Source organism: Chelonia mydas, chromosome 12 (genome assembly GCF_015237465.2).
Source record: "Chelonia mydas isolate rCheMyd1 chromosome 12, rCheMyd1.pri.v2, whole genome shotgun sequence".
In the NCBI taxonomy this organism is placed as follows: domain Eukaryota; kingdom Metazoa; phylum Chordata; order Testudines; family Cheloniidae; genus Chelonia; species Chelonia mydas.
In genome coordinates, this window is record NC_051252.2 from 42055213 (window position 1) to 42172389 (window position 117177).

Here is a 117177-nt window from a genome sequence, read left to right on the forward strand (position 1 = left end):
TTCTATGATTAGGGATTAGGCTTTGCTGCTGATCAGGGCTAGCCCAGAGGAATGGCTGTAGGAACTGGATATTCAGCGCAGAAGGGTTTGAACATAGACACTGATCATAAGCCATGTTTACTAGCAGGCTCTTGCCACTTACTTACACTTGCATCATCAGCCTCCAGATCACCTTGTACAAGAAGAGGAGACCTGCATCCAAATGCCCAAAGGAGCATGGGTGCCATAGAGAAGCAAGAAGTCGCAAACACAGAAGGAAAAACTATTGGTTTATATATAGATATAGATATATAGATATATACTGTGTTTACATAGTCAACAAGTTAAATGCAATATTCATAAGAAGAGCATTAACAATAAAAATACAATCTGTGTGTAGCCAAGTACAGACTTAAAATGGTAAAACAGGAAAGGATCTCACCAAAAGTACAAATATACAGTACAAATTGATTTATTTAAAACAGTTACAAAAAAGCACAACAAAATAGAGATTATCCTTAGAATTATTAATGCTTTGTTAAAGATCAGGTAGGAAGAGAGGGACTGGAACAAGGTTGGAGGGGAGCACCTGACTAGTTCTAAGGCTTTAGATACAATGCAGTTGGTTACATGTCTATACAGCCATTACATAACTGGGGATTATAGTTGAGGGTTGAGTAGTTATCTACAAGACCACCTAGCTGTGGGTCAGCCCAGCCCATTTCCCCAGCGTGGCACTTCCCTATTTCTTGAGACCCCGAAGCCATTTGTATGCAACAGTCCTTCCCCTTACTCTAAGGTGCTACGCAAGTGGAGAGAAACTGGGATGTACACTGTCTGTCTGGAGGGGCCTAGCATGCCTGGGAAGGATGCTAGGGGCTAGCTGTGCAGTCCTCTCCCCTCAACGCACACAGATATAAATGCAGTGGATGGGTCTCCACCATCAGCACATTCACGGCACCAAGAGCACACCCTGGTTCAGACTCCCTGTACAGAATGCACATTCAGAGCCATTTTAGCAGCTTCCTCTGAACAATTTCAGGCCTTAGAACAGCCCGAAAGACAGAGTGGTTGTGAGTTTGACACTAGGGGAAGGCACATGCGCTGCTGCAGGCAGGAACTGGTGTTCAGGCTGCTTGAGTTGCTGTGGTTAACAAACAGAACATTTGCTAAGTTACAGGGATTTTTACTTCTCTACAGGGGAAAGAAGGGTATGAAATGGAACAAACACTTAATGTGAAAAGTGCATTTTACTAGTGCCCCTGCTAGGAAGGGCTGGCAGAGCTCCCTCTGCAGCACCCCTCCTTTCTAGCCAGGGCTTCCTCTGCATAGTCTGGGAGTAATGGGAGCTCTGTCACTCAGACCTAGTCCCCCATTCCTGGGGAAACAGCGTACACCATAGCTACCAGCCTGGCCTCTGCTGGGCAGCTGTCCCCTGGAATGTTTCAGGAGATGGAACAGATGGCTGCAGATCCCCATTATTGCATATTACGGAATCTTCCCAAAGCCCCGCCGTGAGCCTGGCAGGGAAGATGTGCCTGAAGACCCCAGTGCTCTGGTCAGATCACCTACACTGGGTGAGGCTGAGGTCAGCAGCTCTCCTTCCCTCTGTAGTGTAACAGCAGAAACACCTTATTGCTCTGGTAAGTCTATCCCCATCCTTGCAAACACAGAAGCCCCTGTGGCCAACTCATTCTGGACCCTCTTTCAGATCATCTCTTCCTGCAAACCAGAGAACCCCCCAGCAGGCTCTGTCTTGGGCTCCCCCACAGTCATTCCTCTCAGCTTCTCCCACACTTACTACCTCCAGACTTTCCTGAGACCAGCCGACACACAAACTATCACTACAGCCACCCATAACCAGCTAGGGGAGATTCTGTTGACTGTTGGGGGACCTGGCAGCTTCTGTGGTCCATTTCTGTTACCTGCCTTTGCGGCAAGGGTCCAGTGTCCTACATCCTTCATTTGGTTCTCCCCTTTGGATGTGGTTTCGGTGCTGCTGTAAGGGCCCAGAATAAAAGAGTGACAGCTGGAACTTACTTGCTGAACTGTGGGATTGGTCAGAGGGAGAGAAGAGGAAAAGCATTGAGAAAGGTCACACTCTCACTGGCTTCCTCCACTGAGCACACGTCAGCACTGCTTACCATAGATATGCAAGCAGGCAGCAGGACAGACTAGTAGTCAGGTGGAGAAAGGCGACAGAGCAAACTGTGGGGAGTAGCCTGGCTGTAGATGGCTTGGAAGGCATCTGCGCCTACCCTTTTAGCTGGCTGACAGCACAGTGAAGGGGGCGGGCACAGTAACATCTCTCACTATGAAGCAGACTCTTCAAAACCCCTTTCTAAGAGGGACAAAGAGGCTCCTGTATTTAGTGAGGCACATGGCAGGGGTCTGCACCATTCAACTGCTCAAGTAATCTCCCTCCATGCACACAACCAGCCCCCTTACATTTCTACTCCAAGATGCATGTGTACCTGCCATAACCTTCTCCTCACCTATCAACCCACTACAGAAAACTACCCCTTGGCTCTTTGCCCTGTCTCTATAACCAAAGTGCAGGCTACTCAGGACAAGCCAGTGTAACAACCAAGATCTTCATGCAGGAGAGTCAAGCAAGCAGCAAGTAGGTGAAACAGCAGGGAAGAAGTGTGATGAGAGGCCAACCACCTAGAGCTTGACCAATCTGTTTTACAGTCAAAAGGTGCTGTGCAAACATTTGTCCTCTCTGCTGCTGCAACCAAGGGAGGCCAAAGTTTCCCAGGAAGAGTGTCATTTTGGTTTTAGTCTTTCAAATTTACTAATGGGACTAACTAGAAATTGCTTACTGGCCAGAGGGAGCTGCAGATTATGCATCCAAAGCCCAGAGAAAAGTAAAGACAGCTAGAATCTCTGCTCTGGTAGAGGGCTGGTGAGGCTACATTGCCACAGGTCCAGGCACCTTCTGACATCAGACCAATCCACGAGCAAGACAGGGAAAGCACCTGTTTGCCTGGGGAGAGAGACAAGTGCAGGCATTTCAAAGGTGGTGACAGAATAAACTGCCAAAAGTGTTCTGGGGATCCCAGCACTAGAGAGACAGGTAGATATGCCAGGTGAAGGAACATTCTGTGGACTCTCTAAGCTTCTTAATGCCTAAAACACAGTGTTCCCACATAGTGCACATACACCAGTGCCAACTCAGTTAGGAGGCACGTCAAGGGGAATGTGGACAAACACTGATCTGTTAGGAGCCACAACTACTGCAAGCTCAGCAAAACAATAAAGGGTCTGGAGGAAGATAAAAGGTGCAGAGACTGTTCACCAGCTGGAAGCATTGATACCCAAGCTACTCAGGGAGACAGAATAAAAATAGCGCCCAACAGCTAAGCACTCCAGGCAGCAGCGTTTGGGAAGATGGAAATTGAGGAAAAAACAAGAGGAAGAGAAAGCAAGAAGATGCAAAATAGAACTGGAGTGAGACACCATCAGGAACCCAGCTCGAAGCTTGAGGTGCATGCACTCCTCAAAGATACTAACACCTCTATGCAGGCATGTTCCGAATACAAAAACTGTTGACTGTAATACAATGAGGAATACTCAAAAGTCAGGATATGCCCAAGGGAAGGTTCTCGCATTCTCACCACCTGGTTGGCCTATTCTGGATTTCTTCTTGTGCAGTCAGAGGTGACTCGATACGAAGAATGTCCAGAGAGAGCAAGTTACTGTGAACACAAGTACTTTCACTTGGACGGAGTGTTATTACCATAATAATGTATTAAACTGTTCTACACATCCTTGTTTAAGAAAAACACTCATCTCTCGATTTCACTGTGTAGTTCTGCAGTGGACTCCACAGTGAAGCATCAGAGCATCCAGTGTAAAAGGACACCTATGAAATTGTCCAGAGATATTGTGCATGTTATTCCATAGTCCTGTGATTAGTATAGAGACTCTAAACTTAGTGGAAATTTTGTATCATGCCTGCACACACATTTCTCTCTTATTTATAGTTGTTATATTTAACAAATTACCCTGGAAGGAGTGATTAGCCACCTGAAAAGTTTTTGTTTGGAGTAGTTCAGCCAATTTTGATTTATTGATGTACACAAGTGTCAGTCTTTTCACAGTGGAAGAATACATTTTCATCCTTATCTAAAGAGCAACTTAAAAACATTTTGGCTCAGTTTTCTCCCCAAAAATTCAGCTACAGTTTGAATCCAAGAATGGAAAGTTTAAGCCCAAAAGGAGATTTTTTTTAGAAAGTTATGACCATGTGAAGAAAGCTTTAAAATACAGTCTTCATATCACCTTTATTACAGCAATTACCACTAGGAAATGCTATAATTAGACTTAGCTTTGGTGACAAATAATTACTTGGTGTCTGTATAGTGGGGAACCAACTACAGCTTATGCCCTATCCCAGCTGCCATAGGCCTGTCCCCAGTTCAATCACTCCCTACCCATCCTCTAGGACCTTCCTCTCCAATTTCTAATATTCACTGCAGTCTCTCTTTCTACAGATGTTTTGCTAGAAGAAAGCCCAATAGGATTCAGTGGAGGAGACACATCAAGCAGAGGCCACCAGAGCAGCACCTGCATCTCCCCCGCACCTCACGAACAGCTCCATTTGTGAAGAAGTTTCCTTTTAAAGTGCATGTGTGAAGAAAGGGGGTGCTGGGAGCAGTGTCCCCTGAATCCCAGTGGGGACTCACCCCTTCCCACCACGAAAAGAGGAATAAGAACTTCAGACATTTTATCTGCTACCTTAAGCTGTGGCTTTTTGGGTCTGCTCTTCTTTACTCCCCCACCCATTCTGAATGCTCAGACCCTGCCCTGCAGGAAACTCAGGCACTAAGACAGATGTGTGAAAGTCCCAACCTCTGGAATGCTTCTAGTCACACGCTCACGACCACATGCCCTGTCCTCCATCCTTAGTTAGCCCATTGCTGCTGCTCCCTGAAGACTGGAGCTTTCTAGATTCCTCAATGATCAACAATTGAACTGGAACAAATCCAGCTCTGCACGGCAAAGAGCAGCCAGGCTGGTGAACCCACCACTCAGTCTGTGCAAATTCTCCACCTGAAAAAGGTGAGGCTCACTCATGGGCGACATCCCAGGTCATGGCCTCAAAGAGATCACTTCCCTGCATTAGAACGCCCTTCTATAGACAGCTTGACCTCCTGTGGAATGAAAGAGGGACGAAGCAGGGACGGACGAGACTCCTCCCCCTGCATGCTGTATCTTTGGAAGCCTGGGGCTGTCCAGCAGTGCTGAGCACCAGGGTCAGGCTGGGAGGACTCCGTACAGGAAATCTGGGCTGCACTGTCCCTTTCTGACTGATTCTTCCTCTCACTGGCTCTGTCGGATGGCTCTCTGGGCCCCTGACCTGTTCTCTCGGGCCTCTCTCTGGTGGGCACCAGCTGGCCTGCAAGAGGGCAGTTAGCCTGAGAAGCAGAGTTGCCATTCAAGCTCTGTAAACTGATTGATATGCAGACATCGCCCACCTGCAGCCTGTGACAGGGCAGAGCAAAGAGCTGAGCGGTCCGCCCCGGGCTACAGGAGGACCAGCCCTGGCCATACACGAAAAAGGGATGCTCGGGGGGTACGTCAATGCTCACTTTACTCTGCTGCTCCCCAACCACAAAATGCAATGTGACAAACCCAGGCCACTGACTCTCCTGGATATCCACCACTGTGCTAGAGTCAATCTTCAGGCCCCCGCTAACCTCAGCACTCCGCACAAAGTCCTGGGTCTGCAGGTCTTCCACCCTCTTCAGCTCCCCTGTGGCCAGCTGTATGATGGCTCCTTTCATGAAATGGGAGGGCAGATGTGAGGAGCTGGGGGGTTGCAACTGGGCTGAGTCCTTGTCACGTGAGCTTCTGTGGGTCTGTGCATCTGGACTCTGTCTCATCAGGATTTCTGAAGCAGAAGACCTGACGGGCTCAGACCCGATACGCACCAAGACTGGCTTGCCATTGGCTATCACCATTCCTTTGGGTAGCTGTCTGTGTCTAACCGGCTCCTCAGGGGACATCACATATGGACTCCTGGCCTGGCTTTTCTCAGCTGTTTCCACTGGGTTCCTCAGCAAGCCCCTTGACTCCCCCTGCTGATCAGGGATATTATGGCAAAGGTTTAAAGGGCTCAGGCCATCCTTTCTCTGGGCTGCCAGAATAGAGTAATCCTGAGAAGCCAACACCCCAACCACTCTCTGCACCTCCAAGTCAGTGTCTGGCGTGCTTCTGTGAGCTGGCACAGAGTCCTCTGTTCTCAGAGTCTGATAACCTGAAAAGAGCTGACCATCCACCACACACTGCACTGTGGCCCCAGGCTGCGGGCCTTCAGCTTTATTGCTGGCAGAGGCCAAAGCCTCACTGGTCCTCCTCACCACACTATGCTCCAGATGTCTCTGTCCACCATTGGCAGAGGCTACCTCTGAACTCAGTTGACTTTCTTGCAGAGGAGGATCTGGGCTTCCCCCTACAGTGGAGGTCTCGTAGGCTGAATACCCTGGTGGGAGCCGGGACATCTGGTAATAGACAGGAACTCTACTCTGTGTGATGTCCAGTGGCTGGACTCCAGCATGGTGCTGCATTTGGCCTGAAGGGGAGATGACAGAGGCAGCTTTGCTGAAAGCATGAGCAGGAGAAGTAGTTTGGGGGGAAGGAGCGGCTTCTTCTGGAAAAAGAGACGCATATGGCACAAAACGGGGAACATGAGAGGTGGGGAGGTTGGTAGAAGGTGATAGAAGAGGACTAGGGAGGAAGCTGGGGGGCACAGCATAGGGTACTGTGTAATGTGACCCTATAAACTGAAGAGACGTAGAGGGAATCTGAGCATAGTGGATGGGGGGATATGGAATCCCTGGATGCTGGATCAGGGAAGAGGTTACATTAAAGCTGGGGGGCAGAGGACTCATGTTCACAACTGGGTGGAGGCCAGTGGGAGAGAAGGTGGCTGGAGGCACAGCCACTTTGTACAGCATGCCATATTGATCCACAGTCAGGCCAGCTACTGCTTCAGCACCATCACTGCCAAGGCCATATGGTAATGGTGCTTGGCTCTGTCCAGTCACCACAACGCTCCTGCACCACTCTGGGGCATCGCTCACCGGTGTGTGATTGGTAGAGCAGCTGGCTACCCTCCCCACATCCTCACTGGTGACAGGAAGGTCTCGTTTCTTTGGGGGAAGGCATTCCTGGCTTCTCTCATGAGCAGGTTTCATATTGCTTTGTGGTGTCCCAGAAGAACTAAATGGCACTGCTTCCTCATGTGGGCATCAGCAGGGGCTGCTCTGCGTTGGCTTTGAACTCCCCAGCACTGCTGGCTGCCACAGCCTCATCTGCCAAGGAACAAAGAGAGAAGTGAGAAGCCAGCAGGTACCACACAGCGAATGTAGAACTAAGGCAGAGTGGACAGGGAGCCTCCTCCTGACAGGAAACAAGCCAGAAGTGAAAGGGGAGGAGAAAGCAGAGTGGGAGCAATGGCTAGGACAAGGCAGTCTGGGGAAGACTACAACACAACCAGTAATCCAGAAAGTGGAAGAAGCCCCCCCTCCACCCTGAGAACTGGGTTGGAAAAAGAAAAAAAAAAGGCCCTAACCCACACAGACAGCCCCGCGGGGGGGGGAGAGAGGGGGAGGAGCCCCCCCCGCACAGACAGCCCCCCCGGGGGGGGACCGAGGAAGGGGAGGAGCCCCCCCCCCGCACAGACAGCCCCCCCGGGGGGGACCGAGGAAGGGGAGGAGCCCCCCCCCCGCACAGACAGCCCCCCCGGGGGGGACCGAGGAAGGGGAGGAGCCCCCCCCCGCACAGACAGCCCCCCCGGGGGGGGACCGAGGAAGGGGAGGAGCCCCCCCCCGCACAGACAGCCCCTCCCGGGGGGGGGAGCGAGGAGGGGGAGGAGCCCCCCCCCGCACAGACAGCCCCTCCCGGGGGGGGGAGCGAGGAGGGGGAGGAGCCCCCCCCCGCACAGACAGCCCCTCCCGGGGGGGGGGACCGAGGAGGGGGAGGAGCCCCCCCCCCGCACAGACAGCCCCTCCCGGGGGGGGGGGACCGAGGAGGGGGAGGAGCCCCCCCCCGCACAGACAGCCCCTCCCGGGGGGGGGGGACCGAGGAGGGGGAGGAGCCCCCCCCCGCACAGACAGCCCCTCCCGGGGGGGGGGACCGAGGAGGGGGAGGAGCCCCCCCCCGCACAGACAGCCCCTCCCGGGGGGGGGGAGCGAGGAGGGGGAGGAGCCCCCCCCCGCACAGACAGCCCCTCCCGGGGGGGGGGAGCGAGGAGGGGGAGGAGCCCCCCCCCGCACAGACAGCCCCACCCGGGGGGGGGAGCGAGGAGGGGGAGGAGCCCCCCCCCGCACAGACAGCCCCCCCCGGGGGGGGGGAGCGAGGAGGGGGGGGAGCCCCCCCCCCGCACAGACAGCCCCTCCCGGGGGGGGGAGCGAGGAGGGGGAGGAGCCCCCCCCCCGCACAGACAGCCCCCCCCCGGGGGGCGAGGAGCCCCCCCCCCGCACAGACAGCCCCCCCCCGGGGGGCGAGGAGCCCCCCCCCCCGCACAGACAGCCCCCCCCCGGGGGGCGAGGAGCCCCCCCCCCGCACAGACAGCCCCCCCCGGGGGGCGGGAGTGGAGGCTCATTCGCCGGGGCCGGGAGGCGCGTGGGGGGGGGTGTAGCCCCTCACGCGCCGTTGACTCACCCGCCATCTCCCGGCTCCTCGGCCCCGACCCCCATCGGCCCCGGCGCCGCCCGCAGCCGCCTCCGGGCCCCGGCCCGGCCCCTCCCGGAGTGCGGCGCGCGGCGATGACGCAAAGCTACCGCGCGCCGGAATTTCCTCAGCCAGGCCGAACCGCGCGTCACCCCGGGTCTGCGTGCGGCGCACGAGGATGATGTCAGCACGCCTTGCCGCGCCGCCTGGGCGGTGACCGTCACCATAGCGACCTACCCTTGCCGCTCCGCTCATCGGCCCCGCCCCAGCCCTCGGCCCCGCCCCCTTTTCCTCAGCCCCGCCCACTGCTCCCGCTCCCTGGCGACCCCCCGTGGCCCGCCCCAGGCAGTCCTCCCCAAACCAGCCCTGGGCCACCCCACTGCTCCCCTGCGGTGCCCCCGCCCCTGGGTAGCCCCTCCCCCAGCCCCCAAAGCGCTTGGCAGTGACATCCCCCTGACTCCCCACCTGCCCTGACTGCCCCACCTGTTCGCAGCATGCCCCGGCCGGCCGGCCTGCCTGGGCTGCGTGCTGCAGCCCCTTGGTCCCCGCGCACCGGAGGGGAAGGCGGCTGAGGCCATCTCTTTTATGGGCCCAGCTTCCGTTGGCCAGAGAAACGCTTTCGAGCTCGACAGAGCTCTTCCTCAGGTCTGGAAAAGGTACTCCGCGTGTCACAGCTCAATACAAGATCATAGTCCTAGAACAACCATTGGGGTGATTCAGTCGGGCATCGGTCCTGCTTTGAGCAGGGGGTTGGACGAGATGACCTCCTGAGGTCCCTTCCAGCCCTGAGATTCTATGAACAACGAGTGCGGTTATTGGGTTACAGATTGTTGTAATGAGCCGTAAATCTAGGGTCTTCATTAACATCTTGATTTTTTAGTGTACAGAAAAGTTATAGCTATAAACCCTCATGCTTCAAGGCTCAAGCCATTCTCTAATTATTAAGGGTAAACCAACACTTTACTTGAGATAGGTTATTCTATAATTTCTTGCTGTGGAGTTTCTTGCATCTTTCTCAGAAGCAGTTGGTGCTGCCACTGTTAGACACAGGATACTAGACTAGATGGGCTCGTACATCTGATCCAGTTTGGCAATTCCTGTGTTCCTAAACTAAAACCAGGGAGGTGTCTCTCAAACTCAGTTATTTGCTTCTATCTCTTTCCCTGATACTATTCTCAACGTCACCCCTAAAGGAGACTCTCTTCAGCAAGTATAATGGCTAATGTGACATAGCAAATATTTCATCTCCAGAGCTTTTTGACAATGGCAGCATGCCAAGGTAGTCTGAAGCATGTTGTCTATGTGAGCTCTTCAGGACAGGGGCCTCTCTGCCCAGCACTGAGCACACTGTTGCTCCAAAAATCATCAGTTTTATGATCACTAAATATTTTGCTGCATTGTATCTACCTTATACATCCAAAAAGCCTTTGAAAAAGGAGGTGGTATGGCTCCTCTTATTTCCTCTAAAACAGCATTTCTCGCTTGGCCAGCAATGCTGATGTCTAGTCGAGCAGTAAAGGAGAGGGGTACTGAGACAGGAGGTGGAACTCCAGAGGGGTGTATCTCTCTCTGCAACTGCCATCTAAAGAATATAGAGAACCACTCACTGCAAATACATTCAGTTGATGCAGGGAGTTGAATTTCAGAGCAGACATCAGGAAAAACTGGGCAAGGTATGGCTGGTGTGTCTTGTGATGTGACACCTGGGAATGGGGTGTGTCTGCCTCAGCTGCTCAATTATTTCCTGGGTTGAGTCTCCATGCAGGAAGTCGCAGGCCCTCTCACTCTGTGCAATCCACATCCTCTTAGTTCCCTAGGGCTTCTCTATCCCTGCTCTCTGGAGCATTAGAATCACAGTAATCTGTTTTTCCCCCCAAGTCCCAGGTCCTTATCTCAGCTCCTGCCTTTCTCTTAGTCTTTATTTCCCCACCTCCACTCTCACATGTGCTTCTTCCCCCCCGCCCCCACCCCCACCCCCACCCCCGCCCCCGCCATACACACCTCCGTTAGTGTGTTGCTGCTGATAGCTTGGTTTGTTTTCAGAGTTCCGTGATCTGTGTGGAGCGGGTGACAGTTTCTGGGAAATGCAGAGAGAAAAACAATGTGTCTGGTTTGAAACAGAGGCCCTAGAAATGTCTAGGATCTGGTCTGGAGGCTTCCGTAGTATGCTGGGTGAAGGGGTGGTACCAAATTGGGCTCTGATGGTAGTGACATTGTGTTCACGCTGCACTGGGATCATAGATATTGTAGGGCTAGAAGGGACCTCGAGAAGTCCTTTAGTATCTATTCCTCCCTGAGGCAGGACCAAGTAAACCTAGACCATCCCTTTCAGGTGTTTGTCTAACCTCTTATTAAAAACCTCCAGTGATGGGGATTCCACAACCTCCCTTGGATGTCTGTTCCAGAGATAAACTATCGTGATGGTTAGAATATTTTTCTTAATACCTAAGCTAAATATTCCTTGCTGCAGATTAAATCCAATTATTTCTTGTCCTACCTTCAGTGAACATGGAGCACAATTGATCGCTGTTCTCTTTAGAACAGCCCTTAACATATTTGAAGACTGTTAGTAGGTCCCTCCTCAGTCTTTCCCCTCCCCCCAAACTAAACATGCCCAGTTTATTTTAACCTTTCCATATAGGTGAGGTTTTCTAAACAGTTTGTCATTTCTGATGCTCTCCTCTGGACTCTCCAGTTTGTCCACATCTTTCCTAAAGTGTGGCACCCAGAACTGGACACGGTATTCCAGCTGAGGCCTCCACAGTGCCGCATAGAGTGGGACATTTACCCCCTGTATCATAATACAATGCTCCTATTCTACACCCCAGAATATTAGCGTTTTTCACAACTTCATCATATTTTTCACATATATTCAATATGTGATCCTCTGTAACCCACAGATCCTTTTCAGTAGTATTACCACCTACCCAGTTATTTTTGATTTTTCCTTCCTAAGTACTTGTCATTTATCTTTATTGAATTTTATCTTGTTGATTTCAGACCAATTCTCCAATTTGTCACAGTCATTTTGAATACTAAGTCTGTTCTCCAAAGTGCTAGCAACCCCTTCCAGCTTGGCATCATCTGCCAATTCTGTAAGCATATTTTCCACTCCATTACAGATTGATCCACCTGTGCCTGTTAGTCATTAACACACTGAGATTTTCCAAGTCTTATCTGATATTAAATAAGAACAGCCGTACTGGGTCAGATCAATGGTCCATCTAGCCCAGTATCCTGTCTTCTGAGAAAAGAAAAGGAGTACTTGTGGCACCTTAGAGACTAACTAATTTATTTGAGCATAAGCTTTCGTGAGCTACAGCTCACTTCATCGGATGCATACTGTGGAAAGTGTAGAAGATCTTATTATATACACACAAAGCATGAAAAAATACCTCCTCCCACCCCACTCTCCTGCTGGTAATAGCTTATCCAAAGTGATCACTCTCCTTACAATGTGTATGATAATCAAGGTGGGCCATTTCCAGCACAAATCCAGGGTTTAACAAGAACGTCTGGGGAGGGGGGGTAGGAAAAAACAAGGGGAAATAGGCTACCTTGCATAATGATTAAGCCACTCCCAGTCTCTATTCAAGCCTAAGTTAATTGTATCCAATTTGCAAATGAAGTATAATTTTGATCATATCAGCTACTCACATCACCCAGAAACAAATGGAGAAGGTGAGAGAGCTGTACAGACAGTCAAGAAAATCCTACAACATCCATTTCTTGCTCTTCTGAGTTACAGCACAGCAATAGCAGCTACTGGATATAGTCCAGTGGAGCTCCTGATGGAGCTACTGTTCCAGCTTTGGAAAAGAACATATTTCCAGACATGAAGGGAGTAGTCAAATCGGATAAAAAGGCTAAAAGAAATTATGAACACTTTTACAATAGATGTCATGCAGTGAACTCCCAGGTCTAGAACCTGGTGACCATGTTTACGTCTAATAGGATGGACAACTTTAGCTGCCATGAAGAAAAAGAATTCAGCACCAAGATCATATGTGATTGAGACTGACAATGGAGAGTTCAACAGAAACAGCTGACATCTACACTTTGTTCCTCAGAAAGAACAATTAGCATAGCAAACTACAGATGAGCTGTAGCTCACGAAAGCTCATGCTCAAATAAATTGGTTAGTCTCTAAGGTGCCACAAGTACTCCTTTTCTTTTTGCGAATACAGACTAACACGGCTGTTACTCTGAAACGAATAAGACTATGACGACTCAAGGATGCTAACCAACCACAGCCAGTTTACATTTAATGGACAGCCAGATGACCAAGTCGTTATGTATTCGAGTTGTGTAATTAGAAAACCAGTATGATTCAGAGATACTTAATAGACTGATTCATATTGAACTTCAAAGACAGTAATAATGTAAATATTGTAAATGGTAGAAACATAGAACTTAAAGAGAGAGATGTAATGGAATCCTAAACTGTGTTATTCTTTTTAGCCTCTAGGTCGCACTGTGTGTAAAATACCTGATTTAAATAAACATCAGCCCAGGGCTGTCCTTACCCATACGCAAAGTACGCAACTGCGTAGGACAATAGGTGCCCTACGCAGCTGCGTGCTGTGCCAGCCCCTGCTCTGCCTCTTCCCCATGGCCCCCGCCCCTGCTCCGCCCCAGCCTCACCCCTACTCCACCCCTTCCCCTGAGGACTGCAGTAGGGGTCAGGCCTACCCTGCACTCACTGGGTGGTGGTAAGTGTAGTGACCCAGCCCCAGCCCATTTTGTGCTGCCGGCTCCCAGCCGCACCACCAGTGAGTGCTGGGGGGCAGTTCCCTCTGCCCCCAAGTCTGGGAGCCAGGGGACCAGAGTGGAGCGGGCTGGGTCTGGGTCTCTCCACTTCCCGCCACCCCGTGAGTGCAGGGTCGGGCTTGCCCTGCACTCACCGGGCAACAGGAAGTGGAGTGACCTGGCCCCAACCCGCTCCTCCGGCTCGTGCGGCGGGGCAGTTTCCCCCCTGCCGCCCACGCCTGCTCCTGCCCCCCCACGGAGGCCTGGGGCCACCCTCCGCTTCCTCACGGGGAGGCTGCGTAGGGCACCAAAATGGCTAGCGACAGCCCTGCTTCAGCCATACCTGGCAGAGCATTAAAGGATCTTATGATTAGCACAGCTGGTGTATCTGGTGAACACTCTGTAGCTAGTCTATATCTGGCAGAAGCACATGACACCCTCTGTGCTGGGCAAGATAGTCCAGATTGTTGGTGGTAAATATTGATGACTGGATTGGGCCCACAGGAGCACTGGGGTTCGGCTCATCCACCTCAATCCATTACAAATCTCCATGACCAGCAGCGTTCTGTCATAGAATGCAGTTCCATTCAGATGTGTTCTGAAGACTTTAGAAATTCTTTGTCCTTTAGGGACAGCCTGAACGTTAGCTCCTTCAGTGATGACAAAGAGCTAATGGGAAAGCTACCAACATCTTCATCTCCATGTCCTTTGAGGGATCAGGCAGTTTTTAGGCAGCGTATATGGGACAGGAGAGAGAGAAGGGTAATTAATGGCTTCAAAGATAAAAAGGCTCAGACTACACACCTAGTAGCAATAAGATCAACTCCAGAAGCCCTTGGTTCTAGGACTTTAGTTCTGAGGAAGCTCTTTGAGACAGAGACTGTCATTCACTAAATATTTGTACAGTGCCTAACACAACAGGGCCCAGCCTGTTATCATCAAGCACCTGTTGGTGTTCCCCATGGAGTCTGAATGCAATTGGAGCCATGTGATTCAGCTGAGGGCTAGCTGCTGTGCTGCACTAGAGTAGCTTTCTGGTGCCCGGACCTTCTCTGTGCTCTCTTTAGAATCATTCAGATCATTGTTAAAGGATATAGAAGTTGAGTTAGGTATTTCCTGCCGTGTAGGAGGCAGGGAATATGAAGAGTTTTGTAGGGCCACCATTTCCTCACAGCGTAGGGAAGCTATGCTACCGCCCCCACCCTCAGTTCCCTTCTCGTTCTCCTACCAACTTACCACAGGTCAAGTATTTCAAACAAGATTTCCCTTCCAGGCTCTAATGTATTGGCTTTTTATAGTTTCCAGTGGCCCTCCAGTTCCAAAACTTCCTTCTCACCTAAGGGATTACACAGCCCTACTTCCAGGGTTTAGTGCTACACTTATCCCTCATCTCTTTAAATTAGCTTCCCAGAGGTTCCACTGAAGCTAGCAAAAATCTTCAAGAAACAGAACTCAAAGCAGAATGCTTGTAACAATGCTTTTTCCTGCAAGGCATACCTGCTAGGGTGCAGCCCCCTCCATAGCTTGGAGCCAGATCACCACATCTTAGTCCTAGCTCTACTGAACTATCTTTCCTGGTGCCTCAAGGACTCCTACAAGTGAGGCCTCTACTTCACCTGAAGTCTTTCCCTTGGCCTCTCCCTTATTTACCTCAGAAGTGTGATTGTGTCATATGACTCACTGGTCACTTGACCATCTTCATTTTCCCCTCCTGGGGAGGAGATATGGCTGTATCAGAGCTGGGGCTGAGACCAATCCTCTCTTAAAGGGCCAGCCACATTCTCACAAAGAGCAGCACCAGAGTCTCACAACAAACTGGTGTAGTGAGGGAGCAGGGCTCTAGGTCCAGAAAAGAAGATTGGGAGCAAGAGTCAGGGACAAATAATATTTCTACTTTTATTGTTCTCACCTCTGCTTTGGCTCTTATTATCCTCTTTGCCTCCCTCCCTCTCACCTCTTTCTTGCTCTCCTCCATCTACTGCTCCTATCAGTTCTGTGTTCTCCATCTCTCCCATGATGCCTACAAACCCCAGAAGACTACCAACGGGAAGGCAGGTGACAAGCTATGCCTCTGCTTTTCTTGCTCTTTCTTTCCCTATATCTAGCCCCAATGAAAAAGAGAAAGGAACACCACCAAAAAACCATGTCCAGTACACAAAACTAACCAAGATGATCCAGTTCTTCCCCATAGTCATTTGCTTGTATGTTGTATCTACACCTCCTACCTTTCACATGTGTAATTACATTGTAAGCTCTACAATACGTGAACACGGAGGCCCAGACTTTTGCCACACCATTCCTGTTAGTGAAGGAGAGAAAGGTTTGAATGCAGGAATTTCTTCTTCTGAAAACACATAAATAGTTAAAAGAACAGAAAACATACGTTCCAATGATAGTTTTGCCAATATTGTTTGTGAATTCAATGCACTAAAATATGCAGCCATGGGCATCCTGAACCCAGGTATCCTGGGAGGTGTGCTTATCTGCAAATTCCCTAGCTGCTCGGAGCACTGGTGTGTAAGCCAGGCCATACTGAGTTTATTCCACTTGTAGAAAGGGGACAGAAAGTGTCTCTGACAAAGGACACAGCACAGCTTCCTACAGGGCTCCTGAAGCGGATTAAATAAGGAGCCGTCATTCTATTGCCAGATTTGAACCTGCGGGGAGGGGGAGGGGGAGGGGGCGGAACCCTCCTTCGCAGTGTCGGGGCCAGCCGGCCGCATCTCGCGGCAACACTCGGAGCGGTGACTAGCCACGCGTCTGACGTCATCACTGCCTGCCACGGCGCTGCCCTATCGCTCCTCGAATATGGGATTTCAACGCTGCTTCCGCCTAGGAAAGTAGTTCTCAAGTCCCTCTGCCGCCGGCACCAGCGAACGGCCTGCTGTACGGGAGGCTGATCAGCTGGGATTGCAGTGTCGGCGGAGCGCCGCCCCTCACGAGGTGGGTCCGGGAAACGGAGAGGAGAGAGTTCCCGTCCTGCGAATCCTTCCGCCTGCGGTATCGGTGCTGAGGCCGCGAAGCCGCCATTTTGGATGCCTGGCTCCTGCCTCCGCCGCTTCCTCCGCTGCAGGAACCCGGCCCGGTGAGTGGGGGTGGGGGACCCGGGGTCATTGCCCCCCCCGCCAGGCCTCTCGCCCCCGGCGCCGTGTGACCCGGCCCTCTCCCGTCGGCCGCGCCTGACGGCCCCGGACTCCGCCCGCAGGGCCAGCGCAGCCCCCTCCCCTCCAGCCTGGTCCTCTGGACCCCCGCTCCCCTCGCAGGGCCAGCGCAGCCCCCACCCGTGTCCTCTCCCATCGTCGGCCCAGCCCGATTGTCCCAGCCCCCACCTGTCCGGGGGGCCCGCGTAACCCTCCCTTCCTCCTCCCGCCTAGCCCTGGGGCCTCTCCCCCGGCCAGCCCAACTGCCCCGCGTCCCCCCGCCGGCCTAGCGCTCCCCGTGTCCCCCGCCCTGCCGGCCGGCGTAACAACCCCAATCCCCCGTGTCTGCTCCCCCGGCCGGCGTAACACCCCCAATCCCGTACCCCCCCCGGCCATTGTAACCGCCTCGGTCCTGTATCCGCACCCCCCTTCCCGTTTCCCTTCCCCCACCAGGCCAGCCTAATCGCCCCAGACCCACTATTCCGTATCCCCCTCATCCACTGGCCCAGTGTAACTCCCCCATGTCCCCTCCCCTGCTTCTCCAGCCCCTCCATCCTGTATCTCCTACTCTGTTGGGCTAGCATAATCTTCTCCCCCACCCCAATCCCGTATGCTCTCTTCCACCGAGCCAGCATAACTCCCCGATCCAACACCCAATCCCCAAACACCCTTGTCCCATATTCCCTCTTGCATTGGGCCAGCATAAATCACCCCCAACCCTCTTGTGTCCCCCCTCCCCGCCAGCTTAATCTCCACTCCTGCATGTGTCCCATGTTCCCTTCTCCATCTGGCTAGCATAACTACCCCCCTATCTTCTTCCCACCCACAACCTTGTGCCTCTCTCCTGTACTTTATTGGGCTAGCATAACTCCTTCCTGTCCCATAGAAGCTTCCATGCATCCTTCATGCCCTTGCCCCATATGTCCTGTGAGCCCCCTGTCCATATTCATGTCCTCCACTCCTCACTTCAACTCAGCTGCCTCGTGTGACCCCCTTTCCCTACCAGCCTAGTGGAAGAGTTTTCTGCAGAGACTCTCCCCAGCTCCAGCATAGCCCACCTACCCGCAATTTTGCTGCCCTTCTGGTCCCACTCTGTATGTCCCCCTCCGCTTCCCTACTGGCCCATCATGAGCCCCTCCATCAACCCCATCTCTGTCCCCTCAGCGCTGACTCTCCCTCCAAGTTCCACACAGCCTCCCATAAACCATTCAACCCGACTGCCCTCTTTCCCTTGAGTCCCCTACGGCTGGGGTGAGGACAGTGGGTTCTGTTGCTCTGGTCCTGCCCTTTCTTTGCTGAAAAGACAGCTCCCACCCCTGCTGCTTCAGTGAGGAGTAGAAAAGCTCTCATACAACTTTTAAACAGGAAATTTTAAGGCTATTTACTAGAGGTCGTGCCAGAACTTGAGGAAAAACTCATGAAATGTCATTTCCTTTGAAGACTATTGGGGTGATGTCTGCGTACCAGGGGTGCCACTGGGTTTGTCCGTACTCTTTACTCTCGTATTTCCTAAGCTGTAATGCACTGAGGTGTCCTGTTCATGGGTTTTTATTTAGTGTTTGTGGATAGCCCCATAGTTATGTCTGTCTAGCTCTTTGCAGAGAGAAAAGCTACAGTCCCTGCCTAAAGCCATTTCCAGCAAGCTGTGGGTGCAGAGTTTTGCTGGCAGTGGAGTGATTTCCAGTGATGGATCCTGGGACTGTTTCAGAGTCCCTTCTTCAAGGGTTTGTTGAGCTTTTTCTCAAACCATATGGTGTATTGTTACTCAGGTGCTGATTTTTGGGTGCGGATTAATTCTTGAAAGTCTTTCTCAAAATCAGACTTTGTCACCTTGTACATACTGACTTGTACATACTGATTTTAAATGCTCTGTTGTGATTTATTGTAGCATTTGGCGTGTGACATGCTTGATGAAGAGCTGTGGAAACATTAGTAGTGTCCTTAGGAGAGGTGGTGTGTTGAGAGTAGAGCTTGAAAAATGGGTTTGACATCTGTTTTGCCTACTACTCAGAGTGAAAAGTACCCCTGCCACCTCGGTTCCCCCTAGCCCAAGCAATTCTGTACTGCATTTTCACTGCAGTGAATTTTAACTGTCAGTCTTTGATTTAGCATACTTTTAAATAACTTGCTATCTTTCTTGTGTTTGTGTTTTAACTTCTTGCCTTTTCTGGCTTCACTCCATTTTTTCCTCTCTTTTCATTACTATGTTAGTGTATATTTTCTGGTTTTCAGTGTCTGTTTCCTCTTTTCTTTCTCCATCCCTTTCTCTCTCTTCAGTTACACTGTGTGCACTACTCTTTCCACTTTAGTTTGCCTGTCCCACTCAGCTGCCAGATTTTCTCTCCTTTCCCTCATCCACACTCTCTACTGATCCACTCCCTCATCCATGAAAACTTTATCAGACACCGAGGAGCTTGGTTAGAGATGAGAGCTCAAATTAGATTAGAGACTCTGCTCTTGTATGTTGCCCCACAACACAAATCCTCCTTGATCTCTCCTATATGCTGGGAAAGGAGAGAATATTTAAATTACTACAAGGATGTGATTCCCACTAGTAGGCTTTTGATAAATTTGAAACTTCACCCTAGGATAATAGAAGGGAGAATGAGCATTTTCTTTCTCACATTCCTCTGCTCCCAACACAGTGTCTCCTGTCAGCTCTAAGGATAGGGTCTCTGCTAATCTATCCCTTTCCTAGCTGCCTCCACGTTTTTGTTGTCTTCGTCTCCAATGAATAAGTCATAACTTTCCCTTGCTGTTGCTCTTAGATTTGCCAAGCAGCAGAGAATATGACATGATTCTTGTCAGCTTCATTGTTGCTCACAGGGTTCTGAATAGCAACAGTGGAAAATTGATGAGACTGGTCATTTGTCACGTGACAGCTGGGCAAAGCTATGAGCAACAACAGAGGGATTGGAGTTGTCTGTCTGCAGACTTAGAAACAAGTACTTTATTTGGTTTACATTTTGTTTAGATTTGGAAAGTTATCTTTGAAACCATGAGTGCTAGAAACTTTTAAAAATTAATGTTTTAAATTCTGTGAAAGTTGGTGGCAGGATTCCTCATCCAGGAAAATTTACCACTCACTCTACTGGATTTTTCAGCCCTTATTGTGTTGGGAGAATTGCTTAGTTCTCTATTGCTTTAGAAATTGGCCTTTGGTTTATAGTTGTCCCTATAATAATGCAAATCTTTCTGGTGAAGGAGATTACAATTAACCAATGTTGAATGGCTTGTTCTTGATCATATTCTGATGCTTTCTGGGACATGTGGGTCTTAAGTGCATATGTTTACTCAGATGGCAAGCACTATATTATTGGATTAGCATTAGCAGGTCTGGTAAGTAAATATCTCAGGCCAAAGTATCAAATCTAGCCCAGGTTACTAATGTCCAAAAGGCATTGCCCCTCTGATAATGACCACATGGTGGCCTCTATGAAATGATTGGGATGTCCCAGTCCAGTTGCTGATTGGCCACTGTTCATGTTACAAATGAGACTCACTGACAGTGGCTAAGGATTGAATGGACTGCCGAAGCTGAATGATGATGGTGCTTCACAGCCTATGTTTGAAATTACCTGATGTGGAAAAAATTTACATTAATGCTGCCTGAGATGTGAGTGCTCTGTAGAGTGAGGAGCCTCCAGGCTTTCAGTCTGGCACTTTCCCCTGGTGTTAACTCTTTAAAGAAAGACAGTTCTTCTCTGTCATGCTGTAGTACTACATAAAGGATTCTGGGGTCTGTTTTGAAATTAAAAGGGTTGGTCTGCATATAGCTGAGCAGGAAACAGGCCACTCCACTGTCTTATAAATTAGCTGGTTGGGAGGTCAGAAGTAGATGAAAACAGTAGAGATGGCGTGGTCTGTGGTGACTAGAGCATGCTAGTGGGAGCCAGGAATTTTGGAGTTCTAATGCTGACTTTTCCCCTGATTTGTTGTGTAGCCTTGGACAAATTGCTTCCCCTCTCTGTTTCTCCATTTCTCAACTTGTAAAATGTGGATAATATTTAGCTACTTGCCTTGTGGGGTGTTGTGAGGGTTAAGGACTATATGTAATGGCAAAGTGTTACTATTATGGAAGAAAGACATGAGGAGGGTGACTCAGAGTATGTCTACACTACAGTTAAAAACCTATGCTTGGCCTGTGCCAGCTGACTAGGGCTCCTGGGATGGTTTAATTGCTGTGTAGACTTCCAGGATTGAGCAGCGGGAATTCTGAGATCCTCCCACCCTGCAGGGTCCTAGAGCCCAGGCTTTAGCCTGAGCCCCAAAGTCTGCACTGCAATGAAACAACCCTGGAAGCCCAAGTCAATTGGCATGGGCCAGCCGCAGGTGTCTAATTGCAGTGTAGACATACCCTCAAAGTACAAATACATCCTGCTCATCTTTGGAAATCCAAGTGAGAATTACAGTTTAATTTGATTGACATACAGTTGTGCATGAATGGGAACCATATCAAACTTCCCCACCCACTGCCTCTAATCTGATATCTTCCTGGGGCTGGCATATGGTAGGGTTCAGCTGATGGCAGCAAGCAGAAATGAGAGGTAGGGCTGCATTCAGTTTAGCTAAAACATAAGATTTATGCAAGTTAGAAATCACAGAGAACTGGGGTCTCTTTTTTCACCCCCTACTTCTAGACAATGGGATTTTTCCCTGCAGACGATGTCTGTGTTTTGTTCAATTTACTTGTAAATATTACTGGGGATGAGACTTCCACTTCCTTTCTTAGATTATTAAAGATCTTGCTTACAGGAATGTTTCCTGATATTTAACCATCTTCTTGTTCCATGTTACTCCCATGTGTGCAATCCAAAGTAGCATTGTCCCTTTTTGTTGCTATATCACATTTTAAACTAAGTTTTCTTTCCTTCCACTCTGGTCTCTTGGCACTGCTACTTTCCAAATTTCACCCTTCCATTAAATAATATTTGTTATGATATTCCCAAGAGAGATTAGCTGCTGGCTTTTCAGGCTGAATTCAATTTTTTATTTCATGATCATTTTTCTTCTGGAAGACTTTTCATATTGCCTTTTTCTTCTGTGATGCTAGCAACATTTCTCAGTTTAGTACCTTCTGTTAATCATAACATGCTGTTTACCTCTTTTCTGTATAAATATTGAAAAAAAACTGGACTAAATACAGATCCCTGCTGTATTCTGTTAGATCTCTTCTATAACTTGATATGTTCATGTTGACAATCTACATTTACTGTCTTTGAGCCACTTTTCAAGCCATGTGGAAGTACACCTGTCCAAGACAGTTGGAATTCAGTAGTATTTAGTCAGACACTAAATTATTTTCCCTTATTGTAGTCTAGATATGTCTGCTCCATTCTTTTTACCCATCAAGGGCTTGATCCTATACCACTGAGGTACGGCAGAGTTATGCCATTGACTTCAATGAGAACTAGATCAGCCTCTGATTTTGTGTGTGTCAAAACAAAAAAACTGGTTGGCTTGAGTGGTGCGGTTTGTTCTAGGTAATCACGGTGGGCCATTCAAATAATTGATTTTCAAAAGAAAAATCATTCATTTAAATCCGGATGAGGTAATTTATTTGAAAATTTGTGCTATTGGAATCTTTACTTAATTCAAATTTATAATCTAACTATAAACACTTTTTAAAAATGCCACTGCTGGTAGGGTGCCTTATTTGAATTTTAGAAAATGATCTGCAAAAAACAAAATATTGAAAATGAAGGGCCCAGTCCTGCAAACACTTAAACAGGTACATAATTAAACTCTCGCAAATAGTCCCATTGACTTCAATGTGACTGACTACTCATGTGCTTTGTGTTTGCAACATTAAGAGCTAAAATTGTATTTTTATTAAAAACAATTTCTTATTGGCAAACCAACACAGGCTGGAGGGGTTAAGAACTGCAGTGACCACAGTCAGCCCTGCCTGCTACACCTGTAGTGCCTGTCAGGCCTGTAAGATCACCTGCTCTCACCTGGGGAGTGAAGCCTTGCTGAGCCAGCAACTGAAACTTGGTCTGCATCAGAGGTTCTCAACCTTTTTCTTTTTGAGCCCCTCCCAACATGCTAGTAAAACCTCCATAGCCCACAACTGGTTTTCTGCATATCCAGTAGATAAAAAGCCAGGGCTGGCATTGGGGTAGCAAGCAGAGCAATTGCCTGGGGCCCCATGTCACAGAAGGCTACACAAAGCTAAGTTGCTTTGGCTTAAGCTCCGCACGGCTTGGGGTTTCTGCCCTGAGTCCCAGTGAATCTAACGTCCGCCCTGCACTCTTCCTGGAAACCTGCTGGGGGGCCACGGACCCCTGGTTGAGAAACGTTGGTCTACACTTTACGTTGGTATAACTGTCGCTTCCAGATGTGGAAAATCCACACCCCAAGCGATGACTTACCTATGCTGATGGGAGAAGCTCTCCCATCTGCATAGGTAGCATCTTCACTAAGCGCTAGGGGTGCTGTAAGGGTAGACAAGCCCTGAGTAGGACTATGATGAATCAGAGCCTCCCTGGAGGGAAGGCATGCCTGACACCAGATTGCCTGGGTTTATCAGGGACCTGTCGGTGATTAAGACAGGCTGCAGGAAGAGGTGCCCCATCTGAGGGGAAGAGTGGGGTCTGAGCTGAGCCCAAAGGGTGGGTGGATGAATAACTTCACAGGGGCTGAGAGCTGACTCGCTTTGTTTTTGGCCTGTGGTTTTGGACCTGCTACCCCGGAAAGTGAAGTCTGAACCTGGCCAGTGGGCTGAGCCATAAGTAGGGCCCTACCAAATTAATGGCCGTGAAAAATGCGTCATGGACCGTGAAATCTGGTCTTTTGTGTGCTTTTACTCTCTATTATACAGATTTCACAGGGGAGACCAGTGTTTCTCAAACAGGGGATACTGACCCAAAAGGGAGTTGCAGAGGGGTTGGAAGGTTATTTTAGGGGGGTTGCTACCCTTACTTCTGTGCTACCTTCAGAGCTGGGCGGCCAGAGAGCGGTGGCTGTTGGCCAGGCGCCCAGCTCTGAAGACAGCGCCCCGCCAGCAGCAGCGCAGAAGTAAGAGTAGCAATACCATACTTCTGCCCTGCTGCCTTCAGAGCTGGGTGGCTGGAGAGCGGTGGCTGCTGACTGAGGGCCCAGCTCTGCAGGCAGCAGCGCAGAAGTAAGGGTGGCAATACCATACCATGCCATCCTTACTTCTGTGCTGCTGATGGCGACGGTTCTGCCTTCACAGCTGAGCTTCTGGCCAGCAGCTGCCACTCTCCAGCTGCCCGGGTCTGAAGGTAGCGCCGCTGCCAGCAGCAGCGGAGAAGTAAGGGTAGCAGTACCAGAACCCCCCTCCCCAAACTCCTTTGTGGGTCAGGATCCCTACAATTACAACACTGTGAAATCTCAGATTTAAATAGCTGAAATCATGAAATTTACAATTTAAAAAATCCTATGACTGACATTGACCAAATGGACCATGAATTTGGTAGGGCCCTAGCCATAAGCTACCAGAGCAGGCTGGATAGCATGTTGGGAAAGCTGAGGCAGAGTGGCTGCAGCAATGTGCCACACACAGTCTATGTCACTTCAAGTGAGAATTGCTTCAGGTAACAGTGAAAGGTTGTTTAGACTTTCAATACATCAACAAAGTTATTGTGAACTTTTTTCTACACAAAAACTTTCAAAAATAGGAGCCTAAACGCATATTTAGGAGCTGAAGTGATTTTTTTCAAAATGATTTAGGAACATAAGTCCTATTGGTTTCCGACTGTAACCTGTCATGGAAGAATATACCTTTATTGAAGCAATTAAGCATTCTTGATTTGTGGAAGTTGACTATATTGGAAGGTAGTATTGGTTGCAAATATAGTTGGCTATTTGGTTATCAAAACTATGTTTGAGTTTTTGTTGGTCTCATAAGAAGAATGTTAATGAGGTCCTGAACTTTGAAACTGTTGCGATCACATGGACAAGGGATTGAGATTGTGAGATGTAAGTGGGGTTGGGAAGTATTTTTGTTACTCTAGATGGCACCAGGAAAGAGTAGGACAATGGATATGATAACAGAGTAGTCCCTACAGGTCTTAATATCTAACCATGAGGACTGCTCTTGAAGGGAAGAAATTTGGGGTATGGGTGTATAATACAGGTGATCACTAATATGTACTGAAACAGAGTTAAGTTAATAAGAGAGAATTAAAATCCCAAAAGATGAAATTGGGTTAAACAGAGCAGTCACAGAACATTTAGATATGGGACTAACTATTTTGAAATAAATATAATTAAGACTATTGTAAAATAATTTTTTAAAGAAGTTTGTGAAAAATATTAAAAAATCAGTTATGGGCAAAGGCTGCAATCTAATCAAAGGGCAAACAGCCATGAGCAGAAAAGTACTGAGGGCTTGTCTGTATTGGGAAAATGCTTTGTATAACCAAGAAGACTTAGTCCAGAATCTGGCAAGAATGGTCACATTAAAATGGTGTTAGCTGGTTGTGGTTAACCCTAAGATCCCTGCTAGTCTTAACCACGGCCAGCTAATGTGTTTTTAAATGCGATTGTCCTCCACCCTAAGAGCTAAGTGAAGCTTACAAGGTTATTTCACATGTTTTCTAATACAGTGCATTTTCCCAGTGACTGTAGACATACGTTTAATTAGCCTTTCTGTCTTGGAGTAAGTGATCAGACAGTGGCCAGACAATTTTTTAGAGAACAATCACTCCCCACCCTGATCATTTTGCTCCTGGGAACAGAGGTTGCCTCATCCTTGTGCCTCCTGTGTTGCTACTTGTGTTTGTATGTGGTGGGCCTGGTATCCCATCACAAGCCACTTGAAAGCGTGAGAGTGACATGATCAGGTTGGGCAAGGAAGATCTTAATGGCTGCCTAAGTTTCTTTGTGATCCAGGAGGGTGCTAGGTATGCCAGAGAAGTGCATAAACTGGAAATAGTCAAACTTCACTCCTCTTTATCTGACCGAAGCATAATGGCAGGACAGGGGAAGGCTTGCGTATATTTCTTCCAAGAAGGAGCATCAAAAGAAGAGTCAGTTCAGTTTTACCTTCTCTGGATACTTTTCCTCTTTGCCTTAGTGTTTAATTGTACACATAAACAAATTAATCTGCAGAAATATACCTAGTTGAGTAAATGAAGTCCTATGTAGATGACAGGTAAATGACTTGCAAGGTATTATTTGCCACTTGAAATTGGTGGGTCTGCTGCTCTCTAGGAATACCCCTTTTAAAAAACTCCATTCTGCCTTTTCTTTGTCTTTACAGGTGCTCTCAAAGTGCACATTCTTAGTCTGCAGATGCACTGCTTCATATGGTGAGCTAGTTAGTCTCATAAACTAAGCATAGTCAGTCCTTGGCTGGAAGCCATCCAAGGAAACTTGGGGTACATCTACACAGCAAAAAAACCCCCATGGCAGCACGTTTCACAGCCTGGGTCAACTGAATTGGGTGTGCTGCGATGATAAATACAGCGGTGTAGACATTTGGTCTAGCCTGGGCTCTGAGACCCTCCCCTTCTCTGGGTTTTGAAGCCCGGGCTCCAGCCCGAGCCTGTACATCTACACTGCTATTTTTAACCCCATAGCATGAGCTTTGTGAGTCTGAGTCTTGCTGCCGAGGGTCTTTTTTTGCAGCATGGACATACCTATAGGGTTCTGCTGAAAATGGTGTTGGTAATTCATTGTCAGCCTTTTCTCTGTCAGTACTGAACTAGTGCTCCAGTATGGGAACTCTCTGGGGTTGGAGTACCAGTCTTTTAGATGAGATGTAAAATTGAGATTCTGAGCGCACTGATTGTTAAAGATTGTGGCATTTTTTCCAAGTGTCATGGTTTTAATGCAGTTGATCTAGGCAAATTCCAGATTGCATCAATTCATTTTGTCTGTTTTCTTTGTGGTTTTAGATAAAGTATTTTAAGGCATATCAACACTACAATTTTAAGTTGACCTGTGTTAGGTTGACTTACATCCACTGCAGTAGTTACTCCAGTGTAGCCATGAAATTGACAAAAATTAGGGCCAGCAGCTGACACTGCATCACCCTAACTACACTGATATAAGCCCTATGCCAGCAGTTCTCAACCAGAGACCCAGAGCCCCTTGGGTGGCTGCCAGCAGGCTTCAGGGGGTCTGGCAAGCAGGGCTAGGGTTAGACTCCCTGGGGCCAGGGAAGAAAGCCAAAGCCGTGCCATGCAGTGCTAAAGCCTGGGTCCCTGAGCCCTACCACCTGGGGCTGAAGCAGAAGCCTGAGCAACTTAACTTTGTGTGGCCCCCTGTGGCATGGGACCTCAGGCAGTTGCCCTGCTTGCTACCCCCTAACTCTGGCCCTGGCTTTTATATGCAGAAAAACAGTTGTGGCACAGGCCTCAGAAAGGAAAAGGTTGAGAACTCCCACCCTATGCCTCTTGTGGAGGTGGTGGTATGCCTGTGTAATAGGGCGCTTATATTGGCAGGAGCAAGACTGTAATGTGGACACTGACATAGTCAGGTTGACATAAGCTGCCTTATTTTGACCTAACTCTGTAGCATAGACGAAGTCTTACTTCCTGCTGTAAGTTGTTGGGTAGTGTTGCTTTGTGCTGTTAAACAGTGGCTGGGTTCTTTTATGATCAGTTAATCTTGTTAAAGCATTTTGGGATCTCTGTGGTTGGAAGGCATTATATGAATGTAAGATATTTAGTACAAGAAGCTTTCTGTTTAGGAGTCTACTGTTACATTCTTGAGAATGTTGGCAGGACTTTTTCAGGTTGCACAAGTGTCATTATTAAGTGTAAGTCGTTCCCTCTGAACATCCGGTGACGGTATAGGCTCTAGCACAGAGGTGACTCATTACTAGGCATAGTAGGAGAGAAGAGGACAAATACTGCAGGAGTGGTGAACTATGGCACCATTAGCATTGGGCAATCCACTTCCAGTGTTTGCAAAATCCACTTGCCAGTGGGGCATTGGAAACTTCCTTTGGTGAATGGTGGTGAGGAGAGGAAGGAACTAAACAATCAACTTCTGCAGACTCTAACTTTTTTTTTAAAGCTACCATTTATGTTGGTAAAGAGCCTTCCATATGCAAAATGAATATTAATCAATGCTGTTTTTGATTCTGAAATCTGCAGACACCTCTAGTGCTTTTGCTGCAGCTTAGCTTTTGGCAAGCAGCAGATGGAAATTGATGATCTCTGGTTGGATTGGTGCTTGTCAGGACACAGGTGAAACTGACAAGAATCATGTTAGAGAGTTGTGAGAGGTAATGTGCACCAGCCTCTGTTAGTGAAAGACATGCTTTCAAGCTTATACAGAGTTCTTCAGGTCTAGGAAAGCTACACTTGCAAGTTAGAGCGCATTAAAGCAGCCCTCAGTGCCCTAACTCCCAATGTGTCCACACTGGGAAGGCATGTAGAGTGCCTGGACTCTGCAGCTGGAGCACTCCTGGTAATCCACCTCCATGAGAAGCATAAAGCTTGCTGTGCCCCGGCTGAAACGCCCAGGTGTCAGTGTGAACGAGGTGTTGCATTACTGTGCTGTGATTGGCCTCTGGAAATGTCCCATAATCCCCTGAAGTCAAATGGCCACTCTTTTCATTGTTTTGAAATCAGCTACAGGAATGTGGGTATCCCCTTTCAAAGCTCTGTTTCTGACAGCAGACATGCTTATCTGCTCTGGGACAAAGCAAGCCATTAGTATGGAATGCTGCTGTTGAGTGTGTATGAGAGAGGGGGTGGAGGAGCAGGGTCTGCTGCTGCCTAAACTTGCAATACAGCATGCTGACACACTCTCAGCACCCCAAAACACAGTCTCTCCCCCCACATACACACAACACATTCCCTGTCACACTCCACCCCTCCAGTTTGAAAAGCATGTTGCATCCACTTGCACACTGGGATAGCTACCACAGTGCACTACTCTTTGTGGCGTTGCAAGAGCTGCTAATGTGGCCACGCCAGTGCACTTTCAGCTGACAGTGTAAACACATGGCAGCATTTTCCCTGCTGCGGTCTCTGAAGGCTGGTTTAACTCCCAGCGCTTTACATCTGCAAGTGTAGCCATGCCCTCAGTGTCACAGCTATATAGAAGGTTGGTGCAGATTAAGTATAAGAAGTTAACATGTTGCAAGAGATGTTCAGGGTGAAGTAGGCAGTTAACACCTCTGCAGTCATAGGACAAAGGAGGGTTAGTGGGTTACAGATTGGTGCAGGGGACCATAAATCCAGTGACTGAGTCCATGATTTTTAGTGTCTCGCAAATTTATGAATTTAAGCCCCCAAGCTCATCTTTTGAAGGAGGTGTGCAGATTTCCTTTGAGGATGAGGACTAACAGGTCAGATATGGAGTGATTGTTTTGTGAAAAGTATTTGCCCACGGGTGATGTAGTGTTTGTCCTTTTATTATTTTTCTGTGTGAGTTCATTTGAGAGCATAGTGATTGGTTTCCACAACATAGTTGTTGGGTCATTTAGTGCATGGGGTGAGGTACCCTGCATGATAGTGTAATGGTGCGGGACTCACCCCTGCGGCACCTCCTGCTGGTCATCCAGGGAATTAGCGTTTGCAGGCTCCGGCGCGCCCTCTGCAGGCTGGTGTCCAACTTGCCGCTGGGCCTGAGTCCCTCCCTGACCCCGGTGCCCCTTTCATGCCAGGGTGCTGCCCCCTGCAGTACCTTGCACAGATCTGGGTCTCCCCTCCCCGGGGACCCCCCACCTTCTATCCCCACCTTGCCTGAGTATAGGGCTATTGCCAGTCACCATCTAGCCCCTGTTCACTGGGGCAGACTACAGTATAATTGCCACTCATCACAGGCAAGAGGGGTTTGGACCTGCTGCCTTTGGCTGCCCCCTGCAACCCCAGTATCTATTTGGCCTTACTCTAGGCCTGCAGCCTGGGGGGTTTCCAGGCTGGAGCTCCTCTGGCCTTCCCCCAGCCCTGCTCCACCTTAAGTACCCAGGTATGCTCCCCAGCAGCCAGGCCCTTCTCCCTCTAAAGGCAGAGAGTGTGTGTTCTCCCTGGCTTCTGGCCCACTGCCCTCTTATAAAGGCCAGCTGGGCCTTAATTAAGCTGGCCACAGCTGTGGTCAGCTGCTGACTCAGCTTCCCCCAGCTGTTCTCACTCTTCTTCCTTGCTGCAGCCCTCTCCAGGGCTGCTTTAACCCTTTCAGGGCCAGAGCAGGGTAACCACCCTGCTACAGCTAGGCATGTGTAGGACCATGGATTTGGATGGGTGTGCTGTGGGGAATATTGATCATTGTAGCAGTAGAGAGATATCTGTAGGTTTTAAGAATCATGTTAGTTTCACCTTGTTGCTGTATAGGAAAGCACTGCAGCTAGAGCAGAGATTCCAATGTTCCCTTATTTTCCATAACCCTAACTTGTACATGTAATTACAAAATTATTAATTCAGGCTTAAATCTACCAATTTTGCAAGAACGCACATTTTATATGAAAATGTGTGTCACTCCCCATCATTCAGGTCTGATGAACACACAAATAGCCATGCAGGTGGCTGAGATACAATAAGTGGAAATGTCATTTCTGGCAGAAGTCATAAGGGAGAGGAGAGGAGAGGGGAAAACTGCAGGGGTATGTCAGCACAGGACTTTCACTTTGATGGATAGCCTTAGTCCTCAGGCTAGTCAGGTACACTTCTTAATTACTAGGTATGATGCACCGGGTATGACAGACTACAGGGGGAATGTACACTTTTTAATCTTTCTGTGGTATTTACATGGCCCTGGCACAGGCTGGCTGGCCCTTTAAGACAAGCTAGGCCCAGTTTGGCCCGTGATCTAGCAGTTACCACTCAGCCTTACCCATGATCTAGCCGCACAGAGGCAGTTAGTGGTTCCGGCTGGGTTAATGGAGTTAGAGACTGGCCTCGGCTGTGGAGGATTACTTAAGTAAAGCTTAAGAGAGAGCTCAGTCTAGGGGGAGAGACTGCTGAGAAGGCAGAACTCTCCTTTAGGAAGGAGAACCCACAGGAAGCAGGATAGGCTCCTGTGGGGGGAGCCCTGAGATAGGGCCTGCAAAGATCAGGGAGATCCTTAAGGGAAGCTGCCAGAGTCCCTAGTAAAGGGAGGCAGCAGGGGAATCCTGCTGAAGAAGCAGCAAGATAAGAGAAGCTCTCCAGGGATCAGGAAGCAGAGTGCTATATTGGAGCCTGGGAGGGCAGAAGAATTATTAGTTTGGGCATTTGATTTGGATTTTCAGTTGGATCTTTTATTACCCTGGAAGGAGACTAAACTTTGTGACTTGGCCAACCCATGGAAGACCCCGTGAGAGGCAGACAACTCGTAGGGGGCACCAGAGGTGAGGACCCCTTGCAGCATTGCACCCTGACATAAGGGGACACTATAGGTGGTGAGTGTGGTACTTTACAGACCCCCATCACTGTAGGGCAGTCTTTAATGTATTTTTCCTCATGACACTCCTGTGACATAGGGGAGTGCTGTTATCTCTATTGTGTAGATTTCAAGGCCAGAAGTGATCGTTGTGATCATCCAGTCTGACCTCCTGTGTAACGTGGGCCAGAGAACTGCCCCACAATAATCCCTAGGGCAGATTTCTGAGAAAAACCTCCAATCTTGATTTAAAAATTGTCAGTGATGGAGAATCCACCACGACCCTCGGTAAATTGGTCCACTGGATAATTACTCTAACCATTATAGATTTATGCCTTATTTCCAGTTCGAGTTTGTCTAGCTTCAGCTTCCAGCCATTGGATTGTTATACCTTCCTCTGCTAGACTGAAGAGCCCATTATTAAATATTTCTTCCCCATGTAGGTATTTATAGACTGTAATCAAATCACCCCTTAACCATCTCTTTGTTAAAGCTCAATAGATTGACCTCCTTGAGTCTGTCACTATAAGGCAGATTTTCTGATCCTTTATTGGTTCTTGTGGCTCTTCTCTGAACCCTCTCCATTTTATCAACATCCTTGAATTGCGGGCACCTGAGCAGGACACAGAATTCCAGCAGAGTTGCACCAGTGCTAGATACAGAGGGGAACGGAGGGAAAGAGACACTAAGTGATTTGCCTGAGGTCACACATGGGGTCTGTGGCAGGGTAGGGAATTGAACCCAGGTCTTCCAAAGTGCCCTAATCACTGGACCATCCTGACACACCAGCTAAGGCAGGTCACATAGGAAATGGGGTGAAAGAAAATGTAAGGAGTATTAACAGTAAGATAATTACTTGAAGCTTTTTAACATCATAATGAGTAGACTTCTTGCTCCATATTTTTTTGCTATCCCGAGTCTCTCTTGCATATTGTTTCTTGCTCATTTACGCAATACTGTTGTGTGGTGTTGAATTTGAAAGTCTCATTTGGATTTATTTTGTATTTCGGAAACGAGCAGAAACAGTGTCTTGCTTTATGTTCAAGAAGCACCCGAAGGTCTCAGTCAGGATCAGGGCTCAGATTTGCTATGCATCATATCTGACACACTCCTTGCCCTGACAAGTTTACAATCTAGCTTGAGACAAGATACGGTAAGTAAGTGATGGTAACAGTAGGATGGAAACGGGGAGTGAGAACCAGGGTAACAGTCATGGAGAGTGGGGTAGGGGGAGAGAAAACCTTTTGTAGTGGTAAACACCCATTTTTTCATACTTTGTGTGTATAAAAAGATCTTCTGTGCTTTCCACAGTATGCATCCGATGAAGCGAGCTGTAGCTCACGAAAGCTTATGCTCAGATAAACTGGTTAGTCTCTAAGGTGCCACAAGTACTCCTTTTCTTTTTGCGAATACAGACTAACACGGCTGTTACTCTGAAACCAGTCACAAGATTATGCAATTAGTCTAACAGTGTACAACAGAAAAGTTTGCACCATATTATTTTAACTGTTTTACTTCTCGTCTGCCTGTCATTGTTACACTTGAATGGCTTTGGAGAAAAGTGGGTGAAAATCAGCAGGAATTATTGGGAGCATGTCATTTCTGATGCTGTTGTGTGGGCATATGGTAGCCAGTCTATCCTGTGATATCTCTTGTTGATTATATTCTCATGTTCTAGTTCTGTGTTGTCTTATAAAATTCACCTCCTATTCCTGCTTAAGTAACATGAATCTAGAAAGAGTAAAACTGCCTCTGAAGAGAAAATGAACATTGGACAGAATGAGAGCTGAACTTAGAGTAGTTCTGTAGCAAAATAACCCTCGCTTAATTGTAATCCAAACTGTTACACAGGAGTTCCTAGTTGAGGAGTTCTAGAAAAATACAAAACCAAAGGAAAGTTTCAGAAGTCATAAGGAGTAAATGTTTAAAGTGGCTTGTTTTTGGAGATCAGGAGGAAGGCAGTAGGAGAGAAGATGGGTGGGAAAGAGAAGATGTGTACAGAACATTTGGCTTTTCTATGGGCTTGTTTGTGCATTAAGCAAAAGATTTGTCTAAAAATGAATTTAATAGATTTATTATTAGTTAAAAGATATGGAGTTGCAGTTCAAAAACTAAGGCCTTGTCTACACTGCCACTTACAGGGCTGAAACTGTTTTCGCTTAGGGGTGTGAACACCCCCCCCCCCCGAGCGATGCAAGTTTCAGTGCTGTAAAGTGCCAGTGTAGATAGTGCTACAGCGCTGGGAGCTGTTCCCCTCACGGAGGTGGGTTTATTACAGCGCTGGGAGCTCTTCCTCTCACGGAGGTGGGTTTATTACAGCTCTCTCCCAGTGCTTGAGCCGCGACTACGCAACCACGTTAAAGTGCGTCAACTGTGTAGACATAGTCAAAGTCTCATGGATAAATAAATAGTAGCTTTGTTTATAACTAAAGTGCCCTTCAGAATGCCCTCCTTTGGCAAATCTAGCGAGTCTGCTTTTTTGGGGCAGGAAGTTTGGAGAGTGTGATACAATCACCAATCCCGCCTGGGAAATAGTAAATGTCAGACGACATCTATTTGAAGATTGTTGTATTTCATAACTGAACAAAAACTAGAAGTATCTTCATAGTCTTTAGACAGATGTTGGATAAGCTATCTAGCCATTCTTGGATTGCTAGATTTTTTTTTTTAACAGTAGCTTTCCTGCACACATCATAACCACAACAAACCAGAAAGTAATCTATAGATTTTGTCCATTGCCTCTTAGTGTGAATGTTATATTTATAACAGCATAAACAAACTATACTAAAAGTGGTTAATGTTACGAAGGTTGCCTTCGAAACTTTAATTCAGCCCCCTTGTATGTATGCATTTTAGGCCTGGTCGGCACTGAAAATTTACATTGGCATAGCTATGTCTGTCAGGAGTGTGAATAATCCACACCTCTGAGAGATGTAGCTATGCTGACCTAACCCCTGATGTAGACAGTGATAGGTTGACAGAAGAATTAGGTAGACAGTGGTAGGTTGACCTAGCCTCTTGGGAAGGTGGATTACCTATGCAGAGGGGAGAACCCCTCCTGTTGGCGTAGGTAGTGTCTACGCAGTGGTCTCCAATCTTTTTACACACAAGATCACTTTTTGAATTTAAGATCAACCCAGGATCTACCCCTTCCCTGAGGCCCTGCCCTGTTCACTCCATTCCCCCCTCGCTCTCCCCCACCCTCGCTCACTTTCACGGCCCTGGGGCAGGGGGTTGGGGTGTGGAAGGGGGTGCAGGCTCTGGGCTAGGGCCAAGGGGTTTGGAGTGTAGGAGGGGGCGCCAGGCTGAGCCTGGGACAAGGGGTTGGGGTGCAAGAGTGAAAGCTCTGGGAGGGAGTTTGGGTGCAGGAGGGGGCTTGGGGCTGGGGCAGGGGATTGGGGTGCAGGAGAGGGTGAGGTGGTGTGGGTTCTGGGAGGGAGTTTGGGTTCAGGATGGGGCTCCGGGCTGGGGCAGGGGATTGGGGTGTGGGCTCTGAGAGGGAGGCACTTACCAGAGGTGGCTCCTGGTCGGCAGCGCAGTGGGGCTGAGGCAGGCTGCTTGCAGGGCCATCCCTACCCAAACACAAAGTACGCAGCTGCGTGGGGCACCAAATTTCCTGGTGCCCTGCGAAGTGCGTGCTGCTCCAGCCCCTGCTCCGCCCCAGCCTCTTCCCTTCCCACTCCACCCCTGCTCTGCCCCAGCCCCGTCCCCACACCACCCCTTCCCCAAAGCCCCTGCCCTGCTCTACCTGAGCCCCGACCCCACTCTCCTCAGGACTGCAGCAGGGCCAGGCCTGGACTCACTGGTGGTGGGAAGTGCAGCTACCCAGCCCCAGCCATGCCACTGGTGAGTGCTGGGGGGCGGTTCCCCCCTGCCCCTGAGCCAGAGCCCCCCCGCAGGGGAGCTGTGTAGGGCCCCAGAATAGCTAGGGACAGCCCTGGCTGCTTGCCTGCCCAGGCCCCATGCCACCCCCGGAAGTGGCTGGCTGCTGGCACGTCTCTGTGCCCCCTGGGGGGGAGGGGGGGCATTGGGTCTCCATGTACTGCCTGCAAGCACCGCCCCTGCAGTTCCCATTGGCCAGTGAGCTGTGGGGGCGGTGCTCGGGGCGGGGGTAGCGCATGGAGCAGCCTCCACCTCTCCCCCAGGGGCTGCAGATGCGTGCCAGCAGCCAGTCGCTTCTGGGAGTAATGTGGGGCCAGGGCAGGCACGCAGCCTGCCTCAGCCCCACTGCGCCATCATACTTTTAGCGGCCAGAGATCGCGATGGACTGACAGATGCTCCAGGATCAACTAGTTGATCATGATGGTCTGGCTGGTGACCACTGGTCTACAGTGAAGCGCTATGGTGGTGCAGCAGCAGTGCCTTTGTAGCATTTGTAGACATACCCTTAGACGTCTGTTTTTCCACAGAACCGTGCCTTACTTGATGCATAGAAAGTACTGCGCTCAGAGAATGAATCAGGGTTGTGTAATGAAGGAGGGTGTTCTGTGTAGGTCACCTGTCTCACTTGCCGTAGTAGTTGAAAGATGTATAGAGGATGAAGCAAGGGACTGCAGGAAGAGAGAGGACGGTTTTACGTTTAAAGCAGTTGAAATACCACCCAGGAGAACTGGGTTCTATCCCTTGCTCTGGTATAGACATGCTATGTGATACTGGGCATGTTACTGAAAGCAGCGTTTTGACAGGTATCCGGATGTTCCTCATCTTCTGGGTGCCTAGCTTGAGTCATCTGGGCTCTGATGTTCCGAGTACTCACAACTGGTCCCTGGAGCAGTGATTTTTCTAATCGTGGGTCTCGACCCCGAACTGGGTCGTGTTGGCTCTGGTCAACACTGCTGACCGGGCCATTAAAAGTCCCATCGGCGGTGCTGCCCGGCGGTGCTGCCTGGCCCTTGGAAGCGGCCAGCAGCGGGTCTGGCTCCTAGGCAGGGGGGCCACGGGGCTCCCCCGAGCACCGACTCCGCTGTGTGGGGCGGTGCCTGAGGGCGAGAGCTTGTGCATCTCTGCCTAGGTGCCAGACCCTCCATAATCCATAGCCATAGGGCAAGGAGGAAAACCCTTTTCCATATTGAAAGCTGTGAAGGCTGTGAAGTTTCTTTTTGTTGTGGAGGTTTTACACATGCAATTTTTTTTTTCCTCCCCTTTCCCAGAGGATGCCAGCCCCCATCAGACTGCGGGAGCTGATCCGGACCATCCGGACAGCACGAACCCAAGCAGAAGAGCGTGAAATGATTCAGAAAGAATGTGCTGCCATCCGGTCATCCTTCAGAGAAGAGGATAATACATACCGCTGCCGGAACGTGGCAAAACTACTGTACATGCACATGCTGGGCTATCCTGCGCATTTTGGACAGGTAGGGTTGGCTGGAATTTAGCTCCAATTCCTGTTGTCTTCTGTTAAGGATGATTTAGTAGCTTTTGGAGTCTGTCTTGGTTTGTTTTCTTCTGAATCTGGGCAAGTTTGTTCTGCCCATGTTAGTGGTATACATTCTAATTGGAATCTGTCCACCTTTAGTCAAGGCTTGTATAAAAATGGCCTGAATTTCATGAAAATGTCCAGCCTGCAGTATTGTCTGGTAATTGGGTATGGTGATTGCTGTGCAATAGTTGTTCTCAAACTGTATTCCATGGAAAGGAAGCATAGGAATTTCCAGACTGGATCAGACCAGTAGTCTGTCTAGCACAATATTTTCTCTGATGGTGGCAAGTACCAGTGGAAGGGATATGAAACCCCATAATCAACAAATAGGCACTCATCTGCTTATATAGGAAGTTTCATCATAACCCCAGGCAGGTAGTGCGTGGTTTGTGCCCTGAAACAGAAATACTGTTACACTTTTATTCTAGCTAGTATGACTGAGAAAATATTTTATTAACCACATACATGTCTAATTCATTTTTTAATTACCCTAAGGCCTTGGCTTCTGTCTAGCGGCAGTGAGTTCCACTGGTTAACTATGGGCTGGATGGGGGTGTGGTGTGAGAGAGAGAATGGAAGTGGGGAAGTTCTTGTTCATAGAACATCAGGGTTGGAAGGGACCTCAGGAGGTCATCTAGTCCAACCCCCTGCTCAAAGCAGGACCCATCCCCAACTAAATCATCCCAGCCAGGGCTTTGTCAAGCCTGACCTTAAAATTATTTAAGGAAGGAGATTCCGCCACCATCATAGTGAAAAAGTTTTTCCTATTGTCCAACCTAAATCTCCCCCGCTGCAACTTGAGACATTTACTCCTTGTTCTGTCATCAGCTACACTGAGAACAGTCTAGATCCATCCTCTTTGGAACCCCCTTTCAGGTAGTTGAAAGCAGCTATCAAATCCGCCCTCATTCTTCTCTTCCGCAGACTAAACAATCCCAGTTCCATCAGCCTCTCCTCATAAGTCATGTGTTCCAGTCCCCTAATCATTTTTGTTGCCCTCCGCTGGACTCTTTCCAATTTTTCCACATTCTTCTTGTAGTGTGGGGCCCAAAACTGGACACAGGACTCCAGATGAGGCCTCACCAATGTCGAATAGAGGGGAATGATCACGTCCCTCGATCTGCTGGCAATGCCCCTACCTATACATCCCAAAATGCCATTGGCCTTCCTGGCAACAAGGGCACACTGTTGACTCATATCCAGCTTCTTGTCCACTGTCACCCCTAGGTCCTTTTCTGCAGAACTGCTGCCGAGCCATTCGGTCCCTAGTCTGTAGCGGTGCATTGGATTCTTCCGTCCTAAGTGCAGGACTCTGCACTTGTCCTTGTTGAACCTCATCAGATTTCTTTTGGCCCAATCCTCTAATTTGTCTAGGGCCCTCTGTATCCTATCCCTACCCTCCAGCGTATCTACCTCTCCTCCCAGTTTAGTGTCATCTGCAAACTTGCTGAGGGTGCAATCCACACCATCTTCCAGATCATTTATGAAGATATTGAACAAAACTGGCCCCAGGACTGACCCTTGGGGCACTCCACTTGATACCGGCTGCCAACTAGACACGGAGCCATTGATCACTACCCGTTGAGCTCGACAATCTAGCCAACTTTCTGTCCACCTTATAGTCCATTCATCCAGCCCATACTTCTTTAACTTGCTGGCAAGAATACTGTGGGAGACTGTGTCAAAAGCTTTGCTAAAGTCAAGGAACAACACGTCCACTGCTTTCCCTTCATCCACAGAGCCAGTTATCTCGTCATAGAAGGCAATTAGATTAGTCAGGCATGACTTGCCCTTGGTGAATCCATGCTGACTGTTCCTGATCACTTTCCTCTCCTCTATGTGCTTCAGAATTGATTCCTTGAGGAGCTGCTCCATGATTTTTCCAGGGACTGAGGTGAGGCTGACTGGCCTGTGCTTCCCAGGATCCTCCTTCTTCCCTTTTTTAAAGATGGGCACTGTATTAGCCTTTTTCCAGTCGTCCAGGACTTCCCCCGATCGCCATGAGTTTTCAAAGATAATGGCCAATGGCTCTGCAATCACATCCGCCAACTCCTTTAGCACTCTCGGATGCAGCGCATCCGACCCCATGGACTTGTGCTCCTCCAGCTTTTCTAAATAGTCCCGAACCACTTCTTTGTACAGAACACTGTTCTACAGAACACTTCTGGTTGGAGCTGTTGCTTAATCATTGTGACACAATCATGTTGCCATAAAACTTCTTGTTGATTGTAGCTCAGCCTACGTCTCTAATGCTTGCAGAGACTTTCCTGACATAACTACATTTCAAAAACCCAGGCATATTGGTGGAACTCTTGAGGCTGCTTCATGTCTCTGGTGTCAATTCATCCTTGATCAAATTTGCAAACACCACCACGTGTCTGGTGTAGTAAATGCATTCAAGTAGAACCAAATTCCAGAGTGCCCTGATGTTGTTAGACAGGTTGGAGGCTGCAGAAGTGAGCTCAGACTGTTCTACTACACATAAAATTATCCATCCTGTAGCTGGGTAGTTCATTTCCTCTCGCAAGATAGAGGGCTGTATCCATTCTGTCAGAACAAGTTTATTTACATCTTGTCCCATTCATACCCTCTTAATATTGCTACTGCATGTAACCAAGCACTTTGGTTAAACTGTGAAATTCATTGCCACAGGAAGTCATTCAGGCTGAGAACTTAACAAAATTCAAAAAGGGGTTGGATATCTGTATAGATATCAAGAATATTCAAAGTTTATAATTAATGAGAAATTTTGAAAGGGATATTAAACTTTATTGGGCTCAATGCAGCAGTAACTAGATGAAATTCTCTGGCCTGTAATATGCAGGAAGTCAGACTAAATGATCTTATGGTCCTTCTGATGTTAAAACCTGTTAACCTTGTGGTTCAGGACTTAAGCCAATTTCTAACTACAGCATAAGAGACCAGGATAGGATCTATGTAGGAGGAAGCAAAGGTGCCAACTTTGTACTGTGAACCTCCTGCTCGGCCCCAAACTCTGCCCCCACTCCAGCCCTTTCCTCAAGGACCCACCTTGGGCCCACTTCTTCCTGCCCCATTCCACCCCCTCCCCCAAATATGCCCTGCCCTCGCTCCTCTCCCTCCCCCTCAGTTCCTCCTGAACGCCACGGAACAGCTGATATGCTGCAGTTTGGATGTGCTAGGAGGGAGGGGCAGAATCTGATCAGCAGGGCCACGGGCGTGAAGCACTGATTGGGGGCCTGCAGCACCCACCTTTTTTTTTCCCTGTGGGTGCTCCAGCTCTGGTGCACCCATGGAGTTGGCGCCTGTGGGGGGAAGGTTACTGCCTATTGTGGAGTTCTTGCACCTTCCTCTGAAGCACATGGTTCTGGTCACGATCTGACAGAGGATAATGGACTAAATGAATCTTGGGTCTGATCCAGTGTGGCAATTCTTATGTCCCTGTGGTTGCTACAGGAAAAGGGTGGGGCCAGTAAGCTGGGAGGGGAGATTTCCACAGGAGGCTCTCAGGGTCAGTAGAAGGCAAAGCTTTGACCACTCTGCTCTTTAGAGAACGGGGAGTTACATTGCAAAGTGCTGGCTCTATGAAGGAGGTGTTCTCCACTCTTTGGCCTGCAGATGGCAAGTGAAGGGTGCTCCTGCTTTGTGTCAGGATTAGGGAACTACTTAAAAAATGTACTGCCCATCAGTGGAATCCTCTCGTTGGTAGGAGTTCAAGACTTTAGCACCCCAGGATAGGAAGTTATTAGCAGAGAGAAAAGTCCTACAAGGAGAAAATGAGTGGTCTTGTGAAGGCCTGGGTTTGACTTGGACTGCAGTTCCCCTCTTGCTCAGTCCCCAGATGTGATCACATTCCTGGCATCATCAGCTTGAGGTTTGGGGGACTTGGAGCTGGAGGAGGGTAGCCAAAAATTAGAGACTAACATGGAAAAGGTGCCGGAAAAGGTGCAAGAGAAGGTGAAGGGCAGAACTGCTTCCTTCCAAGCCTACTGACATGTCTTGCTTTGCTGACATATCAATTAGAAAAGGAAAGCAGAATCTTTATTGTCTTTCCTCTAAATGAAATGGATATGCTGGTATCAGAGTTTCTTCCATTCACTAGATCTGGTGAGAGCTTCAGCCTGGTCATGTTATTGAATAGAGCTTTGCATGAAGCCAGTTTGTGTTTACATGACACTGGCGCTCACCAGCTATTTGTCAGGGTGAATTTTAACAATCTAATATATTCTCTCTCTCTCTCACACTCACACTCACACTCACACACCTCTTTTATGATCACTTAATTGTTCCTTTAGAGCTGGTTACCAAATAGGGAGACTTGAGCTGTTTTTCTCCCCCAGCTCCTCCTTCGAGTCCCCCCCCCCCATCTCTCTCTCTCCATAATATAATTAAATTTAATATCCCTGTGGCAGGAAAAACACCACAGCGGCCCAACACTGTAGCATTTAATTGCAGAAAGGGGAACTACACAAAAATGAGGAGGTTAGTTAAACACAAATTAAAAGATACAACACCAAAAGTGAAATCTCTGCAAGCTGCGTGGAAACTTTTTAAAGACACCATAATAGAGGCTCAACTTAAATGTATACCTCAAATTAAAAAACATAGTAAGAGAGAACCAAAAAAGAGCCATTGTGGCTAAACAACAAAGTAAAAGAAGCAGTGAGAGGCAAAAAGGCATCCTTTAAAAAGTGGAAGTTAAATCCTAGTGAGGAAAATAGAAAGGAGCGTAAACTCTGGCAAATGAAATGTAAAAACACAATTAGGAAGGCCAAAAAAGAATTTGAGGAAAAGTTAGCCAAAGACTCTAAGTAATAGCAATTTTTTTTTAAGTACATCAGAAGGAGGCCGCTGGATGATTGAGATGCTAAAGAAGCACTTAAGGACGATAAGGCCATTGTGGAGAAACTAAATGGATTCTTTGCATCGGTCTTCACGGCTAAGGATGTGAGGGAGATTCCCAAACCTGAGCCATTCTTTTTAGGTGACAGATCTGAGGAACTGTCCCAGATTGAGGTGTCATTAGAGGAGGTTTTGGAACAAATTGATAAATGAAACAGCAATAAGTCACCAGGACCAGAGGGTATTCACCCAAGAGTTCTGAAGGAACTCAAGTGTGAAACTGCAGAACTACTAACTGTAGTCTGTAACCTATTATTTAAATCAGGCTACTTTACCAGATGGCTGGAGGATAGCTAATGTGATGCCAGTTTTTAAAAAGGGCTCCAGAGGTGATCCTGGCAATTACAGGCAAGTAAGCCTGACTTCAGGACCGGGCAAACTGTCTGAAACGTTAATAAAGAACAATATTGTCAGACATATCAATGAACGTAATTTGTTGGGGGGAAGAGTCAACATGGTTTTAGTAAAGGGATATTATGCCTCACCAATCTACTAGAATTCTTTGAGGGGGTCAACAAGCATGTGGACCAAGGGGATCCAGTGGATACAGTATACTTAGATTTTCAGAAAGCCTTTGACAAGGTTACTCACCAAAGGCTCTTACGCAAAGTAAGCTACCACAGGATAAGAGGGAAGGTGTTCTCATGGATTGGTAACTGGTTAAAAGATAGGAAACAAAGGGTAGGTAAAAATGGTCAGTTTTCAGAATGGAGAGAGGTAAATAGTGGTGTCCCCCAGTGATCTGTTCTGGGACCAGTCCTATTCAGTATATTCATAAATGATCTAGAAAAAGGGATAAACAGTGAGGTGGCAACATTTGCAGATGATACAGAATTACTACAGATAATTAAGACCCAGGCAGACTGCGAAGAACTACAAAAGGATCTCTCAAAACTGGGTGACTGGGCAACAAAATGGCAGATGAAATTTAATGTTGATAAATGCAAAGTAATGCACATTGGAAAGCATAACTATACATATAAAATGATGGGGTCTAAATTGGCTGTTACCACTCAAGAAAAAGATCTTGGAGTCAACCCAGATCAGCTGCATTGTGGATCGTTCTCTGAAAACATCCACTCGATGTGCAGCGGCAGTCGAAAAAGTGAACAAAATGCTGGGAATAATTAAGAAAGGGATAGGTAATAAGACAGAAAATATCATGTTGTCTCTATATAAATCCATGGTACGCCCACATCTTGAATACTGTGTGCAGATGTGGTCGCCCCATCTCAAAAAAGATATATTGGAATTGGAACAGGTTCAGAAAAAGGCAACAAAAATTATTAGGGGTATGGAGCTCTGCCATGTGAGGAGAAATTAATAAGACTGGGACTTTTCAGCTTGAAAAAGAGATGGCTAAGGGGAGATATGATTGATGTCTATAAAATCATGACTGGTGTAGAGAAAGTAGATAAGGAAGTGTCGTTTACAACTTCTCATAACACAAGAACTAGGGGTCACCAAATGAAATTAATAGGCAGCAGATTTAAAACAAATAAAAGGAAGTATTTCTTCACACAACACATAGTCAACCTGTGGAACTCCTCGCCCAGAGGATGTTGTGAAGGCCAAGACCATAACAGGGTTCAAAAAAGAACTAGATAAATTCATGGAGGATAAGTCCATCAATGGCTATTAGCCAGGATGGGCAGGAATGGTGTCCCTAGCCTCTGTTTTCCAGAAGCTGGGAATGAGCGACAGGGGATTGATCACTTGATGATGACCTGTTGTGTTCATTCTCTCTGGGGCACCTGGCACTGGCCACTGTCAGAGGACAGGATATTGGGCTGGATGGACCTTTGGTCTGACCGAGTAGGGCCACTCTTACGTTCTTATTGTTCGTTCTAAAACTGATTCATGTCTCTTGGAACTCTGCAGCATTTTTCCTGAAGGGTGCACAAGAAAGCATTTTGAGAACTTTGCAGATTGGGAAGTTGGGAGAGAAGAGTCCATGGAGGGATCGTTCTTTTGCAGAGGATCAGCAGAATGAGAGAACTGGAGATCCAGTTTCCTGCATCTTATTTTTGGATGGCCTCGTCCAAACTCACATGTTCAGTTACTTTTGTTCACTTTTGGTAGTGGCTCCCAGTTCTCTCCTCTCTGTTCAGTCTTGCATCTCTGGACTGTTTTCTCATTGTGGATTTTCCATCAGCTCCATCTCAGTGATGCAAATTGAGCTAATTTCTGCCCTCAAACGTTTCCTTCTCAATCATTGTAAATTCCACGGTCCCTCCTGTAACCCCTGTTCAAGAGCATGTCGTCATATTTATCGTCTTCCACACATCCATGTTTCCATGGTCAGAAACTGTGATGGGGATTGCCAGGCCTAGTGGTGGGAGCTGGAACAGTCAGGCCTTGTGTTTGGAGCTGGAATCTGGAGTCCAGGGTGGAGTTGAAGCAAGGCTGGAGCAGGACTGGGAGCCGGGCTGGAGTAAGGGCAAGGCTGGAGCAGGCTAAGGCTTGAGGAGCCTGAGACTACTCTTAGGCAGCAGCAAGTTCCAAGCCTTGAAGTGATGCTGAGCAGACTGAACTGCTGTTCCTCCTGTGAGGTTTATGTACATAGTCTGGGAGTCACAAGACCAGTTCCTGACTTGTGAATTGGCTGGAGCCTAGCATAGGAGTGACTCGTCACCTTACATTAACCCCTCCTTGACGCACTTCCCCAATGTCTTTTGACCCGGCGTGCTGGGGTGCAATTGATGGAATTCACAAAGGAGGATGGGTGTGTATATGTTACTAGCTGGTACCTGAACAGTCAGCTGGTCTATAACCTTCCCAGTCCATGAGGTACATCAGTTGTCTTCTGAGGAGCTCAGAGTCCAAGATCTGTCTTACCACATATTCTTCCTACACCCAAACCAAGATGGGGCATGGACATGCTTTTGTCCAACTAGGAAAGGAGTTGTGCAAATATTCCTTTAACAAGGAAACATGGAATATTGGATGCATCTTCATGGTATGGGGTAGTTGGAGCTTGAAGGCCTCTGAGTTAATCTGTTGAATGATCTGGAATGGGCCAAAGTAACAGTGATCTAGTTTCCTTGAGGGTCAGAAGATGTCCAGCTGCTGAGTTGAGAGCCATACTCTGTCTTCAATTGCCATGGGAGTAGTCCCATCAATGAAAGTCAGCATATTTTCATAGTTCTCCTTAGCCACGTTTAAGTGTGATTTTAATGCTGCTTGAATGCAGTGGAGGTGTTGAACCAAATTGGAGGCTGCAGGGACATGGAAGGCTAGTGGTATAGATGGATGAAATAGGGAGCAGAAGCCATAATTGGAATAGAACGGGTTTTGGCTGGTTGATTTGTGATCAGAATTATTGTAAGTGAACTTGGCGAACATCAGGAACTGGAAGCGGCCATTTTGATGGTAGTTAATGAAGCAGCAAAGATATTGTTCTAGAATTTGGTTTACCTGTTCTGTTTGTCCATTTGTGTTGGGGTAGTAGGTAGAGGAAATGCATGGGGTAATTTCCAGGTGTTTGAACAATTCTCTTCAAAAGTGGGAGATAAACTGTGGCCAATGATTGTATGTAATGTCAGTTGGTAACCCGTGGAACTTGAAGATGTGGTAAAAAAAATAAGTGAGCGTCGCTTTAGCAGTGGGGATCTTTTGACAAGGCACAAAGTGTGCCATTTTGGTGAGGAGGTCAGTGGCTATCAGTATAGCTGTGCAGGCCTGAGAAGTGGGGATGTCGGTGATAAAGTCCATCAAGATAGAGGCCCAGGGTTGGGATGGGGTTGGAAGCAGGATCAGGAGGTTTGGCATGGGGGATCTTCATCTGGCCACACACCACCCAGGAAGCTGTGTAAGGTTTGATGGAGGAGAATAGTTTTGACCACCAAAAGTAGCAGATCAGCTTTGCTGTCTTCCAGTACCCAAAGTGACTTGCCAGAGGGGAGTTGTAGCCTAGCTGGAGTACAGCTAGATGGGGTAGTCTGTTGGGGACAAAAAAGCAATCCTTCAACCAGAGTTCCTCGTTTTGACCAAGAAGTTTGGATCTGAATTGACTGACATCCATGTCACTGCAAGCGGATCATTGGGCAGTGTGGACTTCACAAGAGCCAAAAGATTGGTATGTCCAGCATATTTATAAAATGGCAGGGCTTCAATACAGTGGCAGGTTCGGAAGGGTTATCTCCCTTATCTAGGTACTTGCCTTTGTGGGATAATGCATCAGGTTTGCCATTTTTGGGAACTGGGCTGGTTGGACAGGGTGAAGTTAAATCTAGAGAAGAAGAGGGATCAACATATCTGACATTGGTTGAGGGTTGTGGACTTTTGGAAATGTTCCAGGTTTTTATGGTCTGTGAACACCTGGACTGGAAAACGTGCACCTTCTAGGTTGTGGCATGACTCCTGAAATGCAGCCTTGATGGCTAATAACTCCTAATCGTAGATTTCATAATTTTGTTCCTTGGGCGTCAGCTTCCTAGAATACAAAGAACAATGGAGGAGGTCATTCAAGGGCCCATGATGCTGAGACAATACAGTCCCGATCGTGTAACTGGAGGCATCTGTTTCAATGACAAAGGCTTTAGATGGATCCAGGTGTACTAGGATGGGGGCAGAAGTAAACATTTTCTTCAGCTGATCAAAACCCATTTGGGCTTCTGGAGTCCAGCTGAAAGCAGAGTTCTTCCATAACAGCTGAGTCATTGGAAATACCAATTGTGAGATAACTTGGATGAGTGATCTAGGGAAGCTGGCAAGCACTAAGAAGCACTGAACATTGCAGATGTTCTTGGGGATTTCCCAACTCAAAACTGCGGAGATCTTTTTGGCATCCAGACTTATTCTGATGGGAGAGATGCAATGTTCCTTCTAATTTTTTTCCATCCATGTGTGGAATAAATTTAGTTATGTGCACTGAGGTAATGTGCGGGTGTGTGCCACCAGTAGAAACAAAAAACTTAGTTATAATATATATTTTTAAAAAGTTACCATAGGGATAATTATTCTAGCCAGGAGAGGTTAGGCATTTTAGAACTCACTACTCAAAGAATTAAATTTTAGTGTAAGACAGAAATAAAAATTATGACATGCATTGACCAGTCAAAAACCTAAAATAACACACTTTGAAAGAATAAAATTACAAGGAATATATGTGCATTGCAGGAAGTACCAAGAAGTAACAACAACAACACAAGTATGTGTTGGGAGGTGAGTGTGAAAGACTGTGTGTGTGTGAGAAAGACACACACACACTTTGTGTGCTGGCTGCTGGGGTGCACTGCCTCTTTAAGGCACTAACTGAAAGCTCTCCTGCTTCTGAGCCCTGTCCCCCCCCGCCCCTGCTCCGCAGAAATGAAGGAAGTCTCTGAGACCATGGGCTGTTGCTTTAAGGCACGCACTCACTCACCACCCAGAAGGCTCGTTCAGATCACAGTTTTCAGAGTAACGGCCGTGTTAGTCTGTATTCGCAAAAAGAAAAGGAGTACTTGTGGCAGAGACTAACCAATTTATTTGAGCATAAGCTTTCGTGAGCTACCGATGAAGTGAGCTGTAGCTCACGAAAGCTTATGCTCAAATAAATTGGTTAGTCTCTAAGGTGCCACAAGTCCTCCTTTTCTTTTTACAAGTACTCCTTGTTGTTTTTGCAGGAGCAATGTGGCTGCAAAGCGGGTGGCACTTGAATCACTCCTGGGTGGCCACCCGACTGCACAGCATAGAGGAAACATAGAAGAGTTAGTATAACTAGGGCTGTCGATTAATTGCAGTTAACTTATGTGATTAACTAAAGAAAATTAATCGCGACTAATTGCAGTTTTAATCGCACTATTAAACAATAGAATACCAATTGAAATTTATTAAATATTTTTGATGTTTTTCTGTGTTTTCATATATATTGTATTCTTTGTAATTGAAATCAGGGTATATTTTTTATTGCAAATATTTGCACTCTAAAAATGATAAACAAAAGAAATAGTATTTTTCAGTTCACCTCATATATGTACTGTAGTGCAATCTCTTTGTCATGAAAGTGCAACTTACGAATGTAAATGTTTTTTGTTACATAACTGCACTCAAAAACAAAACAAAGTCCACTCAGTGCTACTTCTTGTTCAGCTAATCCCTAAGACAAACAAGTGAAGTGAGCTGTAGCTCACGAAAGCTTATGCTCAGATAAATTGGTTAGTCTCTAAGGTGCCACAAGTACTCCTTTTCTTTTTGCGAATACAGACTAACGTGGCTGTTACTCTGAAACAAACAAGTTTGTTTACATTTACAGGAGCTAATGCTGCCCTCTTCTTATTTACAAAGTCACCAGAAAGTGAGAACAGGCATTGGCATGGCACTTTTGTAGCCGGCATTGCAAGATATTTACATGCCAGATATGCTAAACATTTGTATGCCCCTTCATGCATGGGCCACCATTCCAGAGGACATGCTTCCATGCTAATGATGCTTGTTAAAAAAATGTTAATTAAATTTGTGACTTAACTCCTCGGGGAAGATTGTATATCCCCTGCTCTGTTTTACCCGCATTCTGCCATATATTTCATGTTACAGCAGTCTCGAATGATGACCCAGCACATGTTCGTTTTAAGAACACTTTGACTGTAGATTTCACAAAATGCAAAGAAGGTACCAATGTGAGATTTCTAAAGGTAGCTACAGCCATCGACCCAAGGTTTAACAACCTGAAATGCCTTCCAAAATGTGAGAGGGACGAGGTGTGGAGCATGCTTTCAGAAATCTTAAAAGAGCAACACTCCGGTGCAGAAACTACAGAACCCAAACGACCAAAAAAGAAAATCAACCTTCTGCTGGTGGCACCTGACTCAGATAATGAAAATGAACATGCGTCTGTCCGCTCTGCTTTGGATGGTTATCGAGCAGAACCTGTCATCAGCATGGATACATGTTCCCTGGAATAGTGGTTGAAGCATGAAGGGACATATGAATCTTCAGCGCATCTGGCGCGTAAATATCTTGCGACGTCAGCTACAACAGTGCCATGAGAAGGCCTGTTCTCACTTTTAGGTGACACTGTAAACAAGAAGTGGGCAGCATTATCTCCTGAAAATGTAAACAAACTTGTTTGTCTGAGCGATTGGCTAAACAACAAGTAGGACTGAGTGGACTTGCAGGCTCTAAAATTTTACATTGTTTTATTTTTGAATGTAGTTCTTTGTACATAATTCTACATTTGTAAGTTCAGCTTTCATGATAAAGGGATTGTACTACAGTACTTAGGCAAAGTGAAAAATACAATTTCTTGTTTTTTTACAGTGCAAATACTTGTAATCAAATAAATATAAAATGAGCACTGTATACTTTATATTCTGTGTTGTAATTCAAATCAATATATTTGAAAATGTAAAAAACATCCAAAAATATTTAAATAAGTAGTATTCTGTTATTGTTTAACAGTACGATTAATTGCGATTAATTTTTTTAATTGCTTGACAGCCTTAGGTATAACCCTATAAGTCCACAGAGGTGTAATCAAATTAACTTTTCTCAGGTTTTCCATACAGACAGTTTGCTTGGAGATGTTCAAGTAGTAACTGGAAATGCTTGTCGTGTAAGGTTCGGTTCTCTAAAAAAATAAGAGTGTCTAGATAGATTATGATAAACTGGTTCAGAACATCTCTGAAGATATCAATGGCCACATGCTGGAATGTGGCAGGGACATTAGAGAGACCAAAAGGCTTGACAAGGTACTCAAAATGTCAGTACGAGGTGTGAAAGGCTGTTTTCCATTCGTCGCCCTTTCGAATGTGGACCAGGTTATAGGTGCCACGTAGATAGAGTTTAGTGAAAATTTGAGCCAGGCTGACTTTACAGTGGTTCATTGATCAATGGGAAAGAATATTTATTTTTGATGGTGATACTGGTCAGCACTTGATAGTCTACGTCAGGGGTCTCCAAACTTTGAGACGAGGGCCATATTAGATTTTTGAACGGGCTTCGCGGGCCGTAGCAACTGTGAAAGAAATTAAACATATGCAGAATTGTTGAAAAAACAACACTACTCTACTCTGTGTCAGTGTTGCATTAATTCTAAGTCAGGTATAAAAGTTAATTGATGCAGGTACTGTGAAATCACACAAAATATTTGTCAATACATTAAAAATCATTTCACTTTTTTATTTTATTTCTAAAAACTCACACTTTTATCATACACATACACATTCAAAAATAAAGAAATATTATTTTAGGATTAGTGAGACGTACGGTACTGATGCGTTTCTGACAGAATTGCATTCAGCTGTGGTTCAAAGTTAGTGTTCCTTATCCGCAAAATTGATTGTACCTGCTCGGCAACAGCAGCAGCAACTCTCCCCTAAGTTGGCTCCCCTTCTGGGGGGGACACTGGCTCCCGGGGGCACTCACCTCAGTGAGCTGCTGTCGGCGGCCCCTCCCCCTGCCTGCTCCACGTGCCTACTCAGCTGTTCGCTGCTTCTCCCCTGTTGGTTGGAGGGCCAGACAAATGGAAGCCCCGGGCCAGATCCGGCCCGTGGGCCATAGTTTGGAGACCCCTGGTCTACGCAGAGGTGCAGGGTGCCTTTTTTTTTTAAACAAAAAGGATTGGTACCCTGGCAGGGGATGTAGAATAATGGATAAAATTCTTTGCTAGATTTTCCTCAAGGTACTCATATAGGGACCAGACTTCTCATGCTCTCTAGGAAATGCTCGGATTGTGAAGGGAGAGCCAGCGAATGCCAAGCACAGTTGGGAACTGGGATGAGCCAATCAGGTTAAATTGCATTGTTTCCTGGTGGTCTTGAATTACAGTTCAGAGAGATGCAGTCTCACAGATGACAGGGTCTGAGGACAACAAGCTGCCGCCGTCAATTGTCTCCTCCAAGTTGGGGGCAAGCTTCTGTTGCATCGGTAGGTGGTTAGTTTTAGCAAATCCAGTGTCCATGAAATTGCCAGAAGCTCCAGAGTCTATCAGAGCAAGCTGGGTGCAGCTCACTTCAGTTGTAGACAGGAACCAAAGTTGGAGCTGCACTTGAAGGTGGGATTGGCCATTGTCCTTGGCAGTTAGCACCCCTGTATGTATCCTGTTTGGGGAACCCAATCCTGTCATTCTGTCTGGTTGCATTCCCTCTAAGGAGGCTGAACCTGCCCATTTTCCCAGACCAGCCCTGAGACCGGACTTGAGGGAACACCTGGGGACAAAGTGGCCTTGTTCCCCACAGTACAGGCAGAGGTCATTCAGATGACGATATTCCTTCTCTTGATCTGAGAGGTGCCGTCTTGTCAGGTCTACCTGCATGGGTTCGGGTCCAGCAATTTGTGTGTGTGTGTGTATGGAATGGGACAAGACTAGGCAGGGACCGAGTGTGTATCTTCCATCTTTCCTGGCATCACTCAAACGGTCGTCAATTTGGATACACATCTTAATGTAGGGCAGCAGTGCTGTGGGGGTATCAACCCGGGCCAGTTCGTCTTTAATCTCATCGTTCAGGCCTAGATAGAAATGAGAAATCTGTGCTGCTTCATTCCAGGCCGTGTCCGAGACCAGATGATGGAAGTGGGTGGCATAGGCCGCAACAGGATGCGGGCCTTGCAGGGCAACTTTGGTGGAGTGGGCGCAGTGTGGGTCATCAAACATGAGTGAAAAGACACAAACGAATTCATCAAAAGTAGTTGAGAATTGGGTCTCCTTGCCCAATCCAGCGCTTTGCCTGTCAGTAGGCTGGTGATGATTCCTACCTTGCTCTGGTTGTTTGGGTACACTGGTGAGCCCAAAGGAACAGCAGGTGACATTGAGCAACCCCCCGAAACGTCTGACGGTTCCCATCAGATTTCTCCGATAGTGGGATCTTTGGGCCTAGACCTTGGGCTGTTGTGCCTGATGGCACGAGGGGGCCTGAGACTGCTGGGACCTGCGAACATAAGAAGGCATTTTTGTGTTGTAGCTAGGCCACTTGATTCTGGAGACCTTGAACTAGTTCTGCCATATCAGTGGCGGGGTTGCCTGGAGACTTCATTTCAGTTGTAGGGGGTACCTGCTGACATAGATCAGTCCTGGCCACTGAGCCTGACTAGGGGTCAATCTGCTCAAATTCTCAGAAACTGGGCTGGGGATGGTCATGCCTAGTGGTTGGAGCTGGAATCAGGAGTCCAGGGCAGAGTTGGAGTGAGGCTGGAGCAGGGCAGCAGCAAGAGCAGGGCTGGAGCACGACTAGGTACAGGGAGGGAATAAGAGCAAGGCTGGAGTAGAACTAGGAGCAGGGCTGGAGCAGGCTAAGGCTTGGGGACTCTGTTTCCACTGTCAGGCAGGAGTGAGTTCCAAGCCCTGGAGTGACGTTGAGCAGACTAAGGACATGTCTACACTACAAAATTAAGTCGACATACAGCCACCACAGTAATTAAAGCGGCGTTTCACATCCACAAGGTGCTGCTTCTGTTGGCTGTGTGCATCCTCATCAGGAGGGCTTCCACTGATCTAACTGTGCGGGGCATTGTGGGGCGCGGGCAGCAGAGCTCCAGCTATCCAGCTGACAGACAACAGGTGACGTAAGTAAGCACCACTACATCGAGCGAAGTGCTACGCCTCTCTTGGAGGTGATGGTGTTGTGTTGATGTAGTGGGTGACTTACATTGGTGGGAACTACGTTTTAGTGTAGATGCTTACAGTTAGGTCGACGTAAGCGGCCTTACGTCAACCTAACTCGGTAGTGTAGACCAGGCCTGAGCTGCTGGTCCTCCTGTGAGGTTTTTATATACCTGGTCTGGAAACCACAAGACCAGTTCCTGCTTGTGGGTTGGCTGGAACATATGGGGCCTCTGCAGCTGTGATGTAGAATCGTACCAGCCATCAAACCTCCTTTGGAAGCTTCGTATTCAGTGAATTACCCATCTCTCTTCTAAATTGTCAGACAAGTTTGGCAGAGGCCCTTGTGGGTTTTCACCTTCCTCTGCAGCGTGGGGCATGGGTCACTTGGTGGAGGATTCTCTGCATCTTGAAGTCTTTAAACCACGATTTGAGGACTTCAGTAGCTCAGACATAAGTTAGGGGTTTGTTACAGGAGTTGTTGGGTGAGATTCTGTGGCCTGCATTGTGCAGGAGGTCAGACTAGACGATCATAATAGTCCCTTCTGACCTTAAAGTCTATGATTCTAAGTTAATCTCTAATTTAGCCTGTTTTAGGATATGGATTAGTATTTGTTTAAATGTTCTCTAGGGCAATGTTTCTCAATGACTGGTCCATGGACTGGCGCCAGTCCCTGAGATCTCCCTGACACAGTTTAGAAAGGCAGCAAGCTGGTGCCTAGTATCAAAAAGGTTGAGAAATGCTGCTCTAGGGTACCTCGGAGGTGGAGCACATCACCCAAATTGCCACGTTAAGGCTACACATCTTGATTGGGTTGTGATTTTAAATAGTTTTTATTATTTCAATTTCACTAGAACCTCCATTTTACAAACAGTGGTCTTTTGAGCACCATTTATACAGGCCATTTTTCTCGACTTGGGGTGGGAGAAAGTCACCTAAGGAGTGATATTGATGAAAAGCAAATCAACATCCCTTCACATTGCAATGGCTGTCACTTTCCAGTGCTTTTGAAGAACAAGGAGAAAGCAGTGCAGTGCAGTGTACCTATTGTAACTTCGAGATGTTCCATTTTATGAACTTCTCAATTCCCAGTTAGTTTATATAATAGAAAAGGAGTACTTGTGGCACCTTAGAGACTAACCAATTTATTTGAGCATAAGCTTTCGTGAGCTACAGCTCACTTCATCGGATGCATACTGTGGAAAGTACAGAAGACGTTTTTATACACACAAACCATGAAAAAATGGGTGATTATCACTACAAAAAGTTTTCTCTCCCCCCACCCCACTATCCTGCTGGTAATAGCTTATGTAAAGTGATCACTTTGGTTAGTCTCTAAGGTGCCACAAGTACTCCTTTTCTTTTTGCGAATACAGACTAACACGGCTGTTACTCTGAAACCTGTTATGGTGATGGATATGTTTTTTTGGGAGGAATTTTTTTTAATATTTACGGGAAGACATTAGTTATATTGTCTTGTTTTGTATAGGCACATGTCTGTGGCAGAGTGCTGCTGGCAAAGCCTCAATTAACTCCTGCCACTCTAGCCCCAACAGGGGGAATGGATAGGGGCTGGGTAAATATCTGAGGTTTGCATAATTACTGACTGCACCTGCCAGCCTCATTAGGTCAGAGCTATAAGGCTTGGAGGAAGAGAGTGAAAGGTGGGGCAGAGACCAGGAGGGACAGGAGGCTCAGGGAGAGGTAGGAGCCTGCTACTCTGTTGCTGACCAGGCTTGTGTTAGGCCAAGCCACTGTAAATAGCTTGTATATAGCAGGACACTGGTGGTGGGAAATGGACACAAATAAAGAGCTTGGGTGTTGCACCAGTTTGGAGTGTCCCTGAGTCTGTGAGGAGCAGGGCCAAGGGGCTGGATACGCAAGGGCATGCCATGCACCCCGTTACAATGTCTTATTACAGAATTAACAGTATTCATCAACGTGTTGTATATTGGCCATATATCATTACCAATTTTCTTCCCCCTCCAAAAAAATTATTTAAGCATAGCCTTAATATGATAAATGTATATATTTAACCATTTTATATTAATTTTCATTGTGGGAAGCTAAATGTTTCCCCAGTGGGGCGGGAGCGCACAGTGTCAGCAGAAGAAAGAAAGGAGTAGTGGTTATGTAATTCAGGCGTCCTCTGTGTATTTCCCTCTTGACTATCCTATAACTATAGGATTACCATGTCTATATCAAAGCATTTCCATGATTTCAGTATTTCTGTTATATTGTTTTTGTGTGCAATGTATACTTTTACTTTTATCCATTTTTAAAAAAATTCTCTTGTACTGTTTTCATAACGTTTGTCTTCCACTACAAGATATTGTATTAATTGTTTTTTCCAGTGAGCTATAATAGGAATCATCTGGGTCCACAAATTTGTTTGCCTTTTTTGGTATAAAGAGCAAGAGCAGAACTAGCTTCTTTATTCCCAGTTTGAGTCTTTTTAACATGCAGTTTCTCAATACGTGTCTTGAAGTCCTGTTTGAGTTCTATCTCTAATATTTTGTCGTCTTTCAGGATGGTTTTCAATTTTTTTTTTACTATCCAGAGTTCCCGACCTGGCTGTTTTGCATTTTGTATAGATATCTGGGGTAATATATATTTTGTCAGGTATGAGGGGGTAGCTGTGTTAGTCTGTATCCACAAAAACAACAAGGAGTCCGGTGGCACCTTAAAGACTAAGAGATTTATTTGAGCATAAGCTTTCGTGGGTAAAAACCTCACTTCTTCCTCACTTCTTCAGATGTATCTGAAGAAGTGAGGTTTTTACCCACGAAAGCTTGTGCTCAAATCTGTTGGTCTTTAAGGTGCTACCGGACTCCTTGTTGGTTTTGTATATATTTTGTGTTATGGAGATGGAGAAACATACCTTATAGTATGTTGTATAGTACTGAACTTGCACTCATTGATTAGTGTTAGAGCCAGTACTTATTATCTGATTACATTTGCAATGGTGGTGTAGCTGTGTTGGTCCCAGGATATTAGAGAGACAAAGGTGGGTGAGATATATCTTTTATTGGACCAGCTTCTGTTGGTGAAAGAGAGAAGCTTTCAAGCTGCATACAGCTCTTCAGTTCTGGACTTCTGTAGCTTGAAAGCGTCTCTCTTTCAACAACAGAAGTTGGCCCAATAACAGATATTACCTCAGCAACCTTTTCTATTATTTTATTCCATTCTTTTGCTATTGTTTCATATTTACAGTCTATATTCCATAACAGCTTTATGCAGTTTGTTCTTTAAAAACACAGTCATGAGATTATACATTCCAGCAGTAATCTTGATTGCTGAAACTTCAAGCATGTATATACAATTTTCTAATACTGATAGCTTTAGTTCTTTTCTTCCATGGAAGTTGTAAATAAAGTTAAGCAATCTGTATAAACTCATATTATGCTTTATTTTCTTTCTTTAATATATCAGTTACATCTGTTTGTTTTAGGGGTTGTCCATCCTAATGAAATCCTTCCACTTATCAGAGTGACATTTGCCCCAACATTTAAAAGCTTCCTTATTCAACCTCTGTTTGAAGGCACTGTTTTTTATTTTCAATATTACCAAGGTCTGCTCTTTTTGTTTGGTCAAGTGCCTTACATATGCTCAATTAATAAGTGTATTTTTAATTAATAGGTAATATTTCATGGGTGCTGGAATTTTGGGGTATGAATCCATATACAATTATATAATGAGATTGGGTTTGCCAGTTTTTGTTCTGTCTGTATCCATGATGCGTTTTCTCTATTAGACTGGTATTGGAAAGGGTTTTTAATTTGTGCAGGCCTATAGTATGCCTTGAATGATGATAGATGATGTCTTTCACTTACTGATGACTTCTGTGTCACCCTGTTTTAGTTCATTCCCCTGGATCTCCAGTACACTTTGAGAGAGTTTCATAGCCATGAGAGGCAGCATGGTCTGGTAGCTCCTCTTCTGACTTGCTGAGACTTTGGGCAGGTCACGGGTTGCTTTTCTCCCTCATCTTTAAAATGGAGATAATACTAACTTTGCGAAGCACTTGGATGGAAGATACTATACAAGTGCAAACTATTATTGCTCCCAGCACAGGAATATGATTTATACTGATTTATCTATGTTTTTTTTTTGCAGTTGGAGTGCCTCAAACTTATTGCCTCTCAGAAATTCACAGACAAGCGCATTGGGTACCTAGGTGCCATGCTGCTACTGGATGAGAGACAGGATGTCCACCTTCTCATGACCAACTGCATCAAGAAGTAAGACTACTCTCTCCTTCCCCATTCACAAATGTGTGTAGGGATTTCAGAACCACAGTTAGGCTCCTGACAATAACTTTTTTGATGCCTCAATTCTCAACTGGCATTTAATTTGAAAAGGGGGAACTTTTCAGTCTAGAAATCCCTAATGCCACTGGTACTGCCCAGGCCATTTTTTAGTCATCTTGCATGTTGGATTGCTGCTAAGCTCCAGACTGCTATGGCCCTAAAAAGTTTTTGAAACTTGGTGCGTATAGCAGAGAGCCATTTAATGCGTGGAACTTTCATAGATTCATAGATTCATAGATATTTAGGTCAGAAGGGACCATTATGATCATCTAGTCTGACCTCCTGCACAACGCAGGCCACAGAATTTCACCCACCACTCCCACAAAAAAACCTCACACCTATATCTGTGCTATTGAAGTCCTCAAATTGTAGTTTAAAGACCTCAAGGAGCAGAGAATCCTCCAGCAAGTGATCCGTGCCCCATGCTACAGAGGAAGGCGAAAAACCTCCAGGGCCTTCGAATCTGCCCTGGAGGAAAATTCCTTCCTGACCCCAAATATGGCGATCAGCTAAACCCAAAGCCATGTTATCCCATCATACCATCTCCTCCATAAACTTCCATGTCTTTGGCATTCACTTGGTGATGCTGTGTAATTGGTGGCTGAGAGAATGGAACATCCTGGCCATTAAAACTTCCCTTAAAAGAAAAGGAAACTAATATGGTTATAATGGGCTTCCTGTAGCTGGTAGAACAGCTTCTAGAGACACTGAGGGGGCAGTTACCTTCTCACCTTGCAGAAGAGCAAGCCCTGATTGAATAATTAAGGGTAGCATAAAATCACTTAAGACTCATCCACACCATACATATGACTGAATTCAGAGGATCGGGTTATAACACAGCTGCAATATGTAGTGTAGACTGGACCTTAGGCTAAAACCCTGAACAATGCTGCAGCCATCTTGTACTGGTCCCCTGACTCAATTGTATTTATAAATATAGGTGGGCTCTTGTAAGTTGTGTGACTCTAGGGTGTGAAGCTAGCTCTACTCTGTTCTGAGAGTTTGGCCTGGTTGAGTGTGGTGTTGTGATGGGGCACTGGTTGGCTGCAGGGGAAGGGCAGCACCTTTCTGGGATGTGGTGTTCAGCTAGTTTGGAATCTCCTTGAGCTGTGAACAGTACCAGAAAACTCTGAGGTTTCCATAAGGATTTTATTGAAGGTGAGTAGGTTTGAGTGGAGAGCAAGATGTAGAAAATCAGTGTTTTCTTTTTGATGAGGCCTCCTTTTGTGGGGGTGGGGAAGGGGGGAAACATGTCAGTGGAGCTGGGAGATTAAGATTTATTTTTTTATTTAGATTTCTCAGATACTCGGTTCTGTACATATTGATTGTGCCTAGAGTATCTGAGAAATCTAAATAAAAAATTAAATCTGTCTCCCAGTTCCCACTGACTGGCTTCACTGCTGCCACTGCCTGTCCCCCAAAAGGGGATCCCATCAACAGGAAAACATTGATTTCCTACATCTTGTTCTGAATTCAGATATGAATATCTCTGTTGGACCAAGTGGTGGGGAGAGCAAAGGAGTTTGAACTGAAGACCCTTCACTGAAATTTCTTGCCTCCAGCTAGCTCCCTTCCACTTAAATTAGGGGGCTGATTGTTATATCCCCAAACAAGTCTAATTTTAGGGGAACAGGTACTGGGAATTGAGTTGGGAATTGTGCATATAGCTGGTTTACATAACCTGGCATTTTTCTATTATCTTTGTCTCCTCACCTTCCTCTTTCTGCTACCCCACTGCTTTCATAGAATCATAGAATATCAGGGTTGGAAGGGACCTCAGGAAGTCATCTAGTCCAACCCCCTGCTCAAAGCAGGACCAATCCCCAATCAAATCATCCCAGCCAAGGCTTTGTCAAGCCTGACCTTAAAAACTTCCAAGGAAGGAGATTCTACCACCTCCCTAGGTAACGCATTCCAGTGTTTCACCACCCTCTTAGTGAAAAAGTTTTTCCTAATATCCAACCTAAACCTCCCCCACTGCAACTTGAGACCATTACTCCTTGTCCTGTCCTCTTCTACCACTGAGAATAGTCTAGAACCATCCTCTCTGGAACCACCTCTCAGGTAGTTGAAAGCAGCTATCATATCCCCCCCATTCTTCTCTTCTGCAGACTAAACAATCCCAGTTCCCTCAGCCTCTCCTCATAAGTCATGTGTTCCAGACTCCTAATCATTTTTGTTGCCCTTCGCTGGACTCTCTCCAATTTATCCACGTCCTTCTTGTAGTGTGGGGCCCAAAACTGGACACAGTACTCCAGATGAGGCCTCACCAATGTCGAATAGAGGGGAACGATCACATCCCTCGATCTGCTGGCAATGCCCCTACTTATACACCCCAAAATGCCATTGGCCTTCCTGGCAACAAGGGCACACTGTTGACTCGTATCCAGCTTCTCGTCTACTGTCACTCCTAGGTCCTTTTTTGCAGAACTGCTGCCGAGCCATTCGGTCCCTAGTCTGTAGCGGTGCATTGGATTCTTCCGTCATAAGTGCAGGACTCTGCACTTGTCCTTGTTGAACCTCATCAGGTTTCTTTTGGCCCAATCCTCCAATTTGTCTAGGTCCCTCTGTATCCTATCCTTACCCTCCAGGGTATCTACCTCTCCTCCCAGTTTAGTGTCATCTGCAAACTTGCTGAGGGTGCAATCCACACCATCCTCCAGATCATTTATGAAGATATTGAACAAAACCGGCCCCAGGACCGACCCCTGGGGCATTCCACTTGATACCGGCTGCCAACTAGACATGGAGGCATTGATCACTACCTGTTAAGCCCGACAATCTAGCCGACTTTCTATCCACCTTATAGTCCATTCATCCAGCCCATACTTCTTTAACTTGCTGGCAAGAATACTGTGGGAGACCGTGTCAAAAGCTTTGCTAAAGCCAAGGAACAACACGTCCACTGCTTTCCCTTCATCCACAGAGCCAGTTATCTCGTCATAGAAGGCAATTAGATTAGTCAGGCATGACTTGCCCTTGGTGAATCCATGCTGACTGTTCCTGATCACTTTCCTCTCCTCTAAGTGCTTCAGAATTGATTCCTTGAGGACCTGCTCCATGATTTTTCCAGGGACTGAGGTGAGGCTGACTGGCCTGTGCTTCCCAGGATCCTCCTTCTTCCCTTTTTTAAAGATGGGCACTACATTAGCCTTTTTCCAGTCGTCCGGGACTTCCCCCGATCGCCATGAGTTTTCAAAGATAATGGCCAATGGCTCTGCAATCACATCCGCCAACTCCTTTAGCACTCTCGGATGCAACGCATCCAGCCCCATGGACTTGTGCACGTCCAGCTTTTCTAAATAGTCCCGAACCACTTCTTTCTCCACAGAGGGCTGGTCACCTCCTCCCCATGCTATGCTGCCCAGTGCAGTAGTCTGGGAGCTGACCTTGTTAGTGAAGACAGAGGCAAAAAAAGCATTGAGTACATTAGCTTTTTCCACATCCTCTGTCACTGGGTTGCCTCCCTCATTCAGTAAGGGGCCCACACTTTCCTTGACTTTCTTCTTGTTGCCAACATACCTGAAGAAACCCTTCTTGTTACTCTTAACATCTCTTGCTAGCTGCAACTCCAAGTGTGGTTTGGCCCTCCTGATTTCACTCCTGCAAGCCCGAGCAATATTTTTATACTCATCCCTGGTCATTTGTCCAATCTTCCACTTCTTGTAAGCTGCTTTTTTGTGTTTAAGAGCAGCAGGGATTTCACTGTTAAGCCAAGCTTTAATCTAGACTGTAAGTTACTCAATGTGTCACCTGTCTTTCAGTGTTATGTAGGGTTTATAGTGAGGCCTGATCTTGGTTGTAGACCCCAGGTGCTGCTGTGGTACAAAAATTAAAAATAATATACAAATCTTTGTGAAGCAGTTGAGGAGTTGTTGCCCATAGCACATACCTGACAAATTTGTAAAAACAAGGAAATGAGCAGTTAAGTCACGTATCAGCACATACTCTATATCCCACCCTCAACCTTATCATTCCCACAGCTACTGGACACCACATGCCAAAAACTTAGCTCTGCCTTCTTTTTGCTTTTCTGCACATGTTCCTTTACCGGATTGTTTCCCCCACTTTTTATGGGTGTTTGGTGTAGTAGTTTGTTGTGTTGGGAGTTTGGTGAAGATAGGTGTGCAGACAGATGGTTAAGATGGGAGCAGAGTTAAGGTTGCAGCAACATGGTCTGTGGTAATGGTAAGGAGTTGTGGTAATGTAGGTGAAGAAGAGCAGGGTATGTGGTAGTAAGTGGCTTAACTTTTCATTTTCTTGCTTTTGTGGGTATGTCAGGAATACTTTGTGTGCAGCAACACTAACTGCTTCACTACAGTGTGTTTAGGTTTTTATACTTACTTGGGGGAATGGGTTGGATGAGTGTGGAGTGGGTGGTAGGGAGTGAACATGAAGGGGGCAAAAGTACAGTTGCTAATAGAGAATATTTTATGCAGAGATTTGTGTGCTTCTGGCACCCGTCAGCCAGGTTTCTGTACCACCCCCACAGCTCCTCCAATTAGGGGGTGTGTGTGTGTGTGTGTGCATAATGCATAAACTTTCAGTGGTAGCATGAATAGCTGCTTAAAAATTCATGTAAATCTAAATAAATAGTTTAAAACAGCTTTATCTGTTACAGGAGATCAAGTCAGCAGCCACCTCTCGCCTTTTAAATGAATAAACAATATTTTTAAGATTGATGGTCCATCTATGAAAGGTCACTGCCAAGGTGGAAAAACCAGACAGAGCTCAAATTCAGAGGCTTCCCATTATAAATGTGTTCAGAGAAATCAAACTACACAGAAAATCCAAAGGGCATGGAAACTTTGTGAAATATCTTGCTGATAAACCAACTACTCTCTGAGAACAACAGGAATTTATGCCCTATTTTAAGCCCATTTTGGAACACAACCTTAATTATAAAGTCACTACCAGACACCTCTGTAATGCAGAGACCTTCATCAAACTCCTTTTGCCATTATTCTTTCCCATAGCTGGATCCCTGCACTTAGTCTCTGAACATCAGTAGATCTGGTTTTCTTAATTTGTTTTCATGTTGGCATTTTTCCAGGGTGCAGCAAAATCTTTTTCTTGTCCTGGGCATTTGACTGTTATTCACAGTGCTTCCTCTAGCCAAGATAATGTCATCTAGTAGATTTTTGGGGGAATCTGAGGAGATGTAGTAACATCCCATCTTTCCACAATTACAGGGCCAGCTGAGAGAAAAACAGAGCAGGGAATTTTATTTCCTTCGTGGTCTCTGCCATTTGAGTCCCAGACACATCTGAGATCTGACTCTCACTTGGTTTTTAAACTGTTGTATCTGCCAGGCCTCCAAGAGGCATTGCTGTTTTCAAAACACTGTAAAACAAAGTAATTTAAAAGTAAGTGACAACTAAACACCCTCCCTAAATGTGCCATTATTGATCAATAGCAGGCAGACCTATCATTACAAGTGTTAACTTGTATTCCATATAGTTATCTAGGATTATCCAGTGACATAGGTGATCACATTGGTGATATCCAGTTTGCAAAGAGTTTCTGGGCGGTGGTGGGGAGGGTCGTATTGTGTTGTGTGGAAAAGTCCTTTAATTGACAGGTGAGAAAGATTGTTGTAGCCTGCTGCACTGGGAAAGGATTATTTATTGACTACTTCGTGTTCCAGATTAAGGGATTTTAGTTCTCGAATCCCAATTAGTCTGTAAAACAGGTTCTCATAATTCCGCTGTCGTCTTCTCTTGCTATTCCATGTGCTACTTACATGTTTTCAGGGCATCTCCAATCCACCGGGGAGTCTGTAAACTGCAGAGGCTCACCTTTTCTTTCTTTAAACTTGGTCTTTAATCAGGCCCAGCTGGGTGCATGACTCATCCTGCAGTAAAACCAGGTACTTTTCGGGTGTTTAGGGCCTAGACTACCCTGTGCTGTTCTCTCTTTTCTCCAAGTAGTAGCTCTGCATATTGTTCAGGTAGTTTCCTAGGTGGGGAGAAGGGATGGGACAGTAACAACTGAGACTTTCTGAAGGCAAGAAGGTGCTGCAGATTCAAATATTAGTATCCACTTAAGGTTCCTGTGGGCTGGCGTTTGGGAGACAGGAGCATCTTTGCTCCCATCAAGAACCTGAGGCAGTTTTGGCTGTGGAGGAAGCTGTGGCAAAAACATTTATCTTGTTCTGTGGGAGACAGGTGGGGTGAAAGAGTTCCCATGCTATCGCTACAGCCCGTATCTCCCCTCACCTCCTCCAAGAATCTGTGCCAGGCTTGAGAGAAACTACAGTGAAGTTGTCCATCAGCCCCATGGATGGTGGGGTGGACCCCCCCCCAGCTTTGGGGAGGCTAGCCCTCCGGCCCTACCCCTTCTGCCTGATGCTCCAACCCCGCCCCCCGGTCCCGCAGCAGGAGCCCCAAACATGCCACCCTCCAGTAGCTGGAGGAGCCCCATGCCAGCCTGAGTTGCTGCTGGAGAATGGGAAGCGCGCTGCGCCTCCCCTCCTGAGAACCTGAGTCACCTGGCGGGAAAAGCAAAAGTCCTTCCCGAAGAACACTCAGCTTTTATATGTGCCACGCAGGTTCCGGGGCGGCTGAGGAGGCGGTAGCTGCTACTCAGTTTCCTGTGTTCATCAGTAATGTCTCTGGAGTCCGGTGTCGCTGCTTTTCCCGCTACGTCCCTGAACTTCCCAATAATACTCGGTATGCTGTGGTTGCAGGAGCATGACCTGCATATCTCCAGGAGGGGGAAGAGCATCAACATTTCTTCCTATTATTGCCAAGAAGTCTGCCTGCAACCCCCCTGTGAGCCAATCTCTGAACCTCAGGAAGGGATGTTACCACTCTAGGGGTAACCTGGGCCAGCCAGAAAGAAATTGGCTTGAGCCCAAAACCCTGTCTCTCAAAGAAATACCAGGAACACACTGATGTTTTTGAGAAAAAAAGTCATGGACATCCTGCCCCCTCACCAAGACTATGATTTGCACAGCTTTGCATAGACCATAGTTTGAAGACCACATATGGATTGATGCATACCATGTCTGGACCAGAACTGGCAGCAGTGCACCACTATATCCAAGAAAATCTTGAGAAGGGTTTCATCTGTCAATCTACCTGTCCAGCAGGGGCCCTAGTACTTTTTATACAGGAGGAGGATGGATCATTGTGTCTTTGCATGGACTGTTGAGCCCTAAATCAGGTCACAATCCACAACCAGTATTCTCTGCTTCTTATTCTAGGATTGCTAAATTGTGTGCGAAGAGCCAGGATCTTCACAAAGCTAGACCTTTTGGGAGCTTACCATTTAGAGCATATAAGAGCCACCAATGAGTAGAAAACCGCCTTTCATGCCCAGTACAGACATTTTGCATATTCAGTAATGCTGTTTGGCATGACCAATGCCCCTGCAATTTTCCAACACTTTGTGAATGACGTGTTCAAGGTCATATTGGATAAATGTCATTTAGCTCAATGATATCCTCATGTTCTCAGAGAGCCAAGAACAACAGTGTCATTATGTTGGATCTGCTCTAGAAAGGCTGCAGAAGCATGGACTATATGCCAAACTGAAAAAATGCCTCTTTGACTAGCCTTCCCTCGAAGTTGTGGGCTATATCATCTCTCCAGGGGGCATTCAGATGGATTCACAAAAGATAGCATCAATTCACGACTTAGTAGCTCCCTAGAAGCCCTGTCAATTATAACAGTTCCTGTGCTTTGCCAGTTTTTATTGGTTGGTTATCTCCGACTTCTCACTCAAAGTGGTTCCCCTGACTTCACTCCTATGTAAGACCATCTGTTTCACTTGGTCACCCGAAGCCCAGAATGCCTTTGCCCAGCATGACATCATCCAGCTGAAGTCCTCCTTCACCATGGCTCCCATCCTGGTGCACCACGATCCAACCTGCCTGTTCATTGTGGAGGTCAGTGTGTCCAACGTGGTCCATGGGGAAGTACTCTCTCAGAAGTTCCGAGCCCAGCAAGTCTTGTATCACTGCACATTTTTAGTCACCTCTTGCAAGCTCACCCCAGTGAAAATAAATTACGGAATACTAGACAAGGAGCTGCTTGCAGCTAAAACTGTGTTCGAGGAGTAGTGCCACCACCACCTCGAGGGGCTTGGTACCCTTTTTTAGGTCTTCACGAACCATAAGAAGCTTGAGTATCTCTGCAAACCCCCAGTTTTAAACTGAAGGCAGCTAAGGTGGGCCCTGTTTTTTCTGTTAAAATTCACCATCATCTACCAACCTAGGTCCCAAAATGGAAAGGCTGATGCTTTCTCACGAAAAGGACAGTACTACCATGAGGAGGGCAAGGAACCTACCGTGTGCCACCATATCTCCTCAAACACACTAATTTCCTCAGCTATTCACTAAGATCTGATCTCCCTTATTTGGTTCGCCGTGAAGGAGGACCCCTCACCTGGGAACCACTGTGTTGGCTAGAAAGTCTGTCTCACTTTGAAGCATCTTCTGAACAATAGACCTTCTTGCGAGCGAGACTACCAGTTCCTGGGCCCTTCTGGATCTGCCAGCAAGTCAACTCAGTCACTTTCAGATTACAGCTTCCCTGATCCCTTAAGCTACATCCCATGTGTGGTCCACGTGTCCTTCCTAAAACCCTACAGTGATAACCCCTTCCCTGGCCAAACCACTCCTCCATTTCTACTGGTCGAAGTCCAGGACCACAAAGAGTATGAGGTGCATGCCACCTGTAATTCCATATGCACGTGGGGACACCTGTACTACCTGGTAGACTGGGAAGCATATGGACTTGAAGAGCGCACTTGGCAACCTGCCTCCCATGTCCATGCCTCCAACCTGGTAAGAGAATTTCATGAGGTTCATCCAGAGAAGCCTGGTCCAATTATACCCTGAAAAGAAGGGCCCTGAAGAGGGAGGAATGATGTAAGAAACCACAGGGCCCAGGCACAGTTGCCACGAAGAGGAAGTGAGAGGCTAAATCCTACAGGAAGTCCCACGCTATGGGGCATGAGTGACAGCCCTCCATGATTCCCTGTTAGGCTGGCATTCCCCATATAAATCAGGAAGCCATTTCTGAGAGTTGTCTGAGCAACGCAGACCTCCAGCATACTTCTGCCTCAGACCCTGGTCATCGCTTCTTGCTGCAGCTCGCGTGATCACAGGCTCCTGGCTTTTTATCTAGGCTCGCATCCCAACCCTGATCCTGTTTTACTGTCTTTAGCTTCAGACCATTGCTGATCCCAGTGAAATACTCTGACCTGGCCTGACCCCGATTCTCACCTCACGCTCTCAATTTGGTAATGGCCTCTGACTTTAGTTTTGACCTAGTCCCGGATTGATCTCTGACCTTCGGCCCCGATACTGACCAACTCAGTCCATACCCACAGGCTGTCCATGACCCGGTTCTGACAGCATGTCTTTCCCCTTCCCCATCCGCATCTCCTCTGAACAGGAATTCTTCTCGCTCACCTGGACAGGGGGAGAGGGGACTGGGATGAGAGGCACATGCCCTGTTTCCTCTTACTGGAGGAAGAGTCTGGGGGTTGAGGAGAATCAGTTGGGAAGCTCTACACATCTGAAATTCCCTTTTCCCTTGTAATGCCCAGGACAGGCTAGCTGTTCACACTATCCCCTGCTATGTGAAGTGAGTGTAATGGCCTTAGACAGTTCCCTGTTGTTTGTCAGGGATCCAAAGGCTGGGATCCTTTGCTGCAAAGTTGTTTTGTTGTGGCTGGTTAGTGTGTTTCTGCAGAAGCAGGAATGGGTCAGGGCCTGCCTCTCTGCCTGGGGCAGCAGAGAGTGTGATGTCTGCAACAGTGATATTTCCCCCACTCTTCTGATGGCTTTAGAGCCGTATGCTTTCATGTGCTAGTCTGGTCAACTGTTGCTTGGATACATGTGTGAAGTGGGGGTGGAGCTCTGCATGTCTGTTTCTCCTGCGCTGGGCTTCAGGCACTGGTGTTACTGTCACTCAGCCCATTTCACTTGTGACGGTAGCCATACCTGAAGTCTCCAGAGGTGAGTCTGGTGGTGGGCGACTATGCCACGTGTGTCTGAAGCATCCCATTCTTACTCAACTGCCCAGGAACATACATAACTAACTTCTTTGCTTCACAGCTTACCTGCATTCTGACTCGCTTCTGATGTGCACCTGTGTCCTGTACTGGAGAGTTCCCTGTGCATGTGCTGACGGGCTTGTTCTTGGTCTCTTTTGCAGTGACCTTAATCACAGCACTCAGTACGTGCAGGGGCTGGCACTCTGCACCCTCGGCTGCATGGGCTCCTCTGAGATGTGCAGAGACCTGGCAGGAGAAGTGGAGAAACTCCTCAAAACATCCAACTCTTACCTAAGGAAAAAGGTACTTCAGGAAGTTTCTGAACTGCTTCTTTGCAATCTAAAGCCTGGGACAAAAGGAAGGGGGAGATGCTTTTAATATTTAGTGTGCTGGGTGGCATAGGGCACATCAGCAAGTTTTTTCTCTGAGAGTACATGTGCTAGTGTGATAACTAGTGACCAGAGACCTCCCTTTGTCTGCAATGCAGGTAAAGCATGGGTGGTGGCAGTGCAAAATTCACTCCCACACACAGTGTACAGCTCTAGATAGAGCATACGTTCCTGGGCCTTGAATGGAAGGTCACCAGCAGATGCAGAGGCAGTACCTTGGTGGAAGCCCAGCATAATTCCATCCCTCCTGTTACCTGGAACGTGTTTTTGACTCCTTCCTAGGGTACTCTCCTTAGGAGATCTTTCCGTTCTCTTTCATCTGCATCATCTAGTCAGTAGGTATATGGTAAACATGTTAAATGTTGATCTAACATGAATATTATTTGTGATCGTGCCCAATATGTATAAAGCACTTTCCAAACACTTAAGAATGTTTCATAGTCCAAGGAACTCTCAAGCCAAGGAGAGATAAGTTGGCAGAGGTTGGGGTGGGGGGAATAACAGGCCATTCGTATACAAGTCAACTTGTTTCATTATAGGCAGCAGTGCAGAAATTTTATTTGAGGGGGAATTAAATGTGGCCAGGTAAGGACCTTGCAAATGAGTTCATGGAGGCCACACCATGCATAGGAGGGTGCTTTGAGACTGCATTTAAAGTATTCTAGCCCTACCACGATAGGCAGCTCTCTCCAGCATCCTTTCTGGAGAAGTTACAGAGAGGCTGATATACTTCTGTGGCATGTTCAGCTTCCCAGAGCCAGCGTAGCTTGTTGAGTCAGCCTGACGTTCTCTGACAGTAATGAAAGTGGAAGAGCATATGAACCCCCAGAGCTACAGAGAGCTGGTATCTGTGGTGTAGACAGAATAGAACTCTCGTCCCAGTGTGTTCAGAACTAACAAGTCCATATGGCATTGGCCAGGATTTTCTCAGAATAGAGATGTTCTTGCACATGTGCTTGTTAACACGTTTCCAGGTGAGTGAAGTGTGCAAATTAGCTCTAATATAGAAGTGGATCCTCTTAAGAAGACTCTGTTCCTGGCCCACAGATGGCTAAGCTTGGAGTCTGCTAGTAGTCGTTGGCATGGAAAGGTGTGCTAACTGTGCTTTTCTTCCTTTGCAGGCAGCACTGTGTGCTGTGCATGTCATCAGGAAGGTGCCTGAACTCATGGAGATGTTCCTGCCAGCCACCAAAAACCTACTGAATGAGAAGAACCATGGTAATGTCAGCAGGCAAGGCCCAGGCCCTGAAAGCAGTGCTCTTCCATTCAGGGGTGGTGCGCTCCCACCATCTAACTAGGCCTTTTATTTGGAAAAGGTCATTGTTATCATACAGTTTTCTGATAGGTGTCCTTCCAGTTCTGTAGAAAGAGAGCAAATGTCCCTTGTGCTACAAGAGGCATAGAGCTATATTTGATTCTTTGCTCCTGCCGGAAATTACACAGCACAGGCTACAGGGTTATTGAACAGTTTTTCTGTTCATTTATCAAAGTACCTGCTACTCTCATTGTAAGGCAGGTGAAACACATACAGAGTAAATATGGTGAATCTGGGACTCTAGCAAACTGTATTATGTAATTCGTGGTATGTTTCTCCTCTGTAAGGATGGCACTCTGAGGTTCCACATTAAGTCTCTCTGACTGCAGGTCACTCTTGCTTTCTGTGCAAGGCAAAAGATTTTCCAGCTGCTAGGGTTGCAAACTCCACTTGAGATCTGAAAGTTCAGCTTCTGTCTGAGATGATTACTGTTTATAAAGATGATGCACTGGGAACTGATGGATGAAGCAGAATGGAGTTGAACTTGCATTCCCAAAGCTGTGAGATCTTTGCAGTGCTAACTGCAGCAGAGTAATCAGAGGGTTCTTAAGTTGCATGGCAGATTGCTGGGTAAGAAAGGGTTACCTTTACATAATTGCTTTTTGGATCGTAATTGCATTTTAAAACAGATTCTTACTCTGTTTAGAGTAATTTTTTGCAAGCTTGAAACAATACTTCCTTTTGAAAATGTACTTTATTTTATTTTTCACATCTGTTTTCCAAGTTGGAAGCACTTGTATAGGTGTTTAAAATAAGGATAAATATCCAAACAATTGACTCCTTGCCCATTCACATAACCCAGCACTCAAATGACAGAATCTTTGACTGAAACCATTCTCCTATATCTGGCTACGCAGTGTCTTTGGGCTATAGATGGGCATTAAAGCATGCCATAAAGGGGTCACAAATAGAAGCTGTGTTTCAGAGCTGAGGCTCTTTTGTGGAGAGTGGCCCTAACAAGTAGTTCCTTTCCATTTAAACCAATGCATAGTTGCAGCAGTATCTCCAGTAGCCAAGTAAACATTTGTTTCCTTCTCTACTGAACATGTTCATGTTATTTTATTTCATTGGGGTGTTAGGCTGCAGCACACCTGGGGGGTTGTGGGGAAGGAAAGGGGGGGTTGCTTGTGGTCTGTGCTACATGTGGACGTTGTGAACTTATTTAGATTTTAAAATGCACTAATTGGAGTACTTAGCGCAGGGACTAATTAAAATGGTAACAGTATCAGCACCTCACAGTCTTTAATATATTTATCATCACAGCACCCTTGTGAGGCAGGGAAGGATTAGTGTGCCTGTTTTTACAAGTGAGGAACTGAGACTTAGTGAATTTTCCAAGGTCACACGGGAAGTCTTTGGCAGAGCAAGAAATTGGCCCAGGGTCTCCTGAATCTCAGTAACTTGCTCTCCTTCCCTCCCTTACATACCGAGGAAAAAGAACTTCAGGCAGCTCCAGTATTCTGTCAGGACGGCTTTGCATTGTACTGTGAAGCCACCTCCGAATCTGTCAGACCAGCAGAAGAGTGCAGATCTGATTGCCCCATCTCAAAAAAGATATATTGGAATTGGAAAAGGGTAACAAAAATGATTCGGGGTAAGGAACGGCTTTTGTGTGAGGAGAGATTAATAAGACTGGGGCTCTTCAGCTTGGAAAAGAGACAGCTAAGTGGGGATATGATTGAGGTCTATAAAATCATGACTGGTATAAGAAAGTAAATAAGGAAGTGTTATTTATTCCTTCTCATAACACAAGAACTAGGGGGTCACCAAATGAAATTAATAGGCAACGGGTTTAAAACAAACAAAAGGAAGTATATTTCTTCACACAACACACAGTCATCCTGTAGAACTCTTTGCCAGGGGATGTCATGAAGGCCAAGACTGTAATAGGGTTCAAAAAAGAACTAGATAACCATTGATGGACCTATCTTCCATGAACTTATTAGCCAGGATGGGCAGGAATGGTGTCCCTAGTCTCTGTTTGCCAGAAGCTGGTGTGGCAAGGCACCACCTTCGTCTCATCAGATTTTGCGTTTTCCCCCTCTGGCCATGGTGGGCCTGGGGTAAACAGCCCCACTCAGGGCAGGGTTTGCCTTCCCCCTTCTGTGCTCCCTTTATTGTATGTCAGGGTAGGCCTGAGGGTCAGCCTAAAGGGTGATCCTCCACCAAGCAAAAAGGAAACAGTCTCAGAAACACACAAACCCTGGGGGATACCTTTTGCTGCCTCCTCGCTGGGGCAGGGTGTCTCCCTGTTGGTTGCCCTGGGGTGTCAGTCCTTCCCCTGCAGGCATTCAGGTTTGGTTGTTTCCCCTATGGGAAGGAGCACAACCTCTCAGACTGGAGAAGTTTATTTCCCTGCTGCCACTAGCCTGGCAGCAGGTTGTCCCCTTCTCTCTCTTCCCCTCTTCTCTGCCCAGAGGAGTTTTTTTTAAAGATCTCAGGCAGTCCTTAATTGGATTCAGGTGTCCCTGATTGACCTGAGGTAATCCCTTCTCAGCTTGTAGGAAAAAGGGCCTTTAACATTCTAGGACTAACATATCAGCCTTCCAAGACCCTCTTGCAACTGTCCGACCTGACTTTGTCACACTGGGAATGGGCGATGGGATGGATCACTTGATGATTACCTGTTCTGTTCATTCCCTTTGGGGCACCTGGTGTTGGCCACTATCAGAAGACAGGATACTGGGCTAGATGGACCTTTGGACTGAACCAGTCTGGCTGTTCTTATGAAGATCTGAAGCCCCCTTTTTGAAAACGACCAGGCATCAGCCTCCTAGAACATCTCGGTGTCAGGCAGTCAGCAGGACTAAAGGAGCTAGTGCACCAACTGTAGAGCTCTTTGTAGGCCAAAAATGAGACTTTTAAGTGCACCTGGAAATGGTTTAGTATAGACTCTGGGAAATGGATGTTGTGTGCTCCCTGAGACAAGCATTGCTGAGCAAGAAGGCTGGCATTTTGTGTGAGCTGAAGTTTGTGTCTTTCAGGTGCAACCCCTGTGATTACAAAAGAAAGAATAACAGTGGAGAATACTGTGCCCAAAAGGGAAGGCTGCAACATCCTACCCAAATGTAAAAACAGCAGGGAAGGGAAACCATTTTTGCTCGTTGTTCAAGGTCCAGCAGAACTGCTAAAACATGGGCCTTACCAGCAAATTTGGAATAACCCGTACATCCCAGGGGCAGATACCAAGTCTGCCATCTCCTCCAGATGTTTCTGCCTGCGCATTAGATCTCCTTCTTCTCTGGAATTATGGAGCTGATTATGGGGGTACGCAGCTGGCAATTAAAAACAAAAAGCAACTTGCTTGAGCATCTCCCCATGTGGCTGCTAAGAGTTACATTGACTGCAAGTTGATGGCTCCTGAAATGTTGATCTGGGTTGGGTCTACAATCTAGGCGATGTCCTTTTTTAAAAGGAATGAGTATAGGTTCTTGCAGTGGAGCATTTCAGTAGCTGGTCAGACTGGGTCGTGGATGAAAGAAAATATTTCTACAACCGTTGATTCAGTGTAAACGATTGAAGGTCAGTCTAGATAAGTCAAATGTTGATGGTAGGTTGGAGGAAGCAACTGGAGGATAGAGCAGAAATATCTGCTTTTTTAGTGTGCCCCCACGGTTTGTCACTATCTGCAACTTTGAGGGTCTTGTTAGATGCTCAGCTTGCGTTTAGATGATCAAATAGCAAAAGTGACCAGAACGGTGCATCTCATCCTGCGCCTGATCAGGTGGTGCCCCTTAAATTCACTTAGAAGCTCATACTAGGGCAAAATAATAAACAATGTCATTAACATAAGAATTGCCATGCTGAATTACTCCAATGGTCCCTCTAACCAACTATCCTTTCTCAGCCAGTCGCCTATCAGATGCTAGGGACAAGAAATCTGAGTGGGAATTAGGGAAAGCTTTTTCTTAACCTAAGTCATTAGTGCTTGTCTTATGTCATAGAGTCATTAAGGTTTATATCCTTAATGTAATCTCATTTTAACTGATGTAACTGAGAGTGATTTTAGCTGTATAAATGTCTAATCCTTTTTGAATGAGTAAGTTTTTTGGCTTCAGTGATATCTAGTGGTAGAGAGTCCCTCAGGTTGATGGACCATTGTAGGAGGAAATCTCTTCTGTCCTCAATTTTAAATTTCTGTTTCAGTTTTGTTGAACGTCTCCTTGTTCTTGTACCATAAAGGAGCACCCGAATGAGCTTCTGTACCCCATTTGTTAATTTTGGATCCCTCAATCCTGCCCCCTTTTTTGTCTCCTACATAAACTATCTGTCTTTTCAGTTTCTCCAGACATCTAATGATTTTCTTTGCTCATCTCTATGAAGTGGGCTATCTACCGCAAGCACACAACTCCAGTTCTTTATCTGCACTGATTGCTTGTTGGTTTTGACCTATAAAGTCCTGAATGGCTTGGAACCTGCCTCCTTGTGTGATACTGACTCTGTTCAGAGGCATGTAAATTGGAGCCTCTTTAGTGCATGAGGCGAGAGCCGCTGGCAGGCATTCTCCATAAAGATCAATGAACCCTGCTTGCTGGGACCCAAAACAACCATGCCCACCTTCTGGCCATAATCCAGCACCCCCAGTTCCCAAAGGCAGGCCAGAACCCCCTGTAGGTACACTGAAGCGCTACAATGGCTGAGCTGCAGCTGTGCCGCTGTAGTCTTCCAAGTGTAGATAAGTCCTAAGCCTTTTTTTTTTGGCAGGGTCTCTCTCTCTCTTTCTCATGGCCTGTATTACTGCTACTCTAATACACACAGTACATAACAATCTAGTGATCTTCAGGGCATGCTTCAAATGCAGTGCCTCTTTGTAATTTATCACCTAAATCAGCCTCTGTGTCAGATGACTGACTGGTATCTAATTAATGTCTATCTTTAAAAAAGGCTCCAGGCGCGATCCTGGCAATTACAGGCTGCTAAGCCTGACTTCAGTGCCAGGAAAATTGGTTGAAACTATAGTAAAGAACAGAATTATCAGACACACAGATGAATGTGATATGTTGGGGAAGAGTCACCCTGGCTTTTGTAAAGAGAAATCATGCCTCACCAATCTATTCGAATTTAAAGGTATAAACAAATATGTGGACAAGGATGATCCAGTGGAAATAGTGTACTTGGACTTTCAGAAAGCCTTTGGTAAGGTCCCTCAATAAAGGCTCTTAAGCAAACTAAACAGTCATGGGATAAGAGGGAAGGTCCTCCCATGGATCGGTAACTGACTAAAAGATAGGAACCAAAGGGTAGGAATAAATGGTCAGTCTTTACAAGGGAGAGAGGAAAATAGCAGGGTCCCCTAAGGATCTGTACTGGAACTTGTTAGTCAGCATATTCAGAAATGATCTGGAAAAAGGGGTGAACAGTGAGGTGGCAAAATTACTCAAAATAGTTAACTCCTCGCAGTCAGCTTTGGACTTACAAAGGGATCTCACTAAACCAGGTGACAGAATGGCAGATGTAATTCAGTGTTGATAAATGCAAAGTAATGCACATTGGAAAAAATAATCCCAACTATATATACAAAATGATGGGGTCTAAATTAGCTGTTACCACTCAAGAAAGAGTCACTGTGGATAGGTCTCTGAAAACATCTGCTCAACAAGCAGTGGCAGTCAAAAAGGCTAACAAAATTTTATGAACCATTAGGAAAGGGATGAATAATAAAACAGGAAATACCATGATCTTGCTATTTGAATCCATGGTACACCCACACCGTAAATTCTGTTTGCAGTTCTGGTAACCTCACCTCAAAAAAGATATATTAGTATTGGAAAAGGTGCAGAGAAGGGCAATGAAAATAATTAGGAGTATGGAACAGCTTCCATATGAGGAAAGATTAAAAAGACTGGGACTGTTCAGTTTGGAAAAGAGACAGCTGAGGGGGGATATGACAGAGGTCTGTAAAATCACGACTGGTGCGGAGAAAGAAGAGGGAGGTGTTTACTCCTTCCAGTGACACAGGAACGGGGGGAAGGGGTCACCCAATGAAATTAATAGGCAGTAGGTTTAAAACAGACATAAGGAAGCACTTCTTCACACAACACACTATCAACCTGTGGAACTTGTTGCCAGGGGATGTTGTGGAGGTCAAAAGTATAACTGAGTTTAAAAAAAAAAAAAAATAGATAAGTTCCTGGTGGATAGTTCCATTGATGGCTATTAACCAAGATGGTCAGGGACAAAGGTGTGCCTAACCTCCAACTTCCAGAAGCTGGGACTGGACGACAGGCAATGAGTCACTCAAAATCGCCTTGTTCTGTTCCCTTCCTCTCAAGCATCTGGCATTGGCCAGTTGGAAGACAGGATACTGACTAGATGAACCATTGGTCTCACCCCCTATAGCCATTTTTATGTTCTTGCTGCAGGCATTTGTTGGGGGGAGGGGTTCAGGTGAGAGATGTTTGTGGGATTGCTGCTACTATTTTTCCTTTATGGCTTTCATTTTTAATTTTTTTTTTGGTCAGGTGCCTAGAGCCTTTATAAGTGAAATCTAAATAACTAGACTTGTTTCTGGCCTTGTAGGTGTTCTTCACACATCAGTTGTCCTCCTCACAGAGATGTGTGAGAGAAGCCCAGACATGTTATCACACTTCAGAAAGGTAAGTACAAACTGTGCATTAGTATCCCTGATAGCTAATGTTTACCTGCTTCTTCTGGGCTGACACTTCCATCCTTGATCTTAGCCAACAGGATGTGTCCACAAGTTTTGAGCAAAATCTGTGCAGCTATTTTTAAATGAGGCACGTGATGATGATGCAGGCTTTCCACTTGAAAAACAATGTCACACAATATCATCAAATAATTAAATTAGAAGTTTTCCATGTGGTTCATCTTTGAGTCTCCTTGTGAGCGTGGGAAGGGGTAAATTATAAGACACTGACAAATCACTTATGTGCATGAAAACTGTGAAACTTGTCCCAGAGTTAAAGTTGCAATGACTCCTGTTATGAAAGTCCCCTAAATACGTTATTCCTCATGTACCTGATTGCATCAGTGACATCTGGAGTGGGATAAAGTTTAATCTTTTTCTTTTTTATCTAAGATGGGGAACTAAAATCACAAGCTTACACTGTTAACTTATAGTTTTATACATTCCACTCAGGAAAAGGCAGAATTGAGGTTTTCATAGTATAGCTAGGCTTGGCAGAATCCAATTTTTATTTTTCATAATTTTGATCAATAATACCATTATTTTAAGCATTTTATCTATTTTTATCAAATGTTTGTAGTTGTGCAAAATTGTGGGGAAGGTGTCAGACAGTAGGTGGAATAGACAATTATTTAATGATAGTAGAAACTAAAATTCAAAAGGTTAAAGCTTTATACCCCTTAAAACACAAATTGTCAACTTCACATAGCTAAGTCCAAATCAGACTGCAAAGAGTTACAAAGGGATCTCACAAAACTGGGTGACTGGGCAACAAAATGGCAGATGAAATTCAATGTTGATACATACAAAGTAATGCACGTTGGAAAACATAATCCCAACTATACATACAGGATGATGGGGTCTAAATTAGCTGTTACCACTCAAGAAAGAGATCCTGGAGTCATTGTGGATAGTTCTCTGAAGACATCTGCTGCATGTGCACCGGCAGCCAAAAGCGGTAACAGGCTATTAGGAACCACTAGGAAAGGGATAAATAATACGACAGAAAATATCATCATGTCACTATATAAATCCATGGTACGCCCACACAATGAATTCAGTTCTGTTTGTCCCATCTCAAAAAAGATATATTTGAATTGGAAAAGGTTCAGAGAAGGGCAACAAAAATCATTAGGGGTATGGAACAGCTTCCATATGAGAGAAGATTAATAAGACTGGGAATTTTCAGCTTGGAAAAGAGAGGACTAAGGAGGGATATAAAATCATGAATGGTGTGGAGATAGTGAATAAGGAAGTGTTGTTTACTCCTTCACGTAACACAAGAACCAATTAATTAGCAGGTTTAAAACTAACATAAGGAAATACTTTTTTACCCAACACACAGTTAACCTGTGGAACTTGTGGCCAGGGGATGTTGTGCAGGCCAAAAGAGTAACTGGGTTCAAAAAAGAATTAGATAAGTTCATGGAGAATAAGTCCATCATTGGATATTAGCCAAGATGGCCAGTGATGCAACCTCATGCTCTGGGTGTCCCTGGCCTCTGATTGTCAGAAGTGGACATTAGGGGATGGATCACTCAATAAACTGTCCTGTTCTGTTCATTCCCTCTGGGGCACCTGGCATTGGCCACTGTCAGAAGACAGGATATTGGGCTAGATGGACCATTAGTCTGACCCAGTATGGCCGTTCTTATGTGTCAAAATATACATAGTAAATACTCTTAAATCAAACTCTCATTAGTTCTCAAGCAGCATTTTTCTTACTTTGCCTGTCTGTAAATTTTGGTTATCATTGATGGAAATATTTTTTCATTGGTTTGTGTATGTGTATGGTGAAATTGATGTTTACCAACATTTACTGGTTAAAAACCTAATGCTTCAGCCTAAGTATAGCTAACATGTCCACATTGCACACAGCATGTAATAAGGGGCATTTTTCCCAGGGCGGGTAGGAATTTCAGAGCCAGCAGTGTTCTTGTCTTCTAGCACACTGTCCTAGCACATGCCTCTTTTCACTGCCTGCTGTAATTGTTCTTGCTGTATCTGCTGCTTTTAGAATTTATTAACTGCAAAATCTTAAAGATTTCCTTCCAGAATGATTTGGAAGGCGTTCTTTGGTGTACAGTTCTGATTCCTTTGGGCAAAGGAGGAATTGGGAACCAAATGAGCCAGTAGAATGCAACTGGCCAGTTGCTCCACTGAAAAATCCTGAGAGGAGTCTTCTGCCTGTGTGCACAGCTCCCAACATACTCTTCCTGTAAGTCCTAGGTTTGTTTGCAGGGACCTCAGACAGGCGCCCCCTTTGCTAGTGCACTTTGTGTGTGCTAGAGCTGGGGCGAATGTTATGGGGGCAGTGGTGTCGTCCTGAGCCATTGCTCACTACTTAGGAGGTGGCTGAGTCCTGGGGGGAGCAATGAGGAGTTGAGTCCAATGGCTTTGTCCAGGGCTTCTTTTTGGTGGTGCTTTCTTCTAGCCATCTTTCTTGTGGTGTTTTATGCTGTGAATAGTATGACCGCTGATCTGTTCCTAATGCCTGCTTTGTCTGTTTTATCCCTTTTGTCTGTTTGGACTCCTGCTGTATGTTAGAATGAAAAGGTAAGAGTTAACTCTTCTAGATGGTGCATGCTTTCACTGGATCTGTAGAGGCTTCTGTGTGTCCAGCCACCACATGGAGGCGCTGTGCACTAACACTGCAGTTGTGATTAATGCCATGTGCTAGCTATGCTATACTTGTCTAACAAGCTCATTGTAGTCCAGTTTTTGTCTTGTCATTAAATTCCCGTATCCATGGCAGCCCTGGATCTCAGTTGTGGCCTCTCCCAAGCTGTGACCTATCTTGATCCCTTCCTTCCTTGTTTGAGGAATTTAGGCAGCTTCCTGTGTTCCTCTCTTTTAAAAAGTCTGATCGCCCTGGAGCCTTGATGTATTCTCCTTACCACAAGGTGTGTTTTGCTTCCCACTGGCAAAGTGGGACAGTGCTGGGTAATTCAGATGCTCTCCTGTATATAAGGGGGAATGGGATAAGAACTCCATCGCTGGAGTGGTTACAGCAGCGTTGGGAAACAGATACATGCAGGGGAGCATGGACTACCACATACCACATAGGCTCAGTAGGCAGCACTGGACTGTTCAGTACAAATCCATTGCACATCTTTTCTGGAAGTATCTGGCTGTCAAGGATCAGCAGAGTGGGGTAGGCATCAACTGATCTTTATGGCTGTAGCCTTTGTCTTTGTTTGTCCTGTCATCAGTTTTGGTACCTTGCGTTGTACGTAAGAAAACAAAGAAAATGTAAAGCAGGGTTCCAAGAATGTTTATGCAGACCATCCCAGTCAGCTGCACTTTGTATTCAGGGGGGAGGGGGCATGTCCTCTTGCTCTCCTCTGAGATCTGAAGGGAAGCAACCTCCTCCAGTGATATACAAGTCTGATTGCTGTAATGCTCCAGGCTGGAGGAAGAGAGTCAAGAAAACTACAAGGAGAGAGGTGTTTCCTTCTTGCAGAGCCATCTCAAATTTGCAGCAGAATGCTGCTGATTGAGCTTCTGTCAGGCACTCTAAACTCTGCCATGGCTAGTCTCTGGCAGATCTCCAAGGGGAATAATAGGTACCTGAGTGGCTGCAGCACAATCCTGTGGGGAAGACAGAGGTGGCTTTTGGAGAAGGTTCTGCTGGAGGACGTGGCGGTGAAGTGTGTTCATTCTGCATATACAGAGGTATAGGTGAAAGGAAAAATGAGGCTGTTCTAATATGGTATGGAAACCTGCCCAGACAGGTCTAGTGCCATCCCACCTGCAAATCACCCATTGCTCTTTAATTGGCCTTCAGTCTGTCTCAGCAGGACAGCCAGCTCCAGCACATTTTTGGACTCCATTAGACTGCCTATTTCTTAGGTTATTTTACTTAATGTCAGCTCTGAGATGGAAAGATGAGTGGAATGAGAGAGAGAAAGATTACTTCTTCACTGCTTTAGTTAATTTACCTGGAGATCCATCAGCTTTAACAAGCATTATGTCATGCTCTGGCAAGCGGGTCAAGACTTTCTTTAAATGAGAACGTGTTTTCTAGAGAATGAAACTTGGAGAGATGTGCAGTATCCTTCCCTCTGAAAATGTGATCCCACCCCGGGGCTATCCCAGCCTGTCTTTAGTGTGCGAGCAAGAGTGTTTTGGTGGGCTGTGGTGGTGATAGGCTTCCATTTTATCACTCCAACTATTGTGAGGCCCATCACAACCTGTCCATAGTAGTCCTCACCTGAGAACTATGGTCAGTGTTATCTGCTGCTGGTAATCCCAATCTGAGTACACCCATGGAATGTATGTGCTGCTACAGAACAGTGACATCATAGAACCATAGGGTTAGAAGGAACCTCAGGGGTCATCTAGTCTAACCCCTTGGCAAGATACAGGATTTGATGTATCTAAACCAGTGGTGCCAACCTTATAACACAGGAGGGCTTCAAACTGTGTCGGCCAAACAGTGTCTCCATATTTTAATACGATTTAAAGCTCCCTCTATTAATTTATATTTTACGTTCAGCTTGTTTTGTATGTATTTAGATAGGTTGTTTTTATGTACAGTATTGTCTGTTTATGCACTTGTGTAAACTAAAATGATGTAAACGTGACAAAACGATAATGAATCAGCCATTAGTATATTGTGTTGAAGCAGGCTCTGGACCTTATGAAATGCTCTGGTGGGCCATAGTTTAGGCACCCCTGGTCTAAGCCATCCAAGACAGCTGGCTATCCAGCTTCTTTTTGAAAGCCTCCAGTGAAGGATTTTCCACAACTTCTTGGGGCACTATGTTCCATTGTCCTACTGTTCTTACAGTTAAGAAGTTTTTCCTGAAATTGATGGATGGAGTAGTGAGACACCCATGACTATCGGTCCAAGAGTTAGAGTAGACTGAGGCAAACTATCTCATGTGGATGACTTGTCTCCTAAAAACAGCCACATTGCAATCCCTGAAAGAGCCACTTTTCCTGAGGAGTAGGAAGATGACCCTGGTAATCAGTGCCATCAACTTCTGCAGAACCTAAGCTTTCATTCTGAAAAGTTTCTGCCCCTCAAGCTTGGAAAGAAAAACGTCCAAATGTAAACACTGGACATGATAGTGCAGTTTTGCCTTCCTGAATCTGTGGGCAGTTCTGGTGCTATGTTGCTGAATGTCATAGAATATCAGGGTTGGAAGGGACCTCAGGAGGTCATCTAGTCCAACCCCCTGCTCAAAGCAGGACCAATCCACAACTAAATCATCCCAGCCAGGGTTTTGTCAAGCCTGCCCTTAAAAATCTCTTAAGGAAGGAGATTCCCCAACCTTCCTAGGTAACGCGTTCCAGTGCTTCACCGCCCTCCTAGTGAAAAAGTTTTTCCTAATATCCAACCTAAACCTCCCTGTCTGCAATTTGAGACCATTACTCCTTGTTCTGTCATCAGCTACCACTGAGAACAGTCTAGATCCATCCTCTTTGGAACCCCCTTTCAGGTAGTTGAAAGCAGCTATCAAATTCACCCTCATTCTTCTCTTCTGCAGACTGACTAATCCCAGTTTCCTCAGCCTGTCCTCATAAGTCATGTGTTCCAGCCCCCTAATCATTTTTGTTGCCCTCTGCTGGACTCTTTCCAATTTTTCCACATCCTCCTTGTAGTGTGGGGCCCAAAACTGGACACAGTACTCCAGATGAGGCCTCACCAATGTCGAATACAGGGGAATGATCACGTCCCTGGATCTGCTGGCAATGCTCCTACTTATACAGCTCAAAACGCTGTTTGCCTTCTTGGCAACAAGGGCACACTGTTGACTCATATCCAGCTTCTCGTCCACTGTAACTCCTAGGTCCTTTTCTGCAGAACTGCTGCCGAGCCATTCGGTCCCTAGTCTGTAGCGGTGCATGGGATTCTTCCGTCCTAAGTGCAGGACTCTGCACTTGTCCTTGTTGAACCTCATCAGATTTCTTTTGGCCCAGTCCTCCAGTTTGTCTAGGTCCCTCTGTTTCCTATCCCTACCCTCCAGCGTATCTACCTCTCCTCCCAGTTTAGTGTCATCTGCAAACTTGCTGAGGGTGCAATCCACACCATCCTCCAGATCATTTATGAAGATATTAAACAAAACTGGCCCCAGGACCGACCCTGGGGCACTGCACTTGACACCGGCTGCCAACTAGACACGGAGCCATTGATCACTACCCGTTGAGCCCGACAATCTAGCCAGCTTTCTATCCACCTTATAGTCCATTCATTCAGCCCAAACTTCTTTAATTTGCTGGCAAGAATACTGTGGGAGACTGTGTCAAAAGCTTTGCTAAAGTCAAGGAACAACACGTCCAGCACTTTCCCCTCATCCTCGTGTCAGAGTTCTGCCAATCCACCGTAGCATGAATTAGCACAACTGTAGTCAATGTTATTGCTACTATCCAGAATCCTGTGGACAGAAGTGAAACCTGAGAGAAATCAGGCCAATTTCATGCTGCTGCTGGTGTGTGGGGAAGCTGTGAGCAGGAGAAGGTGGGTAGGCCGTGGGGAAGCTCTTCACTGGGCGTACTACCCAACCATTGGAGACTGGGTGGGAGGTAGATCAGTGGAAATTCTCCCCCTTTGACTACCCTGGAGGGTTTGCAGCGCGGAAGAGAAGAGAGCGTCTTCCTGCAGATAGCTAGGGAAGAGTGATAAACTTAGGACATAATGACATCTGTTTCTGTTGTGGGAATGCCTAAAGACCCCCATCAGGGATCCCACTATGCCAGGTACTCCATACACATAACAAAAAGATGGTCCCTGCCCTAAAGAACTTAGATTAAGTCAGCCAGAAGCTGGTGTGAAAGAGCCCCAATGCAAGGACGGCATCCTGTGGAAGACCAGCAACTCTTCTTATTTTCAGCAGCTGATGGCAGGGGAACTGTGTTTATCTGCCTCTGGGCTGGTTGGCTTAGCTCTCTAGTAGCTCTGTAGTATGGTGTTCAGGTCCTGGCCAGACATCAGTATCAATATGTTCAGATAACCCAGCCTGCGCAATCAGAGATGTTCTGTGTGGAAGGATGTGTACACTAATCTTTAGGAATCATTCTTGGATCCCTACATCAAAAGTGTGGAAGACAAGTGTTGTGAGTATACTTTCTGATGGATCTTTCTTCTTCACAGCTTGTACCCCAGTTAGTTCGTATTCTAAAGAACCTTATCATGTCTGGATATTCACCAGAGCATGACGTGTCTGGGATCAGTGACCCCTTCCTGCAGGTAAGGATTGATAGTAAAACTCTCGGGTAGCTCTGTCTCCTGTGCAGTGTTTGGGACTTGGTTTCTGACTCCCTTGCCTATTATGCGAATTCATGGCAGGAGGAGTAAGCTTATAGCTATCCATATTATTTCCATGTCAGTTGTTTGGTTGTAGGGGGAGTGCTTCTGGCTAGAGGATAAAGACCTAAACATAGTATAAATCCTTACATCCTGGGAAAGACCTCATTGAGGGAGAAGAGTTCAAATCCTCCATCTCTGCTCTAAAGCAGAGGGCCTTGTGATTTAATTGCCATATTTATCAGCATTTGATCTCTCTCCTGCACTCTTCCATGAGTTAACCGGAGGCCATTGCATAAAGTTGCTTTATCATAGAATCATAGAATATCAAGATTGGAAGGGACCTCAGGAGGTCATCTAGTCCAACCCCCTGCTCAAAGCAGGACCAATCCCCAACCAAATCATCCCAGCCAGGGCTTTGTCAAGCCTGAGCTTAAAAACCTCTTAAGAAAGGAGATTCCACCACCTCCCTAGGTAACCCATTCCAGATGGGTTATGCCAGATGTGATTTAATTTGCTACCTTTTTGTCTTTTGAGGTGCGAATCCTGCGGTTACTAAGAATCCTGGGGCGAAATGATGATGACTCAAGTGAAGCAATGAATGACATACTTGCACAGGTGAGGCCTGCCAGGTTAAGTTGATATTCAGCCTAAATTGTTCCTCTTAATTTCATCTTGTTACTTCTAGTTACGTCCCTATGTACCACAGCATGAGCATCAACTCATTGCGCCACAAGTGTGTGCTTCTGCGGGCAGTGATTTAATCTGGCAGGAGCTAACAAGCTGGGCAAGTGGGAGGGCGGTGCCTTGTTCTGATACAGAAATGGGAGGCGGCCTGGGTAGGGTGCTGCGGGTGCTGGCAAAGCACTGGCAGTTACTTTACTTTGTTTTTTTTCCAGGTTGCCACTAATACAGAAACAAGTAAAAACGTGGGTAATGCCATCCTCTATGAAACTGTATTGACTATTATGGACATCAAGTCTGAGAGTGGACTGCGAGTACGTTGCCTTTACCATGGTTCTTTTCACTAAACCCATAGGATTGTAAAAGTTAGAGATGAAATGACTGATTAAATGGAGTCCACCCACTGGGGCTAGGGCAGGTACTAGTTTTCCTAGTGGATGTGTGAAGCTAAACCATTACGCTTGATTTTAGTCAAACAATGGGCCCCAGGCTGAATTCATCAGTTACCGATGGCTAGTACTTAGGGCTCTAAAGCGTCACTGGAATTGGTTGAATCATAGAAAGGTAGGACTGGCAGGGACTTCAATGGGTTGTCGAGTCGTCCCCTGCACTGAGGCAGGACTAAGTATCGTCTAGATCAGTGTTTCCCAAACTTACAACAGTTGCGTACCCCTTTTGAGACATTTGTCTTACCTGCGTACCTTTCTCCGGTGAAGATAATTGTGGGGGGGGAGGGTGGTAGCCACATTTTTATAACACGCTCCTAATTAGTTTCATTCTGGATTAAATGTTTATTAGAAATAAATACAAAATTATATTCCATACAGTTGAAACAAAAATTGTAATAGAAATAATAGTTACATATAGAAATAGTACTAGAAATAATTAAAATAATAGAAGCGAATCAACAGTTTGGCAGAACAGCGTGTGTGTATATGTATATATATTTATATAGTGAATTCGTATCATTCTGAAATTAAAATACGCTGGTTTGGTTAGGTTAGTGAAGAAAGCACTAGTTTTAATACTTACTAGTTCGGTACTAAAAAATTTTCAGTACAAACCAAACTATTCAGTGCGAGGGATGGAATTGCTTCTGACCAGACACTGTCGTGGGGATATCTGGCTCGATGTTTGTGATCTTAAGATGAAGGTGGGGCTCCACGTCAATAAGATGATTTCATTCTTTTGTTTTGATGCCAACCAGCACAGAGAATCTGATCTCACACAAATATGAGGTGGGAAAAGGCAGAAGATACTTGTCCGATAGAGCTGGATATTCAGAGCTAACCCCCAGCCAAAATGACGTCAGTGTGTTTTGCTCAAATTTTGTTTTCAGGAAGCTATCTGAAGCCAGCTCCAAGAGCTGATGTTCTTCTGAAGCAGGGAGGTTATTTGGCAATGTTTGAACACTGATGATAAAAGGGTTCCTTATCCATTCAAAAGTGCCGTCCAGTTCAGGGAAACGCTTACGAAGATCTTTCTGCAAGATTTCCAAATGCTGCTTCATGGTTTGCAACACATCACTATCAAGTTCGTTAGTTGAGTTTATTACTAAGTCATGAAGAGATGGAAAGGAATCCAGTTCATGACGACTAAGACGTTTATGCCACATTTTCAATTTTGCGACCATGGTGCTCACTTTGTCTTGAACATGGAATATTGATGAGAGTTTCCCTTACAAGGATAGATTGAGGTTGTTTAAATGAGCAAAGATATCTGCCATATATGCTAGTTTGCGTAGCCATTTCCAGTCATGTATACGGTCTTGCAGGTTAAAGGTTTCATCTAAAAAAAACTTGCAGTTCTTCTCGCAGCTCAAACAGGCGATTCAGAACTTTTCCATGTGAAAGCCAATGCACTTCAGTGTGAAATAAGAGTTGTGTGTAATCACTGCCCATCTCATCACAAAGCTGAGAAAACAGCCGGGTGTTCAGAGGGCGGCCTTTCACAAAATTGTTTATTTTCACAGCTTCATCCAGTACTTGCTTTAGATCTGCCTGCATGTTCTGGGTGGTGAGTGCTTCCCTGTGAATGCAACAATGAGGCGATTTTGCTTCTGGCGCAAGAGCTTGAATACGTGCAACAACTCCTTTCTTCGAACCAATCATGGCTCTGGCGCCATCCGTGCTTAGTCCAACACAACGGCTCCAATCCAAGTCATTGTTTTTGATACAGTCATCAATAAACTTTAAAAACAGCTTCTCCAGTTGTGTGTGTTGGCCTAGGTTGGCAGAACAAAATATCATCGTGGACTTCATTATTCAGCTCATATCTGAGAAACAACAAAAGATTAGCTAAATTCACAATATCAGTGGATTCTTCCGCTTGCAGTGCATAGTAGCGACGCTTGTACTCTTGACAATAATTGCTGCTTTACATTTTCGGCCATATCTGTGATTCTACGATGAACACGGTTATTTGAGAGGGGGACACAATCTATAGCTTTGCTAGTCTTAAAAAGAAAAGGAGTACTTGTGGCACCGTAGAGACTAACAAATTTATTTGAGCATAAGCTTTGTTAGTCTCTAAGGTGCCACAAGTACTCCTTTTCGCGGATACAGACTAACATGGCTGCTACTCTGAAACCTGTCATTTTGCTAACCTTGTCTCCAATCATCACTTGCACCATTACTTTGGCTGCCGGTTTTACTAATGTCTCGCTAATCACTTCAGCAGCTCCGGACTTTGCAATTAAGTTCACCACGCTATATGAAGCTTGCAAAGCTTTCATATTTTCACCTCCTGTCACATTACGAATTTGTTTTTTGGGTCTTTTGGAGATCTTTGCGCCTATTTTTGAAGAATTCTATAGGTTTTCCCTTGTATTCTTTGTTTACTATTGAAATGGCGCTTTAGGTTGGATGGTTTCATACTTTCATTTGTGAGTCTCGTAACAAATCACACATAGTGAAACAGGCTCCACCTCATCGCCAGTCCACGAAAATCCCAGTTTAAGATATTCTTCAACATATTTGCAGGCTTTTTTCGTTTTCTTTGCAGCTGATACGCTCAATAAACTTACAGATGGTTCACACAGTTCACTAATTTTGTCGTCACAATTGTCTGTCGTAGCCATATCACTGCATTTTTCGGCATAATTATCACTAACATTCATATTTCCTTCATAATTTTCTTTTGTACGTTTCAAACTTCCTGTTTTTAGCCAGCGATCCATTGTAAATGGGTTTAACAAAAACAAAGAGAAATTTTGTATATTAATACACACCAAGTATGTACTTGCTACGATCTTTAGATTACTACGAGTAGTTATTCACTTTTATCTTTTATCCGTCAGTATGACTTCTGTGCATGCCACAAAGGGAAGCTTATTGCCCGAGCCGCGGTAACACGCACGCGTGGTTTGCGTTGGTTCTGCTGTGCTATCAGATGTTACTGAACGCGTTGTCATATTAGTTACAATGTAAACCTGTGTGTGTTTCTACTGTACAAGTGTACATCACTCTCATATATTAAATTTTAATGAATTGTTTTCTGCTGCTAAAAAAACTGTGATAAAGTAAAATAAAAAATTCTGCTGCGTACCCCTTGAAACCCTTTCACGTACCACCAGGAGTATATGTACCACACTTTGGGAAACACTGATCTAGATCATCCCTGACAAATGGTTGTCTAAAAAACCCCCAGTGGTGGAGATTCCACAACCTCCGTAGATAACTTGTTCCCATGCTTAGCTACCCTGACAGGAAGTTTTTCCTAACATCCAACCTAAATCTCTGAGAGTGGCTATGGTGCTGGTGGTAGATGAGAATCTCAGATCTTGGGCTTGGGACGATGTTACATCAGTGAGATCCTGTGCCAGATGTGCTACCAGTAGCAATGTCTGGAAGTTAACTGCTTGTAACGTTGTGAGGGAAGGGATGAGAACTGTACAAGGAACCATAATATGTTGACACAGTGTGTGTCTCTTCCTGAGCTCCAGAAGGGTGATAGTGGATTCCTCTTGTAATTTGTATCCACTGGCCAAGGAGGTGGAGACATAACTTGGAATGTCTGAGGGGAGCTGTAGATCGTGGTTAGTGAGTTTATTCCACAGTGGAAGCATGCACAGCTGTACCGAGACTTAGTGCCCTTGTACGACTTGCTGCATGCTGTGCAGTGAGATTCCTCTTTGGCCGGGTGTACAGCCTTCTCCCAGAGCCACACTGCACTTAAAGTGCAGCGGGGAGCCGGAGCCATGTGCGTGACTCCTGCCTCTTCCTCTGATTAATCAGTGTGTGGAGTTCTTGCTGTTTCTGCGCATCACTAGCCTTAGCACTTTGCATGCAAGGTCACTGAAGGACTATGGGGGCTCATGAAGCAGCGGTGAGGAGCAGGAGCTTGCTGTGATCACTAACCTTCCCTAACTCTCTTTTTCTGCAGGTGTTAGCCATTAACATCCTAGGCCGTTTCTTGTTAAATAACGACAAAAATATTAGGTAAGTTCCCTGAAGTGTGTCAGACATGGAGCACTGTTGTGTTAAGAGTCTGCAGAAGCAGCTCCCAAGGCAGTGTTGGGAAAGGCTACTGGGGTGGGTATGGCTAAACTGCCTTGGTGACTAGTTTTCTCTCTCCCTGCCACACTTCTTTCCCTGGGTGTATCATGGCCTTTCCACACTAGCCAGCAGGTCTACAGCAAGCTACTGCAGCCTAGTTATAGTCTGGACATAGGTTCCTGGAATAGCTCAGACAATATGTTTTTTCCAGCGGCCAGTGAAGCTGCGCTTTCCCTTTGTCACAGAAGAAGTATCTCTTATGGTACATCTACATCCTCTGCTCGGAAACTCCCCTGGTTGGGTCAGAGAGCAGCCTGGCAGATTTTCCTTTGCTCCCAGTAGCACTGGGAAAATCCTGTCTTAGTGCAGAGGAAGACTAAATCCCTTTACTTTGCAATGAAACAGAATGGCTGGCACCAATGTGGTGTTCTTCCTTTGTCCTCTCTATCCCAGATATGTAGCTTTGACATCTTTGTTGAAGACGGTGCAGACAGACCACAATGCAGTACAGCGGCACAGAAGCACCATTGTGGACTGCCTAAAAGATCTGGATGTCTCCATTAAACGGTAATTGAGCTACAGAGAGCTATCCGTCTGACTTATTACATCAGGACTGTGAGCCTGTGGGATGGGGAGAGAGACAGATGCACATTAACTGCCCAGTGCAGCAGTCCCACAAGGGAGACTGTTATTACTGTCCAGTCTGCCCCCTGCTTCAGAGAGAACAGGGATGGTGACAGGCAGCCAACTTATCAGGGAAGTTGATCTTACGTAGTAAGTACCTTAGGGGCCTGGGCCATGGAACTCCTTGCTAGAAGAGCTCAGAACAAGCTCAAGCCTAAATGAGTTCAGATCAAGTTGTAATATTCCTTGTATCTTTGCACCAAAGCCAAAGAGAGAGGGGCCAATGTATCCTTGCTCGGTGATGACACATCTCTGCACGTGCAGCCCAAAATTTTATTGCCCTCATTGCTATCCTATCACATTGCAAACATAATCTGTTTTGTTATCCCTGCAATCTGAGTCTCCTTCGACATCACGGTGTCTCAGGTTTCTCTCCCTATTGAAAATCTGTGTAATAGATTCAACTTTGACAAATAATCAGTTTTCATGTTTTTAATCTCTCTGGACCTTTTATTTCTGTCCTTGCTCCTGTCATTAGCTCAATTGTTCTGAATGTTGCTATTCTGCAAATTGGATCTGCCATTCTGTTAACATTTAACTTAATCTGTCTTTGTAATGGGTATTGCGCACGCTAATCTTGTAATCAATAAACCCCATTCTGAGGTATGATTGCATAAGGATTCAGCAGATCAACCTCTTTCTATTGTTGAGAGCCAGGGCCTGCATGAGAGGCTACAGATGGCTGTGGTGTGTCCGAGCCTCGTATGGCCCGCAGGTGTAGGGTGGGAGGTCCAAGTGTCATGCTCTGGAGCATGGTAAGAAATCAGTGGTATGCTAGAGCCCTGTAGAAGCTTCTACTCTCTTTGGTGCAGTTGGAGGATGAAGCTTTAGAGTGATCCATCGGCAGAGTGCCCTGTCACAATGCTGACACTCAAGCTGCTGACAACGCACGCCTGTCATTCTGGTAATCAGCCGACTTGGTGACAGAATCCCCAGGAGCACTAAAAGCAGATGTGTGTGGAAGTCAAGGGGGATGATAGCTTTTTTTTGTGCATTTGGTATTGGCTCTCTATTTAGGTGCATCCTTGTCTCCTTTAGCTATATTGTTGTGTATGTCTGTTCAGTGCAGTTCAAAGTGGGCTTGGCCCTTGCTTTCAGCTTGTCATCTGCCCACTAAATAAGCTCAAGCTTTGTGCTTGGGAGCTCCATAAAGGAAATAAATCTCTGAGTATGGTCAAAGAAACAGCAGCTGTGTCCTGTGCTCAGTGCTCTGATGTATGGGGTTGTGAAGCACCAAAGCACTTCCTGTCTTGCTGCTATATTGATAAACTTCAACATGACACAAGATTAAAATTTAAACATGAAACACCAATGGCCTAGTAGGGTTAAGGACAATAAAAAGGAAATTTTAAAATATATCAGGAAAAAAGCAATCTAGCAATGGTATAGGTCCATTATTAGACAGGGTGAAATTGTTAATGATGTAGAAAAGGCAAAAGTGTTTAATTTTTTTTATATAGGGAAGAAGCTAGATTACATAGAGTTTACAGTGTTAAAGAAATACTTTATATTATGACAGTAACTAGGGAGATATTAAATGGTAGCTGCTAACGCTAAACTGTTTCAAATCTTCAGGACCAGATAACTTGCACTCAAGAGTATCAAGAGTTGGATGGGGAGCTCCCTAATCCATTGATATTGATATTTAACAAATCTTGGAATACTGGGGAAATCCCAAGTAATTGGAAAAAAGCGAATGTACTAGTACTTAAAAAGGGGTCAGTGGGTAACTTCAATAACAATAGGCTGGTTACCTGTGCATCAGTCCCAGACAAAATCAAGAAAATGGTGATACTGAGCATAATCGGTGAAAAACTAAAGGATGGCAGCATAATTCAATGATTTTACTGAAAATAGGTCTCAGCCAATAAACTTAATATCTCTTGAATACGCATTTGATTGACAGAGAGAGGTGACTTGACATAATACACTGAGACTTCAGTAAGACATTTAACTTAGTCCTGCACAACAGTCTGAATTAAAAAACTGAGCACTAAACAAAATGATTGTAGCACCTATTAAATGGATTTTAAAACTGGCCAAGTGATCTCCAAGATAACTGTAAGTGATGGTGTTTCCTCTTCAAGAAGTCTGTCTGTGGCCTCGTGATATTCAGTATCTCTGTTGATCTGAAAGAGAAAATAAAATCATTGCTGATTGATTGCAGGTGACAGAGTAGTGAAATGGTAAATGGTCGATAGCTCAGTTATATAGAATAATATGTATTGCTTGGGAAAAAAAGCTGGGCTCAAGTGAACAATGTGTGTGTTTTAATATAGCCAAATACATGGTAATACATCTGGGAACCAAGAATTTAGGTCACACTTATGGTATGGGGGCCTGTATTCTGGAAAGCAGTGACTCTGAAAAGGACTTAAGGGTCATTGTGGAAACCAGCTGAACATGAGCGCTCAGTGCAGTGCTGTGGCTGAGGGCTAATGCAATCCTTGGGCCTGTCAACAGGGGAACACTGAATAGAAGGTATAACCATTGTGTAAAAAATTCATGAAACCATAACTGGAAAATCGTGTCCAGTTCTGGTGTCCACAGTTCAAAAAGGTGGTTGACTAACTGGAAGGGGTTCAGAGAAGAACTACACAAATGATTTGCGGTCTGGAAAATCTGTTTTACAGTGAGAGTAAAGGAGTTCCATCTATTTAGTGTATGCAAGAGAAGGGAAGAGGTGACTTGATCAATGTGTACAAGTACCTACACGAGGAAAAGATTTGTGATCGTAGAGGGCTCCCTAATCTAGCAGACACAGACAGAATGAGACCCAGTGGTTGGAAACTGAAGCTAAACAAATTCAGACTAGAAATAAGGCACCCGTTTTTAACAGTGAGGGTGATTAACCAGTGAAACAGCTTACCGCAGATGTGGTGGATTCTCCATCCCTTGAAGTCTTTCAGATTGGATTTCTAGCTCAACCAGACCCTTTGGATTTGATGGAGTGAGGTTTTCTGTTCTGTGCTATGTGGGCAGTTAGACTAGTGGGTCTCAAACTTTTGTACTGGTGATCCCTTTCACACTGCAAGCCTCTGAGTGAGGACCCCCCCCCTTATAAATTAAACACTTTTTTATATATTGAACACCATTATAAATGCTGGAGGGAAAGCAGGGTTTGGGGTGGAGGCTGACAGCTCACGACCCCCCATGTAATAACCTCACGACCCCCTGAGGAGTCCCCACCCCCAGTTTGAGAACCCATGAGTTAGACTAATGATCATCATATCCTTCTGGCCTTCATCTATACAGTTGTAGCCTCTCACGGCCTGGGGTTGCTTTCACTGTTATGTCAGTCTAATTCTGCAAGGCAGTGACCAATAGCTGGAGGTTCAGAAATTCTCAGATGGACACTTGCTGCTGAAAGGTGTTCTGTTCTTTAGGATAGTTAGAGGCTTCTATAAAAATGCTGGAGAACTTCCCTTTTCCCCCTCTTTTCAGTTGTTTTTTGTTCTCTGGTGCTTAATATCTGCTGGTGAATGGGAAAGTAGCGTTAATCAAGATTGCTGCTCCTTTCCTTACTGAAATGTGAGAATGCAGGAAATGGAGAGATTTGGGCAGGTGGGAAACATGTCCCTGTATTTATCATTTGATGGAGATAGCTGCTTATCTCGCTCTCTCTTGTTCCAGGCGTGCAATGGAGCTGAGCTTTGCATTAGTTAATGGGAACAACATCCGTGGAATGATGAAGGAACTGCTGTATTTCCTGGATTCCTGTGAGCCAGAGTTCAAGGCAGATTGTGCCTCTGGAATATTTCTTGCAGCAGAGAAGTAAGGGCTCAATTAAAGTTCACATTAATCCCCTGTTGGTCCTGGGAACTTTGTGGCTGGGCATTTGTGTGTCTCTCTCTGCCACGCCAGAACTAATGAGGCTGGGGGACATTGTTGGTCATTTCTTCCCCTCCCCTCTGCAAATCAGCGGTGGTGGCATGCCTACAAACAGTGCCTCCCATAAAATGATAAGCACTTAATTACTGATTACATTGTTAAACAAATCAAGTGTGCTTACTCCTTCTGTTATGTGGAATGGATGCCGTGTTCAGTCTCATTTCCATTAAATTGTGAAACAAGATGATCTTATTACTACTGTGACTTTATAACTGGAAGACTAGCTCTACTGTCCTGTACTGCAGAGTATCACTTTATTCCGTAGTAAAGCTAGTAGTTTAATGGTGACATATTGAAAAAGTGAATCCATATACTATTTCCCAGCAAATGTGAGATGGCCTCCTAGTGAGCGATGGATCAGGAGGTGAGGGAAGAGGAAGCTTTCACAATCCTACCTGATTTTCTACTGGTGGTAAATGCCAGAACTAATCACTCCTCTGACTTTTCCTTCATTATCTTCTCAGATATGCCCCTTCCAAGCGCTGGCACATAGACACAATTATGCGAGTCCTAACAACGGTAAGTGGTGCATATCCTGAGAACCTATGAACAGCTTTCTATAACTTCATGCAGTGGCTAGTCCTGCATCAGTTTAGAACCATCAGCCACTCTGCACTGTAGTTGTATTGACTGCAGGCCCTTGGATGCTAATACAGAGCCCTATGTGTGTAGGAGCCTGGGACAATTAGGGTGTTTCCTGAAAGGAGAATGGGAAAGGATTATTTTGTCGTCGTCCCCCGTTCGTGTCCCGTGTCCCCCCCCCCCCCCCAAAAAAAAAAAAAAAAATCATTTCAGAAGAGAATGTGCAAGGAGCCACTATGAAATGATGTCCTAATATTTAGTACTTCAATGGCAGTAGCACCTAGGGGCTTCAGGAAGGGTTAGGGCCGCTTTGTGCTGCGTGCAGTACAAGTAAATATGGAAATACAGCCTCTTTACCATAACCCAAGAAGCAAAGTGACATATGAAGGGTGAGAGGAGAGGGGTACAATCAAGTACATCTTTTCGAGATGGATACTCCTGCCATTCTTATGTAATTCATTATACGCACAGTGCCAGCTAACCAAGCTACCTTTGGACCTAATTATCATTTATTGACTGACCACTTGATAACAATCACTGCTGAGGTGGGACTAGAGGAAGGCCTTGCAGATGAGATCAGGGAGGGCATGCCATGTGTAAAGGGCAGCATGGAAGAAAGCATGGAGGAGTTTGTGTGAGAAGCTGACAAATGGGTGCTATAATTTAACGTTTGAGACAACAGTCTTCTCACAAAACGCCTGAGAAACTGGGGCTGTGGTCTCCAGTTTGATTCCTGTCCTGAGTGTCTTCGTGTGGAAAGGAGTAGCTTCCTTTGTTGAGACTGAGACTTGATTTCCGTTTGAAGGCTAACTTCCACTGAGAACTGCCTTGGTAGTAAGAGGGGAGCTTCTAGCAAACAGTTGCCATGGGGATTGCACAAACTCCCTCACACAGTGCCCTGACTGAGGCCTGCTGAGCCATGTCTGCACTGCAGCTAGTGGCAGGCCTCCCAGACTAGGAAGACAGACACATGCTTACTCTGCTCAAGCTCGCTCGATAACGTCGTGGCACAGGCGGTGACATGGGCTCATCACCCCAGTACAGACTCTGGGTTGTGCTCGGGTGGCTAGCCCAAGCTACCGCCCACATTGCAGCGTCCACACTGACTGTTTCTAGTATGCTATCTAGCTAGCTTGAGCAGAGCTAGTGCATCTGTCTAGTCGCACTGGGAAGCACCCTCTCAGCTGCCATCCAGATGTACCCAACGGCCTCAGTCCCTTCTGGTCTCTTTTAGCTGTGTGTGTTGGGGTCCATCGCTCTGTGCCTGCAGCTCTTAGTTTTCTTTTTGGCCAGACTTTATTCTGCTCACTGTTAATGCCAAGGGTTAGCTTAGTTGGTATCATTAGGCTGCATGTAATTTTCCCTTTGTTTCTGTGATCTTGCACGGTTTTGACTTGGCCAGCCTTTTGGCTTTGTTCTTGATGTCATGGTCCACCGTACAAGAGATGCAATTCAAGTAGTATACCTCCTTCCTCCAAGATGCCAAAATCAAATGACATGTTTGCTGCCTCATCTGCGTTGTGGGGAGAGGTTATTCCCTGGCTCTTTGTTCAGTGTTCCTGGCCCCTAGCCAAAGGGTCTGTAAAGATAGATAAGCAGGCAAGTCCCCTGGCCTGTCCTTCATCAGAATAGACTCCGGCTGTGAGCAAGAGAACAAATAGAACCGCCTTCTGCATCCAGGAATTTTTGTGTCTTCAGTGAAGCCTTTCTTGGCGCCAGAGTATGTGACACTGCTGCCTTCTGTGCTCTGTTCTTTGGAACCGAAATCCAAGGTGCTCTGCATATCTGCATCTTCAGTGCTGAGGTCCACGCAAGGAGCAGAAGCCAGTGGTGCCATCATCCTTTCAGACCTGTCTGAGGGCTCAGAGAGATGCTTCTTTGGTGGAGGCATCTGTTCCTTTTTCCGCTGTCTTAATGCGGAAAAGGCAAAAGAGCCATGGTCCTGGGATCTCAAGTAAAGGAACATCTGTATAAGCTCTAAGAGAATGGAAGACCGTGGTGCTGAGTGATGCTATGAAAGAATTTCTATCTTGGAGAGAACTTTTTGTATGGATTCAAAATAAATATTGGCATTGGTGCTTGTGCAGCAGGGCCAACAGGAGAAGTTGTCAGGCCAACTTCTCTCCTCATTCCATCCTCTGCTTCTCCCTGAAGAAATGGAGTCCTAATCCATGCAAATGCATAACAGAAAATCAGTCACTACCTCCAAAGAGCTCTGTCTGGATTTGCCAAGATATGACAGGGGATGAAGTAGACATAGTAGGATGTGGGCAGGACAACCATGTGGTGTATTTGGCACATTTTTGGTAGTAAGCAGCAGCCTTCGCTTACGCCTGCTTAGCTATTCATGTACTGAGTGATGCAGATGGCAATGACTTATTTTCTTCCTGGTTCCTGTGGGGAAGCATGTAATTTGATTACTTTTTAGTTTGTGTTGTGATAGCCTTCATTTTGACAGAGAAACCAGAGGGCCTCTGCAGCTTATATTTTTCTGGATCATCAGGATGTAGTTTGTTGTATAGAGGGGTTGGGGGAGAAGCTAAATAATGACGGTCTCCTACTACTACCTGACAGTGTGTGTTCACCATCAGCCATAGGATATGTCTACACAGCACGCTCACTGAGGCATGTGGGGTATGTGTAACTATGCACTGCAGTGAAAAGCAGGCTGCCTCCACACTGCGGTGTGTAGGTACAGGTGGCAGTAAAATGCTGTGGCGAGGGGATGCACTGAGGAAAGGCTCTGATGGGGGAGGCTGTGGGAAGGGCTGCTGTAGCTCCCTGCACTGGGGAAGCGCTTCAGCAGCAGGGAGGCAGTGGGACACTACGTTGCTATTTTTAGCAAAGTTGGCAGGAGAGGTGCTGCTTGGGCGTGTAGTGAGATGTGTAGGGTATGAACCCTAAGGTTCTGGTTTGTCTTTACTGTACTTGCCTAAGCAGCGCCTTGCCATCTACACTCTTCTTTATACCAATGCCAGTGGGTTGTGCAGCATATGTACTCCACATGCTGCTGTAAGGAGTGTGCAATGTAGACAAACCCATAGAGCATCTCTTCAGGATGTTGCAAAGCAGTTTTTAACTCCTAGCAGATTCTTTAAAGTACCCTTTGAGTCTGCCCTGAGCTGGCTTGCGTTTCACTGGTGGATGGAGTATGCTGGAAGAGGGTGTGACAGTGAAACCAAATAAGCCTCCTGTATGTTTCTTGGAAATATGACTTCTCTTTCAGGCAGGAAGTTATGTTCGAGATGATGCTGTCCCCAACTTGATCCAGCTGATAACAAATAGCATGGAGATGCATGCCTATACTGTACAGAGACTCTACAAAGCCATCCTTGGTGACTACTCCCAGGTAGATGTCCAGCCCAGGTTTCGCAGCGACCCCTAGTGTCCCTGTTAGTGAGCCAGCATGAGTGACTTGCTTCCAAAGGAAGCTCAAGGCTCAGTAATGTCCATTGAAAATCCCCATAGGCCAGTCATCTGGCCAGTGAGGACAGGAGTGGTCCTAATTATACCTGTTCTCTTGGTGATATGTACTGCCCTTTTGGACCATACCAGACACCCCCCAGGAAGCCTCTTGGTGCACTGGCCAGGCCTGCTGTGTGCCATAATGGGCTGGATTGGATGCTCCTGAGCCTGACCTTTGTCTGTCATGCAGAGAGCTGTTTGTCCCTAACATGTCTAACTTTCTCTTCTGACAGCAGCCCCTAGTGCAGGTGGCCTCTTGGTGTATGGGAGAATATGGAGACCTCTTGATATCTGGTCAGTGTGAAGAGGAGGAGCCAGTTCAGGTACAGCTCTGGGAAAGGGGAAAGTAGAGCAGTTGTGAGTGTACTGGAGGGGCGTCGGAGCAGTGTGGTGCTGAGCATGTGGGAGTGGGGGGATGCTCTTGCTTGAGTTAGCACTGGTGGACATGACGCTGCTGGGCCAGAGAGTAATTGCCCTGTGGTAGGGTGGAGATGGGCTGTGGGCACGTGTATTGTCAACTCTGGGAAGCTCCTGGCATTGATGTCGAGTTGGAGGGGTTGGGGGCTAATCTGGCTGGGTGTTCTGGCCAAGCAGGGGCTGCGCATTGCACTGCTAATGCTACTTCTCCTTGGTGTATGGGGAGAATGCGATTTATAAATATATCAAATTTATGGATTTTAATTTTTAAATGGATTTCTCAGTGCCAATCCAGTGCTCTGCATGCCTGTCCCAGAAATGGAACACAAACAAAGGGTTGGACCGCCCATAAATATACCCGCCAGCCCATATCCTCCTCGGTGATGTAGGAGCAGAGAGAAACAATGGCTTGGGAGTGTGCCCAGGAGGTTGTGCAGCAGAGCCCATCTTTTTTCTCGGACACTAACCTGCTGCGCTTGCTTTGCTCAGGTAACGGAAGAGGAAGTACTCGATATTTTAGAAAGTGTCCTGATATCAAACATGTCTGCATCCGTTACACGAGGTTACGCTCTCACCGCCATCATGAAGCTTTCCACGAGGTTCACCTGCACTGTCAAGTGAGTCTCCCTTGGGTGCTCGCACTGCATGGGGAGGGCGTGCTGGTGAAGGCCAGCAGGACATGCATGTGGCAGGCAGGAGGGCACAAGCTGCATTGGGGCCGGAGGGAGGGTTTCTGTGATGTAGCTTCAGCCTTCATGGACCATAAGGGGTTTTCCTTTTGCATAGACTTTGTGATCCTGCCTTGCATACATGTATGAAGAGTGTTGTGTGGCTTTGTATGTGTCGTACTCTCCCTGTTCGTTATGGTCTGTGCTCTGTGTGGAGACGGTGTGACTTCACTTGAAAATACTCTGTTGCGGAAGTGAATCCTCATTTATGTATATAGTTTCCCTTTTGAATTCCCGCTGTCCATAATTCAAAGGGAATGAGCAGCCATGTTGCTTGCAGGTGGCTTGTCTAGCACTGTTGGGCATGCTGCTGGCACTGGGGATCTGATACGCCCTGTAGTAGTCCAGCAAAGTGTCAGACAGCATAGCATCATGGGCCCTACCAAATTCACAGCCATAGGATTTTAAAAATTGTGAATTTCATGATTTCAGCTATTTAAATCTGAAATTTCACGGAATTGTAATCGTAGGGGTCCTGACCCATAAGAGGTGTGAGGGGGTTGCAAGGTTATTGTGGGGGGTTGCGGTACTGCTACCCTCACGTCTGCGCTGCTGCTGGTGGCAGTGTAGCTTTCAGAGCTGGGCAGCGGGAGAGCAGCGGCTGCTGGCTGGCCACCGCCAGCGCAGAAATAAGGATGGCATAGGATGGGATTGCCACCCTTACTTCTGCGCTGCTGCCGGCAGAGCTGGGCCCTCAGTCAGCAGCTGCCACTCTCCAGCCACCCAGCTCTGAAGGCAGCAGGGCACAAGTAAGGGTGCAATACCGCAACCTCCCTAAAATAACCTTGTGACCCTCCTCAACTCTCTTTTGGGTCAGGCCCCGCAATGTGAGAAACACTGGTCTCCCCCGTGAAATCTGTATAGTGTAAGGTAAAAGCATGAGCAGTGGGTGGAGCCCCCCTTTGGGGAGGTTAGCCCCGGCTCCACCCTTTTTGCCCTTGGCGAACTTGCCCCCTCTCCCCAGCATCTGAAGCCCCAAGACCCCCTGCTCCCCCCTTGGTTGGAGGATCCCCGGGCTGGCTGAAGCCCTGAGGGCCCCCCCGCCCAGAGGAGTCCTGGGCCATCTGCAGCTGTGCTGTGCCTCCCCTCCCCAAACCGCCTGAGGAAAAGCATCTCTGGCCCGGAAGAAGCTTTTGATATGCCCCATGCAGGTTCCAGGGCAGCTGAGGAGGCAGTATTTGCTACTCAGCTTCCCAGGTTCATCAGTAATCTCCCTGGACTCCAGGGAAGCTGAATAGCACATATCACCTCCTCAGCTGCCCCAGAACCTGCATGGGACAATAAATCAGAAACTTCCCCCCAAAGCCCTGCAACTGGGGGTTCGCTGGCTGTGGCAGTGGCAAGGGAGCCAGAGCCTCCCCAGGCCTATTATACCCACCGCCCATGGGTAAAAGCACACAAAAGACCAAATTTCACGGGTGGGGGAAGGGGGGACACCAGATTTCATGGTCTGAGAATTTTTCATGGCCGTGAATTTGGTAGGGCCCTAATCATGGGCCTGCAAAGTTGCCAAGGTAGTAAATTAGAAACAACACTCTCCCTATTGGGTTACAGGCCAGTTACATGGACACTTGCTGGAGAATTCTGAGCTCATGTCTGGGGAACACTCTGCCCTTGCTCAGTGTTTATTGGTTTCATTATTGGTTTCTTGCCCCACAGCCGCATTAAGAAGGTTGTGTCCATCTATGGCAGCAGCATTGATGTGGAGCTCCAGCAGAGGGCAGTGGAGTACAATGCACTTTTCAAGAAGTATGATCACATGAGGTGAGTACAAGAAAGATTTAAGGTGAGAAGGTGACCTCCTGCATAACTTGGGCCAGAGAACGTCGCCCAGGGATTCTGCATCAAGACCACAGCCTGTGCTTGAGCTAGAAGCATATCGTCTAGAAAAACGCCAGCCTTGGTTTAAGGACATCAAGTGCTGGAGAACCCACTATATACCTTGGGAAGCTTTCAGTGATTAATGACCCTCACTGTTAAAATGTGCATCTTATTTCCAGATTGAACTTTGCTGACATCAACTTCCAGCTGTCTGCTTGTTATGCCTTTGTCCGCTAGATTAGCGTCCCTGTACGGTCTGATGTAGTCTTCCCATGTGAGTCTCTTTTTAGACTGGTTTCAGAGTAGCAGCCGTGTTAGTCTGTATCCACAAAAAGAAAAGGAGGACTTGTGGCACCTTAGAGACTAACAAATTTATTTGAGCATAAGCTTTCGTGAGCTACAGCTCACTTCACAGGCAGTCCCCACCCCACAAGAAATACCCAGACAAGGTTTGTCCTCCTCCTCCCCAGACTTGGGTACAAAGGAAAGATAATGGGAGTCCAGTGACAACACTGGGAGACAGCCAGTTCCATATGCTGGCCAGGGCCTCCAGAACCAGTTCCTCAGCATCCTAGAGCTGGGCTCCTGAGGACTACATTTTAATAGCTTGTCTTGTCCGTGCCTCCTCCATTCACAATTTCATGGAACCCAGCTCCCTTCCCATTGGTGATGCCATAACATCTCTGTGGCAATTACAGTAACGGCTCTCATGATAAGGTCACAGGAGGAAAGCTTCTTCTAATGGAATTTAGTTGCTGGAAACATGATGGAGCCAGCATCAGATGATCACCCAGCTCCTTGCAAATGCACGCAGGGGCACTGCAGAAGACAGTTTAGGAAGCTTTGCCTTAGAGCAAAAAGAACCATGAACTTTGATTGTGTAGCCTTGTGAGAAAGGGTTTGAAGTGCTGGGGTGGTGAGTGTATTGGCCTTCGTTACACCGGAGTGATTCCGGGGTTGATGGTTTTCACTCCTGAAGATTTTAATAATGGCTGAGAATGCACAGTCACGGGGCTCAGGTTCCTTGGCAATGTGACATTTTTCATTTTCTACCCCTCAGAGGCACATAGGCAATTTAATAGTCTGTTCAGCATCCTGCACAGTGTCTGTGGGGTGTCCCCCAAGTAGTTCATATCAAGGGGTGGCTCTCATCTTCCATCTCTTTGACTTTGGTAGCATGTCCTGCATCCCATCTTTCGTCCCATCCACCCCTTCTACACACACAATCTCTCTGTGCTCAGACTGTTACCTAGTAGCTCTCCTGAAAGACTGGAACCTGGGTAAGTTTGCTGCGTGGGTGCTTGCCTTCCCCATTCCATCACCATGCCTTGTGCTGGATAAACATGCCTGTCAGGAAAACGCAGTCAGTTGTTCTAACTCAGCTGCATCTGCAGTCGAGCAGGGATGTCTTCTGTGAGCACCCACTCCATGCCGCAGTGTGCTTAGGTCTTCTCCCCCTGAGTCTTGGGCTTCCCTATCCTAGCTCTGCAATGGGACCTGTCCCATGTAGGTGCAGGGCAGGGCTCTGTATTGCCTATAAAGATAATACCTGTCAATAACCAGGTTTATGCTGGTGACGGAGTGGCCCCAGTCTTTAATCAGCTCAAGCTCATTTGTGTGATCCCAGAGTTCAATTCTTCTCATAGAGCTAAAGCAAAAGGCCGGGCACCCTCTTCACATCATCCTTGCCATCTCAAGTACTTTGGATTGGGATCAGGGTAGATGGCCCAGAGTGTAACCATGTCAGCTTCTTTCAGGTCAGCCCTACTTGAGAGAATGCCAGTTATGGAAAAGGTGACCACAAATGGCCCCACTGAGATTGTACAGACCAATGGAGAGACAGAGCCAGCAGTGCTGGAAACCAAACCTCCCCCCTCTGGGCTGCAGCCCACCAGCCAGGTAATGGAAGGTGCTCTCTTCAACTGGTGTAACTCTCCCACTGTCCTCTCAGACCCAGGTGCTGGAAGACTATTCCCCTCTCCCTAGTAAGCCAAGGGCATCTCTGCTTCTCTGACCTGTGTCTGCCTGCCTGATGCAACCTCTCTCTCCCCTGCTGATTCCCAGGCAAAAGAAGGGAGTCAAGGACTGGCATCAGGGAAAGGTGCCACAGCAGGAGTGCAGGCTGGAGCAGGTGGGGTGGATGGAGTTAAATCCCACCTACAAGTTGTGACCTGCCTCTCAGAAACTCCTCCCCTCCTTGGCACAGCACCTCCCGCTGTCTTTCTGAGACCCCTGGAAACTAGACAGCTTAAGTTGCTGAGCGCAAGTTGTCAGCATTAGTCCGAGACTAGTGTAAGAGCTTCACAGGCAGATCACTGAGAGAGGGACCTTTTCATCTGAGAGCAAGTGGCATTTGTCACAGGTAAACACAAAGGTAGCAGGGAGCTGAGAAGATAACAGAGGTTTTATTGCTTTTTTATTAGGCAAATGACTTGTTGGACTTATTGGGAGGAAATGATATAACCCCAGTCATTCCAACTGCCCCTACAAGCAAGCCAGCCTCTGCCGGTGGGGAGCTCCTTGACCTCCTGGGAGATCTCAACCTAACAGGTGAGACCAGGCTGCAGCTATTGAGATGTATTCCAGGTCCCTCAGCTTGATGGGAGGAGCTGGGCCACTATAAGAGGGGCATTCTTCCCTGCTCTTTTTCCAGGGATAGGATCTTCTGCAGGGGAGGCAGGGAAATTCCCCATTCCTCTGGCAGGGGATGAGGTTCAATGGCATTGCATGCCCTCTCACAGGGGGCTTGGTCCAAGGCTAATATGGAGAGGGTGGGAAATGCGTTGGAGTCAGATGAGTGTTCCTCTGTCCTGGGACAGGTTCTCAGCCTGGCAGGAGAGAATCAAGAGAGGGGAGAGGTGTTCTCTCTGCCTGGAGACTTGCTGGTGATGGCTGAGATTGAGGTCATTCTTGCGGAAAGGAGATGGCCCTATTGGGTTTTTTGTTTGTAAAAATAGCATGCTCCTTCTAGCTAATCCTTGAGCTGGGAAAAGCCACTCTATATTTCCTGCTAGCTAAACTCTACCTTCTTCTAACCTGCTTTCTCTAGCTTCTCCAGCCTCGGTCCCTGCCCCGCAGATATCGCAGCCTCCGTTCCTGTTGGATGGGCTCTCATCACAACCTCTCTTCAATGATATTGCTGCTGGTAGGAGCATAGGAACCCTGAGCACATGTAGCTGTTGTAACCATCGGGGGTCTGGTAACAAGGAGGAGGATTTGGGAGTGCTCAGGAGCAATGTGTGAAGGGGTGAAAGAGGAGGTGGAATAAGGGGGAAAAGGAGAGCAGTTCTCTACGTTCTGGACATAGGGTTTAGGGGCGGCAGGTGGGCCTGCTGACATTGAGAATGCTCTCCAGGTCCTTACTGCGCTGCTGCTCTTGTCCCTCGGCTGCAGGCATCCCCTCCATCACTGCATACAGCAAGAATGGGCTGAAGATAGAGTTCACCTTTGAGAGATCGAACACCAACCCCAGTGTCACCGTGATCACGATACAAGCCTCCAACAGCACAGAGCTGGACATGACAGACTTCGTTTTCCAGGCTGCAGTACCAAAGGTAGAGCTGCCATGACTGGCTGGGTGGCTAGCCCCCGTCTTTTTCCAAATTCTTTCTATTGTTTTGTCCCTTCTGCACAGAGGAAGCGAAGCTCCAAGAAGCATAAGGAGGAGTTAAAGCTGTTAAGCTGTTTTCTTAGATCTCAAGCTGCCCAAATAGTCCTGTTTTAAGATGGTATTTAGAGTTGAGCAGGTACCTTTAGGGCTGAGCTTTCCCAGGCCTGGCTCTGTCTGGGGCTAGGGGGATCCTTCTGGGAAGTCTGATTAAACAGTTCAGCTTCTCTTTGAGAACAAGACACACTCATCCTTATCAACAGCCAGCAGAGCCCTTTGAACAGCTCTCACTCTGAAGCAGGTGGGAGTAAGAAGATGAAACTTGGTAGGAGGAAAGGTGCCTTCCTGTGTCCCAGAGACAGTCCAGTTTGGTTTGGCTGAGTTGGGAAGACTTGTGCATGCATGTTTACTTAGCAGCTCTCCAAGTGAGAGTAGGTTTCCTGGCTGTGTGTGAAGAGCTAGTCTCGGATTGTGGTAGAATGGAGACAGTGCCTTTGTCCCTGAGAACCAGTGCAACTCAGCCTTGTGGCAGAATCATTCCTGTGGTTATCAGGCTGTTTGCTGTTTGCTCAGGAGCACAGCAGAAGCAGTTCTGCCCTCGGGGCAGTGAGGCTCTGCCTCCTCCCCATCTGCCAGCAGTTATGTGAATCTGATTTCAGCCTGTGAGAAAGCAGGAGATGAAAACCCTCCAGCCTCTTGAGTGCTGCAGGCATGCTGAGTGCCTCTGACCTCTCTAAAAGGAGAAAAGACCAAGGAACTCCCTTAAAGCAGTCTCTCAGTAGTGCTTTCACCATTGCTGTAAACAGCAGGAGATGGTCTTTCCTTCCCCACCTGGGGTGGCAGTGTAGCTGTATCTGCTAAATGCTTGGTGTAATCAGCTTTCTGAAAATCTTTTCCCTTTTCTTCAGACATTCCAGCTGCAGCTCCTGTCTCCCAGCAGCAGCATCATCCCAGCATTTAACACGGGGAACATCACACAGGTCATCAAAGTTCTGAACCCACAGAAGGTGAGCAGTCCACTGGTAGAAGGAATCCCTGAGCCTGGTTCTCATGGCTGTTTGGGAGACTGGGGGGTTTAGTGCTGTGTGTTCTCGAGCTGAGATTTCGGGCTTGTTCCTGGGGAATGATCACTGGTGGTGGGACAGTGTAGTTATGGTTGCAGTGTTGATGTAGCCATGTTTTCAAGATATTAGAGAGACAAGATATTACTTCACCCACCTTGGCAGTGTAGTGTAGTTATAGTCAGAAAAAGGCTATGGAAAAACAGACCTTTTTCCTGGGTGAATCCAATGACTTATCATAAGAACAGCCATACTGGGTCAGATCAAAGGTCCATCTAGCCCAGTATCCTGTCTTCTGAGAGTGGCCAATGCCAGGTGCTTCAGAGGGAGTGAACGGAACAGGACAATTGTGTAGTACATCCCCTGTCCATCCAGTGCCATCTGGCATTCGGAGGTTTAGGGGACACCCAGAGCTTGTGGCTGCATACCTGACCACCTTGGCTAATAGCCATTGATGGACCTATCCTCCATGAACTTCTCTAATTTTTTTTAACCCAGTTATTCTTTTTGCCTTCACAACATAGCCGGCAACAAGTTCCATAAGTTGACTGTGCTTTTTGTGAAGAAGTACTTCCTTATGTTTGTTTTAAACCTGCTGCCAATTAATTTCATGGGATGACCCCCAGTTGTTGTGTTATGAGGAAGAGTAAATAACACTTCCTTATTCACTTTCTCCACACCAGTCATGATTTTATAGACCTCTATCATATATCCCTTTAGTCGTCTTTTTTTTTTTTTTTTAAGATGAACAGTCCAGTCTTTTATTCTCTCCTCATATGGAAGCTGTTCCATACCCCTAATAATTTTTGTTGCCCTTCTCTGCACCTTTTCCAATTCTAATAATCTTTTTTGAGGTGGGATGGCCAAAACTGCACTCAGTATTCAACATGTGGGTGCACCATAGATTTATATAGTGGCATTATGAGATTTTTCTGTCTTATCTGTCCCTTTCCTAATGGTTTCTAACATTCTGTTAGCTTCTTTGATCGCCACTGCACATTGACCGGATATTTTCAGTCATCCACAATGACTCCAAGATCTTTCTTGAGTGGTAACAGCTAATTTAGACCCCATCATTTTGGATGTATAGTTGGGATTAGTTTTTCCAATGTGCATTACTTTGCATTTATCAACACTGAATTTCATCTGCCATTTTGCCACCCAGTCACCCAGTTTAGTGAGATCCCTTGTAAATCCTGACAGTCAGCTTTGGACTTAATTATCTTTTGACCTTACTGCACTGCGCTCCTGTTGTCCCCGTAGAGCCAGTTCAGCCTTTGGCAAAAGGTCCTGGGGTCTCTTCTGTTTCAGGCATCACACGCAGAATGTTAAACAAGTTCTGAGTGCAGAATCTTTATTGCGGTAGCTTACAAAGGAAATGGATATTGGGTTTGTACACTGGCTCTCTGATGTATGAAGGTAACCTGAAAGGATGGTGCCTTTTTAACCTTAGGAATGCCAACCCTGGTCTTTCCTGCTGGAGCATTTTCTAGCGTCTCAGATGTACATTGAAAACTTACTTGATCCTTAATCTTGAGCAAAGACAGGCTTTCACTGGAGTGTTCATAGTGCTTGGAGTTTAATGTGTGTTTATAAAGAATGAAATTAAGCAGTTTTAAACTTTTTGACTAAAAATCCCTTCCTCTCAACTGCTCTGACTTTGTCTCCTGTGATGTCAAGAGAGTTGGTAGATTTTGAGAGACACATTATTAAGGCCACAATAGGAAACTATCAATAGGAAGTATGGCAAGAAACAACATTGGCTTAATCAAGAGATTTTCAATGATCTGAAGCTCAAAAAAGAGTCCTACAAAAAGTGGAAGCTAGGTCAAATTACATAGGATGAGTATAAAATGGCACAAGTATGTAGGGACAAAATTAGAAAGGCCAAGGCACAAAATGAGATTAAACTAGCTAGAGACATAAAGGGTAACAAGAAAACATTCTACCAATACATTAGAAGCAAGAGGAAGACCAAGGACAGGGTAAACCCGTTACTCAAGGGGATGGGAGGGGGAAGCAATAGCAGAAAATGTGGAAATGGCAGAAGTACTAAATGACTTCTTTTTTGTTTTTTCATCCAAAAGTTTAGCAGTGATTGGACGTCTAACATAGTGAATGCCAGTGAAAATGAGAGGATCTGAGGCTAAAATAGGGAAGAAACAAGTTAAAAATTACTTAGACAAGTAAGATGTCTTCAAGTCACCAGGGTTTGATGAAATACATCCTAGAATACTCAAGGAGCTGACTGAGGAGATATCTGAGCTCTTAGCGATTATCTTTGAAAAGTCATGGAAGGTGGGAGAGATTCCAGAGCACTGGAAAAGGGCAAATATAGTGCCCATCTATAAAAAGGGGGAAAAAGACAACCCGGGGACTTACAGACCAGTTATCTTAACTTCAGTATCTGGAAAGATGATGGAGCAAATAATTAAGCAATCAATTTGCAGACACCTAGAAGATAATAAGGTGATGAGTAACAATCAGTGTGGATTTGTCAAGAACAAATCGGGTCAAACCAACCTAGTAGCTTTCTTTGACAGGGTAACAAGCCTTGTGGATGGGGGAAGTGATAAATGTGGTATATTTTTACTTTAGTAAGGCTTTTGATATGGTCTCACATGACCTTTTCATAAACTAACTAGGGAAATACAACCTAGACAAGCTACTATAAGGTGGGTGAGAGTACACTTATAAAGTTTGTGGACTATACTAAGCTGGGAGGGGTTGCAAGTGCTTTGGAAGATAGCACTAAAATTCAAAATGATCTGGACAAACTGGAGAAATGGTCTGAAGTAAATAAGATGAAATTCAGTAAGGACAAATGCAAAGTACTTCACTTAGGAAGGAACAATCAGTTGCACACATACAAAATGGGAAATGACTGCTTAGGAAGGAGTACTATGGAAAGGGATCTGGGAGTATAGCAAATCACAAGCTAAAACTGAGTCAACAGTGTAACGCTGTTGCAAAAAAAGCAAACATCATTCTGGGATGTATTAGCAGGAGTGTTATATGCAAGACACGAGAAGTAATTGTTCTGCTGTAGTCCACGCTGATTAGGCCTCAGTTGGATTATTATCCCCTATTCTGGGCACCACATTTAGGAAAGATGTGGACAAATCAGAGAAAGTCCAGAGAATAGCAGCAAAAATGAGTAAAGGAAGAGAAGACTGAGGGGGTACATAGCAATTTTCCAGAATATAAAAAATTTGTTACAAGGAGGAGTGATAAACATTCTTCTCCTTAACTTCTGAGGACAAGACAAGAAGCAATGGACTTAAATTGCAGCAAGGGTGGTTTAGGTTCGACATTAGGAAAAACTTCCTGTCAGGATGGTTAAGCACTGAAATAAATTGCCTAGGGCGGTTGTGGAATCTCTGTCACTGGAGATTAAGAGCAGCTGAGATAAACAAAATGGTCTATAATGCCTAGTCCTGCCTTGAGTGCAGGGGACTAAATGACCTCTTGAGGTCCCTTCCAGTCCTACAGTTCTGTGATTTTGAAGTTTCCTTCTAAGCTCTTGAGTTTGGGGTTTTGTTAGTTGTATCTATGTAGATGCTGAGTGCCACAATGTATCTGTTCCAGATACCATCTAGGAACAGAAATGCATGTGGGAGGGGATGTGTTTTCTTAAAATTTCAGTTTGTGGAGGCCACTTCTGGATGCTGAGGCTTTGTCTACATTTGAAATGCTACAGTAGCACAGCTTCACTTGCTGCAGTGCTTCAGCGTAGACACTGGCGGGAGGGATTCTGGTGCTGTAGGTAATCCACCTCCCCGAGAGGCAACAGAATTTTTCTGTCGATCTAGTGTTGTCTACACCATGGGTTAAGTCAGCATAGCTACATCTTATAGGGGTATGGATTTTTCACACCCCTGAGAGACATAGTTATGCTGATGTAACTGTTCAGTGAAGACCAACCCTGTGTGGCAAAATAGTGTTTGGCTGTTCCATGCTTTTGACCAAAACTCTCTAAAACTGACCCTGCATCATTTCCATTACTGGCACCTTATGCTCAGTTATCCTCTGTAAATACAGCTTTGCAGGACTAATTGGTTTGGGTGTGTTGAGGAAAGGGTATCAGCATTGATGGCACATTGTCCAGGAGCCATTTCCAGTGGTTTGTTTCCGTGTAAGCACTCAAAACCTGGTAACTGCTCTGTAGTTTGGCATGGGCCCTTTGCTGCTGGTTAAAGCTGACCACTGGGGGCCTGTGGAATGGACTTTCTGAGATGGTGGACAGCTTGGATGAAATTGCCTGTTTTTCTTTGGTTTCTTTTGGTGCACAGTTAATGAGTAAGGCTATTTGATTCCCATAGAGTCCCACTTTTTTTTTAGCAAAATGGCAAGCTTGTCAGAGCAACATTAAATGTCAGGAACATGTAATTTACCGGCCAATATTGGCCAAACAGTACCCTGTACTGGTGACACCCAGCCTCTTTAGGCGGAGGCTGGATATATTATTTCAAAGAGGTCAAAGGCCACACTCTGTATTTTAGGCCGGATTCTTTGTCCTGTTGTGCTCCCTTGCGCTGCTCAGCTCTCACAAGGCAATGGAGGCCACAGATGTTCCTTGCTGCGGAATCCCCGGAGGGTGGAGAACCAGACCATCAGCTCCTTGTGGGTCTCCCATGAGGTGCTTTGGGGACAGAGGAATTGATTGGAGCATGCTGGGGTCTAGCTGTTTATTAGATGGCATATGGTGCCTTCAGCCATAGCCAGCTGGTGTAACTTAAAACAACTTCTGCTCTGCTTTAATGTATCCCAGGGCTGGACACAGAATCAGGGAGTGGTAACTGGTTCTTGGCTACGCTGGGGGTAGGAAGAGGTGTCCTGTCTTGGGGCTCTCCCCAAAGCTCAGGGACAGCCAGTTAAGCTCCTGTTCTATTCTCCCAGGGGCTCCCACAGCCTAGCAGACGTGTCTCTTCCTTCCAATACAGTGGGCAGCCTGCAAGGGAGCTGCTGAGCATCTTCAGCAGGGAAGGGCCAGCTCTCAGCTGCTCCAAGGGCTGAAGGGTAGGTGGTGGGTCTGTCTCAGATACTTCACAGGATGTGCTCACAGGCACATTCAGTTCATGATCAAATATAAACCTTAACAGAGTTGCCCTTTGGAGCCACAGTTTAGAGCATGGAGAGAGAAATTTGGAGCCACTTCTCTGCAGTGCTTGCAGAGGTTCAGTACAGGCCTGGAAAAAGAAACACAATTCCCCTTTCCCATGTAGCTGCCAAGAGGTGAGCTTTAGTAGCACTGTATTCTCTACTGCTTCGGGGGAGGGGGATGTCCCCTTTCTCATGGTTCTTGAGGCTGTTTCCTCTTCAGCCCTGTCAAGTGAGGTCATGCATTTGAATAAGGCCGGGGTCCTGTGGAATAAATAGTATGTGCTCATGTAATTAAAGACGGTATCATAAGGCAAGGGAGTAAGTAGAATTACAGTTGCCGAGGCAGCCTTAATTCTGGCACTTCCTGATTTTTGAGAGCTTGGCTGTGCAACCTGAATGTCCTTTTAATATAACTCATTGGCAATAGTCTATAATAGATCTATACGGCATGTCCCCTTGGACAGAGTACCTCAGGGCATTGCTGGTGGGCTCCAAACCTTTCACCTGTGGGTCACCAAGCTGAACCCTGCCCAGCTTGGTAGGGATAAAGAATTATTTCCATCTCACAGACGTCTGGCCCCATAGAAGATGCGCTGGGTTTCAGTTCTGGCCCCCACCTCACAAATCACTAGGCCTTGCATTAATTGGTGACAAGCTAGGAACTGCATGGGCAATGGAGATTGAACTGCTGCCCCCTCACCTGTAGTGGGTTGGCGGGCTGGCAGGGCAATGTCTGTTTACCTATCAGGCAGCAGCAGGGCCAGGCTTCCAAACAGCTTCATTCCTCAGGGCTGTCCAGCTGATGCCTTTTTCCAGTTTTAAAGTCAAAGTTTAGGGTTGTATGGAAATTGGATACTTAAATTTACATAGTGTCACAGGGAATACCGTCAGGGACCTGAGACAGTGCCTGCCCTGCAGACTGTGCAATAAGCAGCAGAGGAAAGCGGAGGAAATGCAAGAACTTAGACAAGGGACCTGTCCCACAGAGCCTGCGAGCCCAAGAGCTGGCCAGCAGCCGCCAGACCTGCCTTCTGCACTCTTCATTAGCTGGGGCTGGTCGACTGTCTTGAAGTGTACAGGGTGGAGGAGAAGGATGGGGACAGAGCAGACTGAGTCCTGTGGGGGTGCACAGATTGGAAAAAAGCTGTGCTCTAAGGCTTCAACAGGTTTCCATGAGAGGGACTGGAAGATTAGAAAGCTCTAGCCTGTTTTAGATCAGCATTGGCTTTAACTGAGTATCATCCTACCAGATTAATTGCCTGTGAGACACATCCTAGCAGCCCATGTGACACAAGTATGCCCACAGGATGGGACAGTGCTAGTGCTGTATCCCTACCTCCTCCAGAGGTGACTGATCAGGTTCCACAGAGTGAGAGAGGTTGTGGGAGGGATTGTGAGTTTGGGGTTTACTGAAGACCCTGATCTTGTTTTTTCCTCTCTTATAGCAACAACTACGTATGCGGATCAAGTTGACCTATAATCACAAGGGCTCAGCAATGCAGGATCTAGCAGAAGTCAACAACTTCCCCCCTCAGTCCTGGCAGTGAGGCTCTGGCACCATTCTTACTCACCCCACCCAATCAGAGGAACTCTGGGAAGAAGGTTGATCCCTGGCAATCCCCCAAACTGCACCATGGACCTGGGGAACAATGAGACCTGCTGATGAGGAGGAATCTTCCTGAAGTGATTGCTGATTTTTGAAGCATATCTGTTAAGACTAATTTCCTCCCCTCCGCTGATGAGGCTTGCTGCTTGTGGAGGCTGCTCTGCACTCCCCCATGCATTCACAGCCAGAAGCAACATTGCCCTTCCCCCTAAGAAACATACAGCTCACTTGGAAGAGAGGACTGGAATTGCTTGCAAGGAAATACTTTTTTCTCTCCTCCCCCCTCCTGCCCCCGTGCAGCAAGTGAGCAGCTGTCTCTTCTTTCTGCTGCCTTCTTTCTATGGGGTGGGTGAGGTGGTTTTGAGTCATTACTTGCTGGGTTATCATCTTCAGGCACTTTCATCTGGGGTTTGGGGGAAGAGGTTATCCAGAGACCATTAGGGAGTTTTGCCTTTTTCTTTCTGTGTCTCCAATGTGTGAAGAGGCTGTAGGCTCCTATTGGCCTATTCTGTGCATTGCTGTATACACACAGACACCTTAGCTGTATGATACCGACAGCAGGTCAGGGACAGAGCGCAGGAAAAGTGATGCTGATGAGATCTGATCCAGTTGATTTGGTGCTATATTTGAACATGAAGCCCTGACACTTCAATTTCCTTCACTTTCCTTCATTGGTTGCAGCCATGCAGACTCACAATGGCTTTTCTGTAGCTGTCTCCCCAGAAAGCATCACAATGGATTAGAGACCTAGAGCTCCAACCCACCCTATGCCCAAAATTTCAAAACTCTGATATTGCCCAGTCCCTTGACTATTGGCTGTCGTAGGTGGGTAGAAAGGCAATCTTCCACTCTATAGATCACTTTTTGATAAAAGGCCCCATTGCCTGATGGGAGGCTCAGCATAGACTACACTGTAAAGTCACTTTTCCCTGTTACTCTAGACCATTCCCCCCTTTCATTTCCTAAGCCGGTCATAGACCCCTGGATTTCATCCAAGTTCATTCTTCTGACTGGGATGTTTATATTGTATCTGTAACACTGGCACTGAAATAAAGACCATGCAGTTTAAAGAGACCTTTCCCACTTTGTACTTAATGGTGGTGTAATGAAACCCTGTTGCTCCTTGCTCCCCTTTCAGTGAAGTTCATGTCAATCTGATATGGCACCCACATTTATTCTCAAATTGAAAGTAACTAAGCAAGTTGTTCTTTGTGTGGAGGCCAGTTTCTTGAGCATATGGGTCCAAAGACCTGAGGTCTCGTGCTCTTCAGAGCTATGTCGGTTATTTCCAGAGAAGAACTATGTATTGCTGCGCTGTGCATTTTTTAGTATGCAGTGTCAGCCAAGTAGTGGCTTCATAAACCTCTGTGGAAAGGTGAAGAATGGGAGTCAAGGTCCATAGTGCGAGACAGGGCAGCTATGTATGGTGGTGAGCACCCTGTAGGACTGGGGAAAGGGAGGGGGCACGCCTTGGATTTTCACCTTGAGCATATTGGCATTTTGAATAGACTCTTGTCTTCAACCCTGATGCTTTCTCAAAGGAAACTGGTGTCAAATCTGCTTTACTTCTCCCTTAGAGCCTTCTAGATGATGACCCTTCAGGTGGTCACAAAGGACTGACACCAGGTGCTGGTCTTCACTGGAAACATTTCCATCTGTCAGTGTAACTGATTTGGATGCAGGATCTGATGTTTGCCAACTGTTGATGGGTGGTCAGAGCAGGCTATGTAGCCTTGGGCTCTGTGAGACTGCATACAAGTGTGGGACACTGGGCATTTAGAGAAAGTAGAGAGAGCTGCTCTGCCTTTGCCTTTGAAAAGTGGTCATTAAAGATTTATGTTCAGACTGCTTTTTTAAATGGTGTTAAATGATACTGTCAAATTGGCACAAAGCTTTGTAGTATGATTGATGGGTAGATCCCTACAGCAGCACTAGTTTATCTCTTAGTCATGGAGGCCATCTCTTTGCCTTCCAACATTTGGAGGGGATCAGCTAAGACCTTTTTGATTAGAACAGAAGCTCTGTAGCATTCTGCTGGCATTGGCATCTGCTTGAGACTATAGGAAGAATAAGCTGTACCCACACAGTGTCTCTCTTGAGAACAGAACTGATCCTGGGTTGTAGCATTTACAAGAAGAGCAATGTCTTGGCCAAATCATTGAGGATGAGGTGTCTGCTTCAGACAGAAGTGTGATGTTACAGGCAGCCCAGTGATATTTAACAGCTGTATAAGGGTCCATTCCTGGAAGTGTTGAGCGTTACTTCCCATTCATTTCAGCCACGAGTGAGGGTGGTGATGGGCATCTCTCTGGTTCAGAAACACTTTCAGATATCAAGCTAAGTCTGTGCCTTAGTTCCCACGAACTCTCCCATTCTCCTCAGTGAAGGCTGCACTTGCTACAAAAAAGTCGCTCGTTACTGTGAAGACTGCTGCACTTCAATAGTTCCTTTTTCGTAGGAAGAGCAGTGATGCTGGGGCATTAGTGAGGTCAGAGCTGATGCTGCAGAAGCAATGGTCACTCTGGCCTGTTGACTGCTGTACAACTGGAAGCTGAATACCTCATTGCTTCAGGTGCTGTTACTTCCTCTCCTCTGGAGCAGCATGTGTTTTGCCAGTAGCTTTCCAAATGGAAAGCTTGTTGGGATAAATTCCTCCTGTGTGCTTGGCTCCTCTTCAACCTCATTCCATGGAAGAGATGTTTGTATATGTATGGAGCTCTTTGCACTTGACACAAAGTTTTGGTGCAATTGTCCTGAGTCTCCTGACTAAGTTCAGGAGAATGCATGTGGCAGGGTGAGTGGTGTGGATTGTATACCTGTAGGACGTTCAGTTTGAGGCCATCCTTTGGCTGTGAGATAATCATCATGAAGAGGCTAAGCATTTCCGTTGTCCTTGGAGGTCTCTGCCTTCCTCTTGCTAGGGATAATGGTGCTAACACCATACCAGAGAGAGAGCTTCATACCCGCTGTGCACACCTAGTGATCAATCCCTTTGTTTGCTACTTGACCCTGGGCAAGTCTCTTAAACCGCATCCTGTTTCCTTGTTTGTAACTTGGGTGTAATAATACTTGCCCACCTCTGTAAGGTGCTTTGAGCACTGTTTACGTTCACACCAATGGAATGGGACAGTTGTACATGTCTGGTTGACTGCCACATCTGATGACATGCTTCCCATTTTAATGCAGGGGGACAGTGCTGAGGGCAGGATACAGACTTAAAGTTAACCTTTCTAACACTCTGCATAGAGAGTTTGGGGCTGGGAGAAGGCGGTGAATATCTTTTTATTTTTCCCCCCCCCCCTTGAATGTATTAATATCTTTGAGCCATGAGACAGCAGAAGGAATAGGAGCTGAATTAGGCTGAAGGCAGAGGAGATGGGGAGGAGGCAAGTAAAAGTCCTGAGATTTGATTTTGTGCAGCTTCTTGGGGGAACGGCACATGGAATTGATGTAAACAACTCTTTCAAGCAATAGCAGTGAGTAGCTGCTGCCTACACAGGTCCTTGGATATTTAACCCAGAAGATGCTGAAGCATCTGGGACAGGCATTTCATTCCTTCCCTAGGCCTGGTTCTGGAGCAGCAAGGATGGCATTTTTTTAGACCTCCTGGTGTGCTTTCCATGTGTTCATTTTCTGCTTGGGGGCTGTAAGGGAAGGAGCCATTGGATGCTTCCCTCTGTGAACTCACTTTATTCCTGTAGTCCTTTTTCTTTCCTGAAGTTGTAAGTTACATTTTACATGGAATCCCATCTCCTTGACTCTATTTAAAAAAAAAAAAAAGCCCTTTCTGAGAGGGGAGCCTGATGACGTTCTAACTATTGCAGATTTTTGAGATGTGAAAAAAATTTAATTAAATGCTAAGTCTTAGAGGTGAGTGAGGAGCATAACAGATGTAAACATTTACATGGGATGCATTAGAATTCTGCTGTGTGTATTGTCTTTCAGTTGAAACAAATTATGAAGTGACTAATAATAAAGTCAATACTCAGTGATTTAAAACTGTGTCTTGTTACTTTTTTCAAGTGTAGTGGGAGAGGACTGGGTTTTTAACCACATGACTACCTGGCTAATCACTAGTGGGCATGAGAAGGCCAGGCACCTGGAAGAGCCTGAGCAGTGACCACTGGAAATGCCACAGAGCTTGCAGATTCTGCCAGTGCGCTTGCCTAACAGAATGAGGACAGGTGCGTATTAAACCTATAAATGTTATATAAATTTCTCACTAAGAGAAGGCTGCCCAGCCACAAATCCATAAACAAGCTTAGGAACTGTACCCCTTCAGTGCCAGAGCAATACTGCTGCGGCTACTGAATGCTGAAGAGGTGAAACAGGAATCTTGGCCATATGGTATGGCTTGTCTTAGTCTCTCCATAATAGCAGTACGTAAGGAATTACTCCTGCAATCCATTCTTGGAGTCTGTTATAGTTCAGTCTGGACTTTGTGATATTTGGTCCTCTTTTTTTTATTATTGATATCTCTAGGTATGAAGAAGTATCCAGTCCAATTATCATTGGAGGGAAGCAATGCGAATGCCAGCTCTGCGCTCTCTGCTGACTTTATCCCTGTGATGTATGACACTAGTCTTGTTTTCATCTATGAAGTAACCCAGTGATTGTTTTGCTCTGCAGAAGTCCAGACCCACTGTACCATGATTGTGTGTCCCTACAATAATCTGATTACAGAAATCCCCTCCAATACAACAACAGTGTTGAACTATAATCCAGTAGCTTTCCTTCACATTGTCCCATTTTGGGTGGAAATTGGTTTCTGGAACTTGATGATGCTGGTTGCCCTAACTTCCCCATAGGACAACCCAGTGGAGAAATAGCTTATGGTGTGAAAAAAAAACTTTTCAGCCTCTGCATTTAGGTTGCATTTGTCAATGAGGGAATGGGGCAAACAGCCTTATCTGCACATTGGTCTGTAGGTGTCCTCCTTTTTGTGACCAGCTTGGCATTCGCAGGAAAATTCAGGCCAATAGCTCAACATTGTGCTTCCTGTTGGCAGTGGGACAGCACCTTGCAATTTGTTTCCAGTCCAAAGTAGCACAGTCAGGAGAGCTGCCCAGATTAAAGCTTTGCTTAGATCCTCTACTGGGGATCCTCTAGTGGGGGGACAGAACACAGTAAAATCACCCATTAGTGATGGTTCTAGAAAGGGACAAAGACGTGTTTGGAGAGCCAATTTCTTTTTGCCCACCCCTCTGAATCAGGGCAATAGTAACTTCATTGCTCCTCTCTGATGGAGTCTAGCCCTGTCAACGCCACAGACTTCCTCAGCATACTTAATGTATAACCTGAAAATGAAGTGCACAGTGCAAGCCTGGTCTGTACAGCAGGGCAAGAAGGGCATGCACGTCTCAGCAATGGCAGCACATCGGAGAGGGATGAAGCATTTGGCACTGTAAGAGTTCTTGAAGTGATGAATAATTGCAAAAAGCACAATTGAAAGATAACTCTGAGACAAGCCTATTTGGGAGCAATGATGTAGCAAGAGAGAACTAGGGACAGTAATCTCCTGGCATGTGCCTAAAGTTGTCAGAGTAGGCTACAGATCTATTGCTATTTCAGTTGGCTGGCAGCCCGAGCCCTGCCCCTGTCAGCGGGGGAGCTGGCCGCCCGAACCCCAGCGCTCCGCACAGGGCTGACAGCCTGAGCCCCAGGGAGAGCGGGGCTGGGCAGTTTGGGCTGGCAGCCCGAGCCCTGCCCCTGTCAGCGGGGGAGCCGGCCGCCCAAACCCCAGTGCTCCGCGCAGGGCTGACAGCCTGAGCCCCAGGGAGAGTGGGGCTGGGCAGTTGGGGCTGGCAGCCCAAGCCCCAGTGGTCCCTGCAGCCCAAGCTCCGTGGAGCTCAGTTGACCAGGGCGGTCAATGGGGTCTAGTAACAGGAGCCCCACGGAGTGCGGAGGAAATTTAAACTTAAATCCCTAGAAATATTCGTCTTTAGGAGGGGGTTCATGAGATTTCACAATTTAGTGAAAGGGGTTCATGGGTTGCTAAAGTTTGGGAACCACTGTTCTAGATAAACATCCAATCTTAATTTAAAAATTGCCAGTGATGGAGAATCCACCACGACCCTTGGTAAATTGTTCCCATGGTTAATTACCCTCACTGTTAAAAATGTATGCCTGATGGCCACTCTGAAATTGTCTAGCTTCAATTTCCAGGCATTATACCTTTCTCTGCTAGACTAAAGAGACCATTATTAAATATTTGTTTTCCAGATAGATACTTGTAGTCAGGAATTAATTCACACCTTAACCTTCTCTTGGTTAAGCTCCTTGAGTCTATCACTATAAAGCAGGTTTTCTAATCCTTTAATAATCTCATGGCTCTACTCTGAACCCTCTCCAACTGATCCACATCCTTTTTGAATTTGGGGACATGAGAACTAGACACAGCATTCCACCAGCACTTGCACTAGTGCCAAGTGTAGAGGTAGTATCTGTCTACTGCTACTTGAGATTGCCCAGTTTATGCATTCCAGGATCGCATTAACCTTTTGGCCACAGCATCACACCTCCCCAGCCCTGGACCACCTGGTGGCGCACAGCCCCTCCAGAGCGGTGGGTGGCACGCAGCCCCCACCCAGTGCCCCGGAGCACTGAGTGGGTGGCAGGCAAGCGGCCCCTCCTCTAGCCTCGCAGCAACGGGTGGCACGCGGCCCCCAGAGTACTGAGCGGGCAGCCCCCCAGCCCCAGAGTGGTGAGGTGGCACGGACCCCTCAGCTACCCCAAATCCCAGCTGCCCCAGCAGGCTTCCCTTCCCGGAGGAGGAGCAGCCTGCCTGGGCTGGGGCCAACTAGCAGCAGTGGGGGCCCTCTGGACAGAGCGTGGGTGGGACCCCATGGGGCTGTTTGAGTAGGCACAGCCTTCCCTTGCCTATTAGACATGCCACCCATGCCCTCAAATTGTTTTCAGTCACTACTTTCCAGGATAGAGTCCCTCATCCTGTAAGTATGTCCTGCATTCTTTTTTCCAAGATGTATATTTTTACGTAACCATATTAAAACTCATATTGGTTACTTGCACCCAGCTTACAGGGTGAAGCAAATCACCCTCTTCTTCATTATTTACCACTCCTCTAATTTTTGTGTCATCTGCAAACTTTTTATTGGTAATTTATTTTATTTTCTTCCAGGTCATTTATAAAAATGTTAAATAGCGCAGGGCCAAGAACCAACCTCTGTAGGGCCCCACTAGATACACGCCTACTCAGTGATGTTTACAATTACATTTTGAGGCCCCTCATTTAGCGAGTGTTTAATCAATTTAATATGTGCCATGTTAACTTTATATCATTCTAGTTTTTTAATCAAAATGTTGTGTGTTAGCAAGTCAAATGCCTTACAGAATCTATGTATATGTATCAAACAAACTGTTAATCTTATTAAAAAAAAATCAAGTTAATTTGACAGGATCTATTTTCCATAAACCCATGTTGATTCACGTGAATTAT

At 46.3% G+C, this 117177-nt stretch overlaps 2 protein-coding genes and 1 non-coding gene across 6 annotated transcripts; 2 read left to right on the plus strand and 1 right to left on the minus strand.

Moving 5' to 3' along the window:
• Window positions 1–252: 252 nt before the first annotated feature.
• On the minus strand, window positions 253–8802 carry ATXN1L (ataxin 1 like). Its single transcript, XM_037877724.2, has 2 exons — window positions 8653–8802; window positions 253–7301 (listed from the first exon to the last, which is right to left on the minus strand). Exon 2 carries the CDS (start codon window positions 7182–7184, stop codon window positions 5094–5096), a length of 2091 nt encoding a protein of 696 aa, XP_037733652.1. The 5' UTR covers window positions 7185–7301; window positions 8653–8802; the 3' UTR covers window positions 253–5093.
• A 7400-nt stretch (window positions 8803–16202) lies between these two features.
• AP1G1 (adaptor related protein complex 1 subunit gamma 1) lies at window positions 16203–113720 on the plus strand. Of its 4 annotated transcripts, none has more exons than XM_037877365.2 (24): window positions 16203–16495; window positions 35987–36190; window positions 55773–55897; window positions 66136–66277; window positions 67485–67581; window positions 74198–74274; window positions 76872–76880; window positions 81424–81519; window positions 82114–82194; window positions 82476–82574; window positions 86644–86699; window positions 87210–87323; window positions 91074–91214; window positions 91796–91850; window positions 95140–95262; window positions 95612–95701; window positions 96285–96412; window positions 98183–98287; window positions 100102–100243; window positions 100768–100894; window positions 101394–101489; window positions 101738–101898; window positions 102860–102958; window positions 109561–113720. In XM_037877365.2, exons 2-24 carry the CDS (start codon window positions 35990–35992, stop codon window positions 109660–109662), a joined length of 2466 nt encoding a protein of 821 aa, XP_037733293.1. In that variant the 5' UTR covers window positions 16203–16495; window positions 35987–35989; the 3' UTR covers window positions 109663–113720. The 4 variants fall into 4 exon arrangements, with proteins under 4 accessions (XP_037733293.1, XP_037733296.1, XP_043382014.1 ...); XM_043526078.1 differs by lacking the exon at window positions 16203–16495 and adding an exon at window positions 18005–18029; XM_037877368.2 differs by lacking the exon at window positions 76872–76880 and having other exon boundaries at window positions 16204–16495.
• LOC114020109 lies at window positions 88246–88332 on the plus strand. Its single transcript, XR_003565007.1, has one exon. It is a non-coding gene; the product is annotated as a small nucleolar RNA SNORD71 (small nucleolar RNA).
• Window positions 113721–117177: the final 3457 nt, after the last annotated feature.

What these genes read in the sequence shown, in the direction of transcription:
- ATXN1L (XM_037877724.2), bottom strand. Translation starts at nt 7,184, where the DNA reads ATGAAACCTGCTCATGAGAGAAGCCAGGAATGCCTTCCCCCAAAGAAA.
- AP1G1 (XM_043526079.1), top strand. Translation starts at nt 17,973, where the DNA reads ATGTCATTTCCTTTGAAGACTATTGGGGTGATGTCTGCGTACCAGGGG. An exon ending in AATAACGACAAAAATATTAG is followed by an intron (nt 86,700 to 87,209) that starts GTAAGTTCCCTG and finishes TCTCTATCCCAG; the next exon opens with ATATGTAGCTTTGACATCTT. An exon ending in TCCTTGGTGACTACTCCCAG is followed by an intron (nt 95,263 to 95,611) that starts GTAGATGTCCAG and finishes CTCTTCTGACAG; the next exon opens with CAGCCCCTAGTGCAGGTGGC.